The sequence below is a fragment of the Vulpes lagopus genome, chromosome 18 (assembly GCF_018345385.1).
Source record: "Vulpes lagopus strain Blue_001 chromosome 18, ASM1834538v1, whole genome shotgun sequence".
Lineage (NCBI taxonomy): Eukaryota > Metazoa > Chordata > Mammalia > Carnivora > Canidae > Vulpes > Vulpes lagopus.
This window is the reverse complement of record NC_054841.1, coordinates 10,431,477-10,573,267: the sequence shown is the minus strand read 5'-3', so window position 1 is coordinate 10,573,267 and position 141,791 is coordinate 10,431,477. Positions and strand designations below refer to the sequence as shown.

The following is a 141,791-nucleotide window of genomic DNA, read 5'->3' as shown; positions in this document are numbered from 1 at the left end:
TCCCTCCGGGTAAGTCGTTCTGAGTTTATATTCTGCTGGATGATGTAGGTATACTTCTCCATATTCCGACCAACACCAGACGTTGTCCTTTCTCAATCTTTTATAAGCATGTGAAAGGCTGTTTGCTCGTTTGTTTGTTTGTTTGTTTTTTAAAAAAAGGGGAGCCTGGGTGGTTCAGTGATTTAGCGCCGCCTTCAGCCCAGGGTGTGATCCTGGAGACTCTGGATCGAGTCCCAAGTTGGGCTCCCTACATGGAGCCTGCTTCTCCCTCTGCCTGTGTCTCTGCCTCTCTCTCTGCGTGTGTCTCTCATGAATAAAATAAATAAAATCTTTTTAAAATTTTAAAAATATCTTTTAATATGGTGAGATTTTGATGAGTAGCAACAGATGAGAAAAGGTGAGAATGGAGGCAAACGTGAATATAGTATAGAGACAGCCTACTCATTGGTAATCACTGGCAGTCATTAAAAAGCGATCCAAAAAAATAAAATAAAATAAAATAAATAAAAAGCGATCCCTCACTAGCCCAGATGGCCATCACAGAGGGATACATAAGCAACTGGTGGGACATCCATACAGTGGAGTAGGACTGGGCCACATAAAGGAATAAAAAATAGATAGATGCCATGACAGGGAGGATTTGTGAAGACGTTGTGCCATGTGGAAGCTCTCAGACACAAAAGGCCACATAGTGTATTGATGAATTTCCATGGAAGGTCCAGAACAGACAAATCCAGAGGGACAGGAAGTAGACTGGTGGTTGCTGTGTCTCTGCCTCTCTCTCTCTCTCTCTCTCTCTGTCTATCATAAATAAATAAATAAATCTTTAAAAAAAAAAACAAATGTATCAACTGTCTACAATACGGACTTCATGGCAGGTGGCAAGGTCATAGCAGTGAACAAGAAAACATGGTTCCTGTCCTCATGGAGCTAAATATTCTAGTGGACTTGATATCACACTACATCCTTGGGGGAAAGTTAAAAGAAACTGCTTGAAAGAAGAAACATTTTGAGACCATCAGAAATCCTGTGGGCTTCTAGTTCATGTGGTTTGACGAGTAGCTGTCTCTGGGTCACAGAACAGACCTGCTGCTCCTAATCTTCTCTCTAACAAAATCCCCAGGCGGTGTGTCATTCATCTGGTACATTCCAGTTTGATAAGCATGGATCTACAGGTCGACCTTTTGTCCTAAGCAGAAGGCCCGTCTACACTACCCCCATGTCAATCCTCTATCCAAAGCAGAAACCCCACCTATACTATCCCTAAGTGCCAGGGACAGGGGCAGGGAGGTGGCAGTCCCACGGTTTGAATGGCCCCATTGGTGGGGACTCACTACTTGAAGAACCGGCCAAATCATTTAGGTAAGCCCCACTTTTAGAAACTTCTCCCCCCATTTTCGAGTGGAGCCGGTCTCCCCCACACACCCCGCCCCGGCCCTTGTTTCCTACTGCTCCATGACAAGTCCCCACAATTGTAGAGGCTTGAAACAACACACATGGGTTATCTCACTTTCTGTGGGGCAGGAGTCAGAATAGAGGGGTTACGGGGGTCCTTGACTCAGGCTCTCTGGAGCTTGGGTCGGCATCTGAGTGCATTCAGGCTGTAGTGCCGCAGTCACAGGTCTAGAGTGCTGACCTTCTAGGGCCCCTGCAGTCCCCTGCCCCTGGCCTCGACAGGCCCTGTGCAGCATGGCTGCTTGCTTTCTTCCAGGTCAGCAGGAGCCTCTCTCTCCTGCCTCTCTCATCTCTGACCTCTAAACTCTCCTACATGGGACACCTGACTGGTTCAGCGGTTGAGGGTCTGCCTTTGGCTCAGGGCGTGATCCCGGGCCCAGGGATCGAGTCCCACATCGGGCTTCCTGCAAGGAGCCTACTTCTCTCTTTGCCTCTCTCTGTGTGTATGTGTGTCTCTCTCAAGAATAAATAAATAAAAATCTTTTTAAAATAAATAAATAAATAAATAGGGCAGGCTGGGTGGCTCAGCGGTTTAGTGCTGCCTTCAGCCCAGGGCATAATCCTGGAGACCTGGGATCGAGTCCCACATCGGGCTCCCTGCATGGAGCCTGCTTCTCCCTCTGCCTGTCTCTACCTCTCTCCCTGATTCTCATGAATAAATAAATAAAATCTTAAAAAGATAATTAAAAGAAAATAATAAAAATAAATAAATAAATTCTCCTACGGGACCCTCCTGATTAGGGCAGGCCCACCCAGGATAATCTCCCTTTGATGAACTCAAGGCCAACCAATCAGTGGCCCAGCCACAGGAGTGCTAGCCCATGGTTTGCACCAAACCCACCCACACGTGGGGATCACCCAGGGTGTGGACACCTGCGGCCGGGAGCCTTTGGAGCCTTGGAGCCTTGGGAGCCTTGGGAGCCTTGGGGCCGACCCGGGGCTCAGCCTCCCGCGGCTGCTGCGCAGTGCCAGCACCAGAGGGCGCCGTTGACACGGTGGCGGCCCAGTGCTTTGCAGCCCCGCGGGTGGGGTTCCTCTGGCTTTGTGTCTCTCTGGCCTCCACCAACTCCTTTTCCACGTGATCTTCCTCTTGCTAATCCAGGCTTTCTCCGGGCAAAACAGCTCCAGCTCCTTCTACTGGCATCACATGACAGGACTTTCTATTCGGGTTGTCTCAAGCAAGATTTATCAAGGGCCTACGGTGACAAACACCTTGCTTGGTGGTTATCTGCCCATATCCCTTGCCCTCCCTTGGAAACACCCTGTTTTAAAGACCTTAGTTCTGCTTATAGTGTAGCATTTATTGAGCTTTTAGTGCATGCCAGACCCTGAAGCAGTTTTCATAGATGAGCTCATTGAATCTTTGCAGCAGTGGGAAGTTGTAGCGTGCCCCTCTGCAGAGGAGGAAACTCCAGCAGAGAGGAGTTAAGAAACTCCACGAGGTCACACAGCTTTTATGTGGGGACCCAGCATTTGAGGCCGGACAGTTTGCCTCTGAGGGCTGTGCAGTGAGCCACCACGCATCGCTCCCCCCTACCCAGCAGGGCCCTCTGGGAGCCAGAGGATATTCCACTTTTAGCTATTCGCTTTACATTTTTCAGAAAAGCATCCTCTTTCTCATTTGCTTTTTAGCAGGTGTGTTATTTCACTGCCTTAAGTTAAACCCCAAGTTAATTAAAAAAAAAAAATCCCTGTTTGTCATGTGAGCTCCTGAAGACAGGGTTTCCCACGTGGTCACTAAAAGAAATGTGCCTTTTCCCCCTGAAATTTTATTGTCTTTACCTTTGGCCCTTGTTAAAACCAGAGCCCCCACCCCCCACCCCTTTCAGCTTTTCTGTTTGCTGCTGAAACGACTTCAGTTTCATATAGAAACTCCCTTTGGAGTACCTACTGTATGCACAGCATCTCCTTTATGGAGTACCTACTGTATGCACAGTGCTGTGCCACGTACTCCAAGGACAGAAAGGGACCTTTGAATCCTACTGAACAGAGATACACGTTCCTGAAATAGAAAAGCAAATATATTCAGATGTCCCAAATAGTCTAAGGGATACCGTTTTTGCCAGGGCACTTAACTTTCTAACATCTGCTGTGTTCTGATCCATCTCCACGTGCCATCTGAGAAAGCCTGCGTGTCCAAACCGCAGCTCCACTTCACCATGACATGCATGGGCCTGGGCCATTGAGCCTCAGTTTCCCCAAACGTGAAATAGGAAAATGAGTCCACGGTCCCTGTTTTGTAATTTTGAAATCCAAGAAACTCTAAAAACCATGAGCTCTGCCCCCCATCCCCGCCCCCAAATCAGCCAAAACCTGAGCTGAACTGACATGAGGTTTATTTAAGGCCTTTATTCAGCTCACTTGAGGTGAAAATTCACACATTTTGCTGAGAAATGCCAAGCGTGATAACTGGGTGCTGCCCCAGGTCGCCTTGGAGTCGCTACCTGAGATGTTGGATGTGCTCTGCGTTAGCATCCTGAAACCCACCGAGAGCTCATCCTGATGCCCTGGGGCTTTAGCACCCAGCGGTGGGGCTGTAACAGCTGGAGTGCTCCCGAGGCTGTGAGCACTGGATGAGAAGTCACAGGTCACACCTCAGGGACCCAAGTCCTGCACTTTGGACCTCCTTGCACCGGGCTGCACCCTGCATCCTCTCCTGTTGAGATGGAGGTGGAGAAAACGACACGGGACCCCCATCTCAGTAGCTGGAAGCCGGGGAACTCTCACTCCTCCAAACCCGTGATTCTCTGGCTTCTCAAATCCAGGGTGGCTCCAGCTGTAAAGCTCCATGTTGACATGCACGGAGCAGTTTGAACTCTGACCCTTGCCTCCAAAGCTGTGAGCCCTTTGTGTAGCTGTGTTCTGGAAGGGAAAGAGGTAGTAGTGGGGGGGAAACCCTATCAAATTACTGCTGAGAATTAGAAGCTTTCCCCTGCAGGGAAAGAATGGGAATGTGCTGCTGCTGTTTCCTGCCACTCTAGAGAGAGAATTTCAAAAACTGGTTTTTCACTGTGCTTCTTTGAAGAGGGGTTGTGCTCTGAGTTATTTTGCTAGTGGGAAACACAGATGCTAAGCAGGAGAGTGACTTCAAATTTTCGATATATGTGTTTACTGAGGACTTCCTATGTGCAAAGCCAGCCTGCTGGACCCCTAAAAAAAAAAAAAGAAGAAGAAAGGAAGGAAGGAAGGAAGGAAGGAAGGAAGGAAGGAAGGAAGGAAGGAAGAGAAAGAAAAGGAAAAGAAATGCATGAGACATATTCTCTGCCTTCCGGGGACTTTCTGTCTGGGGTAGATTTACAGCAGCTTAGAAGGTAGAAGGCCTCAGAAGGCAAGCGGAAAGGGCACGTCTGCTTGAAGGGCCCTTGGCGGCTGGCGGAGGGCAGGGGAACAGCTCAGGGCAGCTAGGGCATTGCAGACTGGAAATGCTGGATGTAGATATGGGGCCTGGCAGCCACGGTGGCATGTCCAGGGGACCCCGGGGTCTGAAACCCAGACACCTGCAGGGACCAACAGGTCAGTAAGAGCCTGGGGTTGGGCTCAGAAGACTGGCAGGCTGGGCAGCTCCTTTGCTCACCAAGTATTGCCAAGCCTCAGCACAGGTTCATGGTTTCCTGATCCTTCCTTTCTCTTCCGGAGAAGCCAGGATGCATGTCCATGTGAACTATAAAAGACCACCCATTGGGGCGCCTGGGTGGCACAGTCGGTGAGGCGTCTGACTCCTGGTTTTGGCTCTGATGGTGAGCTTTGGGCCTGGGATCGAGCCCCACGTTGCGCTCCGAGCTCAGCACAGAGTCTGCGTGGGCCTCTCTCTCTCTCTCTCTCCCTCTCTCTCTCTGCCCCTCCTCTCTGCACTCACACTCTCTCAAATAAATAAATACATCTTAAAAAAATAAAAGTCTACCATATTAAAAGATAACACATATTTAAATGTGATGTTATCCAAACCAAACACATTGCACACATCCTCGTGCATTCAGGCTGTAACAAATCCCACAGCTGTGACTTATAAACATTTATTTCTCATGGTTCTGGAGGCTGGAAAGTCCAAGATCAAGGCACCAGCAGACTTGGCGTCTGGTGATAGCCTGGTTCCAGGTTGTGGACTGTCAACTTCTCACTGTATCCTCATGTGGTGGAAGGGGCAGGGGAGCTCTCTGGGGCCTCTTTTATAAGGGCACTAATCCCATTCACAAGGACTCTATTCTCATGACCTGATCACCTCCCTGAGGCCCCACCTCCCAACCTTGGGGGTTAGGTTCAACGAAAGAATTTGGGGAGGGACACATTCAGTCTATAGCAGCAGCAAGCTACATGGCAGGGCCGCGACTCAGGTGAGGCAAGCAAGACGCCCAGGGCACACACTGTGCGGAGACCCTGAGAGTGAGGTCCCCTTATAGTTTGTACTCCACCTGCCTCTCTTGCCTCATCCGAGTCCTGGCCCCGCTCGAAGGGCTCCCATTTGTAATTTAGGGCTCAAAGAGAAAAGAAGTGAAAACAGACTGGCAAAGTAAGGCCAGGGGGTGTGGTTCAAAAACTTCACTCGGTGGGCACTGGGGAGCCACTGAAGGTTTATGAGCAAGAATGGAGGTGACTAGAATGTGCTCTAGTGGGAGGGCCGTGAAGAGGGTGGGTTAGCACAGGGGCAGGGTAGCAAGGCTTTCTTGGTAGGCCAGGCTACAGGTACGGAGGCCTCCACAGAAAGCAAAAAGGGTTATCTCGTAGGAGGCAGTAGGGTGTGAGAAGCAGGTTGGGAGTTGGGTTCTGGAATCAGGCTGCCCCAGTTTACACCCCGGCTCTTGCATGTGGTTACGATGCTGGGCAAACAATAGCAATTTAACCCCTCTGTCTCTATCAGTCTCTTCATCCGTAAAATGGGCTCCCAGCAAGGCCTGCCTGCCTCCCAGGGTGTGGTGGAGGTTCAGCAAGGCCACCTCTGTGAACAGGGCCTGGCACATGGTAAGCGCTCAAGACACAGTAGGCACGTGAGGACTGTCATCAATACGGAGGCACCCTAGGGTCACCAGCGCCCACAGAGTGAAGCAAGCCCTGGAACAATACAGATTAGAATCACTCGGGGTGGGGGGGGGCTCCTTTAAACATCTCCAAACCAAGGCCTCACCCTAGACCAATCAAATCACAATCTCTGGGGGTGGGGACTGGGCATCAGTATTTTCTGGAAGCTTCCCAGGAGTTTCCAATGTGCAGCCAAGCTTGGGAACCATTGCTAATCTAGAACTTTGTATGCCTGAGGCCTGAACTGGGAGAACTGACCTTGGAAAGACACACACAGGCAACCATTTTGTAGCTGGAGGTGAAGCCCGATGGGGGTGGGGGGTGGAAGGCTATGTGACCTCGGGGCCCAGCTAGGGGCTGCTACTCTGGCTCCAGGGGGCCTTGCCCCCCCTGGCAGCCACTGGCACCCCCACCCCCAGGCCGGAGAGAGCCCGCTGCCTGCACCCGCGGAGGCCTCCGGAGCAGGAGACCTGAGCCGCAGCTCTGAGCCCAGCTTGGGCACCAGAGGGAGCTCGTGGGGACACGCCACAGCTCCATCCCTGCAGCTGGTTCAAACTGGTTTGGGCAGGGTGCGGCCCTGGCAGGCTGCATGCCAGGCCTTAGGCTTGCTGCCTGCCCCTGGGTCTCCCCAAGAGCTGGAGACTGGGGGCAGGGCGCTGGGGCACAGCCAAGCGCCACAGAGAGGCCAGGAGATTTTTACACATTCAATCCTCTTTGTTCAAAACCATGGATGTGGCCTCCTACGGGGGTCCCTGGGTAATGCCCACAGCAAGTGGGAGCCCCTAAGTGGGGGTCGTTCTCAGACTTTGGTATGCATCGGAATCAACTGCTGAGCTGTTAAGAGGCAGATGCCTAGCTCCCCAGAGATTCTGATTCAGAAAGTTGGGGGAGGGCTCCGGGCATCTGTATTTTTAGCAAAATGTTTCTAAGGCATAATCACACATTTAAGGGAAAAAAAAAAAAAAAAACAACCTGACAGCAAAATGACTGTTGGCTAAACTGCTGAGCCCAGGGAAGAGACGCTTGTGAAGAGCACAGATCCTTCCCCAGGCACCCCATCTCCAGGGCAAGGGGGTCTGGGCAATCTGCACCTTGAGATAATATCCCAGGCCTTTCCTTTGTCTTGCTTTTCATGAGTCATTTTGGGCATTCAGTAGGTTTAACTATGATAACAAACCTCAGCAGAAGAAATAAAACGTTACAAATATCATTGAAAGCCCGTTCATCACCCCCTCCCGGCCCCCCTCCCCCCAACTTTCCTGAACGCAGCCTGCGATGTTCCCAGGCGCAGCTTTATATTTTACTCCATATGGCTGTATCCATACACAATATAGAGTGTGGTTTTGCATGTTTTTAAAACTTTATGTTAATGGCAGCATGCCCTACGGAGCCTTCTGCAACTTGTCTTTTTTTTTTTTTTTTCTTTTCTTTTTTTTTTCTTCTTAGCATTATGTTTATGAGGCTCATCCACCAGGGGAAGTTTGCTGTGCTCGGGCTTGTTCCGCTCATCTGAAGCCAGATCTGGACTTTTCCGAGGGAGGGTCCCAGCCCACCTGCAGGGCTGAGGGTCTGGCCTTGGTTCCTGGGTGTCTGTGTGATGAGAGAAAGGGAAATCACGACAGTCATGAGTGGCCAAGTTCAGGTTCCCTGGGTTCCTATCAAATCCTTTAACCAGCCACCTGTGGCCTAAATCTTTGCCAAGATTTTTTTTCCAGAAAGCGACGGTGACCTAGAGGCCTGTTTGGGCAGAGATGTGGAGAAATTAGCAGGACACAGCTGTGGAAGTGGGCATCGTGCAGCGACGGATCACCCACAGGACGGGTGGAGCATGTGCTTACCCCCCTGCCTCGGGTTATCCGCTAAACTCTACATTTAGATTTAAGCGGGGGGGGGGGGTGGTGGTGGTGGTGGTGGTGGTGGTGGTGGTGGTGGTGGTGGTGGTGTTACCGCTTATATTTATTTACCACCCTCAGCCCAGCCTGATGTTGTTACACGAATGCAACATTAGAAAAAAAAAAAAAAAAGATTTCATGGGAAAAATAAGAACTCTAGACTTCCCTATACCTTTTCACTGTTTTTAGGATTTTCCTTATTAGCATTGTTTTGGGGGATGCACCCCGCCGTCTTCAGCCTCCAGAGGGTCTACACAAGCCTCCCAGGGGTGTGTTTGCGGGGAGGGGGGGGTCGGTGGTGACACACTTGGAGCGCTTGAGACTTCCCTGGGGAGTTTATTTTAAAAGCTGCCCATGGGACGATAAGGACCGCTGCACCCGGTTTCCCTAATTTGCAGGACCGTCCGCCTGGCGCACGCGAGATGCTGGAGTTAGGGCGGCCCTGGGGGCGGGGGCTTTGGGCTGCAGGCGAGAGGACCCCCCGCACGGCCGCGCTCGGTCCCGGGGATTCGGGGATTCGGGGATTCGGGCTGGAGCGGCCGGGGCGGTCCGCGGGGCGGCGGGTTGGGCCCGTGGCTCCGCCCTCATCCCGACGGGGAGCGGCGGGGGGCTCTGCCGGCGGGTCCCGCGCTCGGGGTACGCGCGAATCGCCCCGCGAGCTTCAAAAGGCGCGGGTGCCAGTGCCGCCCCGGGGCCCGTGCGCGCGGGGCTCTGGAGTTGCAAGAGCCCCAGGTGCTGCCGCGGCGGGCGTCCGAGCAGCTCCGCCTCTGCCAGGTGGAGCGAGGGCCGCGCCGGGCCGGGAGCGCACACCGCGCGCCGCCACTGGGTGGCGCTGCCCGCTCGGCCCGGCGCTCGCCGAGGGCGCGCACCTGCCCCGCCTCCTCCAGGCGGGCCGCGGGGCCTGCAGCGGGGCCGGGGCGGGGGCGGGGCTCCGAGGCCGGCTCCCCCGCAGCCGCCGCGCGCTGGACCCCGCCGCGCTCCCGATGCTGCTGGTGGACGCCGACCGGCCGGAGCCCGTGCGCAGCGGGGCGCGCGAGCTCGCGCTCTTCCTGACCCCGGAGCCCGGGGCCGAGGTAGGGCAGGCGCGGGACGCAGGTGGGGGAGGCGGGGGGGCCTGCACCCCGGGGCAGGAGGGGTGGGGGCGGCCTCGGGCGCGCGGGGCCCGAACCCTTGGCGTCCCGCCGCTCCTCCCGCGCCCCGCGCAGGGGCCTGGGGCGCCCCCTCCTCCGCGGATCGGCGATGCTGGCGCGGCTCGGAGGGTGATGCGCGGCGGGGGCGCCGCTCGGTCCTGCAGCCCGAGGCCCGCGGGCGCCCAGCCCAGCCCCGCGCCGCATCCCGCCCGGGCCTCGGAGCCGCTGCCCCCGGCCCGGCCGCGCCCGCCCCGGCTCCCCGCGCCCCGCGCCCCGCTCCGGCTCCCCGCGCCCCTGCGCTCGGAGGCCGGGGCGGAGGCGCGCGGGCTGCGTCGGTGCGGGGAAGCCCCGGCCTCGGCCCTGCTGTTGCTAAGAGGGAAAATACCTCGTCTCTAGCTGCACTTTCTATTTTAAAGGCACCGAATAAAAAGTAGATCTGAAACTAGGCCCTGCATCTCCCAGCTGAAGCCAGTCTGGGAGCAGCGCCGTGGAAAAGTTGTGTCCAAGTCCGCCAGGAGTTATTTAGGGCCGGGATTCAACTCACTCTCTTTTTAAATCTCAAAAGCAGGGCAGAAGCACATCAAATGAAGGGTGAGCACCCTCCCTCCCCACCCCCACACCGTGTCCCCAACTCCACTTCGCAGTGTGGTGTGTGTTACTTCATTCCAGACACTTAAAAAACAAATGTCTTCATACATGCGGGTCTGTATCTATATTTTTAATACTATGTGTTGGTTTTTATAAAGCCCCACTTGATGCTGTAATACTCTTCTGCGAATTGCTTTTTTTTTTTTTTCTACTCAAAATACCATGGACAAATGGGGAGTGACTGCTAATGATAAGGTACAGGGCTTTTCAGGGTGATGAAGATGTTCCCGAGTTAGCGGTGCGGGCTGCAATGACTTTGTGAATATGCTGAAAACCGCAGCATCGCACACTGTTAAAGGGTGAACTTTAATGGTACGTGAATTGCACCCCAGTTTTACCAAATAGCACGGCCGTATTTTCGTGTCAGAATGTATGCATAAGAGCTGTCCAATAGAAATGCATTCTGAGCCACGAATGTGAGCCATTCATGTAATCTGAAATGGGAACCGCATAAAAAAGGAAAAAACGAACAGGTGAAATTAGTCTCGATGTATTTAAAGTAACAGTGCCTCCAAAATGTCAATCATTTTAACATGCTATCAATGTAAAAAAAAAAAAAATCAATGAGATTTTTACCATCTTTTTTTTTTGTGCTAGGTTTTCTTTTTTTTTTTTTTTTAAGATTTTATTTATTTATTCATAGACAGAGAGAGAGAGAGAGGGGCAGAGACACAGGCAGAGGGAGAAGCAGGTTCCATGCAGGGAGCCCGACGCAGGACTCGATCCTGGGTCTCCAGGATCACACCCCAGGCTGCAGGCAGTGCCAAACCGCTGCACCACCGGGGCTGCCCTGTGCTAGGTTTTCAAAATCAGGGTTTAACTTTTGAGAGAGAAAGAGAGAGGTAGGAGCGGAGGGCAGAGAGCAAGGGAGAGAGAATCTTAAGCAGATTCCTCCTCTCCTAGTGGGGGGCCCGTCTTGGGTCTTGATCTCAGGGTCCTAAGATCGTGACCTGAGCCGAAATCAAGAGTTGGATGCTTGATGGACTAAGCCACCCAGGCGCCCCCAAATCAGGCTTTTATGTTGAATTTAGGACACATCTCAGTTTGGACCGGCCACATTCTCCGTGTTCAGTTGTCACATGAGGCTGGTGGCTTCCAGCAGGTCTCCACCATTCTTTGGCTTCCTAGTATCCCACAATGAAATAACAATTACTCCTATTTCCTGGGCACATCCTATGTGCTAGCGGTGTGCCGAACCCTGTTCCCCGGTGACCCAGTGGCCCGGAGGTTTGTGGGTCAGTTTTATAGCTGAGAAACCTGAGGCCCTCGTGGGATCGGTGAGGCCCGCTGGAGGTGCTATAATTTGTGAATCCTGCCCCCGGAGATGGGTGTTTGGGTTGTCTCTAGTTTTTCACCGGTTTAAGTAAACGTGGGCACCTTTCTTGTTCCTTCTCTCCCTTGCTCTCAGCAGAGATGTCATTGTGCCCAGCGGCTAAACATCAGCTTCATTTTGTCTCTATTAGGGACAGCCTTCAAGAGAAACTGTGTATTAACTTCATTTTCTCGCTCAGGGCTCTCTTTAACTCAGGCACGGGCTGGCTCACGCTCATTTGTAAGGGATGTAATGAAGAGCCCAACTCCCTGTAGCTCTGCGCGGCGATAAACCCACTTAGAGGGCTCACTGAAGTTTATTTACCAGAAGACGCAGAAACTGCCAGAGCAGAGTCACTTGCAACCTCTACTTAAAGCTTAATTCATTAGCAGGTCCCCTCACTGGGGCTGTTTACAGATGGGCCAGTGAGCTTGCAAAGGGAGATCTGGTCTGGGAACCGGCCTGGACAGCTGGGCCCTTCTCTTGGGGCGACTTGGGGCTTTTAAATGGAACAGTAGGGGTCCCCAGACCAGCCAACTCCAGTCCTAGGGGTGTCCTGGGGTCCCTAGTGAGATGGGGCTGCATTCGACACCTTGAACCCCCTGCGATGTGCCAGGGGCCGGGACAGCAGTGAAACACGCAGGGACCCTGCTTTCAGGACACTGCCAGACAATAGATGCGGAACACACAAAATCTCTAGATGGTGATGGTGGCACTGGGAACAAAGAGGTGGTGGTGCCATAGAGGGTGTCTGTGTGAGTCAGCAAGACAACAGGGGGCGGAGAATGTCTCTCCAGGAAAGCTGAGACCTGAGTGGTACCCACCGAGGAGTGTGCAAGAAAGAGGAAGCACAGGGACCTGACTTTGTTGGGGTGCAGTCAGGGAGGGCTTCCTGAGGCAGCAGTATTTTAGGCTGAGGCCTGTAGTGTGAATGAGAGCTGGCCAGGCTAAGAGGAGAAAAATAACCCAGGCAGAGGGAACAAAACCCGCAAAAAAAGCCCTGGGGTGGAATGAAGCAAGGTGCCCTTCAGGATGGAAGAGCAGCAGGTGGAAGGGGGAGCAGTGGGAGGTGTGGCTCGTGAGGAGGACAGAAGCTGCACCCCGGACCGTGCTCTGTGTCCTGGGATCGAGGAGCTGCTGCGGGCTGGCATTTTGGCATTGGTTGGCAGGTGCGAGTGTTTTACTGTTTTTCAGTGTCTTTGGGGTATTCTGTTCAACAAGTTTTTTGTGTTTTTTTTTTTACTTTCTCTCTTTTTCTGATTTGAACTTCCTCTTTTGGGGGAAGTTTCAGGGCGGTCTCCAGAAGCTGCTTCAAGATGGCAGAGAGAGAGAGAGAGGTGTTGGCCTCTTGGGTGCTCACTGATTAAGGAGAGAAGGGCGCTCAAGGGCCCTCCCGAATGGCTGAGCACTGATACCCATGCACAGGTGAATTCCTGGCCAGGTTCTTTCAGGATCCTGTTTGGTTCCTCTGCTGGCACACAGGACAGGACAGGCTTGGCCCGCAGATGAGGCTCATGGCCTAGATGGGAAGAAATCAAGCCAGCACTTTCTCAGACCCGAGGTCTCTGTTTGAGTGAGCAGAGGACGATGGCAGAGAAGACACCTGGGTCTTTTAACCGCAAGTGGATTAGTTCAGGGGTTGCAAACCGGTGGCCCAGAGTGCTGAGTCCAGCCCTCTGATGTGACTGGATCTATCAACATAAGGTTTTTTAAATGGAGGATTCTCATGAGTTTCTGAGTTTCTTGCTTATTTAAAATATTAGACTGTCTCTTTTGTTTTTAAGTAGGCTCTATGCCCAACGTGGGGCTTGAACTCATGACCCTGAGATTGAGTCACGCGTACCACTGACTGAGCCACCCAGGCACCCCTCCATCAGTAGAGCAGGTGACTCTTGATCTCAGGGTCATGAGTTCAAGGCCCACATTGGGCAAAGAGGCTACTTTTAAAAAAATAAAATAAAATATTAGCAGGTATGGTCAGTCTGGGTTCACATTTCCTAGATGTGGCCCTCCTGTTTACCGCAGTCCCCACCACCACCGCCCACCCCCTCCGTTGTATTCCCCGCACTGAAGCTAGTATCAGGTACCCTTTACCCTTGGGCTTGAACCTTTGATTTTTCTGTCGTCGTGTAGGGATAAAAACAAAATGAATTCTCCAAACTTTGTGTTTGGACTAACGTAGGGAAACACAAACCAGCCAGAGATGCCCTTGGGTTTCATGAAAAAAACATAGAGGAGGCTGTTCCTTTGTAAAAGCAAAGGATATTCTCTTATGTCCAACCTGCAAACACCATGTGCTTATGGGGGAGCCCCCCCTACCCCCAGCATGTGCCCTGCCCCTGTGACCTGCTGGTCTGCTTTCAGCATTCAAGTGGGGGAGGTTCAGATGCCCTGTCTCAAGATGTAGCTCTGTATTCATTTATTCCCCAGGTCATTACGGTGAACCTGCTGTGTGCTGGGCACTGTGCTGGGTCCGGGGAGAGGCCTGCGAGGCAGAGCGGGGCCTGTCCTCCAGGACTGGCGTTGCAGGCAGGGAGATGAGCGGACCAGTAATGCTCAAGCAGTGCCGTGAGGGACACAGCAGAGGGACTCTGATGGAGACACACAGGTTGGGTTGGGAGGGACCACCAGGCCGAGATCCAGCAGCATGCGCGTGGCCCGAGGAGCAGACGGAGGAACAGGGAGTGGGTGGGCCTCAGCGGCCAAGGGCCAGGGTGAGCAGAGCTGGGCCAGGGGGAGGACTCTGGATTCGATCCTGGGCTCCTGGCCGGGAGCAGGGGTGAGCGGGCCACAGCAGGGGTGATCAGATTTCTGGCCTCATGGCTGCAGGGCCCGAAGGCTTGGAGGGGCTGGAGCTGGAAGGGCTGGAGCGGCAGTGGGGCCCACAGATGTGGCCGTCCACGTGGATGGACTGAGTGGGCCACGTTCCTGAATCAGGACCTTCCCGGGGTGTGAGGAGCCCAGGCCAAGGCGGCTACTCAGAAGACCTGTGTCCCCGCAGACCGCCCGGGCTATGGGAGGAACCATCCCTGGGTCTGAACAACCTCTTCTACTAGGACGTGCTTTGGGGGAGGGTCAGCCGGGAGCCTGGGCACCAACCGAGAAGCTTTCAAACAGAGGGGGTCGCAGAGATGGGCAATGAGCTCAGTGCCTGTGACATAGGCTGGTTGACAGTGATGCTTCTGGATGCTTCTGTGCCGTGGACAGGCGGCGGCTGCAGAGTGAGTGGGCTCTGAGGGACCGTTCACAGCCACCTGCGGTGCGTGGCCCCAGGGAAGAGGGGCAGGGTGCACGGGGCGTGTGTGTGTGTGTGTGTGTGTGTGTGTGTGTGTGTGTGTGGCACCTGCAACAACTCAAAGGGCAAGGAAACCACGCCTCTTTCACGCATCTCTAAATAGAAGATGAAGCCAAAGCCGCCTCCTGGGCTGGGGTGGGGCATAGCCAAGGTTGAGAGCGGTGGTAGAGGGCATGGTACCCAAACTTTGCCCAAGATTGGAGTCATCTGGGGATCTTCAAAAAATAATTCTGGTGCCCTCCACCTGTACCACCACCGCCCCGGGTATTCTCATGTCACTGGCGTGGGCGCCCCCCAGATACTGGGATCCTGAAAGCTCTCCAGCGGGCTTTTAAGGCCGGAGTGACCTAGACTGATCGGTGTGTTGGAAAATCAGTGTGGTTGCTGATTGTGGGGGGCACCTGTGAGTGAGGCCCAGGGCTGGGGGCCTGGACTGATAAACGCTCCCCCGGGGATTCTGATGGCCAGCCCGGTTGGGGCCACACACTTCCTACCAGCGGCAGTGGGACCTCTCCCCTTTTGTGAAGGCCCTGCTTCCAGCGGCGCCCCACGAGGGACCCTGTCTGTCCTGCCCGCTGCTTTGTCCACAGCACTGAGTGACTTCATGTGTATCAGTTAAAGAAACATCCTTTATGGCTGTGTGGACTCCCCCAATCCTGCTCCTGCTCAGGCCTAGTGGTGGGGGGACGCAGGCTCTGAAGCCGCTTGGCCTGGGGTCAGACCTTGGCCCTGTACTCGGAGCCCCCTGTGCCTTGTCCGCTCATCTCAGAGGGTGGTTGTGGGTTTGGATGAACTAATCCACAGGCAGCGTGGGGTACAGGGTCTGGCCCGTGGTTGGCAGGCTGGGAACGTCAGCTACACTTGTTCACTCATTCTCCAGACGTTTATTGAGCAGGTACTGGGTGCAGACAGGGTGCCAGGTGCTGGGAGGGAGGATACATGGGAGACGCTTTTGTCCTTAGGGACAGAGCAGGTGTGGGGGTTGACTCACGCTAACTGTTCTGTACTGTGTTCGGCGGTGGGGATTTCAGCCCTATCCAGCCCTTCCCTTGTGCTGAAGATCATGAGTTTTCACTCGGCCAGCAGGGCCTCGCTTGGGCCTAGAAATCCGGGGTTCACTCTGTGACCCGCGTTCGTGAGCCCAGCCTAGGTTCCAGTTTTTGGTTTGCAGAACACAGTGGCTGAGCACACGATCCGCATGAGCCACCCTGGGTTCTGAATTTATTCCTTGGTGCCAGTGTGACGGAAATTTGGCCTGTGGGTTCTTTCAAAGTAAATTGGAGTTGGTTTTGCTTTTATTTTATTTTATTTTTTTTAAACATTTTTTTAATCTTTATTTATTTATGATAGTCACAGAGAGAGAGAGAGAGAGAGAGAGAGAGAGGCAGAGACACAGGCAGAGGGAGAAGCAGGCTCCATGCACCGGGAGCCCGACGTGGGATTCGATCCCGGGTCTCCAGGATCGCGCCCTGGGCCAAAGGCAGGCGCCAAACCGCTGCGCCACCCAGGGATCCCTGGTTTTGCTTTTAAAATAAGTTTTGTTGGGCAGCCTGCGTGGCTCAGCGGTTTAGTGGCGCCTTCAGCCCAGGGCCTGATCCTGGAGTCCCGGGATCGGGTCCCACGTAGGGCTCCCTGCAGGGAGCCTGCTTCTCCCTCTGCCTGTATCTCTGCCTCTCTCTCTTTCTGTGTCTCTCACAAATAAATAAAATATTTTTTAAAAAATAAAAAAAAATAAGTTTTGTTTATAAAAAAAAGTATGTGCGCATGTCACAAAATCCCAAGGTCCCAGTGGCCAGGGAGTGGTGAGGGAGCTCCCTCGCAACGAGTTCCCGGGCCCTTTGCGGCTCCGTTCCTGTCTGTGGCCCCTTCCCCATCCCCACCTGTAACATGCCATTTGCGTATCGTGCTTTTTTCCACTCAGTACGTCTTGGAGATCTTTCCATATGAATACATAGAGAGCTGCTTGCTTATTTTTAGCTGCTAAGCAGAATTGCATTGTCTGGATTACAATTCAGTCAGCCATTCCTCTATTGATGGGCCTATAGGTTACATGGATTTTTTTCCTCTCACAGAGTCTGTTGCAAGAGTATCTCTGTACACACATCATTTTGCACTTGTGCAAATACGTCTGCAGGGTAAATAGCTAATGGGGGAATTCCTGGGTCCAGGGGTACCTGTGTTTTAAATTTTGGCCGCTGTTGCCAAATAAACCCTTTTGGGGACGGGGGTCAGGGCAATTATAGGGTAGAGTGGCAGCCTTTTCTGGACACTCAAACCTCCAGGTCAAGGGGGCTTCGAGGGCTGGATGGGAGCTCTTGTTGGCTGGCTGGGGCCTGAGAGGAAGGAGTTCCCATGTCCCCTCTTGGGGAAGGGGGTAGTCACCTAACGTGCCGGATCCTTCATGGTTTGCAGTTCCACCAAGCACTGTCTAGAGAATCGCCCCTCTGCTCTCCATGGCCCTTGCTCCTGCTGGCCCCCAGCTCCCGGGGGCTTCCTACTGTCACTCCAGCCCTTCCATCTAGGGCACGGAGATGGGGCTGCTTTTTCTGCCTCCTGTCAGGCTAGTGGGAGACCTTTACTTTGCTGTCATCTGAAGGGGCCACCAGGACTGCTTTGGGAGAAGAGGTGACATTCTTGTTTGCGTGCCCAGGGTGAGGGCAGGCCCTACAGTCCTTGGGCCAATTAATTTTTGCCCCTGTTGCGTACTGGGGGACCCCAGCCCTGCCTGGCTGGAGGATGCCGGGGACACGGGCAGACGCAGGCTTGGTGTCAGTGAAAGCCGGAAAACCCTCCCTGGAACTCAATGTGGCTGCAAGTGGGTGTCCTCTGGCTGGCACTGTGATTTGATTTGAAAAATGCTAAGTAGTTGCCAAATTCTAAAAAGTGGGAGCTTTCTCATAAAAAATCCAATGTCTGGCTTCTCTCAAAATGTTGTAACAGGAGGTCTAGGTCTTCAGTGGCCCTGTTCCTGGCCTAGCTGAATGGACCTTGTGGTTTCCTAGGAGGACTCCCGTGCGTGTGTGTATGTGTAAACAGCATTATTATGATATAATACATATACCATACAATTAAGGTGTACAATTTTATGGGTTTTTTTGTTGTTGTTTATCCACAGAGTTTTGCAACCATCAACCCAAATCAGTTTTAGGACATTTTCATTACCCCCAGAAGCAACCCCATACGCTTTAGCTCCTCCTCCCCAATGCCCCTCATTGGTCTACTTTCTGTCGCTGAATTTACCTGTTCTGGACAATTCATATGTGCTTGGTTTTGCTTTTTTAATTTTTTAAAAAAGATCTATTTATTTTAGGAAGAGAGCGTGAGTGGGGGAAGGGGCAGAGAGAGAAGGAGAAGCAGACTCCCCGCTGAGCACGGAGCTCCATGTTGGGCTCCATCCTCCAACCTCGAGATCATGACCTGAGCTGAAACCAAGAGTCTGATGCTCACCCAGCTGAGCCACCCAGGTGCCCCATATAGCCTTGTGTTCTGAAGGCACAGATAGAGCAGAAGTTTCAAGGCCACATTCAGCCTGCAGACAGGTTTATCTGTCTGTCCTACTGTGTTTTATTTTTGGGGGCGGGGGGCAGGGTTTGAATTCTCAAACTGGGAAGTTTGCATAAATACCTGCATCACTCTCTGTCTCAAAAAAAACAGGTTTGGCACATTCCCCCTGGTTCACTCTGCTGGGGTCAAGTAGCAGCTGCCTCCTTTAGAGGGAGGAGGGGTCTCCTCTTAGCCACAATCCCCACCTCTCCCTGTTGTCTCTCTGCCTGGAATCTGAGCATTAGCTGCTGTTCATTATCCTGCTTGTGCTACTGTGTTCCTTAGAGAAAAGTAGAAGGTCTCTTCCAAAAGTGAGAAACTGAAAATGAGCAGCGTGCACAAAACACATTCCCTCGTATTCACCTCCTGCCTGGCTTCTGTGTCCGTTGCATTTGAATGTGGAGGCCTTGGTAGGGTCCCAGTTACAGCCATCTTTTGTACGGCTGTGGCATCTCACCGAGAGTAACCCAGAGAAATTACTTCATTGACACTTCTCAGCTTCCATCTCAAGACAGACTCAGAGGATTGTTTTCCCCCAATTTTCAAATGGGAAACCAAGGTGCAGAGAGATGTCAGCGTGTAGTTAGGAACACACAGCATAACATGCAAGGGTGAGCCTGGAGAACCATCTAGGCCCCACTGGGAGGGCGCATTTCTTCCTCCTTCCCTTGCTCACTTTTTTTTCCTTCCCTGCTCCTCCTTCCTTCCTTTCCTGCAACAAATATTTCCTGGGGGCACTGAATCGGGTACCAGTTGCTGGGTAACCTACCACCCCACATCTCTGTGGCTGAAATCAACCACCATATTGTGGCGCAGGATTTTGCAGGTCTGCGGAGCTCATCTGAGCAGTTCTGTTCCCGAAATGCTGGCTGGGCTTGGTCAGGGGACTGCATGCAGCTGGAGGGTTGGCTGCGCTGCAGTGTGGCCTCATTCGGGTCGGGCACTTGGTGCCAGCTGGGGCGTCTCAGTTCTCCACGCGACCACCCTTGTCCTCTGGCTTCTCCAGCAGCATTGCCTGGACTAGTTCGCATGGCCATGGTCTTCCAAGAGGGTGAATCAGAGGCTGCAAGGTCTCTTCATGTCACAAGGCATTGTTCCCACCCATTCTGTTGGTCAGAGCAAGACATGGGTTGGGCCAGATCCAGGGGTAAGGAAGCGTAAGTGAAAGGCTCTAAGATCCCTGCCCTCTAGGGGCTTTCATTCTGGTGGGGGAAGATGACAGGAAACAGGTAAAGTATATAAGACGTTGGTGATGGAGGCTGAAGAGAGAAATAAATTGGTGTAAGACAGGGAGCGGTGGGGACTGCAAGGCCAAGGAAGGCCTCACTGAGAAGAGACAGTTAAGCAAAGCCTGAAGGAAGTGTGTAGAGAGCTTTGTCAGTGATGGGTAAAGCAGATGCAAAGGCCCTGGGGTGAGGACAATGGTTGGTATGTTTTGTGGGGAGTGAGCTCTGGAGAGTGAGGTTGGAGAGCAGTTGGAGGGCCCAGATGGTGTAGGCGAGGCCTCTATTAGGTGTTTGCTGAGGACAAGGGAGGACTTTTCTTTTTCTAATTAAGATATAATTCATGTAACATAAAAAACTTACCATTTTTTTTAAACTTACCATTTTAAAGTATACAGTTCAGTGGTTTTTAGTACATTTACTATGTTGTGTGAATATCACCATGACTTAGTTCCAGAGTATTTCTATCCCCTAAGAAAGAAACCCCATGACCATTAGCACTGCTCCTTTCATTCTCTCTCTCCCCATCAGCCCCAGCCCGTGATCTATTTTCTGTCTGTGGACTTGCCTCTTCTGAATATTTCCCCTGAAAGGAATCATGTAGTGCTTGGCCTCTTGTGTCTGGCGTCTTTCACTCAGCTTCATGTTTTCGAGGATTATCCACGCTATAACATGTATCAGACCGACGTTCCTTTTTATGGCCACATAATATTTCCACGGTGTGGACGTGGCACATTTTGTTTGTTCGTTCATCACCCAATGGACCTTGAGTTATTTCTACTTTTTGGCTATCATGAATAATGCACAAGTTTTTGTAAGAACCTCATGTTTTCAATTCTCTGGGCTATATTGCTGGGTCACAGGGTAACTCTGCATTTAACCTTTTGAAAAAATGCTCAGGGATGCCTGGGCGGCTCAACAGTTGAGCATCTGCCATTGGCTTGGGACATGATCCCGGGGTCCTGGGATCAAGTCCCACATTGGGCTCCATGCAGGAAGCCTGCTTCTCCCTCTCTTTGTGTCTCTGCCTCTCTCTCTCTGGGTCTCATGAATAAATAAATCAAATCTTAAAAAAAAAAAGAAAAGAAAAAGTGCCCAGACTGGTTTCCGAAGCAGCTGCGCATTGTCACGCTCCCAGCAGCGGTGTGCGAGGGTTCCACATGCTCAACGACACTTGTCATCTTCCATTTTTGTGGCTGTGGCCATACTGGTGGCGGTGAGGCAGTACAGTGGAAGCTTGCCAGGTGAGGAGGGCTTAGGTTTTGACAGGACCTTCCAGGGGAGTGGACTGCAGTGGGGGCCAAAGAGGAAACAAGGAGCAGCGAGCGAGGACAGTGCCTGGTGCCGGGGTGGTGGCCAGGCAGGTGGACAGAAGAGGTTGTCTTCGGGCTAATTCTGAAGGCAGAACAGAGAGGATTTGCAGACACACTGGCTGGGGTGGGCTGAGAAGGGAAGGTGCGTTGAGGATGCTCCCAGGTATCTGGCCTGAGCAACAGATGATGGAGTTTCCACCTGTTGAGCTGGAGAAGACCGTGGCGGAGGGTCTGTTTGTGGGTTTTTTTTGGTGCCTGTCACTTAGGGGCAGGGGCTGTCCCATTTTGGCTTTCTGGCACGCCCAGCTGGGAAGCTTGGATTGGCACTTTGGGAGATTTATGTAAGAAGAAAGTAGATGCCATGTGTTGAAAATGCCCTCCTGCCGTCCCCGCTGGCAGTGCCCTGAATGTCCCTCTAGGTGAGCCATTTGCTTTCTTCCCCTTGGAGCAGGACAATTTATGCCCAGGGAGTTGCACAGGATGGCGAGGGCATTCATTTTGCTTATGGGCTGGTTAAAAAGGCGTGTGGGCTGCAGCCTGCAGGACTCTCATTTCTGAGGCCACTTAGGGGATTATCTTGAGAGAAAATTGTCCTGTGAATGATTTGTGGGCATGGCGGGTTGGCTAATCCCGAGCTCCTTCCTGTTGGTTGGGAATGTCTCGGGGTTGTTCCTCCTTAGCTGGCCAGTCAGCAGATGCTTTCTCTGCTCTCTCCAGCTTTGGGGGCACTGCCCTGGAAGGGGGGGGGACAGGTGAGGATGGAGACTGTAGCTGACAGTAGCTCCTTCTCCAAAGAGCCTCCTGGTAGTTGCAGACTTCAGACTCCCAGTGCTCAGGGTCAGATGTGGCTTCAGTGTTTATTAGCTGTGTGACCTTGAGCGAGTGACGTAAGCTCTCTGGTCCTGTTTCTCAGTCCGTACATAGGGGGAAATCACAGCACCTGCTGGATAGAGTTCTTGGGAGAATCGAAAGAAATAATCCAAACATAGCAATGGCCCATTGTTTTTATTACCTAGAGTGAGAGATGCGTAAAGCAACTGCTTATTATGCACCTACTGTGTGTCAGCCCTCCATTAAGTGATTTAACCACATTCATTATGTGAGGTTAACCTTTTTTTTTTTTAACTTATTTATTCATAGAGAGAGAGAGAGAGGCAGAGACACAGGCAGAGGGAGAAGCAGGCGCGCTGTGCAGGGGGCCTGATGCGGGACTCGATCCCAGGACCCTGGGGTCATGCCCTGAGCCGAAGGCAGGCGCTCAACCACTGAGCCGCTGGGCGTCCCGTGAGGGTAACCTCCTAACAGCCCTGCCACATGCGTGTGGCAGTTGCTGTCACGGGGGAGCCATCCAAAAGGCGGAAGTCAAGCCCTTGAATGAAGGTCCCATGGTTGGCAAAAGATAAGATGGGATTTGAACCCAGGACTGACAGGCCTCTTTCTGAACCTGCCCGGTAGGTTTTTTTTTTTTTTTTTTTTAAAGATTTATTTATTTATTCAGAGAGAGCAAGACAGGCAGAGACACAGGGAGAGGGAGAAGCGGACTCCATGCAGGAAGCCCAATATGGGACTCGATCCCGGGTCTCCAGGATCACACCCCGGGCTACAGGCAGCGCTAAACCGCTGCGCCACCAGGGCTGCCCTGCCCAGTAGGTTGAGATGTGCTTCCTCTGGGCAAAGAGCTTCAGACCCCGCTGGGGAGGGGGTGGCCCCTCCAGGGTGGGTGTGGGCTTCTGTGTCTCCCCGCAGCTTTGGCCTTCCTGAGCGTGTTGGGACCAGGTCCAGGGCGGGGCGCCTACGTCTGCACCCTGGAGGGAGTCTCCCCTGCCCCTCTACTATTCTCCCGTCTCATCCCTTCTGCCATCAGAAGGAAGCCACCAGCCTTCCTGTCTCCCATCTCTGTGGCTTCTGGGCTCTGTCTTCCCTCCTTAGTGCTCGAAGGGCATTTTTTTTTTTTTTTTTTTTTTACTGTGATCTTACTTTTTGGAGGTGGAGAGAACTTCCTGTGTGTCTCTCAGGCCTGCCTCCGCTGTGGTCCCCTTCACCGTCAAGCCTCCCCCGTGCAGGCCCAGAAATAGTCCCAGCTGTGAGATGAAGGTTCCAGAGTTTAAAATTGCAACTCGGTACTATTTTTACTCCAGCCGGAAAGATGTTTTTTTGCACAGCCGTTTATTTTGTTGTGGTAGCGACGGCTCCTGCCGCAAGCAGCAGGCCCTGGCCCTGAGTAAACATCTCTCCCGGGACAAGTGGGTGAAGAGGGGAGCCTTCAGGTGTCGGGCCGCGGGTACCGGGCCTGCCCAGAAACGTCTGGTGTCACCTCCCTGGAGCAGAACCGTCTGGCCTGGGGTAAGCCAGAGCAAGTGGCTCACGTGCTAGGCGAACTCTCTTCCTAGATGCCTGGTCATTATAGCAACAAAACAAAACACAGGTATTTTAGAAGTCATGAAAAATGGTACATACTTGAGGGGAAATGAGGTCCGAAGTAATTTTTGCACAAGCGATTTAAATGGGGTTGTAAATTGGCAGACCCTTTCCCGGTCATGTTTGGCTTGGCCCGTGCTTGGTAGCTCATGAATCTGTGCTACCACTTAAAAATTGGGACATTTTCCATAAAATTAAAATTTCTGGCTCCTCTTGAAACATGGAAGGCCCTGGCAGCCCCGAGTCTGTGTTTACTGATGGCTGCTGGAGGCTGGCTGTTCTAGATTTGGGCACATGACCATGAGCCCCGGCGGCCTGCTTTGCTCACTTATGACCCTCATTACGTTACCGCCCAGCCCTGGTACCTAGAGTTTTGGACTGAGTAAGGCATTCACGTCTCCCTGGTCAGACCCTGTCCCCCAATTCCTGCTCCCCAGGGCCAAGCAGCACTACTGATAGATTTGCCAGGTGAACCACAGGACACCCAGTTAAATCTAAATGTTAGACTGAATAATTGTTTAGTGTAAGTACGTCCCCTAGCTGTTAGCAGTCTGGTCTGCGTGGTTCCAGGCCTTTCTGTTAAACCGCGTCCATTCTTAGGTCTTCTGCCTCTTGCGTTAACTGTCCACGGTGTGTGTCAGGGGACACTTCTCGAAGTTGGTAAGAGCAGGCTTTGGGGTTGTGGGCGTGGCGACCCTGGCCTACCCCTTGCTAACTGTGTGATCTCCAGCGGGCTTGCCTCACCCTGGAGCCTCGGTTCCCTCATCTGGATGAGGACGATGACTGGATGATTAGGGTAGCTTTGTCCTGTTTCCTGCTAGTGTTCGCTTATCTCCTCTCTGGTGAAAAGCTGCCTGGAGTGGATGGTCCACGGTGGCTTTAACCAGTCCTCCGTCCGCAGGCGTCAAGAGCGTGGCCAGCTTATCACTATTTTAAGTGACGCTAGGACAGGTTTTGAAAAGGGAAAGGAGGTCTGAAGGGAACTGGGCAGATAATCCTAAGATTTAGTTTGCTTTTTTAAAAAAAAAAAAAAGTGAAGGGCGTTTGTCTCCCTGGAAACCACTTGCTAATCTCCAGAATATTGTCTCTTTCCAGGCGAAGGAGGTGGAGGAGACCATCGAGGGGATGCTCCTCAGGCTGGAAGAGTTTTGCAGCCTGACTGACATGGTGAGTGCCTGCCCGGGAGGCCTGGGTGTAGGCCCAGGCCAGACTCCAGGCCCATCCTGGAGTTTTCTGGGGAAGCCATTTTATTTTGGTGGTGATTTAGCAACCAGAAGGAATGGGGCAGCCGCCAGCGGTGAGAGGCAAACCGCGTGCACACTCTCTGTCACACTCTCGCTCTCTCAACACCAAGGCTTCCTGAGGCGGCCATCTTGGTGGCGCCCATCCCCCCCAGATGGCTCTTATTCTACCGAGGAGCCTGGAGTGAGCCACCAGGTGGCACTCTCGGGCACCGATGTGGGGAGCCGTTCAGCGGGGATGCTAAGACTATATTTAACTTTCCTCAGCTCTGCAAGGTCCGCCAGGCAAACATGGAGACAGCCAGGAAATGGCTTCGGGCCTGCAGGGCCTAGGTGGAGCCTCTTCCCAGGCTGTAGCCCGAGGCAGGGTTGGGCATCAGGCTCCTTCTCCAATCCTTTTGCGCTCCCGTTTCTGCCTCCCACTCCATTTTGTTGGATCAAATCCCCTTGGCTGGGCCGAGAAGAAGATGGAAGATGGTTCCTTTAGGCGCCCAGAAGACAAGGTCTCCACTCCAAATTATGTAAAAACCTTCTCTAGATCTTTGTGTGCCCAGGATGGTAGCCAGCCAGGCGTGGGGCCCGGAGGAGCAGTGATAGAATTTTCTGGAAGCTCTCAGCCACCTGGGTTTAAGGCTTCTGCTCAAAGGCCCAAAGGGTAGAGCTCCATGTTGTGATCAGGCCCTGCCTCGGAGCCGAGGAAGCCCAGCTGGGACCCAGAGGGGTAGATTTGTGTCCCTGTGAAGCACATGTCTGGAGAAGTGTTTGTGAGAGCCCAAGGGAGTAACAGTAACGGCAGCCCTGGACGTTTATTGAACACCTCCTTGGCACCAGGCACAGCGTGAGGCGTGTTTTCCCATGTCACCTCATTTCTCCTTGAAGCAGCGCAACACGATGGACGTCTGTCCTTCCCATTCATTTAACAGACAGACCTATCTCGTGTCATCCATCCTCTGGGGACCCAACAGTGAACAGGACAGAAATGTCCCCAACAGGACCTGTGTGTGTTTTTCTCTTGAGAACCCATTTTCTAGTTTGGGTGTGAGTCCAGGTGGGAGCCGAGTGACAAGACAGACTTTGAACAGCTCATCCTTTCTTCATCACCAGCCATTGGGCACCTTCCCTGACTGGGTGCCACGGTGAGCCTGAGGATGCAGAGTCTGCTCTGTCTCTGTCTCTGTCTCTCTCTCTCTCTCTCTCTCTCACACACACACACACACACACACACACACACACACACACACGCCACTGCCTACGGTCAGGGCTGTCATCCGGCGTTGAAGCACCAGCCTGAAGGTGTATTCAAGGTGCAAAAGGAGACTGCAGAGGTTTTGAAGAGAGAGAGGGGGTCTAGAAAGAACTGGGCACATGATCCTAAGACTTAATTTGTTTAAAAAAAAAAAAATGAAGAGCAGAGGCGTTACATTCTGCCTGGGAAATCGGGAAGGCTTTGCATAACAGGTGGTGATTAATTTGGGGCTTGAAGGAGGAAGAGAAGGAATTCAGCCGCTGGGGAGGGCGGGGGTCCAGGCAGAGGTTCTGACCTGTGGGTATGGTGTGCTGGGCACAGTGTAGACTGTGGGGGCCCAGAGGTAGGGGGCAGGTTTGGAAGAGAGGTGGACTGGTCACCCAGGGACATTTTGTTCTCATGTTTCAGCCATCCTCCTCCTCAAAAGGAGACCCACTATCTGCCTGAGGGGGGAGCTTGGGATGGGAGCCAGCCTGGATGGGGAGAGGGCCCCAGCCACCCTATCTTAGGAACCGTCAAGGCTTCCTGTGGTGGGGGGGTGGGGGGACCTGTGTGTGTGTCACCTGGAGGCCAAGGTGTTAGGCAGCCTCCTCTAACTAGAAGCCTGGAGATGCATTTATGCAAAGATTTTAATACTGAGATCACGCACGTGACCCATGGACTCAGGCCTGCCTGCAGATATGTTGGATGTTTCTGGAAGGAAAAGAAAACGGAATTTGCTGCTGACATTTATAGAACATCATGCAAAAACTCAGGCTTTCTGGCTTCTTTTGGAAGGAAAGCTCCCCTTGGGTGCTTGCTCCTGCCTGGCCAGCATCGGCCAGCATTGCATAGTGGCCACCCCACTGCAGACAGCATGTGAGCTCGCCAGCCTGTCACCATCCACTGCTCCCGTGGGGGCTCCCTGACTCCTTGGCCACCAGCCAGGTACGTCCATCACGTGCTTGTGTGTTTTATGGCAGAGTATGTTTCTCTGTACTTTGAGCCCTGCTGAAAGCAGGCAAATATAACCAGACCCAGAGGGTCCTGTGTTTCAAGAAAGGGAAGAGAGTGGGTTTCCCATGGGAGCGAGGACCATTTCATGAGTTTATATAGAAACAAGTGTTGCCTGACTTAATATAACGTGTCTAGGACGATGCTTTCGTGGCCTCTGCCACAATGGTCAGTGCTGATGCCATTTAGGTTGTGGAAATCCTCCTGCCCCAACAGCTGATGCTTAGTTTACCTGGCGTGTCTGCACACATGGCACAGTCCAGCTCTCAGCCTCGGCTCAGGACCTTCGTTTATCTTTTGATCTGAGATAGGGATGAGTGGGGGCCTCTGAGGAGCAGGTGACGTCACACCATGGACATTGTCCCCCGTGTCCCTGCTTTGGCCTTTGGAAACACTGACCAAGTTAGAGATCTGATCTGAGAGAGGCCAGGTTCCCTGGTGCACAGTCCAGAGAGAAGCTGCTCCATTTCCTGTAACATCAGGCCATTAGGAACGAGAGTCCAGCTTCCTGTCTGATGCATTAACTCCACTGCCAGCCTGTCCTTGATCACTCTATGTGACTGGGATTCACTACCCTGCGTGCGCCTGCCACCTGTTTAGACCTTAGATGTCATGCCAGTTGCTGCCACTTTGAGCTCTGACTCTTCCTGCTGTAGGGCCTTGGGCACAGCACCTCACCTCTCTGTTCCTTTCTTTTCTCTTCTGCAAAATGGAGATAATGGTCCTGATTGTCCGTGGCTGCATCAGACTACCCCAAAACTTAGTGGTGTCGAACAACAACCAATGTATAATGTGGGCCAGGGCAGGGCACAGAGGGGATGGTTCATCAGAGCCACGTGCCAGTTGCTGGGGGCAGAGATGCCCAGTGTGGCTCCACCTCTCACTTGTTGACGTCTGGGCTGGGTTGGCCGGGGACTGGATGGTGTAATCTCCCTGTGCAGCCTCTCCTCAGGGCTAGCTTGGGCTTCCGTGGCATGGCATCTGGCCTCCCAGAGCAACCGTTCCAACAGACGGGAAGTGGAAACCGCCAGATCTCTGGAGGCTTGGGTATGAATATTGACACAGTGTCACCTCTGTCATATTGTATTGGTCCAAATAGTCACATAGTGCACCCAGATCCAAGGGGAGAGGACATTAGCCCTATGTGTTCATGGAAGGAATGGAAAGCCCTCTTTCATCTACCGCAGATGATGGTAACCTCCTCCAAAGAGTTACGGTGCGGACTCCATGAGCGAGGATGTGCCCTCTACGTCGTCTGTACTGACAACCATGAAAAAGACCGACAGTACCAAGTGTGGGCGGGGACGTGGAGCAGCAGAAACACTTGCTCACTTGCTGGTGGAAATGCAGAAAGGCACAGCCACTTTGGAAACAGTTGGGCAGATGCTTATAGAGGCAAACATGCACTGGCCCTACATCCCAGCAATCCCACTACCAGATAATTACCCAAGAGGGGAAGACGAGAGTCCACAAAGATTCGTACGCAGATGCTCAGAGCAGCTTCGTTCATGATGCCCCAAACCAGAAGCAACCCAAATGCATAGGAACAGAGGCACGAGGGAACCTTCTGGGGTGATGGGGTGTTCTACGCATAGGCCTAGGCGATGTGAACACACGTACAGATTCACCCAGCTGTCCGCTCAGGGCCTGAGCACTTCGCTGTCATTTACATTCAATTAAAAATAATTGCTTAGCAGGGTGCCAGCTCTGTATGAAGTGACCCGTGATGGCAGCTCCTGGGGTCACCATCATCATGACCAAAGCACCAGGAGGTCATGACGCTGATGAGCGTGTTCTCTGGAGTTTGGGCAGCCGCAGAACCCCACCCCTGGCAGGGAGCAGCAGACTCCTACTTCACCCACATGGATGGAGAAAGTTCCTTGCTGGCCTTGGGCCAGCACTTGCATTTGGCACTGATGTGTGTGCTTGGGTCAAGTACATTTGGCTCCTCTTCCTGGGGGCCCTGAATCATCCTGGACAATCGTCTTTGCTCGGAGATAACCCCACATCCGCTGCCTGGCCGGCTCTGGGGAGGTGGGAGGCCAGGCCAGGGAAGGCTCTGCGGGGACCCCAGGCCATAAACCCAGCTGAGGCTTTGTCCCTGCAGAGGCCCAGACAGCGTTGATTCTTCCCTGACCTCTCCTTGCTCTTCTCAGCCGCGTCTGAGGACGTGCTACCTCAGCCTGTGACGTGACCCCGTGAAGTGGGTGTGAGCAAAGAAACGTGTTGGGGAGGCTCTAGGGCGCGGTAGGCACTCTGGTTAGCTAAAGGGGCAGCTGCGGCCCAGCTCCAGCCGACTGCTGTCACGTGGGACGTGGACTCCCAGGTGGCCAGGACACCTGCTGTTTCACCAGAAGCTAGAAATCCGGGCTGCTAAGGGAAATATCCTTAGTTTTAGATTGTGGCGCCTCGCTTGGGCGTGCTTTGGTTTTTCAGATGTGATGCAGGCACGCGTGAAGACCTCTGGTGCCACTGGGAGCCTCAGACCAACCTGGATTGGAACCTTCTAGCTCCCACCAGGTAGCTGTGTGACCTTGGGCCACCTCATTTCCTTTTTCTGTCTTTGCTCAGTGTCCTCAGCCACGAAAGGTTGAAGACGAGGTAGTTTCTGATTCACAGGGCCTGTTTTCCGCAGGCGAGGGTGCCCCGAGTGCTGGCATCATGCCCCTCCCACCCTTACTTCACCTCCAGTTCCCAGCTCCTGGTGGAACCACAAGAAAGGGTTGGGGGCCTTTCAGACCCCCAAGGATTACTCTCTATTCCGCCCGCCCCCCCAGGCACATGCAGCCTGCCACCCGGGCAAGTGTAATAGCTCCCTGGAGCCCCCAGTAGAGGCGTCTTCGGAGAGGGGTCTTCTTACCCGGCCCTAGACCCCCTCTTTCTTGGGGTCCTTCAGAACTAGAGGAAGGGAAGGGCGCACTCCGTGAACCTCCTCTCTCAGCCTTCCCTTCACTCCAGTGGGTCACTGGGACCAGACCCTCCTGATTTTCCTTGTTCTGGTCCTATTTGTTTCTTTAGAAATTAGCAGAAAGGGGGTGCCTGGGTGGCCCACACAGTTAAGCGTCTGCCTTCAGCTCAGGTGATGATCTCAGGGTCCTGGAATCAGGCCCCACATTGGACTCCCTGCTCAATGAGGAGCCTGCTTCTCCCTCTCCTTCTGCCCCTCCCCCTGCTGATACACACTCTCTGTCTCTCTCTCTCTGTCAAATAAATGAATAAAATCTTAAAAAAAAAAAAAAAAAAAACTAGCAGAAAGAAAAGATTCGTGTTTGATCCACTGTGTTCTGACCTTGCCGTGAGTTATCTGCTCTTTGTTGTATCACTGCACCTTGGTGATTTCTCCAGAGCTTACTCTTGTGAGGGATGGGTATGTCTCTTGAAATTGGGCCTTGGCAGAAAAAGGGAAGATATCGAGGGCTTTATCCTGTCAAGGGTAAAAAATGCAGGTACCTGCAGGAGCCAGGCAGGGTCTGGACCTGAGTGGAGGGGGCAGGGGTGTGGCATTAGGGAGGGGTGGCGACTGCATCGCCAGAGAGCTCATGCCCCACCTGGAGGAGCAGCCACTGCTCAGCTCAGCCTTCCATGCCTGGGAGACATAGGCCAGAGGTGCTGACTTGTAAGACACGTTGCAAATTTTCAATCACTTGAATATTTTATTTATTTTATTTTTTTTGAATATTTCATTTTTAAAAAAATTTTATTTATTCGGGAGAGAGGCCTGGAGAGGCCAGGTGAGAAAGATGGAGGGAGCAAGGTGTGTGTGAGCAAGAGAGAGAGAATGCCAGTAAGCTGGGGGGACAGTCCTCTGTAACCCTGTCTCCAGAGTGACATCTCTCCTTTTGGGCTGAGTCCTCTCTGTTAGAAGTGGGTCGCCAGGGCCAGTTCACAGGCCAGGGGAGGGGATCATGCAGCGGGTGTGAGGGGCTAGGCTTGGTCCTTGGGCCCTTAAAGAAAATAGAGACATAGGTGTCCGATTTCAGTGATCAAGGGAAGGATGTGGCTTCATAAAGGTCATAGCCACTTTTGGAGCCCTTCCAAGCAGAAGAAATTGAAACTTAAATGAGATGCGGTGTGTGGGAAATGAGTGCGGTGTCGACATGCAGGGCGCACTTGGATACGTGACAGCTGTGGTTTTCATTCACATTATTATGAACGTTAGTGATTATTATAAACTTATTAGTATGATTAATTTCAGTGCAGTGAAAACTTATCTCAACCTGGGTTTAGAGGAGAGATTTCGATTCTTTCCGTTTGCTCCAGTGAGGTGGTTTGGAAAATGGGGCTCGTTCGTTTGGGACTGGTATTGTCAGATGTTTGTGGGGAAAACCATTAGTGGTTTCCGGTCTGGGTCCCCCCCACCCCCCAGGGTCTCTGGGCTATTCCCAGCCTATCCCCATGCAGGGTGCCGCTCGGCATCTTGGCCATCCACAAGGGCTCTGCAGACCCTGGGCAACCCGAGAGGCAGGCAGGAGGCTGGGGTACCAGGGCAGGGGGCCTGATGAGCTGCTTTGTTTCTTGCAGATCAGAAGCGACACTTCACAGATCTTGGAGGAAAACATCCCACTCCTCCAGGCCAAAGTGACGGAGATGCGTGGCATCTATGCCAGAGTGGACCAGCTAGAGGTGTGTCCAGGACCATGAACATTCTTTGCCAGATCTGTGGGCTTGTTCTGGCTCTTTCATCCTCTCTTCCAAAATGCTGATCTGGCCTTGAGAGTGTCGGGCGTTAGACCCAGTGCAGGGGGTTGGTGGCAGGAGGGGGTCTATGTGTACGTGGTATTTTTAAAAATATGACAAATAGGGATTTATATAAAGTACCCCACATAATACTTAGGGTGCTTTTTATAAAAATCTGACTTTTAAGCCGCTTTTGGAAATTCAGAAGCTTCGATAGCACTTAGCCCACATTTCTTTAAATACCTTAAATACATTAATCTCAAGATTTATTTCTCAAGGTATAAATACATAAAGTATACACATCGTAAGTGTACGGCTCAGGGAATTTTTATACAAACTCCCATCTGAGCATGACCCAAATTGAGAAGTTAGAACATTTGCAAGGCCTGGGCTGTATTTTATGGGGCCAATGGCAGCCGCCCCTCGGATGGGGTCGTTCGTGTTCTGCTGCTTGCCACAATCCCCACCATGCCCTGTCGCCTCTCTGCTGACCTACCTCACCTGCATCTTATTTGTGTGAGCACCAGGCTAAGCTGTGGGGTGTCTCATTTTTCTCCTTGCACTACAAAGTCAGTACCTTCGCTGCCCCAGCTCCCAGAGGAGGAGCATAGACTCCCAGGAGGTAAGCCACTTTCCTGGGGTCATACAGCCAATGCCTTGAAGCTGGGACTTGAGCTGGCATCCTGAGCTCTTAATCGTATGGGGGGGCCCTCAGCTTGGGATCCAGGCTCCTTACACAGGGAAGAGACCAGGAGGCTTGGAGGAACTTGCCATTTATAATCGTGGCCACCTGAACAGAGAGGACGTGAGCCCCCCCGAGCCACGGAGGAAAAGAGCATGACAGCCAACGCTGGAGTTAGCAGAGAGTTAACATTCTTGTCAGCAGAGAATGAGGCAGGAATATAATTAAAACTTTGCCCTTGGAATAGCTGATTCATTTGAATTTTATTCCACACGTTTGACAGAAGAAAGAAAATGTAAAGATTTCTGGCCTCGTTGGGCTGGCCTGGCTCTCAGGCCCAGCTCTTCCCGTGGCCATCAGTCCACTCATTCTTACTGAGGGCCTACTGTGTGCCACGGCGGGGCCCCCCCAGTGAGAAAGACAGGTGCCATCGTGGCCGTGCTTCAGCAGGAGAGACCCGACCACAGAGCACTCCTCTGACCGTCATCAATAACCAGACTTAGTGGCTTAAAACAACATGGATTTCTATCTTACAGCTCCTGAGGTTGGAGGTCCAAAATGTGTCTTACAGGCTAAAATTGAGGTGTCAGCAGGGCTGGTTCCTTCTGGAGGCTCTAGGGAAGCCTCTGTGTCTTAGCTTCCCCTGCATTTCTCAGCTCATAGCCCTGCCTATACTTCCACCCTTCTCGCAGCTTCTCCCAGATTCTCTTTTACTCTGACCCTCCTGCTTCTCTCCGACGAGTACCCTGTGATTACCTGGGGCCCACCTGGATAATCCAGCATCATCTCCCCGTTGCAGGATCTTGAATCCCATCTGCACAATCCCTCTTGCCCTCTTGCCCTGTAAGGTAATATATTCATAGGTTCTGGGAATGAGGTCATGGACCTCTTTGGGGACCATTCTGTTGACCACAGTGGCCAAGGCTGATTTGCAGAGAGGCGGGTGCTCTGGAAGGAAGTGGCTTCTCAGGTCCCTGGAGGAAGAGGGGGAGAGGAGTGGCGTTGGCTGGGAGGGATGGGCAGGGGGCACTGCTCCGGCAGAGGCTCAGAGGCAGGAAGGGAGCTTAGCTTTGGGGCAGGAGGAGAGGGGGACATTGGAAGGATCCTGGGATGGCCAGAGTATGGGAACATGACCAGAGTGGGCCTGCAGAAAGTTGGCAGCAGGAGCCCTGCTGTTCAAGTCATGAGATCCAAGGTCAGGGTTTTGGCCTTCATCCCGAGGGATGGGAAGCCACAGAGGAGACGGGAGAGCCCCTAGAGCAGAGCAGGGTATCCCTGCCTTGGCGCTGCTGACATTGGGGGCCTGACATTCTCTGCTGTGCGGTTCTCCTGTGCATCATACAATGTGTAGTGGCTTCCCTGGTCTCCACCCACGGGATACCAGTAGCTCCCCCCGCCCCTGGCTCTAAAGCCTCACTGCCTGGGTTCAAATCCTGATGAATGTGAACCCCAGCAAATCCCAAGCCTCTGCTCCCCTGTAAAATGGAGTGACAGCAGTGAGGCCCATGAACCTAACTCTTACTAGTATTGACTCGGCCAGTGTGTGTTGAACGCTCATTCTGAGCTACCCTGAGATGGGCGCGAGATTCCTTGTCCCCTGCTAGTGGCCAGTGGGAGACAGAGGACCCGAGGCTGCCAGAAACAGGGCCCGTCAGCCGGTTGTGGGGGTTGTAGAGCTCAAGGTCAGAGGTGAGCGTGCAGTGGCGGGCACAGACTGACAATGTTGGGCCAGGTCATGGAGTTGGGCCCTGTGCTGAGAATGACAGGACCCTTCAAAGGGATCACAATTACTATTTCTCCCCCTACAAAAGTCCAAAATGATTTTCTTTTCCTTTTTTCTTTTTTTTAAGATTTTATTTATTCATGAAAGGCATAGGAAGAGAGAGACAGAGACACAGGCAGAGGGAGAAGCAGGCTTCCTGCGGGGAGCCCGATGTGGGACTTGATCCCAGGACCCCAGGATCACGACCTGAGCCAAAGGCAGACACTCAACAGCTGAGCCACCCAGATGCCCCCCAAAATGATTTTCTTGAAGCATTCCATTCAGAATGCACGGAACAGTGAAAATATGCTAAGAACGCAGTGTATCTGTGAGCTTGTACAATCACCATTACTACCTAGTTCCTAATTTTCATCATTGTCCTGAAGAAACTCCACACCCGTCAGCAGTTGCTCCTCACCCCAAGCCCCTGGCAGCCACTTATGCATTTTTTGGCTCTACCGATTTGCCTCTTCTGGATGTTCCGTGTTAATGGAATCATATAACTTGGGGCCTACGATGTCTGGCTTACTTCGCTCAGGATAATGTTTTGGGGATTCATTCATATTATAGTACGTGTCTGAACTTAATTCACTTCTTGTTTTTTTTTTTTTTTAAGATTTTATTTATGAGAGAGTGAGCAAGAGAGAGAGCACGAATGAGAGGAGGGGCAGAGGGAGAGGGAGAAGCAGACTCCCCATTCAGCAGGGAGCCCAATGTGGGGCTCAATCCCAAGACCATGGGATCATGACCTGAGCCGAAGTCAGAAGTCAGATGCCCAACAGACGGAGCCACCCAGGTGCCCCTGAACTTCATTCATTTTCATGGCTGAAAATAATATTCTAGTGTGTGGATGGATACACCTCATTGTGTTATCCTTCATCAGTGGAAGGGTACCTGGGTCCTTTCCCCTTTTCGGCTCTTAAGAATTATGCTGCTGTGAACATTCTTGTCTCAGTTTTGTGTGAATATATGTCTTCATTTCTCTCAGGTGAAAACCTAGGAGTGGAATGGCTAGGCCATTCTGGAACTCTCTTTGGGAACTGCCACTCGTGTTCCAAAGTGACTCTAGCGTTTTTTTACACTTAGGCCAGCAACTACTACCAAGTTTTAGATGGAAATCACAAAGTCAGATGCCAGCAGGGTCCAGCACCGTGCTGTGTGGCCGGGTGCTAGATGACCAACCCCAAGGCCCCTGCCCCTATTACTTCCAGCAGCTGGAGCTGAGCAGCAGCTGCCCCCTTCAATGGGATATGAATCTCCAGGCTGCCACAGTCCCCACTCTGCCCTGGAGTATCCCCAACATGGAGGTCAAAAGGCATTTGCCTTGTGTCAACCTCCCCTGGGCTGTTGTTTTCCTTACAATAAAGATATTTCTCTGTAACTGGGCCTCTATTAAAAAGAGGAAAAACAACTGGGCAGCCCAGGTGGCTCACCATTTTAGCGCTGCCTTCGGCCCAGGGTGTGATCATAGAAACCCCGGATCGAGTCCCACATCAGGCTCCCTGCATGGGGCCTGCTTCTCCCTCTGACTGTGTCTCTGCCTCTCTCTGTGTCTCATGAATAAATAAATAAAATCTTTAAAAAATATAAAAATTAAAAATAAAAAGAGGACAAACTAAGCTGGTCTAAGAGGGTCATGGATTTGAAGCCAATGGGAAAAATACCTATTTCCCACTATGAGACCTTAGGAGACCCTAACATTGTATCTGGGCAGGTGGATTCTAGAGCCCTATGGCCCTGGCCTTAGATCTGTCCCTCGTGTAGCTCTGTCCTTCTCCGGGCATCCATGACTTCCTCTGTAAACTGGGAATCTGCCTTCCATCCTGACGGAGACGTCATGAGGGTGTCAGGCCAGCAGCTGGCACATTCAGGTGCTTGGTGAGGACACTGCTGTGCTAATGGCTGTTGCCACAGGCTGAGAGGTGAGTCTGTCTGGGACGGCCGCTCGCCGCTCCGCCCAGCTGGCCATGGGCCCCCAGCTGTCTGGAGGGTCAGGGGGCTTCCAGGGAGCCCAGCACCACCCTGCTCTCAGATCTGTGCCACCTGCCAGGAGGGGCTTGGGGACCTCTCAGGCAGGCACTTGGGCTTCTCTCAGTTTTTGTATTAAAAATGAATACAGGGTGCCTGGGTGGTTCAGTCAGTGAAGCGTCTGCCTTCAGCTCAGCCCCTGATCCCGGGGTCCTAGGATCAAGGTGGGGTGCCCCGGTGCTGCCATCCAGGCTGTCCCGTACCTCTTTGCTCAGGATGCATGCGTTCCCGCGTGCTCATGCCCATGTGCCCACCTCCGGCCGAGCCCCTGCGAGGCCCCAGGCTCTGGTGTTGGCCTTGTGAACATCCCCGATACCACACCGGATCTTTCAGGACCTCCACTCTGGAGGCCAGACTCTGAATAAGCAGGCAGGATGTTCGGAGTGTGAAGAGGGGTGAGAAGACAGGGAACCGGGGTTCTCCACGATGATGGGGGCCGTGGTAGATTACGCAGAGAGGGAAGGCCTCTCTGGAGGGGACAATTGGTTCAGGGCCTGAAAGATGGGCAGCACTCCCCACCCCCTTCCCATCAAGGACGGAGCAGGGCAGCAGGGAGAGAGCAGGTGGCAGGGCCCTGTGGTGAGTGGGGCCTGGCCTTTTCAGGGAAGCTGAGGGAGGCCTGTGTTGCCTGGTGTGTGGGAGGAGGAGAGGGCAGGGCTGGATGGCGGGCTCCCTGTAGGCTGTGGTGGGGGGGCATGAGGTTCATTCTAGCAAAGGGAGGCTCCCTGGGAGGGCCCAGCCCCAAGATGTCCTCCTTCCTCTTCTTGGTGAGAGAAACTCCCTTCTAGTCATTGTGGGAGCAAGGTTGGCCCACAGAGGTGAGGCTTTTCTGAGGCAGCACTGGCGTCACCTTAGCCATCTATGCCCATAAGATGCACACATGTTAAATACATGTGCATATGAACACCCAGGCATGCACGTGAACATGCTTAGATACACACATGCGTAAGCATCACACAGACACACGTGTGCTGAGTGTAGAGAAAGGCATGAGAAGATACCACAAAAAAGGATGCAGATTTTTGTGATACCACAAAAAAGGTTGAATTTTTCTTGGCCTGCACAATATTTTTCTTTTAATTGTGGATTTATTGCTAATATTGATAGAAACTGGGGACTTTTCATAAAATCTACAGTTTTTTTTTTTTCCAAAATGATACCTGGCATTTATTGAACTCAGTATGTACTAAGCACTTGAGTGCTTAGCAGAGTTGGTACTGTTCGTGTTCAATAAAATGCTGTCATCATTATCAACTAATAGAAAAGAAAATTGAAGCTTGCAGAAATTAAGTAAGTTGCCAGACGACGCACAACTAGTAAGTGGCGCAACCTGGATTCTAATCCACGGAGTCTGACCCCAGAATGTTCTTATTCTCTCTCTCTTTCTCTCTCTCTTTCTCTTTTTGCAACTGGGATGTTCTCATCAGAGGCCTGGAGCAGAGTGGCCCCCCTGAGCCTGGGCCCAGCTTCCTGGGCCATCCTTGTCTCCACTCAGCCCCCGTTCCCGTGCTGGTCACCTGCCTGCCCCTTAGCAGCCTCTGAGTTTGAGACTCTCTCATATCCTGCTATTAAAGTGAACATTTTGGTAGTTTCTAAAATGCTTGTTTTTAACAAAGAAGGCTTTGCAGCCTGATAGATGAGCACCTGAGTCCCCGCTCTGCCCTTGGCCAGCTGCATGACTTTGGTCAGGCCACCCAGCCTGAGCCTCAGTTTCCCTCCTCTGTAAAATAGAGGCTAAAGCTGGGGTCTCCATGGGGAGAAGGTGAGAGGACACAGTAGGGAGGCCATTACCCTTACGGCCAGGGTAGGTCAGGGTACGTGAGGGTGTCCCCACCGAGCAGGCCCTGGGTGACGTCCGCAGGCTGGGGCGGTGTGGGTGGACCGGGCTGCAGTCCGTGGCAGGTGTGGCATCCCCGGCCCTCCCGGCTCTCCCTTCTCCCCGCCAGGCCTTCGTCAAGATGGTTGGGCACCACGTCTCCCTCCTAGAGGCCCAAGTGCTTCAGGCCGAGCGGGACCACGGGGCCTTCTCGCGGGCTCTACGGAGATGGCTGGGCTCCACGGGCCTTCCCTCCTTTGGGAACGTGAGTATCTCCCCACCTCCCGCCTCCTCCCAGACCCCAGCGTGGGGAGAGGGACTCAGGATGTGAGAGTTCAAAGGGCACGTCTCACTTCCACAGACAGGAAATGGTGTCTGGCTGGCGCGCCGAGGGAGTGCTGGCCCAGGTGGCTGGAGGGGCTCGGTCCCTCCCTCAGGCGCCTCTTCTTGCCCTGAGCTTTGAGCTTCAGTGCTGTGACCACTTGCTTATTCATCCACCATTTATTGAGCGCCTGCTGTATGCTGGGCCCTGTGGTCCCTCTGGGGTTACAGTAGTGAGCAGGGACAGCCCCTGCCCTCCTGTCCTGTCCTTGTACACCTAAGGACAGGCTCAGGATGACATTCAGAACTCAATGTGGGTCATCCTTCTGGAGGCACGAGTCGACCTCCAGAGGGGTGGGGACGGTGGAGGGCCAGGGACAGCGGAGGGCCGGGGACGGTGAAGGGCCAAGGACAGTGGAAGGCCAGGGACAGTGGAGGGCCAGGGACGGAGGGCCAGCCTGCACGTAGCCCTTCGTATCTTCACTCCGCATCTCTGCTTCCCTGGGATCTGCCCTGCCACCCAAGAGAAAGGATCCTTGTATCCCTTTTATTAATGGAAAGACTGAGGCTGGGCTAGTTCTGCAGTGGAGACCTTCGGTGTGGAAGACGCCTCTGTGTTTGCAGCGTCTCTTCTGTGCTCCCCTGGCCCAGGGGACGCTGGGCAGTGTCTGGAGACACCCTGGTTGTGAGCTGGACATGAGGGGGGCTGCTGGCATCTAGTGGGTAGAAACCGGGGGTGCTGTGAATGCACAGGACAGCCCCCCACGACAGACAGATCTAGCTCCGCGTGTCAGTAGTGCTGCGCCTGAGAAACCCCACCCCAGGTGGCCCTCCGTCATCGTAGCAATAGTTTCTGTCCCGTCTTTTCGAAGCAAGAGGTCTGCTGGCTCCTCTGGCACCTTATTCTCACACTAGTCTTTGGAGAGAGGAGCTTTACCATCACCCCCATTTTACAGATGGGGAGACTGAGGCTCTGGGTAGTTGAAGGGATTTGTCGGGGGCCACACAGCCTGATGTGACAAGGCTGGATTGGGCCCAGGTTGACCTGTCCAGGGCCTTCCCCTTCACGCCTCAGCCAGCTGCCCTGTCCTGCCCCTCAGGGGGTCTCTCACTGTTCCTGGGGTCCCCCCTCCACTCCTCCATCCCTCTGCCTGTCCGCACAGCTCCACTTCGTTGACCGTGTTCCAGGCACCGCACCAGGCATTCTGTGCGTGCTGGTTCATTTGCCTTTCCCATCCGTCATGTGCACTGGGCATCAACAGGATTCCGATTTGATAGAGTGGAAGTTTGGAAGGCTTCGGGGTTGTGGTCTTGCAGCCCATGACAGCACGGAGCTGGTGCACTCGTTCTGTGTGGCCAGGCAGTGTTATTTAAACAACGTGACTTGGGATGCCTGACCGGGCTTCGCTGACCAGTCCCTGCCAGGACCCCATTGCCCAGTCTTGTCCGAAAGCTGCCCGAGGCATGTGCTGTTCACTTGCCCGCCTCCAGGTGAGTAGCTTGCCCAAGGCCAGTAACAGCTAGACAGTGGCCTCACAGGTCTCATGGTCTCGAAACTCCTGTTGATCCTTCAGAGCCCAAGCTAATGCCACCTCCTTGCAGAAGCTCTCTGGGATTGCCCCATCTCCAGACAAATGCAGTCTTTCCGCCTTCCAATGATGATGGAGGCAGAGCTGCTTCTCTGTCCTTCTCTCCCTTGAGCTATGGTGACTGTTCTTTGGTAAGCGGGGACCCGCCCAGTCACGCAGTGCTCTGCCCACTGATGGCTTAGAAACACATGAGGGGCCGGGAATCAAGAGGACCTTGGCTGCCCATGGCCTCCAGCAAGTATCCTCATAGTGAGGCCTGCTGGGCCCTTGGCCGTAGCACCTTCCAGACTTTTTCTGTGATCTGCAGTCGTCCCCATGAGGTTGGCACTAGCGTCCTCATGTAGAGGCGGGGGCCAAGGCTTAGAGACGGAGAGTCCCGTATCTGAGCTCAGTGCTGGGGTTAGAACTCAGGCCTGCAGGCCTCTGAAACTGGGGTTCCCCTGCCCACTCCTGCAGCAGGATCCCGCATGGGTGTGGCTGGGCATGCTGGGACCTGCAGCCTCTCATCTCTACCAGACTGGAGGAGGGGGGCTCCCCAGGCCTACCTGTGCTGACTTGTTCCAGGAAGTACATTCCAGCCAGGGGTGGTGAGTCATTCAGCAACCCTGCATGTTAATCTTGGCCCTGGAAGGGCTTTGTCTGGGGCAGGTGATGCAGTGTGTGCATGCGCGCATGGGTGTGTGTGTGTGTGCACGTGTGTGTGCACGGACCCAAGGACTTTCAGGGCTGCACCTGCACCCAGAATGAGAGCAGGGTAAACCCTTCTAAAATAATGGTTACCACAGCTTGTGTTGGGGCCCTGACTCTGCAGGCAGCAGACATCCCACCCTGTGAGGTAGTTCCAGTCATTGTCCCTATTTTACAGAGGAGGAAACTGAGGCACCAGAATTGCTTATCCACCCAAAAAGTAGTGAAGCCGGGTTTCAGATCTGCGAGCGAGGCCTGGGTCCAGGGCGGGTAATCTGTACAGCTTGGCCCTGCGCCCTCCCTGTGCCCCCTTCTCTACTGGGACCACCGTCTGGGCGATGAGGTTTCTCATAGAGCGCCAGAATGGATTCTCCCAAAGCCAGGATTCCACACTGGCTCAAGCCGGTTCCCCTCAGTAAGTCCACACCAGGCCTTCCTCCCCGCACAGTGTGAAAGCACCCTTCACGGCCCCAAATTCCATCTCCTGCCCTTCCTCACCCTCTTCAGATTCCCTCCAAGGGTCCCCGAGAGCCCCGTGGAGTGAAGGGTGTGGCAGGGGCTTTCGGGTCCCACTTGGCCCCATGGGAATGCTGGCAGGGGTCCCGTCCCTGTAGGGTGAGCCGTAGCACTCCCCTGCAAGCCCACCATCCATCACTGCCCCCCATGACCCCTCTGGTGTCAGAGGAGGGCTGGGGACCTGCTCATGGGGCCAAGGAGGGTGGGCACTCTGCTTTAACCCCTGCAGCTGGGCAGGGGCTTTTTGGGGTATGTTTTTTACCCTTCCTGCTATTCTATGAGCTGGAACAGGAGTTCTTGGGAAGGGCAGAGGGGCACAGAGAGAAAATTGGTTCTTGTTTTTATTAGCTTGGCCAGCACTCCCTTCCCTCCTTCCCACACTGCTCCTCCTCCCTCCTTCCTTCTTTGTAGATGTAGTGGGAGGCCCAAGGAGGGTTAGGGCAGCAGGGCCGGGGTCTCCTGGCACACCAGGAACAGGGCCAGGAATCGTCCCCGCGCCCAGCACCAGGGACCTAGACCGACCCCTGCTCATGTGACTTGGTGCTGGCTGTGGCCTGGGCTGGCCTGAGGGGCCCTGGGTGTGCCAGCCTGAGGATACCACCTCATCACAGCTCCCCGGAAACCCAGGCCTTTCACCTCTGACCGAGCTGCCGGAGAAGCAGGCCATGGGTCTGCAGACGATGCAGGCTAGCCTGGCACCCCGGCCCTTCTGTGCCCCAGGTTCAGAAACGTACACAGTCCGCGCTAGGATTTGGATGCTGACCCACATGTTTTTATGGTCACAACAGTCTGCATCTTCATGCTGTTCATGAAAGTTTCTCGTTGTACTTTTGTGGTGATGCTTACAACATTCCAAGATTTTTGACATGTAGCCCTTATAAGCATGGTACTTCTCTCTCACTGTCGCTAGGCCCCATCTCTGGCCTGTTTGGCTGCGTGTCTGCGGACAAGTCAGCCTCTGTGAGCGTCAGACCGCTCCACTGCTGCCTCACTGACAGAGGCTCGACCAGGAAAGCTCTGCTTGCTGGGAAGCTAGTTTGGTGTTTGATGCAAAGTGACAAAGGCCTCACCAAAGCAGTGGGAATAGAAAGGAAGAGAAAAGCTCCAGAACTCTCAGAAGGATGGTTCTAATTCTGAGCATCGGCCAATCCGAAAAGCCAGCTTTGTCTGGAAATAACGGAGCCACCCAGGACAGACTGTGACTGCTCAGTGGTACGCAGGTATCGTGGCCACCCTAACCCAGAGCCAGCCCTGCGGTGGCACGCACCATTCTCAGCTTGTCGACCCCCCAGAAGGTGTGTGGGGGTGCTACTTTTATCCCCATTGCACAAGTGAGCAAACTAAGGCCCAGAGAGGTTAAGTTACTTGCCCAAGGTTACATAGCTGGGCATCAGGATATGAACCCATTTTCTTAAAATCTTTTTTTTTAAATTTTTATTTATTTTTTATTTTACGATAGTCACAGAGAGAGAGAGAGGCAGAGACATAGGCAGAGGGAGAAGCAGGCTCCATGCACCAGGGGCCCGATGTGGGATTCGATCCTGGGTCTCCAGAATCGCGCCCTGGGCCAAAGGCAGGTGCCAAACCGCTGCGCCACCCAGGGATCCCTGAACCCATTTTCTTAACTTGTCCTCCCTTGCCTTGGGAGAGAGCTGTGATCTCTTCCCCCGGAAAGCTTGTGTCTAGTGTGAGAATACAGGCAGTGACCAAATCCTAAGAAAATTCAGCACCGAGTCGTTTCAAAAGGGGACCATGGAGAAGGGTGCTCCTGGCAGAGGGGACTCTGAACACAAAGAAAGGCTCAGGTGGGACAGTTCGCGGTGCAGAGCAGTGGCATGAAGGACAGTGTGGTTGGCTGGGTGAACAAAGGGGAGGGTTGGGGGACGTGAGGTCAGGGCCAGATTAGGCAGGGTCTCGGGTCACCCAGAGGAGCTTAACACTATTCTGAGGGCCGTGGGGAGCCACGGAAGGGTTCATAGCAGTGGGGGCGACATGCTAAGTCTGGTTCACTTAGGGAACCGCCAAGCCTCCTTCTCTACCCTGAGCCGGGGCTGGCGTGCGGGGTCGGCAGCGTCATGTTGAGACCTGAGCAATGTCGTGTGAGAACTGAGTGGGGTGAGTTCTCTGAGCTCCCGAGTGCAGGCTGAGGAGTGGGTGTCCTCAGCCTAGAAACGTCACATGCTGTGCCCTGAGCTCGCCGGGGTCCTTACCTCCCCGAGCCTTGGGGCCTCTGTGCAGTTGGAAGAAAGAGCAGAGGCTCCAGGTGGGGGATCCAGGTCTCCCGGACGAGTGTCTGGGTTCCAGAGACCCCGCCTAAACAGGCGGCCCTCAGCCCAGGTCAGCACAGAGGGCCCCTCACACCTGGAGATCTTTCTAGGCATGTGTGGAACTGGAAGGGGGCGTGGAACTAAAGACACGGGGACACAGGCCCCGGAAGGGCAGGGAAGCCCATGTCAAGTGTTGTTGCGTGTCCCCTTGGCCCAGGCCCAGTCACGGCCGGTGGCCACCCCTGCTGTCCTGCAGACCACACGGGGCCCTCCTCTCTGCGCTTGTGCCCCGAGGCGCCGAGCAGCCTCCCTAATTTGTTTGTTTTGTTTTCTGTCGAGCCAAAACATCTTGTTCAGGAGGTGTCATTTTGATTAATTTTCTGGTGGATAAGAGTGTGATGCTTTCCAAGGAAATCTCTTTGGCTAATAGCGAAACCACTTGGGACCAAGTCCCGACACCCACACGGAGCCAGAGGCTGCCCGGGCGGCCTGCAGCCTGGCCTGGCCTGCCTGGCCCACCTCCTCACCCTAGAACAGCCCACGGGGCCACCCGGCAGCGTGCGTGAGGGGGTCGCGGGCTGCGACACAGTAAGGAGTAGTGGGAACTGGGGCAGATCGCAGCGCCCACGCCTCCTCTAAAGCGCAGAGGTTGTCCAGCGGCTCACCGGCATCCTCGCTGGAATGAAGTGGCCAAGGATGGCCGGATTTTCCCGTGTTGGAGAGAAAGCTGGACGACGAGGGTCTTACGCGAACCCTCTGATGTCTAAAAGTCAGCAACTAATTTTTCTAAATGGTAAGTCCCCTGGGAGAGAGCTGTGGCACCTGCGGGTTGTGTCCAGCATGTGGCACCTGCGGGTTGTGTCCAGCATGCTCCCCGGCTCTGGATTTCAGGCTGAGGGCCCGCACCTCCTAGAGGCTTTTGGAACCAGGGAAGAGTGAAGAGCCGCAGCCGGGGCCTCCAATCTTGAGTAGCAGCGTGACTCACGGCCGGCGGTTTCAGTGAGCATCTACTTGCTCCAACTACTAGAGCTGTACTGAGCGCACCTGTGAAGGGCTCTCCGCGCCCTGTCTCGGCTTCCCTGACAACCCCAGAGGGAGCCGTTGTTACTCCTGTTCATGCAGCAGGAACCTGAGGTTCAGGGGGGTCTGTACACTTGCTCAGGTCGTGGAGCGTAAGTGGCAAAGCCAGGATTTGATCCAGCTTTGACCTTGTTCCTTGTTCAGTGGATCTGTCCCCCCTCTGTGACCAGGACCCCAGCCTCAGTGGTTGTGGCTGTACACTGAAGAGCCTTAGGTCAAATCTGCCCCTACCAACGCACGTTCTTTGGCCCAGCTTGGTGTGTGTGTGTGTGTGTGTGTGTGTGTGTGTGTGTGTGTTCAGTTTGAATGAGTTGCCAGCATTCAAAAACCACATTTCACATAAGAATCTGTACTTGTTTTCTCTTGAAAAAGACGAGGTCTGGGCTCCCAAGCAGCATCCCAGCCGCACCACCCTCTGGCCCAAGTCACCCCTGCTGGGTCCCTGCCTGTGGGCCTTTGAGTTTCCCATGCATGTGGGTGGAGCACATAGTAGGTGTTCAGTAAATATTAATCAGTGGATGCTCTCCAGGCTCCCATGGCCCTTGAGGGCCTCCCCCGATTTCTCTGGAGGCCGTCTCCAGGCAGAGCAGAGCTGGGAAGAGTGTCCCCGCCTGCCCCTCTCCCCTGCAGCCCGGCAGCCTCTGGGGCTTTCCTAGAGGTAATGGAGGCTGTGGGCGGAGCAGCCCTGCCCGGGCTGGCCTGTAGGAGTCAGCAGTGCCAGGCTCGGTGTCTCCTCCCTCCCCGCTCCCTGCTCTGTGCACCCCCAGCTCCCTCCCCACCCAGCCCAGCAGAGGGAGGGAGGGAGGAGGGGGGAGGCTCTGGCTGGCTGGGGCGCCTCCCCCTCCCCCTCCCTCGGCCCAGTCCCCCTGGAGGGGTGACTCCCGGAAGGAGGCATGGCTTGGCTGGGGCTTTATCTGGCAGTGGAGGCCGAGCCAGGCACCAACACAAAAAAGGCAGAGGAGACTCCAAGGCTCCTTCTCCCCGGCCCTGAACTGGCCTCTTCTTCTCCTTCTGCCCCATCATCCCTTGCGGTGGAAATGCAACATGAGCAGATGGCAAATATTAACGCAACAATGGAGGGCTGAGTGGCGCTTGGTCCCCAGCCCCCCACCCCCACCCCACCAAACCGGGCCTCGGTGAGCTACAGGCTCACACGTTCATGGATCTGTGTGACTCCAGATATTTGGTGGCATGTGTGCCAGGGAGGGACAGAGGGCTCCTGGCAGGCTGGTTTGCAAACAAGATTTTTTTTTTTAAGCATTGCATTCCTGTTGAGATTTTGAGGGTGACTGAGTAGAAGGTTCCTCTCAACAAGGGGGGTTTCTATTTTGTGAGGGGCTGTTCGATGAAGCCTAAGTGGGAGCATTCAACTGCTCCCTGGCAGGTGGCACACAGTGCGTCCTCTACAATACCCTCCCTGCACCCTGCCTGGTGATGTTTATTCCAAGGCCAAGTCGAATGTTACCGCCTCTGGGAAGCTACCTGTGTACCCCCAGGCAGCGTTCCTTGGGGCTCCCCATTTCCTGTCCATTCCCCTGGTGTCCTAGCAGCTTGGGGTGTCCTCTGTATTTTCACCTGTTGTTCCCCCAGACTGAGAGTTCCTCAAGGATAGGGACTGTCCTATCTTTGACTTAGTAGTGAAAAGCCAGAGCTCTCTGGGCCAGCGGAAGCCAGCACTTTACCTGCCCTGGCTGGGTTCATCCTCTTGCCCACCTGTTACATAGGGGCTGTTACCATTTCCGCTTTACAGATGAGGAAACTGAGGCTCAGGACAGTTAAAACATTTTGACCTAACCAGGAATTGGTCCCGGAGCCCCATGATTTTCATGCTTCAGAGGTCGAAATTCAGACCCTGGGGTCAGGTGGCCCTAAGTGTGGCACAGGGGGTGGGCAGAGACTGCCCAGTGAGAGGCCGGGGCCCTCAACTCCAGCCAGGAACTAAGGCTCTGAGTGGCCTGACCTTGGCTGCCTTCTTCTTCTTCTTCTTTTTTTTAAAGAGAGGTTGGGAATACAGATTTTTATGTGAAATCGATTGATTATGAAAACTAATGAGGCTCAAAGAAATCTCAGGGGACCTCTTGGCTCCCAGGCCTCCTGGAGCCAGGCCTGCTGTGGCATCAATGCCTGTTTACTGAGGAGTGGGAGTGTCCCCCTCAAGGTCACCCTTCATAGAGAGCTTCTGCCCTCCTGGTTCCCATGTGTTAATGCACCCCTCGCCCCAAGAGTGTAGACCAAACTCCTGGGTACTTGGAGGGGGGTAGTTGAGAGCATGGGTTCAGACCAGGGTTTCACAGCCTCGGCACTACTGACATTTGGGGCCAGGTCCTTCTCTGCTGTGGGGCTGTCCCACAGCTCATACGATCTTAGCAGTGGCACTTGTCTCTGCCCAACAGATGCCTCCATTTATGACCATCATAAAAGTTCAGAAATTGTAAAAGTCCCTGGAAGCAAAATTGCCCTGAGTTCAGAATCTCTGGCTCAGATGAATGACAGTTCTCAGAACCAGATGATAGTATGTAGGGCTCAAAATCATCACCCCGTCTTTGCTTTCTTGTGTTTCCTGTAAATATGGAAAATTTCCAAAATAAGGAGTTTTTTTTTTTTAAGATTTTTTTTATTTATTAGAGAGAGAGAGAGCATGAGTGGTGGGGAGGGGCAGAGAGAAGGAGAAGCAGACTCCCCACTGAGCAGGGAGCCCAATGCAGGGCTCCATCCCTGGACCCTGGGATCATGACTTGAGTTGAAGGCAGTTGCTTCACTGACTGAGCCACCCAGGCACCCCCCAAAATGAGTTTAAAAATGAAAGCATGGGTTTTAGAGCCCAAGAGCCCTGGGTTTGTGCTTTGGCAGAAACAGGGTCTTGGAACAGGGTCTCACCTTTCCCCTCTGTGAGATGGGGGAGCAGTGCTCAAACCTCGTGGAATCGGGTTGAGGGTTTCAGCGTGCAGGATTCCCTCTTTACTTGGCAGATTTCTATCGGGCACCTGCTGTGACGTGAGCACTGTTTGGGTGCTGAGGCTCCTAAATCACTAGGAGAGGAGCCAGGTGACGACTCTTGCGTGGCAGACACTGTGCTAGGTGCTCTGGACTGAACTCGGGCCTCAGTTCCTGCTTGCTGTAGGGAGGTGGGCAGCCATCACTGGCCCATTTTATAGAAGAGCAACTGAGGCAGGGAGAGGTGGAGCCGCTCGGCTGCAGTCAGCCGGAGGAGGGTAGAGAAGGGCCCGATGCCCCCAGCCGTCTGGCTCCAGAGCACCTGCGGCGTTGCACCGAGCCTCGGGGAATCAGGACTTGTGTGTGGGGCCCTCAGCACGGGCCAGCGCCTGGCTGCTGCTCTGCGAGCGTGGGCTGCTGGGATCTGTTTTGTTTTGTTTTGTTTTTAAGATTTTATTTATTTATTCTTGAGAGAAAGAGAGAGAGAGAGAGAGGCAGAGGGAGGAGCAGGGAGCCCGACATGGGACTTGATCCCCGGACTCCAGGATCACACCCTGGGCTGAAGGCAGGTGCCAAACCACTGAGCCACCCGGGCTGCCCTGCTGGGATCTGTTTTGCAGAAACCTCCTTTTTTGAGCGACTCAGGGGTCCCTTCGGCACCCCACAAGCTTGTGCTAAGCTGCCACCCATCCCGCCACTGGGATTGAATGGAGCAGCCCCCTCTTCCCCGAGCCACTTCCCCCCAGGGCCAACCTGGCCGAGGTGGCGGCTCAGAGCAGGCTCCTTGGCACTGGCCTGGCCCGAGGACATGTCCCAGGTGAGGCTGGGTCCTTGGGGGACAGGCACCAGGGACAGCCGAGGTCCCCCCTGAGTCCCCACCACATTGGACACACTGGGGCCCTTTCTGGCCACCACGTGGAGATGTCAGCCCCTGTCAGGTTCCATGTCCATCTGGATCCCCGTCGCTGAGTCATTCATCTGCTCGTCTCTGCCTCTCTCCATGTCTCTCTTCTTGGGCACACGCACAACACAAAGCCTCACTGTGCCCCTTGCCCCCCACTCCCTGTCACCCTTCCCTCCTCAGGCAGAAAGACGGGGGAGTGAAAGGGCCACCAGGACTGAATCTGGTTCTGCATCCATGGACTGGGCTGCGCGATGCCTGCTGCCCCTCTCAGAACCCTGGCGTCCTTGGGGACATAGGGTAAGAGGGAGTCCTGCAGTGACACAGGGTACCTGGAAGCCATTAGTAGTGAGTGACAGCTGTGACCCAAGCTCCAGAGGATGACAGAATGATGAAACCAGGTCCCTGTCCCAGCTCAAGGTCTCCCCAGAAGGTAAAGCTCCAGGGCAGGTGCTATGAGCGGATAAATCTGAGGGGCACTACATGCCTCCGACTGCCACCCGTGGCGGAGGAGGACTGAGAGGTCAGGGGAGTGGCTGCCACAGGAGAGGGAAGGCCTGGCTGGGTGTGGGGTGGCACGGTGCTCCTGGGCGAGGGTGGGCCGCCGCCCTCAGCTCCCCAGGTTCTGAGGGACGTGCGTGCGTGCAGGTGAGCCCTTCCCTGGCATGGATGCTTGCCCGATGCCCCACTGCTGAGCTTGGGGCGTCTGGAGGGAGTGTGATCCCTTTGATGCCTCAGGAGCCGGGGAAGCGCTTGAACTTGGCTCTGATCATGGTCAGCTTTCTTCTGAGAAAATAAACCACGTCTCATTAAGCAGTAAATTCATCCAGGTGCCTGTTGCGGCTGATACCATCGCACCTGGTCTTGCTGCCAGACCTAAAGTCTAGGCCAAAGTTCCCGTTACTTGGACAGTCCTAATAATTAACCTGGGAAACTCAGTCGGAAGGGGGTGATGCTGGCTTTAGTGAGGAGCAGGGAGGGGCTGTTTCCAGGCCTGGTGGGGAGGCGCCCACCGGGACCTGGGGTGGGAACCTGGGCGCTGCGGCCTGGGCACCACCTCCTCCCCTCCTGTGCCTGGCACCTCTTAGCTGGCTTAGACCTGGCTCCAGAGCCCTTGCGATACCCTAAGGAGTGTGGGGGGCAGAGAGGGTGGGCAGGAGTGGCTCAGATGGCATCGGTCATTGGTTTGAGAGAAATGGGAGGCCGCTGGCTGCTCTTGGGGCTGGCTGCCAGCGTCCTGGTGCCTGGTAGTGGCCTCCTGTCACCTGTCACTGGCCAGCAGGCATTTATTGAGTATATACTATGAGCCAGCTGCCTTGGTTGATAAATGAACCATGCCTTTTGGTGGCTGGGAGATGTCCTCACACTTAGAATTTTTGAGGCCCCTTGTTATTAAAAGTCACTTTTACACTGTACTAGAATTGGCTCCCGCAACTGTGATTTAGTTTAAATGTTCATGTTTTGAAACTGAATGCATTTAATACTAAAAATGCAATGTTATGAAATTGTTCGCTTGGGCTCTTTCTAAGCTGCTGACGGTATTTAAAAAGACTATGAATTCGGGGGGCCATAATGATGAAATTATTTCGGCAACCATTGGGCACTTACTGCTTTCTAAGCGCTTTGCAGTTATATGGGGCATAACACCCGGTGAAGTGGACACGAGTATTGGCCCTGTTACCAGGTGAGAAAACTGAGGCACAGAGACGTCAAGTAACTTGGCCAAGATCACACAGCTGGGCAGGGGGCCCACTGCCGTCCAAGGGATGTGGGCGTGGGTGGACAGTTTCCTGGGCTGGATGAAGGGGCCTGCTCTCAGCGCTGGCACCTTCACGGGGGCTTCGGAGAGCGTGTCACAGGGCAAATCCAAGGCCCTCTGTGATGCCCTCCCCCTGCCCCAACCTCCACTTGCACACTCGTTCCCCAAGGAGCATGAACCACTTTGGAGGAAGTGGACAGATGGTAGGAAGCCCCTTAGACTGGCCCCTAAATCCCCAGGAGGCCCCAGAAAGTGAGCTCAGCCTCCGCCCAAACCCTGTTACTGGTTTTCTCGAGAGTGTGTTGGGGTGTGTGTTGGGGTGCAGCGTGGCCCGCCTGCAGCGCATCCTCCTGGGCTTCTCTCCCTTGTACCTTGGGCTTCTGCTCCTGCAGCCAGCCCTGCCCATCCCCCTCTGTGCTGAGGCAGGCACTGGTCTCTTCCTCCCCCACATTCCCCTGTAAGTCCTCCTCGGCTGCTCCAGGACCCCAGCCCTTCACCGCTCCTGCCCCAGGCCCTGGGCCAGACTTAACTCCTTTTTTAAAAATATTTTATTTATTTATTCATGAGACACACACACACAGAGGCAGAGACAAGCAGAGGGAGAAGCAGGCTCCATGCAGGGAGCCCAATGCAGGACTCGATCCCTCCGGGACCACACCCTGGGTCGAAGGTGGCACTAAACCGCTGAAGCCATCCAGGGATCCCCCACTTAACTCCTTTGATGCCAGATCTCCACGGACCTCCCCTCTGTTCTTCTGTTCATTCGTACATTCATTTCTTCATTCGTTCATTCAGCAAATACTCAGCCACCCACCTGAATGAGCTGTTCGGTCTTTCGGATCCTCTGAACCCGGGAAGAACAGACTCTATCCCTGCCCCCCCCCACCCCCCCACCGGCAGCCCACAGTCTAGTGTCCCAGGGGATGGAGATGTGTGTCTGAGGGCAGGAGGTGGTCAGGGAAGGCCTCCCTGAGGCGGTGAGGCCAGAGGAGCAGGTGCAGTGACGGAGCCGGGGAGGGGAGTGTGCAGGCGTCTTGGGCAGCCGAGGGAGTCCGGAGACCTGGGCGGGCAGCCTGCGGGAGCCGGAGGTGAAGGTGGAGGGAGCGGAGGGAGCAGATGTGGGCCGGGTGCTGGGACTCCGCTCCAGAGGGTTTGAGACGGGCCTGCATCCGGCCTGCGTGCCCGAGGTCTGAGCCGCTGGGATGGTCCAGGGAGAGATGCTGCTGTTGGCCTGGACCAGGGTGGACCAGCTGGGACTGGGGAGACAGCGCCTCTTCTTTGTGCGTGTGGGAGGCAGGGCGTTTAATTGAACTTCCTTATTGAGACCATTATAGACTCACACGCAGTCAAGAAATAACACAAAGCCCTGTGTGCTTTGCCCATTTTTCCCCAGTGGTAGGTAACATTTTGCAAAACTGTAGTACAGTATCCTGGCCAGGTACTGACACCGGTCTTAGGTCTCCCAGTTTTAAATTTTTTTTTTAATTATTTATTTATGATAGTCATACAGAGAGAGAGAGAGAGAGGCAGAGACATAGGCAGAGGGAGAAGCAGGCTCCATGCACCGGGAGCCTGACGTGGGATTCGATCCCGGGTCTCCAGGATCGCGCCCTGGGCCAAAGGCAGGCGCCAAACCGCTGTGCCACCCAGGGATCCCTAGGTCTCCCAGTTTTACTTGCACTCGTCGGCGAGGGCTTCAGCTTCTCTACAGTTGTATTATTGGTTCTGTACATTTTTACATCCTTTAGGTTTCCATCTCTGGCTCTCTGGTCAGAACGTTTCCAACATTGTAGGGATCTCACGCTGTCCTTTTGTGACCACCTTCACCCCTGCTCCATCCCCGACAGCCACTAATCTGCCCTCCGTTTCTAAAATTTTGCTATTTCAAAAATGTTCTATAAATGGAATCCTACACCATGTAACCTTTCAGGATTGGCTTTTCTCGCTCAGCATCGTTCCCTGGAGATTCATCCAAGTTGCCATGTGACTCAAGAGTTCGTGTGGATGCGTTTGCAGGTAGGGCCCCCCTCGAAGGTACGAGTGTGGGGGCTCAGGGCTGGAGGTGTCCAGCATGGAGCGAGTGGCTTTAGCCCTGAGGCCAAATGAGATCATGCAGGGGGGGCAGAGGGGGTCCAGGTGGATGCCCGAGCACCAACTGATGAAGCATCCAAGTGCACCAGGCACAGGGATATGGCCAGCCTAGACAGACAAACAGGCAGATGAGGTCCCTGTAGGTGGGGTAGGGGTGCCTCGGGGCTGGGTGTCTGGGGTGGGTGTGAGAGAGGGAGTGTGCTCAGGATTTCTCCTTTCCTCCCTTTTCTGTCTGTGCAGCCAGAGGCCTGGACCCCTGAGAGGCCACTGGCTGGGCTCTGTGGTGCAGGGTTTAGACCAGGGTTTCCAGAAGTCCTAAGCAACATGGGAAAGGAGCAAAGTGTTGCCCCTAGGGTGAGATGGAGTCCCTCCCGCAAAGACTGGCATCTGTCCTTTGGGACTATTATTTCTTTGACAGAGGATTGGGGCTGGGGTGCTGGGGTGGCCAGAGGGGGTTTCCTTGCTGCTTCTGGTGCAGTGACCAGGTTGGGGGCTGGAGAGGTCCTGGGTGCACAGACTGGCTGGTGCGCTCCCACCACCATCTCCTCCCCCCGGGCCACGTCCCCAGCCTGCCCCCACCACCACCTCTCTGGTGTGCCTCACTTTCCTCCCTGGTCCCCATGCTTCCCTCTCCTCTTCCATCTTACTTCTCACATCATCGCCCTCTCCCCATTTCCCCCACCTCCCTCCTCCCTTCCATCAGCTTCTACTTTTTCTGAGCCTCCCATCTTGGTTCCACAGCTCTCTCTCTCTCATGTGTGTGCATCTCTCCACCTTCTGGCTCTCCCTCCCGTGGTCTGTGTCTCTGTCCCCGTCCCTGGTAACCCCTGCTCTCCCCATCTCCTGCTCTCTTTCTTTCTCTCACTCTCAGATGTTATTTTCCAGACCTTGAAAATCATCCCTTGTCACTCTCAAGGAGGGGCCTGGTGGATAAAATGTCTTAATCAGACCCAGACAGCGTGGTGGGGGGAGGAGTGGTGAGCTCCTGGGAAAGGAAGCGAGTGCTGGGGCCTCAGAGATGGCATCGATGCCGATGCCGTGGCCACAGCCCGGGCCGCCCACTTGGAGGAGGAGGTTTGTAAGCCCAGATGGTAGCTCTGAGGGCACCAGGGTCTGAAGAAAAGATGGATTGAGAGGAGGCTCCCAAGGCTGCCTGGATGCCCGGGACAGGGGAGAAATGGCACAGGTGACAGTCTGGGCCGCGCCTCTGTGGCGGGTTCCTTCGGCTCCCCGGAGGTGGCTGCTCAGCCCCCGGGGGAAGAGTCTTTCTCCAGGCTGGGCAGGGGCATGGGGCAGGCAGGTAGGTCGCTCCTTAACACCTGCTGGTTCTGGTGGACGCCTCTGTTCTTGCCCTAATAGCTTGTTTATTTGATGGAGAACAGCTGCCCACGTTAGGGACCCTGACAGAATGGTTGATGGAGTCTTTGTTTGCTTTCTGCTTCCCAGAGCTAATTGGTGCTATTTTCAACATTCTTTTGTGGAGCCAACCACCTTTGAGGCCAGCCAACAAAACCTCCAAGGATTCTATTGATAACCCGCATCAGAGTGAGAAATGTACCGTTCCCGCATGACAGTAGCCAGCTGGGGACCTTAGCCAGCTGTTGATAGAGGCCATGGCCATGCGTCTGGAGGTGGACCACCCGTGGCTGGAATCTGGGCATAACCATGCCTCCTGCGGGGAAGTGGAGAATCTGTTTGACAAGGTGTGAACTGAGCAGACCCCTGGGAGGGGGTAGCTGGTTTGATGCTCTGGGCTGGGAAAGAACCTTCCTTTCCTTGCTTTGTGCCAAGAGTGAGTCAGTCCTGGCTCCGACCAAATCCCTCCACCCATGTACCTACCCCCCATCAGATTCACCACCATGCTGGCCACGACCCCCTGCCCGGTGGTATTTTCCTGGCCAGGAGCACTAGCCTCGTGCTACCCATGCAGCCACCCATGGGTGACCTTTCTGAGACACGAGCACTACCCAGGGAGCCCAGAGATCCAAGGACTGGCCACGGAATTCACAGGGCCCCTTTGTCAAAGCTTATTAAGAATTTCAAGGCAGGGGATCCCTGGGTGGCTCAGCGGTTTGGCGCCTGCCTTTGGCCCAGGGCGCAATCCTGGAGTCCCAGGATCGGGTCCCACCTCAGGCTCCCTGCATGGAGCCTGCTTCTCCCTCTGTCTGTGTCTCTGCCTTTCTCTCTCTCTCTCTCTCTATCATGAACAAATAAATAAATCTTTAAAAAAAAAAAAAAGAATTTCAAGGCAGTTGGGGCACCTGGAGGCTCAGTGATTGAGTGTCTGCCTTCGGTTCAGGTTGTGATCCCGGGGTCCTGGGATCGAGTCCCACAGCGGGCTCCTCACAGGAAGTCTGCTTCTCCCTCTGCCTGTGTCTCTGCCTCTCTGTGTCTCTGATGAATAAATAAATTTAAAAAACAAAAAAGAATTCCAAGGCAGTGACAGTGGAACATCGGAGCAAATCCAGGGCCTGTCAACTGCATGCCCAGGAGGCCAGCCTGTCTGTCACCTGCAAGTATCACACCCTGAGTGAGGTCGTGAGCCTGCTGAGTCTCAGTCCCCACATCTGTGTAGCAGGATGTACACTTAGAGCCTCTGCATGGGATCGTCCCGAGCAGTCATTCGAATAATGTAAGGCTTAGCAGCTGTTATTATTACTAATGACATTGGTGTTGTTATTTAATAGCTCTTATCTGTGTTGTTTGCTCAGTGCTCTGTATATGCTGCCACGGGTATGCTATATATATTTATTTTCAAATCGCTTTTTTTTCTTTATTAAAAATATTTTATTTATTTGTTCATGAGAGACACAGAGAAAGGCAGAGACACAGGCAGAGGGAGGAGCAGGCTCCATGTGGGATCCCGATGCGGGACTTGATCCCAGGACCCTGGGAACACATCCTGAGCTGAGACACTGAACCGCTGAGCCACCCAGGCATCCCTCAAATCACTTTCTATTTTGGATAATTTTAGATTTGCAGGAAGCTCGTAAAGGCAATACAGAATTCCCATCCACCCCTGAATCATTTTCCTGCACTGTCATCTCACAGCACGAAGGCACCGTTGTCAAAAAAAAACAAAAAACAAAAAACAAAAAAAACCACACCGATGTCGGTCCAGTACTATTCGCTAAACTTCCGGCTTGGCTTGGATTTCACCAGGTTTTTCGTAGACAACCGTTTTCTGTTCCAGGCTCCCATCCAAGACAGTGCATTGCTTTGAGTGTGTTTTATTTTTAACATGACCTCATGTCTCCAATAGTGGGTCACAGACCTGGCAGGGCAGGGATGCCAGCCTTGGGCCACCCGGTGACTCCAGAACAGGGCCTAGCAGGTGTCCCCGCCTGGAGATGATGTTTGTCATCGTTGGTCTTGGGCTTCTGAGCCCTGACTTGGCAAGAGGCCAGCCCTTCCTGTTCTGCCTCAGGTGTCAAATGCATTCAAGTTCATTCATTTCTCGTCACCTGAGTGTCTCCTGTGGGCCAGCTCTGGCTGCTGCTGGGGCTGCGGCCCTGAAGACTGACACAGGTCCCATCCCTGTGGAGCTCAGCCCGATGGAGAGACTGAGGAAGGAGGTAGACAGGATACGCAACTTTGTGGTGCAGTGGTGGAGGGAAGGTGACCGGTGAAATTGGGGGTCCCCTAGGAGGGTCTCAAGGAAGAAAGCAGCATGGGAAGATCTAGTGCCAAAGCCTTGAGGGAGAACAGCAGGTGCAAAGGTCCAAGTCAGGGCAGACCCTTGGGGAGGTCTGGGAACAGATTTCCAGGCTGGAGGGTTATGAGTGACGGGAGGTGACAGACCAAGTTTAGAGTCAGGCTGGGTCATAGGTTCTGGGGTTGAAAACCCCAGCTCTAAGGGGCCATGCAGGTGGCTGAGGTGAGAGCCCATGTCCCCTCTAAGAGGGGGTGGCCACAGCTCAGCACCAGCTTGTCATCACAACTCAATGCAGCAGAGCTTTGGATTCTTTAAACAAGAAGCTTGAAATCCATCTTTTAAAGAGAAGAGGCATTTCATTCAAAAAGAGAACACAAAGGACCAAACAAAAGCAACAATACTCGCAAAGACGCTCAGCCCAGTGGAAGCCAAGTGGGACACACCTGTGGTCTGGGTTTGGCCGGACGAGTGCCGGTTGGTGACCTCAGTGGCAGGACCTGATGATGACGGTGAAGAATTGTGTTTTGCTCTAAGTACTGTTTTTTTCTTTAATATTTTATTTACTTATTCATGAGAGACACACACAGAGAGAGAGGCAGAGACACAGGCAGAGGGAGAAGCAGGCTCCATGCGGGGAGCCCAATGTGGGACTCGATCCCGGGACCCCAGGATCACGCCCTGGGCTGAAGGCGGCGCTAAACCGCCGAGCCACCCGGGCTGCCCAATCTAAGTACCGTACTTAAAAGAGGATCCGATGTGTCTCTTAAGACGATCCCTTGGGTTGTCATGTGGAGAATGGGTCAAGGACAGGAGCAGCAGCTGAGAGGTGGCACTAGTGGGACAACAGTGGTGATGGGGAGAATTAGCAGAAGGGATCAAGGACGGGGGGATGTGGGTGTCCAGCTTGGGCAGTGGGGGCGGGCCCCACGGGGAGCCACGTAACCACAGGAAGCCTCAGTTTGCTCAGCTGTAGAGGGGCTTTGTGAAACCTCTGCGGACTTGGGTCTCGGGAACATAGCAGGTGCTCAATTAAAAACACAGGTGTCCTACCTGGCCGTCAGACTGTTCCACCGGCGGCCATGGGATGGTAAGAAGCAAAGCCCAAGGGCCTCGGTGCTCAGATAGGAGGACTCCAGTGGCTCAGCTGGGGCGGGAGCCGGGACTCCAGGATGAGGGCTCCGAGGGAGGAGGGCCTGAGCGTGCAGCAGAGCGCAGGTCAAGGGTGGGGAGGTGGGACTCGGGGCCAGGAGCTGGGGGGGGGGGGACCAGGAGGGTCTCGCTCTGGAGGAGGCTTGAGACATGACTCCACCCACCCGGCTGTCCTGTCTTCCCTCCCAGACCGCGTGAGGGTTTGGATTTAGTAGCCAGGCTCTTGGCAGGACTTCTAGGGGCTCCTCCTCTGCTAGTTTCCATGTTAACGCTTTTCCTCCAGCTGAAAGAATCCTCGGGGATCCACAAACCTTCTAGAGCGGCTGCCCAGGGTCAGCATCACCTCGAGCAAGACCGCACCAGCTTGTCCCTGCTGCCAGGGTCCTTCTGGACCGCGGGAGCTTCCAGCCCTGTTCCTCCGTCCCTAGAGCCTTAGCAGCCTGCCCCGGCCACCAGCTGCTCCGGTCACTGGGCTGGCAGAGGTTGGGGCTGGTGGCCCAGCTGGGAGGGCTCTGGGAGGAAGGGGGACAGCTTTCGGCAGGCGCCGTGAGGTTGGCCTGTCCGGCACTTCAGGCAGGATTGGACACGCAGGGGCTGCTCACAGAGGAGTGGGAGGAGCTCTGCTCGCAGCTGTCCGAGCCTTCTGGAAGACTTGGGGCCCTGGAGCAGACACAGAACGTTGCAGGCGGAATAGCCAGGCGTGGCCCGGGGTGCAGAAAGCCCTGGGCCAGGACAGAGCCGGGAGGCTGGGACCAGGGGCAGGTCCTGCGGGCTGGCTGCGGCGGGGCCGGGGTCCAGAGCTCAGGAGGGCCCACTTTGGTTCCTAGCTTGGCCTTTCCCCAGCTGGGTGACCCCGGCCATGGGACCTGTCCTCTCCTCTCCAAGCCTGCTTTGTCCTCCCCCAAACGGGCACCGTCTCATGCGAGTGGCTGCCTCGGGCTCTTGGAGCACTCGGGGCGACAGTGGGCAAGGGAGCAGCCGCTGGTCTTGGCGGTCGCCCCAGGCTGGCGGTTCCCAGCCCGTGGGGCCCAGGGCGAGGGACTGGAAGCGATGCCTTCTCCATCCGGCTCCTCGACAGCCCCGTGTCTGAGTGACGTGACGGAGCCAGGAGCCCCTGCCAGCCCAGATGCCCATGGGGCTCGGCAGGTCCTGCGGACGAGTGAGTCAGGCCGGGTGGGGACCGCGGCAAACCGGACAGCACATGCCCTGTCTAGAGGGGCCAGCTCACTGCACCCCACAGGAATGCGGGCCCAGCGTGGCCAGATCTCTCCTTTCAAGAGAAGTAGGAACTCAGTATTTATTTGAAACATCCCAATTCTTCCATGCTGGCAGCTAACTCGTTTTTAAATTTGCATGAGCCAAACCAGTCATGTTTGCAGGCCAGATGCTAACCAAAGGCCACCAGTTTGCAATCTCTGAGCCTGCTGGAAGGGGGTGGGGGGGGTTCCTGATGTCTGTAAGGTTAGAAAGCAGATGATGAAGGGACATCCCGAGTCCTGCACTGAGAGCACCCCCTGCCCCACGCAGCCCCAGGGCTTCCTGGGTCCTGGCTTGGTGCTGGAGCTGGGTGGCCCTGGGTTCAAATCCTGCTCTGCTAGTTCCCAACTGGGTGATCTTGGGCAAGTTTACCTTTCTGATCCTCAGTTTCTTCTTCTGCAAATTGGGGTTAAGGATACCTGCCTCCCTCAGCAGCTGTGAGAACAGATGGGCTGTGAACCCTCGAGGCCCATCATGGGCAGGGTGCTTGGAAAGTGCTCAGTGCTCAGTCACTGTGGTTGTGGGGAGGCTGGGGGCTTGGTCTTGCAGATAGAGCTGTCTCTTCTTTTTTTTATATATATATATTTTTTAATTTTTTATTTATGATAGTCACAGAGAGAGAGAGAGAGGCAGAGACATAGGCAGAGGGAGAAGCAGGCTCCATGCACCCGGAGCCCGATGGGATTCGATCCCGGGTCTCCAGAATCTCACCCTGGGCCAAAGGCAGGCGCCAAACCGCTGCGCCACCCAGGGATCCCCAGAGCTGTCTCTTCTGTCTGTTGCTTTTCTTCCCCCCCAAATACATTTTTAAAAATTTTAGAATTAAAGACAGGGATCCCTGGGTGGCGCAGCAGTTTGGCGCCTGCCTTTGGCCCAGGGTGCAATCCTGGAGACCCGAGATCGAATCCCACGTCGGGCTCCCAGTGCATGGAGCCTGCTTCTCCCTCTGCCTGTGTCTCTGCCTCTCTCTCTCTCTCTGTGACTATCATAAATAAATAAAAATTTATAAAAAAAAAAAAAAGAATTAGAGACAGGTTGCTGTGAGTATACGGTGAGTTCCCATGTGTCCCTCACCAGGCTTCCCCCATTGTTACTATCATATTTATTTACCGTGGTGCGTTGTCACAGCCGAAGAACCAGCCTTGATGGATCGCTGATAACGAAACACCACGGTTTGTTTGGATTCTGGTAGTTTTCCTCTACTGTCGTTCTCTGTTCCAAGTTTGCATCCAAGACCCCAACCATATTCTCTTTAGCTCATGCCTCCCTAGCCGCCTCTGGCCTATGATGGCTTCTCAGACTTTCCTTGGTTTTGATGACCTTGACAGTTTGGAGGAAAAGCGGTTAGGTATTTTGTACAATACTCCTCTCTTAGGGCCGATCTGCTGTTTTTCTCGTGGTTAGACCGGGGCTACGGGTTTTGGGAGGAAGACCGCAGAGGTGGAGTGCCTTCCCACCACGTCACACCCAGGGCCCGGGTTGTCAGCGAGATGTGACTCTGCTGCTGTTGACCTTGACCGCCTGACCGGGGTGGTGTTTGCCAGGTTCCTCCTCAGCAGTTCCTTTTCCTTTTCATGTTCTGCTCTTTGGCAGCCCCAACACGGGGAGAGGCAGCGAAGCTCCGGTGAGGCTTATGGGGCAGAGAAAGCCCTACGTGAAAGAGGACTTGGGAGGGTCACAGGCACTGGAGCACAGTAGGGGTAGTGACTGTAGTGGGAGGAGCCTGGTACCTCGGGAAGGAGTGTGGGCCTCTGGGCACCCCCAGCTCCCCTGCACAGGATTGGCCTCGGGTCTCAGGCCCCCAGGGGTTGACCAGGCTCTGGGGCTGATCTGTGGACCTCAGAACCCAGCCCATGAGTGGCGCTGCTGTGGGGCCTGCTTCTGGCAGGGAGGAGGCTGGGTGAGGTAGGACAGGCTGGAGCCAGAATGATGGTCCAGGAGCCACCCACCAAATAGCACCCAGGCCTGGGACCGCCAGCAAGGTGCACCGGGCCCTGAGTCCTCCATCCTGGGTCTGGTGACCTTCCACTCAGTGCCCATTCTATGGGAGGTACGGGGAAGGATTTTTTGTCCTGATCTAAAGTTTCTTAGCGCACCGCCGCGCCATCAGTTTACGTATTTATCTGTGGCCGTGGGGCTGCGAGGGCAGAGTTGAGTCGTTGCGACAAAGGCCTAAAGTATTTACCATGTGGCCCTTCAGAGAACAAGTTTGCAAACCCTGACCTGAACGGAAAGCAGACCACGATTAGGGATGTGCAGTTTTAGGGCTTCCCAAGAGAGAGACACCAGGCAGGCCGGGACTCCCAAGGGGCAGTGGGGACTTCTGGAAACAAGTGGGCAGGTGGCCCAGGGCAAGCCAAGACCCTGAGTGATCTGCCCGGAACCCCGTGCTGCAACGGCCACGTGGGGGCTCGTCAGACAAGAAGCTGCCCAGTGGCACAGACTGCCTGGGTGGCCAGCCGTGAAGTGTGTGCTGCAGCAGGTCACAGATACGGTGAAGTGGCCGAGAGGAGAGCACCTCCTGCCCCTTGGCTCTGCCCTCCCACCCCCACCCCCCCTAGCTAACGAGGAGCCAAGGAGCCGCGAGCCTGGAACTGTCATATCATCTGATTTTCCAAGAGAAGCTGGCAGTCTGGTTTTTATGAGAAATCTCCTGTTACATGTTTGCAATTAATTCCATTTTTTAGAAATCATGAAGCAGACCAAGCACACCCGTCTGATGTGTGGGCTGCGGGGTTTGAGAGCTGGGGTGCCCAGGGTGGAGCCGAGGATGTGGGAACGTGTGTAGACTGGAGAGAGCAGGCCAGGCCCAGCGCCGCCGGGGGGCCAGCAGGTGACTGGGGGCTGGGGGCGGCGGGGACGGGGAAGGGAGACCCCCGACGCGGAGTGGCCAAGTCCGGGACCTGCAGGGTCACATTTCCCCATCTCCTAACCAGTCCCAGGCGGCTGGAACAGTCTGCAGGCTGGGAGCTGGGGAGCTCGGAGTTGGGGACACTCCTCCTTGCTTACCTGGCAGCCCCGTCCAGAGGGGGATCCGGAGAAGGCCGAGAAAGAGGTAGGGATCTCTGAAGCCCCCTGCGAGATTCTCAGGGGCTTGGGTTTGCTGCCCGGTCTGCAAAGGCTGGGCTTCGAGCTTGGTGGACGCCAGCTCCCGGGTCGCCTGGCTCCTGCCTGCTTCTGAGACACCGCGATGACCCCAGTTTTGCAGGTTGCTGGGAGAGTCCGGGAGAGAGTGGGTGCGGAGGACTGGGTTTCCATGGCGTCGTGCTGTGCCTGCGAGGGGGGCCTGGCCTGCAGGATGTGGTCTGTTCTTCCCAGCAGCCGCCGGGGCATCTGGCTATTTTCAGCCTCGCACACCAGCCCTTACCTGCTGATTGGAGCCTCTGGTTTGCAAGTACTCCCTGGCTCCACTGTGCGTTAATTGTTTTAGGATGCCTGGTTGCAAGTGACAGCAGCCCAGGTCAACTTGGCTGAAGCAAACAAGAGAAGTCCATGGCTCACAGACAGGAAACGGTCCAGGGTAACTCCCGCCTCAGGAATAATGGATTCAGCTTCTCAGATCATATCGGCCCGACTTTGTCTCACTGCCTCCCAGCTCTGCTTCCCTGCGTTGGCTTCAATCCCAGGCAGGCCCTGGGATTGGTGGCAGAGGTGGCCCTCAGGCTCGTGGCCCATCCACTTGGGAACCTGGGGGTGGCATCCCTGTCTCAGTGGTGAGAGTCCCAAGGCTGATTCCCATTGGCCCAGCTCGGGTCACAGGCTCAGCCTTGGACCAGTCACAGCTCGGGTGGGTCAGGCCTCCCCCCAACCCCACCTGAGCCGCAGCAGGTAGGGACAGTGGCCAGGTCGGGCACAGACGAGTGACCCTGCAAGAAGATCAGGATGCCGCTCCCAGCGGGCAGTCGAGGCTAGACGGGCCCGTGTCCGCTTCACTCCCACCCACTCTCTAAGAGCAGCATATGTACCCTTGAGGCCACTCTGGAGCCCGTGTGGCTCCTCCTAGGTCACCCCTTCCTGGCTGGCCTTCAGGCTCAGCTCTCCAACCAGCTATGAGTCACCATCCCACATTGCCTCACGTGCTCCAGGATGCTGGCCAGGGTTTGGTCCAGTCCTGCGAGGAGGCTTGCAGGATGACTCCTCCTTGGTCTTGTCATAATCATATTGATTTTGTCCACTTTTTGAAAGATTCTCTCCTTGAAGGAGGAGGCAGAATGGGAATTGTTTCCCATCCCTCGGGCTGGGGGTGCCTTACCCATTCAGAGGCACCCCGTTTTGAATAGTAGAACTACTTCAGAAGGAACGGGATCAGCATGAGGCCACGTGACTGGGGCAGGACACTGGCTCCAGCCTGGCCACTGGCCCCTCGTGGGCTCCTTCCCTGGCCTGGGACCTGAGGGTCAGGAGAAGAGATGTATCTTTTCAGGATTACAGAATGTTCTTTGACCGCCATGTGTTGGGACAAGGTAGCTGGTCTTTGAGTGGTTTTTATGTGTTTGAAAGTTGCATTTTCTAGAGACTGCGATGCCCGGTTTTCAGGGGAAAACGGGGGAGGATATTCTAAGTCTATGGGCTACCCCTGGATTGCATCCCTCAGGCTGTGAGATGTATCTCATGGCTCGTTTCCCAGTCGTGTGCTGGTCATGGAGCTCTTGGAGGCCTCGCATCCCATCCATGGGGGCAGGGGACAGCCCAGGAAGGTGCTAGAACGAGGGGGCAGGTCATAGGCCTGGGCCCCAACTACCCCCAGGTAGGCTGAGCCAAGAATGGCTGACCCAGGGTTGACAGATGGAATGTTCTATTGACTTTCTTTTCGTGAGGCTGGCCCTTGGCCAAGGTGAAGGCTCATCCTGGTTTTCCAGGATGGTGACACAGGGAGATAGGTAGTCCTGACACCTGAGCACGTTCTGACTTGAAATACTTTGATGGTTTCCTTCTGTGGAGGAAAGTTCAGGACTTCGGGGCTCAGACATGAGAATCTATCCACTCCTGCCCTAAAAACCTGGCTGCTCCCCTTTAGGGGATACTGATCACAGCCTCCTCCCTGTTCCCCTCTTTCCCCTCAATTCTGCTCTTTCTAAAACACCTAGGGCACCTGGGTGGCTCAGTCAGTCAAGCATCTGCCTTCGATCAGGTTGTGATTCCTGGGGTCCTGGGATCAAGTCCCATTGGACTCCCTGCTCAGTGGGGAGCCTGCTTTTCCCTCTACCTCTCCTCCTGCTCTCGTGCTCTCTCTCTCTCTTTCTCTCTCTCTCAAATAAATAAATCTTAAACATAAAATAAAACACCTAATGCCACATACTCCTGATTAGTGACTTCAGTGGCTCCCTGGTCTCTTGGGATGTTCTTAGCACAGCCTCCGAGAGCCCATGTGATCGGGCCCTGGTTTATAGCCTCATCTCTGTCCACATGGTGACCTGGCCCCACTCCAGACTGAGCTGCTGGTGTCCCCAGGTGCCCCTCCCTCCCCGCCATGGCACTGTGACATGCCACTCAGTCTGGAGGCCAGCCCTGTCAGCTGGGCGGTGGAGGCCCCCGATGGCTCAAGCCTCCAGAAACCTCCCTGATGCCCCCTCCCCTACCACTCAGGGGAGTTGGGCCTCCTCCAGGCCCTACAGTTCCCTGAGTCTCCCCACCATTAGCCATCACCTGGCAGAATTGCTCTGTTGGTTCCTCCGTCTCACCCCTCCAGGGAGCCCAGGGTGGCTGGGGCTGCTGTCTTGTGTGTAGATAGGCCTGGGCTGGTGTGGGCGCTCAGGATGTGGTGGTGGAGTGGGCAAGCACTTGGAATACGTGGGACCTGGGTAAGGCATCCCCCTGAGCCTTGGTTTCCCCGCCTCCACGATGAGGATGGTGGTCAGGGTGTCACTGGGGGGAACAACTGTGCAGGGAGGGCGAGTATGCACGTGTGGGTGCAGTGTGGGGCCCGAGGAGGACCCAGGCTTTGGGAGAGCTGTTGCTGATTGTGGTCCAGAGCCGCCACCCCTGCCCTGGCACCTGCACCGGGTGGTGCTGGGTCTCAGCTGGGGGAGCCCAGGAGGTGGGACAGTCAAGGGAGATGCATGGGAGGGAAATGGGGAGGGTGGCGAGAGGGACCCCTGATGGAGATGTGCAGAAGGACCTCATTCCTTTGCACCCCTGAGCCCCACATTCCTGCCCATCTCCCAGTAGGGCCCAACCCCCCTCTTCCCAAGGGGCTACCATCTTTGGGATCAGCCCAGGCTCCACATGAGAATCAATTGGTGACTTTGAAATACCCCAGTGCTGGGCCACACCCCAGACCAGTGTCCTCAGGCCCGGGGTGGGGGGGAGGCGGAGGGGAGGTGCCACCGCACAGCCACATGTGAGAAGCACAGTTGGACACTGTCCTCTGTGAAACTGGTTTCTCCTGGAGAAAGGGTCTCACCAACCAGAGCTTGGGGAGGACTGCTTGATGGAAAATCTCCTTTTCCCACCCTTTTCAACAAAGATTTGCAGCAAATATAAGTGAACACTTCTTAAAATGGTTTGAGTGTTTTTTTTTTTTTTGAAAAAGTAACACATTTATATGGCACCGACTCGAGGCGGCACAGATGGGGGACCCGGTGACAGAACACTGAGCCCGCCCCACAGTTGCCCAGCAGCAGGCCCTGTGCCAGGGCTCCGGGGCCCCCGCAGAGCCCACATGCGCGTGCACACACATGCACACCAGGTGTGAGGGACACCTGGCTCCTCAGTCCCCCTGTCAGGCCCTGCCTGTCCCTACGTCCCCGTGTCCCCATGCCGGCCGTGCTCCGCCTGGGACGAGGACCATTGGTGCTGATGGCCCGTCTCCCTGGGGTGGGGCGGCGCTGGCTCTCCCAGGCGGTGCCACCCAAGGACCGTGCATGGAGCCTTTGTCACGCAGGCCGCCCTCCCTGCGGGCTGCCCTCAGTCCTACACCGGCATCCTCGGGCCACTGCGCGAGTGACTCACAGGGGCTGACGGTGCACCTGGTTTTCTGTCATTGCAGAAGCTGTGGGCGCCGGCGCCCCCGCCCTACGAGCTGCCTGTGCTCTACCGGACAGAGGACCACTTCCCCGGGGCCACCGGCCAGGCCGCTCTGCGCACCCCGGGTCACCCGCGCCGGCGCCTGTGAGCGCGGCACCTGCCACCTGGGAGCGGCACCTGCTGCCTATGAGCACTGCACCTGCCGCCTGTGAGCGTTGCACCTGCCGTGGGCAGGGAGAGGACCCCACCAGCTCCCCGCAGGGGGCTTCCCGACTGCTTCCTGCATTCCTGAACCCCCTCCCTCGCTTCACTGAAACCCCGGGCCTCGGAGATGGGTTTGGGGCGCATGTGTGGCCGAGCCTAGCACTGAGCTGGCGGAGGCGAGTCCCTCCCACTCGGGGGGCCAGCCTGGTGTCCCCGGGGCTGCGGTGAGTGGGTCTGAGGAGCCACCAAGGCTTTAGGCCCCCAGGGACCCGGGTTTCCCCATGTCTCTGTGATGGGCCTGGCGTGGGCTTTGTGGGGGCCCCTGCTCCGTGCCACCAGGTGCATGGCTCCAGGTCCTCCTATGGTGGGTGCTTTGTCCCCAACCCTTGTGCCTGCTGGCTTGTGAATCCGCTCAATAAAGGTGTTGAGAGGTCACGTATGGTATGGGTGGGAATGTTTTCTCTGGGGGAGCTCCTGCACTGAGGCGAGCCCAACCCGTGGAATCTGCACGTCAGGAAGTCCCTCATCTCCAACCTGCAGATCCCCAGCAAGAACCGAGAGGTTGTTAGGATTCCAGGGCTCTTCAGAGGTGGCTCTGCCTTCGTTTCATTGCATGCAGACACGTTTCCTGCTCTTGTCCTGGAATTCCGGATTTCTCACCTTGGTGATGAATAATTCTGCGTTGTTTTGAAATTCCTCACAGAGCCAAGAAAACACACACACATATACATACACACACATCTGAACTGCAGACCTGTGTTACAATTTCAGGGAAATCTAACGTAATGAATCAGGAGAGAGAGAGCAGTACAAAAGTAAGGAAAAAGCTGGATCTTGACAATTTTAGGACAATTTTTTGGGATTAAAAATACAGGTCAGGGGCACCCAGATGGCTCAACAAGCCAGCAGGCACAAGTTGATTGAATACCAGCTCTTGATTTCAGCTCAGCTTGTGATCTCGTGGGTCATGGGATCGAATTCCGCATCCAGCTCCCCACTCAGTATGGAGTCTGCTTGGGATTCTCTCTCCCTCTCCCTGCTCTTGAGTGTATGTGCTCTCTCTTTTTCTAAAATAAATATATCTTAAGAAGAAAATATATAGGTGGACACCTTGTTTCAAGAAGAGCCAGCATTTTCCTGTGGAGGTCATTTTTTTAGTAAAAAAACTCGTATACATTATTTTTTTTTAAGATTTTTTTTTATTTATGATAGACATAGAGAGAGAGAGAGGCAGAGACACAGGCAGAGGGAGAAGCAGGCTCCATGCCGGGAGCCTGACACGAGACCCGATCCCAGGGCTCCAGGATGGCACCCTGGGCCAAAGGCAGGCACCAAACCGCTGAGCCACCCAGGGATCCCTACATTATTTATTTTATTTATTTTATTTTATTATTTATTTATTTATTTATTTTATTTTATTTTATTTTATTATTTATTTTATTTTATTCTATTTTATTTTATTTTATTTTAAATAATAACCCCAGCCCGGGCTCATCCTGAAATCTGTCAGTACAGACGGGTGCCGCTGGCATCTGTACTTTTGTGGACGGAGCCCGCGTGGTGCCGTCCGTGTGTCTGGCTTCCCTGGCTGACACTGTCACAACAGGTAGCTGCAGATTGTTTCTGTGCTGTATTGATCGGGACTGTTTTTAATGAAGGAAGCCCTGATACTCACTGGGCCCCAGTGTGTCCACTCAGGAAGAACATGGATTTGATGGAAAGTTAATTTTTCAGACAAGCGGTGAGGACATCAGTTTCCAGAAGGCCGAGTGTGTGTGGCTTGCTGCAGATACCCAGGCCTCTTTCAACTTTCAGGGCCTGAAGCAGGGGCCAGGGAAAGGTGAAGGGGAATGTCATGTGATCAAGCTATAGCATCATGAGTGTCCTAAAATAGACTCACTGGACTGTGGCTGAGAGCTTCTAGCTCTGAGGTCAGCCTGCCTGGGTGGCACCATCTTCTCCTGCACACCTCAGCTGTGTGGCCTCGGGCTAGTTGCTTACCCTTTCTGAGCCCAGCTTCCTCCTCAATAAGAATGCAGCAAACAATGGCACCTGCCCATTGGGGGGGTGTTTGTGTGACAAAATGAGGGGACCTCTGTGAGCGCTGGCCACAGGGCTGGCAACGGGCACTGCCTGCAGGTGGGTGATTGGCCCAGCAGGAAAAATGCCAACCGTGTGCTATTTCTCAGTTGATCAGTGGCATCCAGGAGCATCAACAGCGAGTGACTTAGGGACCACCCTTAAATTTCGGAGTAAGAACAGGTGGAGGAGTGAGAGCTGCCACAAGTCCCACTAGCCCTCTCTGCATTTCACTGTTCTTGGATCTTTGTCAGGACACCCACTGACCCCAAGTCAGCAAGGAGGGGAGAGGTTGCATGAGAACGTCGGTAGGGAAAGCTGACCAATGAACTAGGATTGGCCATTCCAAGTTTGCTGGGAGTCCTAATGCCAAACAGTGAACTTTGAGGGACACTTGGGGACACCCGGAGGGAGGGAAGGCAAAGACACAGAGCCTGCCAGCGATTCTGACCTCAGTCCTTTGCTGGTGTTCTGGAAGCACTGTCCTTGTGCCAGGTGACCTGATGACCTGTCAGGTAAAGAAAAGGCTTGACTGCTGGCTCAAGCAGAGCCCACGGCCCTTGCCAGGGTCACTTTGCAGCCTAGGAAAATGTTCTTTTGTGGAACGCCAGTAGAAAGGACATTGCACATTTTCATGAGAGCAAGGCTCTTCTTTGGTCAACCACCTCCCTGCTTTCTCAGTGGATGTGAACTTCATGTCTGTCAAAGCAAGAGGTTTCAAGAAGGTGGCCCACGCGTTGGCAGAAATGTGTGGTTTACCCTGAACTGTTTAAAAATGTTTTCGTGTTGAGACAACTGGGTAACCATCTGGAAAAAATAAAGCGAGTTCCATACCTCACTCTGTACACCAGGAACATTTCCAAAATTCCAAATGGATTAAGGACGAGTTAGATGTATAAAATGAATTTATATAAGAAGGCAGAAACGTTGGAGAATCATTCAACATCCAGAAGCCTTAAAGATAAATTTGATTATATAAAAAAAATGTTAATCCTTTGCATGGCAAAAACAAATTGAAAACTAAACCAAAAAAAAAAAAATCCAAAAAAACAAGAAATCTAAAGCAAATTCAAAAGACGAATGACCAAAACGACAAGTGACAATTTGGGAAAAATATATGTATATATACATATATACATATATATATAAATATATTTTATAAAGGGATAATCTCCCTAACATATAAACAGCTCCTACAATAAGAGAAAAAGTAGAAAAATGGGCAAAGGATATGAACAGGCATCTCACAGAAAAGAAAATGTAAAAGGCATTTTAAACACATGAAAAGATAATCTCTACCGGTAAGTATGAAAGAATATAGAAATTCTTCCGTTTTCAGTATTTTAGGCTGGCAAACACGAAATGTTTTTGATGACACTGTTTGTCAGTGAAATTTCTTTTTTTAAAGATTTCACTTATTAAAAAAAAAAAGATTTCACTTATTCATGAGAGACACACAGAGAGAGGCAGAGACACAGGCAGAGGGAGAAACAGGCTCCTCAGAGGGAGCCCGACCTGGGACTCGATCCCGGGACCCCAGGATCACACCCTGAGCCAAAGGCAGATGCTCAACCGCTGAGCCACCCAGGTGTCCCTGTCAGTGAAAATTGTGAAGAACAAACATTTTCAAGCATGGCTGGTGAGATACCATGCTCGTGGAGGTCGGTGGGCAGTACCCATCTGAATTAGAAATGTGTATGCCCCGGGACCTCGTAATTCCACCTCTAGGGATCCCGCCTCCCAATAGACACCCACAGGAGAGAAATGATAAAAGCACATAGTTAGTCTTCACATGTTGAAATAGCCCAAGATTGGAAGGCACCTAAGTGTCCATCAATAATGGGATTGGTTTGGTTCTAGTACATCCACACGCACACAGATGGATGGAATCCTGTGAAATTGTAAAAATGGATTAGGAGTTCTTTATGAGTTGGTATGGAAATGTCACCGAGATATGAAAGCCAAGGTGCAGAGAAAAACACATGATACGCTACCATCTGTGTGAGAAAGGCATTAACATTCCCTGGAAGGATAAACAAAAATTTGAGAACAGGGAATATCTGTCTTGGGTGAGAAGTAGACTTTCCATGTTTCAGGGTTTGGGTTTTTATATATATTTGGATATTTGGGTGTTTACTTATTAAAAAAAAAATTAACTAGGGACGCCTGGGTGGCTCAGCGGTTGAGTGTCTGCCTTCAGCTCATGGGATCCAGGATCGAGTCCCACATCGGGCTCCCTGCAGGGACCTGCCTTCTCCCTCTGTGTCTCTCATGAATAAATAAAGAACTCTTTAAAATATAATAATAAACAAAAAATATTAATTAAAATCTGTTGCCAGCAATTAAAAATCAGTCCACAGAAAGAACTGGATGTCCAGCCTCTCTTCCAGAACTGGAGTATCTGGCACTCGTGGGCTCACGTTGTTGCCAGAAACAATGAGCAAAAGCCGGGTCACTTCAGAGGGGCCTGCTCTTCCACGTTGCTCTTGTATCCAAGTTGTTTCGCTAATATATTTTATCTCCTGGCCCCTGTGGGTATTAGCATTGGAGAGCCTTAGAACCAGAGGCCCTTGGACCATGGAGAATTTGCTCCAAGGATATGGGGTCTGTGAAGAAATGCAGCTGCGGGAAGCGACAGCTGCGCAGCCGCTGTAGTTCAAGCAACTGGCCGGGTGGCAAGCCTCTCTGTGCCCAGTTCCCAGAAACCTGGGGACGAGGGGGTGCGATCTTACTATAGAAAATGTGTACTTTCCACGGCCCTCCTTTTGGAAGTGACTGATGCCGAGCCAGACGAAGACCTAAGAAAACTAGAGAGCAATATCTGTCGCGAATATAGATGCAAAAGTTCTCAACCAAAATATTAGGAGACTGAACCCAGCGAGGTAGAAAACGGATTATACACCGTGACCAAGTGGGATCTCTCCCAGGAATGCAAGGTCGGTTTAACATCTGAAAATCAATCGATACGACACACCGTATTAATAAAGGTCAAAACCCACACAGTCCTTTCCATGGATGCAGAGAAAAAGCATCTGCCAAAAATCGAACAGCCGTTCGTGATAAAAGCTCTCCTTCTTGGGGCGTAAAGCGGAGTTCTCAGAAAGCAGGTTAGAGACACCCCAAAGGTGTCTACTGCTAGGGTTACCGGCTCTCTGGGGATGATTTGTTGACCTAGGCAGCTGGAGGCATCAGGGCATTTATCTCCCCTTTTTTTTTTTTTAAGATTTTATTTATTTATCATGAGAGAGAGAGAGAAGCAGAGACACAGGCAGAGGGAGAAGCAGGCTCCATGCAGGGAGCCTGACATAGGACTCGATCCCGGGACCCCAGGATCACACTCTGGGACGAAGGCAGGCGCTTAAACCGCTGAGCCACCCAGGCTGCCCTATCTCCCCATCTTAAAGCAAAATCCCACTTAATCTTTTTTTTTTTTTTCTCTTCTACAGAAGCTTTATTGTTTCCAGTTGGTCCACAGCTTGAATGAGGCCTGAAAAAACTGCTTAAAAAGCTGCGTGCTGGGGGCACCTGGCTGGCTCAGTAAAGCATGCAACTCCTGATCTCGGGTCGTGAGTTCAAGCCCCATGTGGGTGTAGGAGTTACTTAAAAAGAAAAAAAACCAACGCTGCCTAGTGGAGGCAGAGAGAGGCTGAGGCAAAACCTCTGATGCCAGGGGCTGGCGGAGGGGCCCTGGAAGGCGGCCGGGCGCTGGGAGGCTTCCAGATGTGCTCGCCCACTTTGTCTTACGGTCAAGAGCACAACCTCGTTGGCTTTGGAAGAGCTCAGAGCACTTCTGCCTGGGGGCAGCTTTCCCAGAATTCCCTCTGGGGCCCGCGGGCTGGCCGTGGCCTCCAAGGCCGCCAGGCTCCTACCAGGTCGCCAGCTGGACACAGCTCGGGCTTGCGAGCGGCCGGGCGGTGGCCGTGGCTCCGAGGCCACCCCACCTCCGTGGCTGGGACTTGCAGCCGGGGTTCCCCGCTGGCGACACGCGGGCGCGGCCTGAGGAAGGCGTTGGGGGGCCCATCGGGGACACACAGAGCCAGGCCCAAGGCGGAGGAGAGGGAGCCGACCCGGCGGCGCCCGGAGAGCGAGGTGGGTGCCGCTCCCGGGGACCGAGGGCTGTCCCTCTCGGCCCACGGTGTCCTCACTGCCCCCACCGTGAACCCAGAAGCCCAGGTGTTTGCTTGCACGTGTCACACGGGTTTCTGCAGGGCCACCTGGCCTGCTCAGTGGGTGGGGTATCTGGTTGTTGGTCTCAAGGACATGAGTTCGAGCCCCACTTTGGGTGTGGAAGTTACTTTAAAAAGGTGGGGGCGCCTGGCTGGCTCAGTGGGTGGAGTGTGTGACTCTTGATCTCAGGGTTGTGAGTTCGAGCCCCATATTGGGTGTAGGGATAATTTAAAAACAATTTAAACAAGTTGGTTCCTACACACAGGTCACTTCTATGAGTGTAGAGATGAGGGTTCTTAGGCTGTGCAGCTGGTGTTCGTTGAACGCAGAGAAAGCGAATAAATGGTGTTACACTGGAAGCCGCAGGCAGCAAGCGTGTAACTCCGGGGAGGCCTGGGCTGCAGGCCCCGTTCACGTGTGTGTCTTTAAAACAGGGCTTCTCGGGCTGGGCCGCACAGGGGAGTCAGCTGGGCCAGCCCGGGACCACGCACATCAGAAGCCCTGGGGTGGGGGGGCGCCTCCTGGAGCCCCCCGGGGCTTTCAATCTGCGTTGGAGCTTTGGGGGAAGAGCAGTCAGGAGATCTGCAGCGACTGACAACCTGCCTTGCAGCAACCACACCTTTGGTTTTATATTCTGCACGAGAGCTTTCGATGGAAAGGCACGGGGGCTCCACGTCCACCTCCCACCTTCCTGAGTGTGGTTGTGGTATTGGGTTTGAGTTGGTTTCTGGTTTGTGTTGAACTGAGTTCATCCCAGCTGCAGAGATGGGTGCTGACTGATCTGAGTCAATCAGTCATGCTGGCTCCCAGGGACTCGAGGAGACAGCTCTGACCGAGGCCCACCAGCCACAGAGATAAGCTCTGGAAAGGTCCATTTGGCTCCAAGGTCAGGCCTCCTGCTCGATAGTGAGGGAAGCACCCTACGGACACCAGGGTGTCTGCCTAGGACGACGGTGGCCATGTGGGGGGCAGGAGGGAAGGAGAGAGGACCTGAGCCCCTGCCCACACCACTGAGCATAGTCATTACCTGTGTGTCCCCTTTATCCAGCGCCCTGAGGTGGCCTTCCTGTTCCCTGCCAGTGAGAGTCCCGTCTCATAAGAAAGGAGTCTGCAGCTGGGGACGGAGAGTTAGGCCATCACGGATGGGTAAAGGCTTTCTGGGAAGCACTCTGAGCCAGAGCCACTCTGGGCTCTTCAGTGCCCCTCGGCATGCATTAGGCAACATAAGTCACCCCAAGACATGAGGCTCCCCCGATTCTTTGTCTTGCCTGGGCCAAGGAAGAAGTCTCATTTTGGTACTGGTGTGCCTTGAATCCCTCTGATTTTCCTTCTTAACAAACAGAGCCAGAGCCCTCAGCGAGCAGTAACAGGTGGCAAAGTTTTAGTCTAATGTTTTGTATTTTTATGGACGTCTTTATTAGTGGCAAATCCTGGTTATCCTTTCTTGCAGAGACCAAGTTTTCCTTTTTATTTATTTTTTTAAAAGATTTTATTTATTCATGAGAGACACACACATACAGAGAGGCAGAGACACAGGCAGAGGGAGAAGCAGGCCCCATGCAGGGAGCCCGACGTGGAACTCGATCCTGGGTCTCCAGGATCACGCCCTAGGCCAAAAGCAAGTGCTAAACCGCTGAGCCACCCAGGCATCCCCCAAGTTTTCCTTTTTAAAAGGAAAGGGCAGTTGTTCTGCAGATGACCAAGATGACAGTGTGAGTGAGTAGTGAGGGAGATGCTGCGCCAGGGAAAGCATGATGTACTGGTTTATAGACGAGGCTCATGTGTCTGCATTCATAGCAGAGAAAGCCTTTATGAGGCTAGTTTTTAGCCAAGATCAAGGCTTTGTGGTGCAGTGGGAATGCTAGTGTCTGTGGACTCAGATGTCCTGGGTCTGAGTCAGCTGGGATGTGGGGACAAGTTAGCTTCTCAAACCTGGAGCTGATATTCCCTTCACAGGATTTTTGGTTTTGGTTATAGGTGGGTGGGTACTGGGGCGCTAGGGCAGGACTATTTGAGAATTCAAATTATCTTGGAATTTAGTGCCCTACAACTAGTCCCAGGAACACTTCAGGGATGTCTGGAAAGTACTTGAGTCAAGACTGGCAATGTACTGAGCTCCTAGGAAAGGTGTGGTCATGCCCCTGGCCTGAAGGAGGAGGGGTCCTCGGAGGACAGGGCTCTGTGTTTGAGCCTCTCTTGGATCCCTCTTCCCGGGAAACCCCATTTAGCTAGTCCTGCCGGCAGAGGCAGCCACCAGCAAGTCGTGCAGGGCCAGGACCATTGATCCCTAGGCTCTCTGGTATGGTGGCCTCACACGCACCGTCCATATAGTGGAGCGGTCACACTCTGGTCTAGTCCAAGTCCCAGCCACCACGGAGCTTACGACTACATTGGGAAAGCCCTTTTGTTTTTACTCTTGCTTTATCAGTTTCCAAAAGGTGAACAGTTGGCTTACGAGGATATCCATTTTGCCTCTATAATGAGACCTTAATAAATGTCCAGCAAGACTCTTGCAAAAGCCCGCTGAGGTTCAAATGGCATCACACCTCTAAGGCCTGATGGTGAGCGGGACAGGCGGTGGCGCTTGGTCTGCATCACCGATGCAAGAACATTGTATCCTGAAAAACACACAGCTGCAACTCATTTAAATAGCTGTAGTGAAGATTCTGCCCTTGATTCCCTTCATAGATCATCTGCCCTGGAAGGGACTATGGGCCTTCCAGACCTTCCTTCCTCCGTCCTCTTATTTGGAGCACTTTGAAATCAGGACTGGATGATTTCCAGCACATGCAACTTTCATCTTATATGCTGATTTTTTGGAACACGACTCCCACCTAATTTGCAATTCCACTTAGATTCAAGTCCTAGTGAATGTTAAAAGTTATTTGGAGTATGGAGTATGTTGATGGGAAGTAGCAGGATGCAAATGGGGACCCCCACTTTGGTGCAAGTTTGGATCGGTTTTAAGCTAACCTAGTAGTGATTGACAGAAAATGAGGGATCCTCTAAGTGGATACACCACCAAGAGTTTATCAAGCTTTGTCTACAGCACACCTCGTGGTGGCCAACTGACCACTGGTATGTTGGAATGCCATTTCAGAACGGTGCAAGCAACCTCTTCCCTTTATTTCGTCTTCTGGGGGCTCAACACTTCGGTGAAACATGTTTGCAGTTGGTGCCAACCCAGTGAGCAACAGGGTAGGTTAGAAATAAGGATCACAATGGATAGAAAAGACCATTGCCTGAGGAAGGGGCAAAAGGCTGACCTGATTCTCTGTGAGTCTGTATTTAATACATTCTACTTGATATCATTAGTATTATCCATCATGCAAACTAAGTGATTCTCAAGCTTCCGTGGCATAGAATCCCTTAGGATTTTGGGGTCTCCATCTTGAGGGTTTGATACTGGCAGTCTGGGGTTGAGGTAGGGAAACCACCATAGCAGTGCTCACTTGACAAAAGCAAGTTTAATGGCTTCCAGTGGTGGTTCACTTGGGGCATCCCCCAATCTCTGAAAGATCATTTTCAAATCTGGCGCTTGTTTTGTTCTCTTCTGAAAAAAGTATCCGTCTTTACAAATGGGCAGGCGTTGGGATTGGATACACAACTATGGGGCAATCAAAGGGGTAGATCCTTTTCTGCTTACACCTTGAGAGGACAAAGAGCTATTTGATGGAGACCAAGGATGGGAGAAGTGCCTCAATGTGCTGAAAAGGGAGAGAAATCATGCTGCTAGTCAGGCTGAAACTCAGGGCCACAAGAAAGGACATAAAGTTCCCTGGGAAGAAAATTTACAGAATTGTTCAGTCTACAGTTACATTCCCTAATTAGAAGGTGGCAGATTGCCACGGCTTTTATTTCCAGATTTTTCCAAAAGCAAACAGTAGCAACAACATTCTTTTAAAATGGCTTTTATTGAAACACTTTTAGGGCTTCTGCAACATCATTAGTTGGGGATCTTCTTTATTTCCAATTCTTAGGTGGCTAAATTCTTTTTTGAATGTCAAGAATGCCCGTTCCCACCACCTTAGTGAGGAAGCATGTTCATCTGTCTCTGCTCAAGTGTCCAACCAGGAACTTATTCCCTCCCCTATTCTATGCGTCTCTTTAGAACTTCACGTAGGCCTCACAAACCCAGGCTTCGTTCTTCCCTGTTCATTTGTTAGGCAGACTATTTGAAACCAGGGGTGGAGAGGGCTTCAAGTCAGCTGCTATTACTATCTTTTAAGAGACCAGCTTTCTCAGTGCCAGTTCTTCTGATTTGATAATCTGTGGCATCTTAGTTGTGGACACCCTGTCTTAAATATCATTAGCTTGTTGTCTATAGAATTTATAATCTCTTGTAGAACAGACTTAAAATAACTCCATGCTAGCCCCCGACTGCCCTAAAGGTTCTGGGCTATTGTACTTTCTCCTGTAGTTTTTGAGAAGCAGGACATTAACATTTTAGAAGGAGGTTGGTCAACTTTCTTTGGTCTTGTTAATGTTGTTATAGCTGTCTTTTGGAAGGAGTCTTAGAAATTATGGAAGGCAGCCACTTAAGAACTCTTTATTTAGACCAATGTCCCCGAGAAGTGCTTGCTAGGCTTCTGCCCTCTGCATGGATTGGAGGTGTCCATGGGTTTTGTAATTAAGAAAAAATGGGGCTTAATACTGCCTCCTTGTACCCTTCCAATCTTTAGTCTGAGCTGCTCTTGGGAACCCAGGTAGTAAATATTCTAGCTCCTTCCATCTTAACAGCCCTTTAAAGTGTGTGATCTCCAAAGCCTTTTTAATGGCAAGATGGTCAAGAGAATTACAACAAAAGCAGAGAGTAGTTGCCTGTTTAGTACAACTGTGCCCGTTATAAGGTGAAAACTAACATTTACTTCCTTTAGAAGAAAGAACGCCAGGGCATTAATATTCTGTTTGCAAATTAATGCCAATTTGTTTACATCCTTTTATCATTGACACATTTACATATATAAGCAGGCTCCACTCCTTAACAAAAGGGGAACTGAAAAACTCAAGGATGTTTATTTTTGCAGTTAAAAAGGAAAAAGACAAAACAAAACCAAAAGAATTTGTAACAGGTGCCTTGAGAGAAAGCATTCTTAATGCCAATGGCACATCTTGCTTGTCTTCTCTGTAAGTTTCCTTGGTGGCCGTGGCTTCCGCCTCTGCTGAAAGTGAGCCATGGCATCTGCTGGCACAAGACCTAATGGACACATAGGACTGTAATGTGTAATAAAGCAAATATTTACATTAAGCACAATACAGCAATTTATTTAGATGCTTAAAATGAATACAAAGGGAAATAAAGATCACAAAATTATACATACTACAACAGTGTGTCTCATATTAGATGGTATAAATGAATACACCGGGTGGTGTTTAACTAAAGATAAAACTAAATATTCAAAATGCAGCACTCATTGGTTTGCTGCTTCAACACAACACACTTTCATACAGGTCTAAAAGGTGTCAAAATTAGTAGCTGCAAAGTCAATTCTTGCATGTGATTTTTAGCTTAAAAGATTTCAGAAAACAGATCTGAAATACCAGTTTTTGTTTCTGTCAGCTGTAATGTCAAGGATATTCAGAACAAGAAAAATTCTATGATACAAGAGAGTCCAGATATATATCTTATGTGGCTGGCCTCTGTTGCAAGATTGTACAAGGTTATGTGCAAAAACTAAGTCTGTCCAAAAGTCCATACTAGCGCAGTTTCAAGCTTTTGCTAGGTAAACTAGATATAGCGTTTATTACACAGCAAGGGCAACACTAAAAAAAGAAACAAATCTAGGATGGGTACACAATAACAATATCATAGGCATCACTTGAATAGGTCTAAAAGACTGTACAAATATACATTTCAACTATTCAGAATGAATACATGAAAAAAAATTGATTTTCCCCAAAGTCTACTATACACATTGGACTGGTAGCTTATATGTTGGCCCTATACTACCATGTGAATCAGGATAATGCCTCCCAAGAACATCCCACCAAACATTTTACAGAGGGAAAGAAATGTTGAGAAGGCAGATAAAATAAACCTTTGCTTTTCCTCATGTGCGTTCGTGAGCCACCAGCTTATTGGTTTTTCACATTTATTTACTCTGTCTGTCACAGCAAGTTCTGAAGCGAGATCAGCCAATCATGTGTCATAGACTCAGAAATAACCACTGGGGTTAGCAGCGGCCACACCTCCCCACAGCCCGATGACGATGACGCAGTGCTCAAGAGGCAGTACCAGTTAGAACAGAGCTTTGCAGTTCCGCCGCAGGGGGCGCCGAGTTCCAGGCGGCAGCGCGGTCCCCAAGGCCAGAGGAGCTGGCACTTACGCCTGCTGGCTGCTCAGTTTCACTCCGGTCAGGCTGCCATGCATGGGCTCAGCGACCCCGTCAGTCATGCTGTCAAACTGCTCCCCGTCCTCACTGTCCATTGTGCTACTCTGCCACTCAATCTGTGGGTTGGATAAGCGCTCATCATTTTCAGATGCGTTCTTCCACTGTGACTGGTCCTTGGACCAAAACCCTTCAACTTTTCCATAGGAACTATTCTTCCATTTCAACTGCTCTCTGTCACCTTGCATGGTAGCCTTTTTTTTGGCAGCTGGCTTACTGCTTCTTGCATCTTCACTCTGGGAAGACTCATCAGACCAGGTTCCTGCTTTCATTTCACATGTGTTGTCCTCAAAGTCTGACACCTGTTGGGAACCAGGGCCACTCTCAGATGGAGAAGCACCATCTTTCCACTCAACAACATCGTCTTGGTCAACCTCACTGTCAGAAGCATCGTGCATTAGTTTGGTTGGTTCCTCAGTCAAATGAATAGTTTCATATTTTGAACCATCCTCCTCTTTTTGGTCTAGCTTCTCCTCAGATTCTAAAGCATCCTCAGAAATGACCTTCGGTAGGTGTTCCTCTGGGTTATCATTAGGGATTTTAGGCTCAACTTCAAACACAGGGTCAAAAGGGCTACCACTTCCATTGGATTCTTCTTCCAAATTTTCAAAACTGTCTGAGGAGCTGTCCTCTTCCTTCCCAAGGCTGAGCTTTTTGTCGGCAGTTTTACTAGCATTGACTCTGGAATCCTTCTCGTCATGATTCTCAAACAGCCACTCAGCATCAAAATCCATCTCGTGCTTAACTTTATTGAGTTCTTTCATGTTGAAGCCCAGTAACACACCAGGCTTATACTTTTCACAGTCTCGGACACACTTCTTCCTCTTGTTACTAAAATGGGAAGCAATATCACTCTTCCACAACCACAAACTGGCAGCTAGCTTCTCAATTTCTCTCCTGGTGGGATAGGGCTGTTTGTTGAAATACTTTGTTAGGAAGCTTTTCCTGGCTTCATAGGAATCATCTTCATGACCCTTGGGGTCTAAAGCTAAAACAACAGGCTCCTCAGGCTTCTCTTCAAAGAAGCTGGGTGAATCGCTATCATCATCTAACTTTCGCTTTTTCAGCAAGGGAAATTCCACTTGCTCATAAGTGCGTTTGACAGGTGCCAGGCCCGGTGACTGATTAAGCCGAGAGGGTGCATTTGTCTTATCCTGGCCATTCTGGGTCTTTCCAACACCCCTGCAGTGAACTAGATGCAGAGTGATAGTCGAGGCGGTCATGTTGCTGGTGTATACACCAAGGCAATGGATGCATTTGTAGGTGAGCTTTTTTTCCACGGGATGAACCGTCTGAATAACTTGGTGCCTCTCTCGTAGGTGATGTGCAAGTGCATCAGATATGGGTCCTTTTAGGATTGAAAAGCAAAGAGGGCAAAGGGTTTTCCCAACATCTTTTTTATAGGGCACTGCAGCTTGAGGTGAACTTTTAACAGGGATATCTGCCTTTTCCTGAACTTTTGGCTGTGGCTTTGGAGGGACCGGAGGGTTATTTTGGGCATGGTAAGCAACAGATTCAGCTGGGGCATCCCTTAGGTTGTATGTTGTTACAAGGAGATGGATATTAGTGTGACTACCCTGCTGCAATGTCAAATCAAAACTCAAAGTAGAATCTGTTTTAGGTCCCATCTCTTCATCAATGTGAACCATCCGCATGTGTGCCGCCATCTTTTCCACATCATTGAAAGTTGAGCGGCAGTATGGACAAGACAGACCATGAATTAACATATGGTTGAGCAGGGTATCTGTGGGCAAATAACGATTACAGTAGAGGCATTTGCTAGTAAAATTGTGTATTTTCATAATGTAGTTGGCTACTGCTGGGACTTTCTCAGCTTTATGTTCTTTTTCGAAGTGCACACTATACACATTTTCAGGAAAAAGCTCATTACAGATTGTACATATTTTCCACTTTTGAGTTGAGGAAGTATTGGCTGGGGGAGGGCCCGTGGCAGCTGCAGTAGGTTTGGAACTGGACTGACCTAATACTCTGGATGCCTGTGACTGGGAGAGGGAGGGAGACTTTAACTGGCCTGATGAGAGAGAAGAGGCATTAGCAGACTGCAGGGAGTATCTTGCTGGTGCCTGGGACCTTTGCTCTGACCCAAGCCCATAAGATCTTCCATTTCCACTTGGAAGTAACTGCTTCACAGATTGAGACTGCTGAGGGATGGAAACTGGTGCATTGCCACCTAGCCCCAGTCTCATTGACTGACCAACGCCATAGCCCTGGCCTACAGATTTGACTCCATAGTTATTCTGCTGTAGGTGAACATTGGACATCATGTTGACTCCTGTAGAATTTAAGTTAGGCTTTGGTATTGAGAGTCGATTTACCATCTGCTGTGATGGCAAAGACCGGACATTTCCAGAAGCAAGGGAACCAATTCTTGATTGGAGTCCCATGCCCTTCTTATCTTGAGGTTTGGGAGCAATTAGCATCAAGGGTTTGGATCGGGGAACCACCACATTTGTGTGCCCAATCATGGCAGTGACCTGATAGCCTATGCGTTCATGGTCTTCGATGACATGTTGTACCAAAGCTTCATAGGACTTTGGCATGAAAAGGCATCTCTTGCAGTGAATACTACTCTCTTCCCGGGCATTTGAACCTAAAGGGACTGCACCGTTGAGCGACTTCTCACCTGCCTTTGCTATGTAAGGCGCTGCCACGTGCTGAAAATGTTCCCTGTAAATGTGCTTCCTAACGATTTCATAAAGAGGATCTCGGTAAGTGCACTTCTTACAGTAATAAACAGCTTGTTCTACACTGTCAGCCTGCTTAGGTTTAAGGCCATCATTTTTGCTTTTATCTTTGAAAGTGCTGAGGCTGCTACTTGGTGCGCTGGCGTTTGGAGCGTGAAATATTTTAATGTGTGTTTCCAAAGTCTTTTTGTCTGCATTGAAGGTACAGTAGGGGCAATTAAGGAGAATCCTATTTTCAAAGTCTTCACTATGGACATTCCGGAAATGACTTTTGTAGGCAGAGAAGAATTTTGAAGAAAATGGACAAGCACTGCAGCAAAAAGGTTTCGTCCGGTAGTCCTAGAGAAAAGACAAAAACTGTCATTAGAATGCCATTTAAGATAGGTAGTAACAGGTTCTAGATTTTATTCCCCAGATGTTCTCTATTTCTAATAGAGATAGAATGCTATTTTTAGAACCAACCTGGAATGCATTGATCTAATTTTTTTCCTTTTGTAAAATTAATTTATAAAACATAAACCCAAATGAGAAAGCTGTTTCGGTTCCAGAGTATAAATAAAAACCTCAACTCTAAGTTTCCCCTCAGTGTTTAGAAAAGATCAAGGTCACGTTTGCTGATTGGTTTTAGAGAAGCCAAAGACAAATGGTTTCAAAGATAAACATTTTACAGTTAGAAACAACAAGAATAAACACTGTGAAATCAATCTCACTCCATGAAACAGTAAGTTGCTAAAGGTTTCACATTTACTATTCAGTAAAACTCAGGGCCCAGAGGGCTGTAGTGCAATTAGGCAGTAAGGTATCAAGATGCACCTTTTATCCTTTCCATCATGCAAAATCTTCAAAAATCTCAAAACACTTTTTCCCTCTGATCGAAGTACAGTGTAGTATTTAGATTTCATTACTAATCAAAAAGCTACCGATTTGAAAAGTCGGCTTTCTTTTATAAGCCATGCTCTCTCTTCTCAAGTAAGAGCAGCTTCAAAAGAACTAATGAAGTGACAGCTGCTTTGATTCAAATTAAGAAGTTATATAAAAATTTCCTATAGACTATAAGGAGTGCATGGTGTTAAAAAGCCAATAAAGTATTGCAGAATATACTGATATCAAAGAGTAACTTCCAAAATTATGCTCATTAGCACTTGTGCAGTTTGTCCTTTGAAGACTGGTGAAACACAAGCTGGGCAAGAGATATATCCTTCCTTCCTAGAAACCTACTTTGCTTCAGATAACTGGCTTGACGCAAAATAAAATACTCCACGTCTCCTTAAAGCTCAATCCTTATTTAGTGTTAGAATGTGAAACTTTGGGATTCATAAAACCGAATTAAGTGACACATCCCACTGGAAAGCCTTTACATTTGAAGACTTCTGGTTAATGTAATTTTTTCTGGGGTACAGACAGGAAAAAAACCATATAACTATACTCAAAATTTCCTTTTTTTTTTTTTTAAAGATTTTATTATTTATTCATGAGAGACAGGCGCAGAGAGAGGCAGAGACACAGGCAGAGGGAGAAGCAGGCTCCATGTAGGGAGCCCGATGTGGGACTCGATCCCAGGTCTCCAGGATCACAACCTGGGCCGAAAGTGGTGCCAAACTGCTGAGCCACCAGGGCTGCCCTATACTCTCAAATGTCTGAGGCAGAGTTTAAAAGTTTAAAATCCCTGCCTTAGTATATTCCAATAAACATATCAATAACTATAGAACTACAACCACTACAGAACTAGGTAATGGTAAAGTCTGCAGTGACAATCATTTCACCCTGTGGAACAAGAAATCCCACCTGTACCACCTTTTTTCTGTCACATCTTCACCTGCTGACACTTGCTATCACTGGTGCCTTGGACTACCTAACAGTGTTTTTAATCCCAAATTGTAAAAACTTAAGTTACACCTCTATCAGACAAAGGTACCCATCCCCTTCCCTATGTGCTGGCTTAGCAACCCCAGAGCCCCTGCCCCAGAGAGGTTGGATGACACCAACACAGAAAAAAACACCCTCTCCAGAAATAACACAAACTGTGACAGACACAAAAAATGATGGATGGCTTGGATGAACAGAATGTTGGAGGGGACATTTTAGAAATAGAAGAGCCAAAGTACTGCTGACATAGTGTTGATATACAGTAGGACCTTAGAACATTTAAGTAACAAAATTTCCTGTTTGTTTTTGACTTAATTTCTGGTCCAATGACAAAAAAGACAAATTCTTCCCAGTTTTCCCTGCCACTTAGGAAAATATGAAATAATTTTGACATTTTCCATACTAGGCTGCTGCCCACAAATCAATGCATCACTATGTAAGGCTTAGAGCTAAAAAGGGAGTGCAGTGCACCAAGGATGTTGCCACTTGGGGAAGACCTTGGTGCTACTTACCTGATTTTTTGTAAGTGAAGGGTCCCATAGTCCTACATCCTCCCATGTAGTGTTTTTCAAATAAAAGTCATTAGGTTCAAACTGTTTAAAATCCTAGAAAACAGTGAAAGAAGTTTACAAAAACACAGTGATATCAACTCTAGCCCAATCTTACTTATAAATCCCATCTCTCAGCTATAGCTGGGGAGACAGAAGAACCAACCCCAGCAAGAACTAAACTAGGATGATAAGGCTCTTAGGAAATACAAAAAGGCATATGGAAGTCGCATTCGACATTTTCTAACAACCAAACATTCCCCTAATGGTCAGCCAGGTTTCCAAGGAAACCACTGGAAGTTCTAATTAAGTAAAAAAAAAAATTCAGCCACATATTAATACCAAAGCTCCTTTCATTAGAGTGTTGTAACTCATCAGTTATAGTATTAGAATGGAGTATAAGCTAGCAACATTTGCTCAGAGCAGCATGGATGTGATGATATTCTGTTTCTCAGGGGAAAAGGGGGTAGAAATGGATGGGGAAGAAAACTTGGGATTTCTGAGCCCACAAAAGGAAGAAAGAAAGCTATTCGAAGAGAGTTCAGTAGTATTATGTTAAATTTATACTTATGTAAAAATTTTATGGTCCGTTTTTCTCCAGGCCAGGAAGATACAAAGTCTTAGGAGAAAATTCCCCTTGGCTTCTAAAAGGTTCACAGTTCAGTGTGGGAAAATCAAGTATTTATAAATTCCAGAGGGTGTAATGGGAGGAACACATCAAATGCAGGATAGAAAAGATACCTTATCATTTGCATTATTTATTCTTGTGCAGATTACTCCACTGAGTGCAAAGTGGAAGTGGATGGACTGTTTCACTGGGTAGATCCACCTGAATTTGAGGGGCTGGACTTCCACACTGGGGACAACAAAACTAGAGAAGCCCACTTTTGAGAAGCTTCAGTCTTCACGATATACCCCCCCCCACTCCCCCAGTATTATTCATGGGAATCAGGAACAGAAAACCTGTTACATGAAGGAAATTGCTTTTTAACTCTCAATTCCATCCAAACATTTCATGAATGCCTATTATGTACCCAGCACTGTACAAGGTGCTGGTTATACATGGATGGACAAGTATGGTTATGGTCCCTGACAGTTGTAACTTAAAGGCTAGTGGGGAAAACAGCTTTAAATATTTCAACCGGAGGCTTTGACCAACTAAACCACAAGACCTGGAGCAATGAGATCTGGAAAAGGAGACTAGTACATTGGCTATCCCACAGGGCTGTTAAAAAGCTCATAGAAAAAAAAGTTAGAAAAACAGTTTGCAAAAGTCCAAACTGTTACACAAGGGGAAGATAATATGTATGATGGGTCAAAAGGGCCAACAAAATGCTCAAATCCTAAGGAAAGAGACAACAAGCACCCAAACTACCATGCCTCAACAATCAGAAGGTGAACCAGAACACTCAGGCACATCAGAATGAGAACAGGCTCTGGACTCCTGCAGACAGACCCTGCCATAAGCTCAGCTGTGAGGTGGACCTCTATCTTTACCAGTTCTTCATTGTAAATTGGAGATAAGAATTCCTATATCTCCCCCCAGGGGTTGTTCTAAAGATCTGAATTTAGAAACAATTTTAAAGCACCTAGTTACATCCTCACCAGTGGAACTGCTTTTGCTTCATGATGCAAAGATGAAAAAGCCCATTTTAGGGAGAAGGAAACAAGTTAAAGCCAACTGAGAAAGCTCTGGTGAAGCTAATGCTGCAGTTACAATTCAGAATCACAACTAAGAATTAACCATCCCGACTGCTGACACAAAGTAATGGATCAGAAGCTGAGTCATGTTAAAATTAAAAAATGGCATGCTACTTACTTCTATGTGTTCTTTACAGTATTCCAACCCAATGTCACTAAGTATTTTTTTCACAGTTTTCCGGGCTTTTCTTAAACTGCCAAGATTGTTGACAGGAAGTTGGAACATAGTTTCTATTGGAAAAAAAAATTTAAGTCAAGTCAAAACACGTACAACTTGTAATATTTCCTAGTTCCACTGATGGTAGGACCACAAACCTTGGCCCGCAGACAAAGAAGGTGAGTATATATCCTTATCTAATATGTTCTGATTACTTAAAGCAGGCAGGCAAAGTAAGTGCTCTCTGATCTTTTCTATTTTTAACAGGACATTTTATGTTATAGATCAACTATGAGTCTAATCTGGCACATTTCTAATTAGAATTTAAGTTCATCATCAAACTGTTTTTTTTTTTTTTTTAAAGTTGAGAATTAGGTTAAAAATACCAACCGATTATCTTAAAAATCAAGTGTGAGTGCTTTTCTCCTTGTGATGTTGAGCCTCTGAAAACAGAAAAATTTTCACCGTTTCAGCATCATTACCATATAATTTTGAGTGCCAGGGAAAAGAAGTTTTTGTTTTCTGGGAACTGTCCTGCACACTGCTATAACATTCTTAAATATCTTTCAATGCTTCCAAATACTATCCAAACTAAAGACACTAATGGTCTCAATGGTTGTGCAGCTCACCCCCCAGCCAGCACCACACCTGGACAAAGGTACTCAGCATCAGGGCAGATGATAACTGTGTTACAGACTTTAGGGGATCCTCTTGAAAAATGAAAAGCTTATATGTATGTGTGAAGGGACTGAAAAATTATTTAAATGACCTAATACATTAAAGCAGAAATTTAGATCCACTTCCCCAAGTTCCTTAAAAAACAAAAAATAAAATTAGTTATTTGTATGGCTTCCATGTGACCATAAATGTTTCCTATAAAATATGGTAAGAATTTATCATCAATGTAATAATCCAAATAATTTTGTGGGATATAAAATAGTTCCAAAAACCAAAACCAGAGGCAAACCCAAAAGCCAAAGCAACAGGAATTAAAGTTTAATACATGTAAATCTGGTGTTACTCTATAACAGCACTACCATTTGTTAAGTACAACCATAATCAACTAATCCAAATGTAATACAGTATCATGTTACCTCATTTATTATTCTAATCCAAAAATCAATATTAACTATGAAAAATGGAAAAGAGTGAAGCCTACCCAAACAAACAACTCCTACAAATTCTGAATTTGGGTATGTCATCAGAACTTAGAAGTTTCAAAATACTCTACATGAAGTACAAAGTATAACTGAAGCCAAAAAAAAAAACACATTTCACTAAAAAACACTGATCAGCTTTCCCATCCTCAGCAGCTAAGAAGCACGACTGTGTGTCCTCCACACACTCTGCCATCCAGCAATCTGCATATTACTTAATAGTGGACTCAGAAGTCACTTTGGTTACAAATTAATATGCAATTCAAAGCTAAATCCATTACTTCTTGTGGAAATTCTATTGCTAAATTGTTTTAAACCATCTTTTTGAAAATTTTTAGTCAATTGCTTAATAAAACTATTCCCACAAACAGGTCATTTAGAGAGAACCACCTGATATCAATGTTTCAGAAATACACAAAATGTTACAGGCTAATTCTGAGACCAGGCATCAAAACAGATGCCCACAAACGCCCAAATCTGAGAAGAGACATCTTGTTTCTCCATTCATTTCATAGACTCTCTGTGGGCCCAAGTCCAGCATTTCTTTTGGAACTTCCCAAGTCTGTCCTTCACTTCTGAGGAGAGATGAGCCCAGAAGGCAGCCATTACTCGTTTTCCCCGCCTCCTGGGTATAAGCAGCTCAACATCTCAGCAAAAACAAATACACAATGATTTGGAAATGTCACCGCCACTGAAGCTACCAGTCTATACAGAAAACACCCGGGGAGTTAAACTGCAGCTGAGGATAAAGGAAAACGCATTCTCCTAACGAACAATACATCACGCATTGTTAAGTGCCCACCACTCATGGCTAATCAAGCTGTTTTAAGACCTCCAGCTGAAGCACCTCACTGCATGGTAGGTACCCAATTTATACACCTGCATTCTGAAAAAGTGAGTATGCTCATAAAGGAGCTCAGTTACAAGAAACTTGTAATTTATAAAACGTGGTATTTCAGCCATAGGGTAAATCTCAAGTTTACTTAGGCTGAATTAAACAGACATATAAATAGTGAATAGCAGAAAATGCTGTACAAAAAAAAATTTTTTTTTGTGATTGGCAATAGGAGGAACCTAAGTTAAAGTTTATACTGAAAGATGTAGAATACTCTGAGTTAAGATTACTGGTATTGGAAATGAATTTGGGGAATTCTATCTGCCCTCCTCCCCAGATGGAGGTATCCTCTATGTATTACTTATGGAGGTCACTTAACAAGATTCTGTCCATCTGGAGCTAGAATAACACATTCATTCATATGTGTTAGCATCATCAAAAGCATTTACAAAGACTCTTGTTTTTTTAAGTAAAGCATTCTTTACAAAACAGGTACACAGTGTAAGAATATAAGCAAAGAAGGCTCCCTCCCACTCCTACCCTCTAGTCATGGAGCTCCCCTTCTAAAAGGGGCCACTGTGACAATGTCAAGCTTTTCTAGGTCTGCAACAAGCAAAAGATTCCTTGAAAGAACATCTCCAAAAGATTCTGTGAATGTTAGGATTATCATGGATAACAAGATTAAAGAACTCAAGGACCTTCTGTTGTTGTTTATTGTTGCTGTTAAGAAACAACTTCGTATCAATAGGTGGCTTCAGGGTTCATCAATATTATCTATTTGATTTATACTTAAAAACTTTTACAAGAATTATTCCTGGCCTCCTCTGCACCCCTCAAAAATCCTTTGAATGAGAAACCTACACAAGGGGCCCAAACTGTAAGTGACTAACTGTGGTACAGGAACAGAGTAAATAGGAAATCAACCGTCTAGGATGGATTAAGGGCTGTTTCCTTTTGAAGAGAATGAGCTAAAAACAAAATATTTACAATAATTACTCTTAGGGAGGAAGATGCCTCAACAAGAACATCAAAATTATCTAGAGATGGGCTTATTACTTTCTCTCCAGATTTGTCCCCAGGTGACTAGTCCTTTTTCTGAGCCTCCTTGGCTATCAGGATGGCCATTTTCACTAGGTCAGCACCCTTATCCCAATATCCCAAGGAGAGCTCCCTTCAGTCAAACCATAGACCTTTCAGCTCATGGCAAAATAAGGGGGAGAATACCCAATTTAATAGGATGGAACCACTGTTCACCTATTCAGTCATTTTTGGAGAACCTATACTTTGTCAGTGTGCTGATGAATAGGACACAGTTTTTTCCTCCAACAGTCCATCGTGTCTAAGGGACAGGACCCAGAGCACACTGGAATAAAGATGGATGTTTTTTGCCTGCCAAACTGCCTCTTGGAGCCATCATTGGTGCAAACGATGTGTTATTAGGAGGTCTTTCTTCCACTAGAGCAGAAGATGTGAGACTCAGGCCCACCAATTAGAGTATTCCACCTCTACAGACACTGGATGTATACCCCAAACAAGGCTGAGGGCGACGCTGAAGAGGACTCAGGACCTGACCACTTTTGCTTAAGCTTTGGTTCATGTTCTTTGCAACCAAAAATCTTAAGTAGACTCACCGAGCAGTGGGACGCAGAAGAGGAAGAACAAGAGAAAAGATGGAGGGCTTTAAACCAAGTAATTACACTTGTGAATTAGGTCTAGTAGGAAGAGTACCAGTTTGCTAGGAAAACATAGTTATTCTGAAAGATGCTTGGTTTTATTAATCAGAAACAAAAATGGGCACATAGTTTGAAGAGAGTCAAACGCAGTATTTTTTGTTGAAATACCGTTTTTTTGTTGTTGTTGTTAAGGGGGGGGGGGGGGAGACAAGGAGACAGGTGTGGGAGGAGGGGCAGAGGAAGAGGATCCCAAGCAGGCTTGTGCACTGTGCAGAGCCTGCTTAAGGTTCTCAACCTCACTCTGCCCCTCCCCCACTCCCTCTCTGTCTAAGAACGAAAGAATGAACGAAACATTGAACCATTAAAGGATGTGGGGCAAAGCTCAATGACCTATTAATAACAGAGTTAACATTTTCAAGTATTTTATTAAAAACTGAAAATAAGTAGCGTTTGGGTAAGCATATGCCACCTGATGAACTAGGCTTAAAATATACATTTTGAGAACGATTTAAATTCACTGCTGAATGATTCAGTTACATTCCTTCCTATTGATCTTTGCAAATTATACCCACATCTACTGATTGGGTCCAAAATACTAAAGTTTTACTAATAATCCTGGCCAAACTCCTACTCATATGCTTTCTTAGAAAGCAAGAGTCAGACGGCAGAAATGAAAATCTGTAGATCTGTAGCCCTAGGCTTCTAACTGAAAACATATAAAAAAACGATCAAACACACATTTCTCTTTTCTCTCCAAACACCAAAACCAAAACTACTCCTTTACATCATATACCAAAAGAATAAACGAGGCAGAGTGAGCCTGTCTCAGGAAGGAAATATCTATAGGCTGGATCTGTTCAGGGGAAGGATGACAGAACCTCAATGACCGGGAACCTCACTTAGGCAAAGAAGTCATTATCTGAGAAACATAATTATAATCATTTATAGGGCAGTCCCGGTGGCACAGCGGTTTAGCGCTGCCTGCAGCCCAGGGTGTGATCCAGGAGACCTGGGATCGAGTCCCGCATCGGGCTCCCTGCATGGAGCCTGCTTCTCCCTCTGCCTGTGTCTCTGCCTCTCTCTGTGTCTCTATTAATAAATAAATAAAATCTTAAAAAAAATTATAATCATTGCCAAAAGGCTTGAATCAAGTCAAGTGGTGTATTCAGGCTATTCTGGGTCAGGAAGACAAGGGGAACCCAATAGCAGACAGTGCTAGTTTAGTGGTTCAAGGCAAGGTTTACAGGACCTGATGTACCAAGAGCCCATGAGGCTTATCTATGTTTGTGATAAGGTCCCTTGCAAAGCTACCAGATCAAAATGGCATCATTTAGTCTGTTTTTAGGGGTAGGAAAAAAGCAGAAAAACCTAACTCTGCCCACAGAAAGTTAAATCAAAAAACAAAAAACCCCGTAAAACCCAACCTTAAACCTTTGACCAGGCACAGTTAATCAAACAAGCCAGGAGAAAAAAACGCTTCCAGATCAAACTTTTTCAGATTATATTTTAAGCTAATTGCAAAGTGTGGATGTAACATGTCACTTTTCAAGATATAATTCTTCATATTTTTATGTGCATTCTTAGGTTTCCCAAGTTCTTAATAAGAACATATGGTACTAATTTAACATGCCAGAAAATACAGAAGTAAATATGATAGCATGACCTAATTTCCATCACCTGCAAGTATAACTGTAACTTTTTCTTATCTTGGAAAATCTGAACATACACCAGAGTGACAACTAATGTATCAACTGTATCAGAAAATATTTCTAACACTGCATTGAAAGCTAGACAGGAATGGTTACCTCTTCCTGGTGACACCTAAACATAAGCTGCTTAGGCTAAATCAATGGTTTTCAACACCCACCAACCCCCTTTTAAAGAGGAAACCCTTGTTTCTAAACAAATCTTAGCTGAATTATAAAAAAGATAAAAAGTGGAGGGGCTCAGAGGTTGCAATACAAAGAGGAAGAAGGATAAGTTCTCTGTTCCTAAGTATCCCCTTGAAATAGTTACTTGTCTAAGTTTCTAATGCAAATTTATGCCAAGGTGACAGTCTTCTGAAATGTAGAATTGGGACCTAGTGAACAATCAACCAAAGCAGGAACTTTTGATGGCTATAGCAGAATCCCAAAAGTTTATTGAAAATCTCCCCCTAGTAAAATCACAGTCTGATCAGAATATGGTTATCAGAACCCCATAGTAAACCTAAGGATTAGAATACAGTTTATAGGGGATCCCTGGGTGGCTCAGAAGTCTGCCTTTGGCCCAGGGCGTGCGTGATCCTGGAGTCCTGGGATTGGGTCCCACATCGGGCTCCCTGCATGGAGCCTGCTTCTCTCTCTCTCTCTGGGTCTCTCATGAATAAATAAAATCTTAAAAAAAAAAAAAAAAGAATACAGTTTATACTTTGGGGTTGTCTTTTAAACATGTCTACACTAAACTGTAAATAAAAACACGTGTCTGAGAAAAAAACTTTATTGCGGGTGGGGGTGGGATCAAAGGTTGGAAATAATGCCATTACTAGTGAAGAAAAATAACAGCTGTATTTTCTAAGTTAATAAAAATTAAGACATTCAAACTACTACAATATAAACAGTTTCATTTTTGGTAACATCAATCCAAATTAACAGGTAAGATGAAATTCAGACCCTTGATATTGAATTAAGAAAACAAAGTATTAAACAAAAAAAAAGTATTCTAATGTTACACAGATACAAATATTTATACAGATCTTATAATCTGCACTGGGGTTTAAGAGTTAGCTATAGTTGAAGTTTCTTAAAACCACTAACTAAAAAAATATAATTTTTAGGAGGCATGGACATTTTAAGATTCTTATACATCTTCATGCTACCCACGATGGCACTTTTTTTTTCCAACAGATTTTGTGATGTCTCCGTGGAAACATTTAGGACCCATTAAAATAAAAACTAGGCAGAAAGAAAATATCATTTCCATATTTATGTGCTCACTTTTCCTCCTACCACCCCCTCAGCAACATATTTAATACCTGTCAATATCAATGAGTAAAACTGTGGTCATTGTAAAACACTTTCTTTTTATAATCAGTAAGTGCTTATCTTTCCTGACTATTCTGAGATCAGAAGCAGTGAACAGAGACCCCTTATTTGCTTTTATGGGTGTCAATAAGTCCGACATTTAAATTAAACCTGTTGTAAAAAGGTTTGTATGTTTGTATTTTGAAAAATAAACCCTGTAAAGGTTTTCTAGAACAACCCTCCAATGAGTGAGCATGTTGAGAGCTCAGAGTCTACATTTGGTCTGGAAGCAATCATCCTTCTCAATACTTAAAAACAACAACAAAACAAAAAATGACAGTCCTGAACAGAAGCAGCTAATCTTTCAATTTCCTATTAAGCTTGGGCAAAGGGCAAAAGGCAAAAGATCTTGCAGATGCCAGAGGTTCTTCATAGAAAGGCAGCTCTAATTGTCTTTTTTTTTTTTTTAAAAGATTTTATTTATTTATTTATTCATGAGAGAGAGACAGGGGTAGGGCGGGGAGGGAGAGGCAGAGACACAGGCAGAGGTAGAAGCAGGCTCCATGTAGGCAGCCTGACGTGGGACTTGATCCCAGACTCTAGGATCATGCCCTGGGCCGAAGGCAGAGGCTAAATTGCTGAGCCACCCAGGGATCCCCCTCCTCCTCTCTAATTCCCAAACACCACAGAACAAGAAACTGACAATCCAGGCGCAAAATGCCCTTCTGGATTAGCAGATAAAACTGGGCAGTATGACAGTGGTAAGAAAAGAAAGTTTAGGCTCCTTTCTCCTTAAATTAATGGAAAACGTGCTGTAGTGTTGAGGCTAAAAAGGGGGCTTGGAAAGTCCAGGAGGATCATCAGGAAAAATACTTTGCAAATGAAGACACACTGTACTGAAAGCTAAATGTGAATACTGTACACCAATTATTTTGCTTAGGTTAATCATACTAGAACACTGTCAACAGAGACAAGAAACAGGCAGGAAATGTAACCAACTTCTGTTTTCTCCTATTCTTATCTACTAACTGCATTGACTTTTACTATTGCCTAATGATAAAAAATCCCAATGGATATAATTGTGTCAAATACAAAACTGCCTCTAGAATAAAAGACTTTGGTTTTCTTCAGGTTTTTAACCAATAGTGATTAAATTCCTTAAGCTATCATACTGTTTGGGGGGGGGGGTAATTAGATTGTCATTTACGAAAGGCAAAATGCGCGCACTTACCTAAATAAAGCATTAAGTACTACAATGCTTGGTCATAGGAATACTCTGTTGGCCACTGTCTACAAACAATGCGGGACTCCCGGCCACAAGCAGCCCTGCTTTAAGACTATCCCTCTGCCTGACCACCTCCACTGAGAGGAGCACAAACCCCTCTAGGCTGCTTGTTCACAAGCCTAGTCCTGACTTCAGCCACAGAAATCTAATTCCCTAGCCACAGAGCAGCCTTTCATTTTTTTAAGGACCTTCCTCATTACCTCTTAAGTCTTTTCCCCTTCTCTAAGTACCATGCTCAATTCTTTTCACCTTTACTTCTGTTATCACAGGAGCTGATCTCCAGTAGATGTGCACCTTTACTTCTGTTATCACAGGAGCCAATCTCCAGTGGATGCGCTCCTCTGTCACTCTTTGGTGCCCTGAATAAACTTATTCCAGATGTGACAAGCAGGGCAATACTTCCTTAGTTCTGAGTATGATTTTTTAAAAAAATTTTATTATTATGTTTAGAGAGAAAAGGAGAGAGCATGGGCGAATGGGGGAAGGGAGAGAGAGAATCCCAAGCAGGTGCTGTACCTGATATGGGGCCCAATGCTGCACACTCAATCCTAGACCCTGAGATCATGACCTAAGCTAAAATCAAGAGTCAAGGACTTAACTGACTGAGCTATGCAAATGCCCTTAAAGTTTTTATTTTTTAAAGTAATCCTTATGCCCAACATGGGGCTTGAACTCATGACCCAGAGATCACAAGTCACATGCTTCACTGACTGAGCCAGTCAGCCATGACCTGGATATTATTTTTAAATTAATGCTCCTAAAAGGTGCACTGTATTGGTGGCAGCCACTTTACACATGACATCAACCAAGATTTTTTTTTTTTTTTTTTAATATGTGCTGCGTTTTCAGTATTAGGTGGTTCAGTTGGTGAGAACAAAAATTTTCTGTACTGAATCCATGTCTGGTTAGAAGAGAAATAACTATCAAGTCTTTAATATGTTAATTAAAAGTGCATAAACATTTTGATTCCAAAATGTAGCACTGTGTATCAGTGGAAGAACCTAAGGATTGCCTAATCTAAACTCTTCTCATTTTACAGATGAGCAACTGAGGTGAAGCAACTGGCTAAAGGGTGATCAGCTTGTCAGTGACAGACCTGGGTCTCAAGGTCATCTCCAGATCTAGGATGTAGTGCTCTACTCATCACCCTCGTGGATGAAGCTCTCTGATCTCAGACAAAGGTAAACAAAAGCATGTTAAATATATATATCTGAAAGTGCCAGAACTGCATACTCAAGGTTGAGATGAACTTAAACAAGTTCAACCAAATGAGCTCAGGTGATAAAACAGAGATTAAGAATACACAGACATCTCAGGTCAGATGGTCCCGTCAGATCCAGAGAAGAACTGAAACAACTTAGCTCTGAAACCACTTGCCCAAAAGTGCTCTTATCATCACCTGGATGCCAGCAGTCATTAGATAGTCACATCAGAAAAATACCCAAATTGTGTCCTTTGCAAAATGAAAACTACAACCTTGGCATCCCTAAAATAAAATGACAGCTTTTCATTTATTTTTATTTATTTTTTAATGACAGCTTTTCAAAAACAGATGTATTCTGTTTCTCCTTTATCAATTCCCATTATTAATACTCAAACCATGCTATTCCAAAAATTGCTTGGGAAAGCAGAGGCCTTGGTGATTGTTCTTTTTCTGGAGAGCAGGGTTAGGCAGGATGCTAATCTGCTTTCAACTACCTCTCAGGCTCCTTTTTGCAAATAAAGTTCTATTCGTTTTTATTACAAAAGCAACTGGGAAATGAAAACATACATCCACACAAAACCTGTACACAAAGGGTATGAGTGGCTCACAGTTAAGTGTCTGACTCTTGATTTTGGTTGTGATCTCGGGGTTGTGAGACTGAACCCCGAGATGGGCTCTGCCCTCAGCTTAGAGTCAGCTTGAGATCTCTCCATCTCTCTCTGCCTCTCACCCTCTCTAAAATAAATACAATCTTGAGACACCTGGGTGGCTCAGCAGTTAAGCATCTACCTTCTGGCTCAGGGAGTGATCCTGGAGTCCCTGGATGGAATCTCACACTGGGCACCCTGCATGGACCCTGCTTCTCCCTCTGCCCGTGTCTCTGCTTCTCTCTCGCGGTGTCTCTCATAATAAATAAATAGGGCAGCCCCAGTGGTGCAGCGGTTTAGCACCACCTGCAGCCTGGGGTGTGATCCTGGGGACCCTGGATCGAGTCCCACGTCGGGCTCCCTGCATGGAGCCTGCTTCTCCCTCTGCCTGTTCCTCTGCCCCTCTCTCCCTGTGTCTATATGAATAAATAAATAAAATTAAAAAAAAATAAATAAAATCTAAGAAAATAAAAATAAAATAAAAACAATCTTTAAACAATAAAAACACCAGAAAAACCTGTATATGAATGGTCTCCCAGTAGTCATTAATACCCAAGGAGAAACAACCCAAATTTCCATGAACTATTAAATGGACAAATAAAATGTGGTATATTCATACAGTGAAATAGGATTCAGCTACTAAAAAAAAGTAAAAGAAGTAAAAAAGAAGTACTGATATATGCTCCAACATGGATGAACCATGAAAAATTATACTCAGTGAAAGTCACAAAAGGCTACTTACTATATGATTCTATTTATATAAAAGGTGAAGAACAGGCAAATCTACAGAGATAGAAAGAATAAAGCTGCCAAAGGCTAGAGGAATTGGGGGACAGTAGAGGGCAACTGCTCATAGGGACTGGGTTCTTTGTGGGTTGATGAAAATACTCTAAAACTGATCATAGTGATAGCTGCACAACTCTATGAATATACTAAAAAAACATTAAATTGTACACTTTAAAGGGGGTGAACTGTATGATATATGAATTACATCCCAGTAAAGCTGTTACAAAAGAAAAAGGCAACTGGACCTAATAGAACAAATATAAAGGCAAGGAATACAAATATTTATAAAGACAAGAGTTAGCACTGGGTATACTTATCCTTCCAGATTTTTATGCACATGCAATTTTTCTTTTAAAAGGAAATGAATCTTATGTATCTCAGCATTTAGTCATGCAGCAGAAAAACTAATGCTGCCTGAAAAGTTTTTAATTTTTAAGTGTCTTCCTTCCAAAAAGGTAGATGCTAGCCACAAACAACTATTCATCAGGTAAAATGTGGCTAGTCTGAACTGAATGGAGATAAACTTTTAAATTAATTAGTTTATTTATATTGTGGTAAAATATACATAATATAAGATTTACCACCTTTGACAATTTTTAAGTATACAGTTCAGCGGCACTTCATCATAATATCATGCTACCATCACCACCACCATGTACCCATCTCCAGAACTCTTTTCATGTTGCAGAACTGAAATTTTCTAATTAAACAGTAACTCCCCATTTCTCCCTTCCCTTCTGCACTAGGCAACCAGAATTCTGTCTCCAGGACTCTGACTACTCTAAGTACTTCATGTAAATGGAATCACAAAGTACTGGTCTTTTTGTGACTGGCTTATTTTACTTAGCATCATGTCCTCAAGGTTTATTCATGTTGGAGCCTATGTCAGAATTCTCCTCCTCTTGGGATGCCTGGGTGGTTCAGTGGTTGAGCATCTGCCTTTGGCTCAGGGTGTGATCGAGTCCCACATGGGGCTCCCCATAGGAGCCTGCCTCTCTCTGTGTCTCTCATGAATAAATAAAATCTTAAAAAAAAATTCTCCTTTTAAAGACTGAATAACATTCTATACTATATATGCACCATATTTTGCTTATCTGTTATTCTAAGGCTGAATAATATTCCATGCTACATATATACACATTTTGCAGATGATGGGACACTTGGGTTGCTTTCACCTTTTAGCTATGGTGAATACTGCTATGAACATGGGTGTACAAGTATCTCTTCACACGGTAATTCTGTTTCCACAGCACTTCTACCATTTACATACCCAACTGTGCACAACGCCAACGCTTCGTATTTCTCCCCATCCTCACCAACACTTGCTAATGTTTTTTTATAATAGCTATCTTAATACGTATGAGGTACTATATTTCATTGTAGGTGTGATGTGCATTTCCCTAATGATTAGTAATACTGAGTATCTTTTCATTTGCTTATTGGCCACTTGTATGTCCTCTTTGGAGAAAGGTCTATTCAAGTCCTTTGCCCGTTTGAGATAAGCTTTTTTTCCCCATGTAAAATATACTTGGGATTTGCAGGGCTTAGAATTAAAAAATGCAAATTATCTTATTAATACATTTTCAAAAATACTAACATGTTGAAACAATACTTTGGATGTACCAGATTAAAAATACATTAAAATTAATTTCATCTTTAAATTAAATGTTAACATTAAATGAAATTAAATGTTAAAATGTGGCCATTGGAAACTGAAGATATTATGCTAACGGAAATAAGCTGGTCACAAAAGGACAAATATGAGATACCGAAATTCAGACAGAAAGAAGGTGGTTGCCAAGGGCTGGGTGGAGAGGAGAATGGGGACTTGGTGTTTAATGGATATACGGTTCAAATTTGTAAGATGAAAAAAGTTCTGGAGATGGATAGTGGTAATGGTTACATGACAATGTGAGGATATTTAACAAAAAAAGAACTTTACACTTAAAAGTCATTTATCATTGATGAGTCTCTGCCAAAACTATAAATATTAAGCATCTGTTAAGATTGCTTTGAACAGGACAGATCCTCTAGAGCAAGTTCTGGATGTAATATAGGAACTTTATAAGGACCTTTACAAATTTCCAGACCAGTTTGGACAATATTAAATGAATGACTCTATGAATGACATTATTAAAGGCTCCCAAACTGTTATTTAAAAAAAAATCTCAGAACTCACTTTCCTGGCAAATTTGCTCTACTCCCAGGGGCTAGGAATAGAGGAATATATCACTTCTGTCAATGTCAAAGGCTCCAATTCACTCTGCCTTAACTAATAGATTTAATCCAGTTGGAGTTACTTTAATAAGTTCAACTTTTTTTTAGTTTTGCTAAAGCGGAATGATTCTAGAGCACGTAGCAGTACAAAAAAGGATTTCCAAAGAATATTCATGTATTAAATTTTTAAATAACTTTAAGTTTCTTTCAAACAGTTAAAAGGATAGAACTGCAAAAAGGGAGAGGTCCTAGGAAAAATAAATTAGGAAGCCTTTTCAAAGATAACACAATAATGAAAATTGAGATTTAGCAAACTTTGTTTTCTTTCACGTGCTGTGGCTCATTAATATCAAACCAAGAATCTAATGGGAAATAAGCATCCCCATTCACATTATCAATCTCCAAAGTTACAGTTACATTGTGACTTAAAATTTGCTGTAAATGCTCATCACAGGTGATTTCAGATTTAGAAAAGTATGACCTAAAATTATAATTGATAAAGAGTTATTTATGTCTATAAATTACAACCACTATGAATCATTTTTTTCAGTGGATTTTCAGTTGATTTTCCTGAGCTCAACTGATGGACTTATGAACCCTTAAAATATGTAGGAAGACAAGGGTGCCATCTCACTATTCAAAGCAAAGAAAATCTATTCTTTGAAAAAAAGAATTCTTGTTTTTTTTTCTTCCCCCTGCTAGAGATCAAGAATCTACTGTGTGGCTGACATGGAGCAGACACTCAATACATGTAGAATGAACAAACAGCTCCTGCCTAGAAAGGACTTACAGAGATGATACCCCATAAATATCTATAGGAAAAGAGGCCAAGTGTCAGGTGTGTCACAAATTAAATGCTCTAACGTTTCATAAGAGGGAAAATTCATTCTCAGGAGGGGAACTCAGGAGAAGGTGAAAGTAGATGCTAAGCTGGGGGCCACCAGGTTAGTTAAGGACCTGCATTCACTGCAAACAAAACAAAACACCAAACAAAACAAAACAAAACAAAAAACACAAAAACCCTCAAACAAACTACCTTGTCGGCACAGTTCCAGATTTGGGACAGCAAGTTCTAGGAACTACTGTAGAGAGTCCAGAATGGCTGCTATGTCAAACTTCTGAGTAATAATGAATGACAGGGTTGGGAAGGTAGGTTGGAGATAGGATAGAAGCCTTGAGTGTGAAACTAGAGTCTGTTGCTGCGTCTGGTAGCCACTGAGGAGGTGCGGCAGACACTGAGGCAGAGAAAGGATATAATTCCAATGGAGCTTTAAGAGAATTAATCTGGCCCACTTGGTAGGATCCATTACAAAAAGCCTAGAGGAAGTCTATGCAGAGTAAAATACCAGACCTAGGCAACCCTCAGAATCACCTGAGGGTGCTTACACCCATCTCAGACTTACAGGATCTGAAAGGTCTAAAAAAAAAAAAAAATCACCAGAGCCTTAGGTGTAAGTTAATAAGATACTGAAGTGATGGCAAAAAGAAGATGAAGTTCAAGGATGAAGTCTATAGCCTACATCAACATTTGTTTCCCAGTAAAACTATATTGTTTTCATAAATAAAAATTTAGCTGACCTATCAGACACATGTAAAATTTTTACCTCACAACTTCAAATTTCGGTAACAAGTAGGGTGACAACACAGTAAAGCTTTCCTCTGCTCAAAAGAAAGATGGTACAACATAGGTATTAAGAATATAGCTCCAGGGGAGCCTGGGTGGCTCAGTTGGTTTAGTGTGTCTGCTTCGGCGCAGGTCATGTATGATCCCAGGGTTCTGGGATTGAGCCTTAACGTCTGGCTCCCAGCTCAGGAGGGAGCCTGCTTCTCCCTCTTCCTTTGCCCCTCCCCTGCTTATGCTTGCTCTGTCAAATAAAAATCTTAAAAAAAAAAAAAAAAAGTTCGAGAGTTGGGCTGATCTGTATCATTACTTAATCCTTACTCTGCCACTTACTAGCTTTGTGAACTTAAAAATGTTACTCAACCTCTGGAGGTCTGTTTCCTTATGGTATAACCAGGACACTACTCCATTGTTCAAGTGCCAGAAGGATTAAATGAGATGATGCCTGTTAACACTTAAAGTAGTTATCATTATTGTCTTAAACCAGATCAGATTCTGGAATAGTCACTTCGAAAATCATGAGCTCACACTGTGGCATATCTTTTCAAAAATGTGGGACTATTCCTGAGAATCAGATGTGGTTGCCATGTATCTGTCCCTAGATACATCAAAATGCACATTTACACACATAATAGTGTTTTCACATAATACTTTGTGTGAAAGGGTCATGTTAAAGAGTTAGCATATTCTTAACTTTACAAACTCTGTGGCATTTAAAACATCTGCAAGTACCCACAATAAACCTAGGTGACTTACAGTCACATAAAAACATAAAGGTATGATCTAGGTTTTGCATATTTATTTTTTAAAAAACTATGTGGATCACTTCTCTTTTTTTTTAAGATTTCATTTATTTATTCATGAGAGACACACGAGAGAGGCAGAGACACAGGCAGAGGGAGAAGCAGGCTCCACGCAAGGAGCCTGATGTGGGACTCAATCCTGGGACTCCAGGACAATGAATGCCCTGGGCCGAAGGGAGGCGCTAAACCGCTGAGCCACCCAGGGATCCCCCACTTCTCTTTTAAGAAGACTTTCAGACTAAAAGACTAGTTGCCTACAACTGGAAACTATTATGTTTTGGTTTATCCTGTTACTTGGGAGTATTTAGATTTTAGATGAGCATCCTAACTGTGACCACCCAGAACACCAATGGAACCAACGGCTTTCAGTGTGTTTTGAGAATGTGCCGAGACTATGACACAATACATGGATGGAAGAGAAGACGGAACTGGAAGGATAAAATGAAAGTTGAGCAACTGAAGGTTTGCTCCCTAACTATTGATTGAAATATTGAAGTTCACAAAAATTTTTTTTTAAAGATTTTATTTATTCATTCATGAGAGAACACAGAGAGAAGCAGACACAGGCAGAGGGAGAAGCAGGCTCCATGCAGGAAGCCTGATGTGAGAATCGATCCTGGGACTCCAGGATCACGCCCTGAGCCAAAGGCAGACACTTAACTGCTGAGCCACCCAGGCGTCCCTCAGGAAGAATTTTATTTAAAAGGGAGAAAGATGCCTCACAGCTTATCAAAAAAAAAAAAAAAAAAAAGGTTGAGAATATCTCTAATACCTTTATCTAGCTGTATGGAGTATGAGATGGGGAGAATTTCCCAATTTACTCCATTTTATTTATTAAAAAAAAAAAGATTTCATTTATTTATTCGTGGGGGGCGGGGCAGAGACAGGCAGGGGGAGAAGCAGGGTCCCTTGCAGGGAGCCAGGATCACGCCCTGGACTGAAGGGTGCGCTAAACCACTGAGCCACCTGGGTTGCCCTATTTTTAAAGATTTTATCTATTTATTCATGAGGTGCAGAGACACAGGCAGAGGGGAGAAACGGGGACTTGATCCCAGGACCCCAGCATCTTGACCTAAGCCAAAGGCAGATGCTCAACCACTGAGCCATCTAGGCGCCCCAATTTATTCCATTTTCTTTTTCTTTTCTTTTTAAATAATAAATTTATTTTTTATTGATGTTCAATTATAACACCCAGTGCTCATCCCGTCAAGTGCCCCCCTCAGTGTCTGTCAATTTATTCCATTTTATTTTTATTTTTTTAAATTTATTCCATTTTAAATAGAATTCCAGGCAAGGCAGGATCACACCATGGGGAATGACTGCAATACCTTGCTGCCTACAGAAAAACTCCACAGCTGAGCGCTGCTGCTGTCAATACAGGTGGACAGCCTGGCTGAAGAGAAATGTGAACATAAGAAATCAATTCACAAGTAGGCCTAAGCAGACACCCAGACACATCCACTTATAGTCAATCCAGGAGCATGTCACTGGTCTGCTCATATAAATGGCCTAAGACAAAAGTAGGTTATTTTAAATTCTTTAATGAGAAAATTTTCATGCTCTATCAAAACTACTCAGAAATAATTTTCCCAGAGTAAGGGAAAAGTACTTTTCTCCTCATTCATGAATAACAGAATAATTTATTTGAATCACCTCAAGTTTTTCTGAGCCATCTCCTAGGAGTCAAGGCCTAAAGGGCAAAGATTTCTTTGTAGCAGAAGCATTATTTGTGTAGCAGGCCTTTGCCACTTGGTGGCTCGACCCTTACGCTTTCTGCAGAAGTTTTTCTTGGTGTTGTTTTTAGGCCTACCTGACTGAATCAGGACTTTGAGCCGACTGCATAGTTCCACTTCCCAGTTCCAGTTCACCCTTTCACAAGAGCAAGAATTCTAAATGTTGACACATTGACAATGCCCAATTTAAAATTTTAATGAACTCTTCCATATTTTCACTAGAGTGAAGTTTCTTCAGATATACTGGATTTCAAAAGAAACCACTCATACAGGTTATCAATTGTTGCCAGTTCCCACCAGAAAAAGGTGCGAGTTTTAAGGGAAGCACAGGCTTCCACAAATTCTGAAATGGAGCAGAGGAGTTCAGAAAAAAGGAAAGGCAGAAGGGCCAAAAGCCAGTAATTATCTAAGCAAAAATAACTGTTCAGAGGAGAGAAAGAACAAGGCTGCCCTAAACCAAAACATTGGGAAAAGCAACAGGACCGTAAACAAACTTTCTTTTTAGATCCTTGTACAGGCAACTTCAAACCAGACATGTGCTGCTTCAACTAGTCACCCCCAGCACAATTATCGCTGGTACTCTCTTGCTGGGGGTATGGCCAGCCTCTCTTGTCAAGCCTATATAGGATCCTTGGGTATATTCACTGACACACAAGCAAAGAGGAGCACTACCCAGTTATGAAGCATTCCTGTGAGCCTTCAGGAGACAAAAACAAAAACAAAACAAAACTTGGGAACCCTATAAAGCCTGTGTTCTAAGACAGGCCTGGCATGGACACATTCATTCTGTGGCTCACTTCAACTAAGCACATTGCAGTGCCTTGATTTCCCCACTTGTGAAACAAGGAAAATCCTGAGAACTGAGAACCTCAGGTTTTATAAAATGCTTGGCAAATAAAATGGGCACGCCATTAATATTACCCTAAAGGCCAGCAAAGAGGCCTTTACACTCACAGTTCACCCTTCTTCAAGACATCAAGCAAGTCATATGACAAGTGACACATAAACAGAAACAACCCACAGCTGAGTGACTCAGTTACAAATCTATACCCTTACTGGACAGTGAATTAGGATGTGTAGGGATTTATTTTTAATTCCAAGTGATGATGGTCAAACAATGCACGAGACTCCTACAGATTACGTGCATGCTTTTGACTTAAACCTTAACTCTTAAACTGCAGTACATGTTCAGGGCAGTCTTCCTTAGTACCTTTATTTCTAGAAATTTCATTATTTCTCTAGCTGCTATCTTAGAACTAAGCCATGCATCAATAAAAGCAAGGAAGCTTGTGAGTCTGAAATAGAAAGAATTACAAGCAGAGGACAAGTGAATGCATACATGGAGACCAGAGAACCAAGAACTGAATGAAATAGTGAAAAGAACTTTACATTTTACACTGATTAGGAAATGTGTGCCCTCAAATCACATCAGTTCCTGTATATAGTTGGCACACTATTAGGAAGTGTGACTTCCTAATAATAGACTCATGCATCACAACATAATCAAGTTGATATCCATATATCCCAATTTGAGAAGCCTGATAATATGTGAGGATAGCCTTCTTCCAGTGAAGCAGAATATAGACTCTCATTTAAGCCGACTCATTAACTGCCAGATGTCAAAGGTAGGTCACAACCAAAACAAAGGTCTGAAGAGTACTAAGACATGGAAAGAGACTGAAGGAGCACAATCATCCTTCCCCTCACTTTGTAATTAACAGGATCAGGCAAACAGAACAAGATAAAATCATGAAGTCATGATGGAACCATGGACGCTCATACTGTGCAAAACAAGGATGCCTTCTTTTGTAAAGTATCTCAACCATTAGGGCAGAAGAAAGTGCCAATGAGTAAACAAGAAACAGTTTCTACATTCAAAGTATCAATTCAGTTAGTGTGGGTGGGGGTTTGGTTCTCACCAATTTCAAATGCCAAGTTTTCAAACTATCAACATAAAATACATAACTGACAGTGATGCACATCAGCAAAATATGACATTTGTTCCAGACCTAATGCCACAAGCTCTTACAAAACTAAAAGTCTGCATGATGCTAGAAACACATCAAGCTCTGTGAATCTAACGATAAGCCCCTTGGAAGTCCAGGATGAACATGCAGATTATTACACAATAGTATCAGGCATGTTGGTGTAAACTACAAATTAGCTTCTATTCTTATAAAAATTTCCTTTTGGGTACTTTCACCTAAATTAATCTCACTATGATTTCAATAGATTATTTTTCCAAAAATTACAATGTCTAATCCCAACATCTTTTTCTGTAGTTAAATGTACTGTTTCCCAATTGTATCTCTAATGCTCGGATTTTGTATTTGATAATATGACAGTTATTTCCAACTCTAAAAGAAACAAGTTGTATTTTGGGTATATACACACTCACACCAATTGACGAAATCAACCTGCCAAGGTCTATTACAACTTATGCAATTTTGTTATAGTTCCCAAAAGACAAAAATATTACTGAAGTTGTGAATTTTTTCTTTTCTCTCTCTCTACTCAAGTACTGATCCCTATTTGAGCTTTTGTAACTGATCAGCTCTATCTTCTTTAATTTCCATCATTAAACATGTAGCCAGCATGTGCACATCATAAATGCAATCAACCAAAAGACTGCTGAATATTTAAAATTTCAAAATACTAAAAATTGTGTTGAGTAGACGTTTTTCAAATTCTGTGAACAGTTACAGGAAAGCCAACAATTCAACACATAGTGCACCTTATTTAATCAAATTGGAGTAATTAAGTGCATATATGTTGTAACAAGAAGCAAAAATCATTACTTGGTAAAAGCCTATTAGCTGGTTATCTAGTAGCAACTACATGTTCAGGAAAAGGCCTATTCTGATCAGAGAATCTTTAAGGTTTTTAAAAGTTTAGCAACTCTTGAGATTGGGTCATCAAAATAACAATAATTGAGAACTTACTTGACACTTAATCTGTTCAACATGGTGACGTTTTATTTTTAATATAAATAGTATTAGAACTTTTCCTGCACTCTGGTTTAAGGAAAAAAAAAGAGAAATTTAAGCAAAACAAATTCACAGTGGGTATGTTTACAACCAATGACTTCCAGGATAGGCAGGGCCAGAGGTCTTTTAGAGATTCAAAGCCCAATCTCCTATATTTTCTAAACAGAGACTATAAAAATCAAAATCAAAGGCTTAGTTCAATGTACAGTAGCCTCTAATATGGTAACTTTAGGCAATTTCAACAAAGGCTAAGTAAAGAAGGAATTTCTACTTAAAGCTCAATTAAACAGAATACCCATTACCACCTTCTGGTTAATTGAGGCTCCCTTCCCCCACCCTGTACTTTTAACAAACCCTCAGTTTACCTAAATTCCAGCCTTCAAGCCCAATAGCCTATTCATTCATTCATTCATTCATTCATTTATTTACTTATTTTTAAATTTAATTTAATTTAGAATGCTCAAACCAGGAAACCTTGAAAAACTGCAGACAGAATACATGCTTTCTAAGAGCTCATAGCAAGTTTTCCCGTAGGAGGAGAATGGCTATTACCACTAAGGATATCAGTTAACACTGCATCTTATGTGTAATTTGCCAAGTCAAATAAAAGCACCTTCACAAACCTCACCTCAAACATACCCTCAAATAAGAAGTGGTTTTCAAACTACTCCTTTAAAAACTCATATAACTATCTATCAAAGACCAAGTATAGGTCAAAATTATATCTGTTTAACAAATACTGATCAGTTTTAAAAATTATAAATATCACCATTAGATTTAATATCTGATTCTTGTGGCTACTAAAATATTGCAAAAGCAATATAGTTAAGTCTCCAATAGAATAGCTGAACCAAGCTGCCTCCTTCCTTTTCACTCACCAAAAGGTTACTTGGCAGCAAATGTCCCATGAAAACTCTCTTAAGCACCAACTGGTTAACTATGTATCAAAGAATACACCCATTCGTAAGTTTCCCCATAAACTTATCTTGGTCTATTTATGTAACATACTTGCAAGAAAGTCTTAAAAGTACCCTTGATTATCAACAACCACTGACAATCATTGGTAACAAGGACAGGTTCATGGAAGGGCCTGTTCTGATCAGAGAATCTGTAAGGCTTATAGAAACTATAGCAACTCTTGAGCCTGGGTCATCAAGATAACAATAATCAAGAACTTAACATACTTTATACACAAGAGTGCAGAATGCAAATGATTAAAACAGCATTAGCAACTTCAAAATTTTCTCTTAAACAAGCTATTAAGTCATTTCTCTGTTCAGAACCCTCGACTGCAACCAGCTCTAACCAGTTCCTTGAGGAATGTGGCTAGGCTGAAATTTTGGAAGTGTTGGCTTTGGTGGTGACCAAGGAGGAAGAAGTCTCTGACTTCCCTGTTGCTGCAGTTCCCACCCTCCAAAATGAATATACCCACCGGTGTGAATTGACAATGTGGTCCAAAGAGCAAGGCAGGAACGGAGTCCAGATCCTCAAAATGGTAGTACAGGGCATAACCACTAGGCCACCTATCAGTTCAGTACAAAAAGTACAACCCTGTGCATCATGGTGCAAAAGCTGGGGCCTAGGTTTCGCATTGTGCATCTCACACCTATGGAAATAACAAGAGGAGTAAAATCTATAGAAATCAACACACCCTAAGAAGGTGGGTGCTCACAGAAGACCGGTGTCAACACTTTTGCAAAGGTGGTTGGTGGTTGGCTACTGAGATAATGAATGGCGGCAATTACAAGTCCAAAGTTGGAAGGCAACAAAATTTTACAATCCACTCTGTTGAGTTTGACAATGAAGAATTCAACACGGGTTTGATGTTTACCAACAAGGCTTTGCAAATCATGACACCCATCTACATGCTTATGAGAATTACTACCCCACTAACATTCTAACAACATCCTTCAAGAATGATTTTTAACTCTCAAAGAGTTGGAAAGATTTGGGCCACGAAGAAAGGAGGCAATCAGCAATACCCCCAAACCAATGCATTACTCTCAGGTTTTACACTTTCCCCTTTACCATCTGACCTTGGAAAGACATGGTGACTCATTCAAAGCTTAAGGTGGAAGAATTCCATAATTCCAGAGAATAGAAAATCTGTGTACCAGTGATGTGCCAAGAACAAATGTGGACTGCCTGAGGGTCAACAGTTTTGAAAAAGTAAAAAGAGAGAACTTTTAAAATGCAGGGTGGGTTCTTTAAAAGAAATAAAATCACCGCTCTTGACTCCCTTAATCCTTCGCCATGTTGCTGTCAGCTCACCAACTAAGAGTGCGAGAGTGTGTCTTGCTGGGTCCATTTTCCCATGGTCTGTAGAAGGCGCTGTGAAGCACATCCTGTTCTAGCTCTGGGGCCCTTCCCCCCTCTGCAGCCTTACCCAGTGCAGGGAATGCGCCCCCTACTGACTCCAACACTCATCGCCTTTAGCCGACTTGGCTGCGGTGCATTTTGGGTGGGGGCTGGTATTTTCTTCATGGCCATAAACCAGAAGCAACAATGCAGATTTATAAAGAAACTGTATCAAGCCACTCAGGAGATTTCTGTTTTTTGTTTTTGTTTTTGTTTTTTTTTCATTTTGAAGGTTCAAGACACTGGTACGAGAAGCATCAGGGATAGGAATTGGGTGTGTGGGGATGGACAGCATTAAAATGGCAAACACAGGAAACAGTTTGGTTCTTTTTCCCTCTTAAGCCTTTGTCTGAGAAATGGGGTTATAGCAAGAACTGCCCAGAGGAATTGGGTGAATGCAAGAACATCAAGAAGACTTAGTGTGGGTCCATGTGTGGCTAAAAAGGATATTAGACCTTAGCGCCTGATCTTGGGCAGAAGAGGAAGAGAAGCAATCGCGCCTTTTCCAGCAGACGGGCATCCAGGTTGAGGGGGAGGGGAGGGCAGGCAGGCAGCCCAGAGGAAAGAGAGGTGAATAAAAGGGTGCTCAAAGAACTCCTCCCCATTCATTGCATTTAAAAAAAAAAAAATCTTCTCGCAGCTTTCTGGATTTCCTTTTTTTTTTTTTTTTTTTTTTTTACCGTCTCATTGCAAAGTTGGGGCTCAGAATGTTCCTAAGAGGTCGTGCTGACCAGGCAGCTGCGCCTGGGGAAAGGGGGTGGTGGTGGACTCCGTGGCTAGGACAGGAGGGGAGCTGGCGTGCTGGGGAGGAAGGGCTGCACGGCGGAGGCAAAGACTTTCCACTCCGTGCCATGCACGCTCCCCGCCCCCCAGTGTCCCCCCTCCCCCAGCCGAGGGTGGGCAGAGGTGGCAGCGGGCTCGTCCCAGGCACCGGGGGTGTGCGTGGGGGGCTCCTTTCGGGAGGAAGGGCTCAGTTCCAGGGATGGGAGCAGCTCGGCGCTCGCTGGGGGCGGGGTGGAGGGAGATGCCATCAGCGGCACAGGCTCCGGGGCCGGGCTGGCTGCCGGCCTCGGCGGGCTCGCGGGGCGGGGAGGGGGTCGGGCTGCAGGAGGAGGCGCCTGGCCCCCGGAGCGGAGCCCGGGTAGCGGTCCGCGGCGGGGCGGGCGCTCCGTCAGCACCGGAGCGTGCAGAGGAGCGTGTGTGGCCGGAGCGCAGGCAGTCGGCACAACAATGCGCCCGCGGGGCCGGCTCGGCGGGAGCGGGGCCGGGCCGGGGCCGGGCCGGGCCGGGGGCGGGGGCCGGGCCGGGCCGCGGGTGGGCGCGCGGCGGCCGCGGGCTTACCTTGACTCGGCCTCGAGGCGCGCGCGGGGCCGGCGTGCTCGGGGGCCGGGCGGCGGCGGCGGCGGCGGCGGCGGGCGGATGGCGGCGGCACGGCGGTGGCGGTGGCGGCGGTGGCGGCGGCGGCGGCGGCGAGGGCGCGCCCGGGGCCTCGTCGCGCGCTGGCTCGGCGGGCTCCGGCTCGCGCCGCGGCCGCGGCTGCTGCCGGGGGGCGCGGCGGGCGCAGCAGAGCGGCGGGCGGCGGCGGCGGCGCGAGCGGCTCCCTCCAGTCCCCGCGCGGGCGGCGGCGGCAGCGTCGTCGAGCGGTGCAGACAAAGGAGGGGCGGAGGGAGGAGACGGAGGGTGTGGGAGAGGCGGCTTCACCGGCGCGGGCGGGCGGGCGGCGGCGGCCGCGCTCCTCTCGCTCCTCAGCAGCGGGGACCGAGAGAGGGAGCTGTGTCTGAGGAGACGCCAAAATCCCCCTTAGCGCTGCCCGCGGGAGGGGGAGGGGGCACAAGATGGCGGCGGCCGGGGGGGGCGGGAGTTCAGCTCATGGATCCCGGCGGGCGGCGGAGGGGAGACCGGGCCGGCGGAGGCGGCGGCGGCAACGGGCGGGGGAGGGGGCTGATCCCGCGTCTCCCCTCAGCAGACAATACAAGCGCCTCGGAGCGAGTCCCCGAACCTGCCCTAGCCAAAATGGCGGCCGAGAAAGAGCGGAAGTGACGTAAATACCTCATTAGCATAAGAGGACTCATTGTCCAGCTAAGTAGGGGGGGCAGTGGGGGACAGCACCCCTTCCCCCCTTGTCCCCCAGGGACCACTCTCTCACTCCCACCTGGGCTTGCACCTAACTTTTTGGGAGGGAGGGTGGCACCAGCACCCCCACCTAAGGGAAATTATATAATCCCCACTGAGGGGGAGCTCTCGCGAGAACCAAGAGGATTTGCCATTGACCCACTAGGAGGCGCCGCGGATAATGGCCGCAGTGCGCTTCCAGGCCCGTGTGCACGGCGGGCGCCTTCCTCTGGCCGCAGCGCCGGCGGCGGAGGCACCAGCAGCGGGCCGCAGCACGCCCTGCACTCAGTCAGGTGGCCGTGCCGGGGATCCCTGCGCGGGCCCAGCTGGGCCTGGACTACATCTGGCGGGAGGGGGCGTGTGGGCAGCCCGGCGGCTCCACGTGCTGGGAGGCCTGCGCTCTCACGGGCCGGGCGGGCCGGGCGGGCCGGGCAGCAGCGGGAAGGGCAGGGGCACCTGGCCGCTCGAGCGCGATGCCTCCTGCCTTAAAAGAGGTGTGAGGGCCTCGTGCTTCACACACCGACTGGAGATGGGACACGAGCCCACGGAGCCCCGGTTCCTTCCCGGCGGGTGGGTTACCTAGTGGACAGGGGCTGACTCTTCCAAGTCAAAGATGGGCTCTTCTCTTTGGCCTGAAGAAAACAAATGGGAGCCTAGCGTTTGGGGCCTCTGGGCCGGTGAAGCCTGAAGAGGAGAAAGGGTGCTGCTGATGGGCCTCCAGAAGATGCTCAAAAACTACACTTCAACTGTGGTCCCAAGGACAGTCATTCTAGCGTTACCACAATGTGGACGTCACAAGACAGCACATGGACAGCTCGTGTAAATTTAGGTCAATCCCAACCAACGCGCTGTCTCAACATCTTTGAACCCACCTTTTGGAGTAGACTGTATCTAAGAGTATGTCATTGGCTAAACATACTGAAGAGTAAGGAACACCATCATGAAGGATTAACCAACCCTGTTTTCCTAAGGTGTGCTCTGTAAATACACTGATCTTTGGCCGTTTCTCTAAATTTCAAGTTAAAACAGTTTCAAACAGTACTTAACATCTCAAAGATTCTGACTAAACTGAAAATAGTACAGACTGTGGTTACATATAGCTCAATGTCTAAGACTTCACTTAGCAGGTTTAAACAAGCCATTTGAACCAATACAGAATTCCATTAGTTTCTGAAATTGTGATAAGATAAATCTTTAAAAGCCAAATCAGTATTTCAAAGGAAAACAAGAGCTGGAAAAGTTAAAAAAAAAAAAAAGGGGGGGGGGTGTGTGTGTGAGAGAGAGGGTGGCACAAGCATTTGATTTAGAGAAACAAAGATGAAGAATCTAATTACATGTTACAGAAGACAGGCAAAATCTACTATGAAATCAGCAAAACCATTTATCTCAAGTTTAGTTTTCCTTAGGTATAGAGTTCATACAGTGATAATACAAAGGGAAAACATCTGGATTTTATCCTTGGACTAATTTACAAAGTAAAAAGAGATGCTAGGTTCACATATAAATGTTTGAGATTTTAGTGTTTAAATCATCAGATGTCTTACAGAAATGCATCTAAATAGTCCAGATTCTTTTCTAAATAACTTCTACATGATAAAAGTCTTCACTGCTTAAATACTTTCTTTACTATAAATTCTAGTAGTGACAGTGTTGTGACTATGGGAGTAAGATTAAAAGATTAAAAAGGCATAAGATAGCTATCTACTCTAGTGAGGTCTGAGAAGGCAATAATTTATAATGAGTTCTCTGAGGTAGTTAATCTCTGCTCCATATACTTGACAATAAAATCTTTGGGTTTAGATGAAAAAGAGGAGAATCTTAACACTCAACAGAAAAGAGTATTGTATTTCTATTACATTAGGTTAATTCTACATTAAACAGTGATGAATTTTCTAGTTATTAATGATGAGAGATGTCACTTCCCCAAGGAAGGTGGGCCCCTGGTGTGCTGGATAGCTAAACAGCTCTTTGTAAAAGGGACATAGAATAGTAGAGGCCCTTTTGGAATGTGTCCCATGGATTCAACTATGGGAGTAGGTAATGTTCAAAATGACACCAAAGGTTTTATAGTCTGATATTAATTTCTGATTACGATCTGTTAGAAATGCAATTGAAAAATCAGACTTTAAATTTCTTTAGCAGTCAAATTAAGCCAGGAAAATGTAATTAGGAATACTGTTCAATAAATATGCTTATTAAATAACTTAGAGATGTCTCTTCCTTGCAAAGGAACGTCAACCGGCTCTTAAGCTTATTTGCTCAAAGTATGCCTTCCCACAAATTTAAAAGATACCATGTGTTCCCTAAGCTATGCTACAGTTAAAATTTTTTTTTGAAACATTTAGCTTAGAGAAGGTAGATAAACAGAACATGTGTGCTGGCTTTAATGAACAACTTAACAGTGCACTCACTGGTGGAACACTTAAAGCTTAGTAAGATGTTTAAAAATACTATAGCAGCTAAGTATTGAAGTCATCAAGACTACTGATGCCTCAATGTCATCAATATTTTTTCCTACTGATAGAAGGTACTGCTGAAGATAGAAAAAAAAGTAGCTATGCAATCAACGGATGTCAAGTTTCCAATTCACAATATGTATTTTAAATAAGCTTGCTTTGACAGATGAAATTGTGGCCTAAACATATTGTTTTATCTAGTTTAAGAAATTTGAGATACATTTTTAAAGAAAGGGCAGAGGGGTCTACTTCTTCATATATACAGAAACAGCCATATATATTTCATGAATATAATTAACATTCTTCTTACTTCTGGTATCTATTACAATGAGCTATGAATCCAGTTTTTTAATATACTTCAAAGTCTTTACCATGTAAGAAATTCTGCGCTCACATACTCTAATGAAAGCTCAGTATTTTCTGAAAAACCCAATACATTTATTTACAAGTCTTAATAATACAGCAAAATGTAAATGAAAATTGAAAACACTGCTCATTTTTCTAATTTAATTTGACATATAAAATGGAGTTTCCTCAGAAAAAAAGATTTGTATGAAATTTACCTTACCTTATGATTTATGCTCTAAGAGTACATTTTATAAAAATCAGCAACCAGGCTTCTTTTATGTTTAAATGAACTCAACATGATAAGTATAATGAATAACTTTCTTTTATGTAGTAGCAAAGAGAGTCAATAATCCTTTCAAGAAAGAGACTATTTCATTTCCTCCCAACTTGGATTCACCATAAACTCGATCCACAAATGATATTGGAACCTAGTAAAAAAAAATATATATACGTTAAGTCAGTCTTCAAAAATACAAGAAAGCACAGCATGCATACGACAATACAATACAAATAAGATTTGTCTTATGATAGTAAGTCCTTCAAGTTGGTTCAGAATTACATGATTCTTACAGCAAACTGTACCTCCAAATCTTTAAACATTTCATTACCTAAAAATAAGTCTTATGAACCAAATCTACACCCATATGAAAAGCAATGATCCTGAATATTAAGCTGTTGACAAAGTTTTAACCTGTATTTTGAGAAAAAATTATACTCCAAAAGTAAAATGGCCTTTCATTTAATTTTTTCAGTAGTCCATTAAATCTGTCACTATGTTTTAGTGTTAAGTTACAAATCTTAACACTTCCACAGGAGACATATGACATTCTAGTTATTTTCTTGCTATGAGTAAGGCATCAGGGTTAAAGGAGGAGAGCCTTTCCTAAGAGCTCACTAGCTAGCTGGAAATATTACTGACCACTTCCTGTCCCCATAATTCCTGTCCTCTTCATTTACTCATAGAAAATGGCAAATGGATTCATGATTTGAGTGGCTCCTGGCTATGGGAAAAAGAAAAGGAGCAAACACATTCATCCCACAATGCTGAGTGGTCAGAAGAAAGGGCAAGCAAGATGCAGAAGGTACCAGCAACTTTTAGTTCTTTAAAAGGGAATGGTGCCTTCTTATTAATGTTTTAAATCTCGGTAGGTCAAATGTACTTAATTTGAAAGTGACTTTTCACCCTTTGGTGCATGGATATTCTAAACAACTGGAAGACTTCATATATTTAATAGTCATGCAAGTTAAACTTTTTACTAGAAGTCTAAACCTGTTTCTTTATTAGGAATACAACATACTATTTACCATCAGTTTGCCTACCTCGCCAATAGTATAATTCAACTGTCTTGCCCGAACAATCATCTCCATCTGGAAGACGTAGCCTTTAGAAACACATTTTTCTATCAATTTCTGTAGAACTTCTTTTCGATATAACCTGTGAGAAATTAAAATATACGTGAACACCTAGATATATACTTGTTTATAGGTATCTTGACTTTTTGAAAGTTCACTGGTTATTTATAAACCTAAAACTTTCATTAGTCATTTGTATATAGAAAAACTGTCACGGCTTATGATTATGATACATTTGTCCTGAACCGGAACAGTCATGAAATATTTAGTAAATAATTTAGAATAATTTTGAAAATGAATTTTTAGTATCTTTTAGGAAATTTTTTTTCTACCATACTACCAGAAATTGTAAAAATACAGTAAAGTGAATAATTTGAAGCAGAACCACCCACTGGTTTTAGCTTTAAATTTTAAAATTTATTTTTAAAGTTGACTGAAGAAAACCGGTTTCAAATATTGTAACAATAGAGTTGATAGATGATGATTAATCAACAATATAAAGGAGATGACAAGAGCAAACCCAGTAATTAACAGGTGTTTCCACATAAATGTCTGAGCAGTTTCTATTTCCCAAGATCTACTCAAATTAACCTGGGATAAACAAAGTCCCTTTAGGGGACTTAATAACAGGGAGCTCCTGAAGAAAGTGACTGGGTTCACCCACAGGACTTCCCAGCTGCTCTCTCTTTGTAAATCTGATGGGCTATGTTTGGCCTGCAGCCCATCTAAAGTGGGGCGGCACATCTGCCCATGACAGGTGTCTAACTGTGACCTCAAATGGTAACAGCTGTATCCTCCCAGGATTGCCTCAATCCTGCAATGCCTAGGTTCCTATCTTTTTTTTTTTTTTTTAAAGATTTATTTAATTTATTTATTTGAGAGAGAGAGAGAGAGAGGGGCAGAGACACAGGCAGACGGAGAAGCAGGCTCGATGCAGGGAGCCCGACGCAGGACTCAATCCCAAGACTCCAGGATCACGCCCTGGGCCAAGGGCAGGCGCTAAACCACTGAGCCACCCAGGGATTCCCCCTAGGTTCCTATCTTAACCTAGTCAATTTTAACAAAGGACAAAAGAATTAACATTACTTAATGGAAAAAAGCAAATGCCAAGTAATATAAATTATCAACTAATGCATGAAGTTTGGACAGGCAACATACAGTTTGAGAGATAAATTACCCTCCCCCCAACCTGGAAGGAGGCTTTGTTCCAATTAAACAAGAATTTCTTTTTAAAATTAAAAACATATAGAGGAGTATCCGGGTGGCTCAGTGGTTGAGTGTCTGCCTTTGGCTCAGGTCGTGATCCCAGGGTCCTGGGATTGAGTCTCACATCGGGCTCCCCACAGGGAGCCTGCTTCTCCCTCAGCCTACATATTTGCCTTTCTGTGTCTCTCCTGAATAAATAAAATCTTAAAAAACAAAAAACATTTGGAGATCAAGGTAACTGAAAACACCCAAAACATTAACATTTTAAACTCTGCGGACAGTGCTATAAATATTCATAGAAATTGCAGAAAATTGCTGGAAGAGGTGCTGTTCTTTGGAGCATATTACCAGTGATAGCAATGTTCTGAATAAGCAATGGGTAGCCACCTTGGTTCCCTGGGTCCCCCGCTAAGGGCTGAGCACCAATGTGAATGTTAACAAGCATACTAACCTAAGCCCTGTCTTTGATGCTCTTTAGAAAGTACATTTTTCCTTAAGAAGATGCTCAGTCCTCATTAGCAACCTTTAAGGAACTTCAGTCTGCCTTTTTCTGTGTGTTCCAAAACAAAAATAGGGTAGAAATGAAAAGCGTTTCTAAAAATAAGCCATTGTATATGAAGAAATTTAGGCAAGAAGTTGGAAATAATAGAAAATATAAAACCACAAGTTTTTACTGTACCTGAAACTTCCTGTTAAATCAGATGCTCCTGGTCTGAGCAAAATCTGAGTTAAAAAATTGGCCCCGCGGCTGTTTAAATAAAACAATTAGATTTTCTTTATGAAATAATTTTCGAAACAAAGAGAAACACGTTGAAGATCAAAGTGCTAAAACTGCTACACTAATTCATACATGCAACACTATTTCACAAAAATGTCAATTTTATAGAAGACAAAGTTTAGTCAGTAAAAGATCTGACATTCTTATTTTTGAGAAAATAGGGACTCTTATCCTTTGGACTTTAGAGAGCACCTATAAAACAATCATTCTTTTAAGCTTTAGGTAAGAAAGATAACAGATTTTTAATTCAACTTGAATGTTTGCCAACAGTCCTCATTTAGAATTATGAACATCTCTCAGACAGCAAAAGGGATCAGGGATTTGGAGTCTCCTTTTCAGATTCTAATAAGCACAAAGGATCATGGGTTTCAATCAGGCAACAGGTCAGTCTGCATAAAAATGGCACTTTTTTTAAAAAAAAGAAGGTATGTAAATCGAAAGGGTTTTGGTTTCTGGCACTCTCTGGAAATTGAACAAAGGTTCATTCTGAGACTGTTTCAGTCTACTTGGGCCACTATAACAAAATACTAGAGACTGGGTAGCTAAAACAACAGATATTTCTTTCTCTCAGTCCTGAGGGCTAGGAAGTCCAAGATGAAGGTGTAGCCGACCTGGTTTCTGGTGAAAACCCTCTTCCTGGCTTACAGAGGCTGCCCTCCCCGCAATGTGCTCACAGTGGGGAGGAGGGCAACAGAAGCCAAGCTCTCTGGTCTCTTCTTGAAAGGGCAATAATCCCACTATGAGTGCCCCACGGTCACTAAATTTAATTACTTCCCAAAGACCCCACCCTCAAATACCAACACTTTGAAGGTAAAGTATTTTAACACATACATTTTAGAAGACATCCAGTCTATAACAATGACAGCATATGTACTTCAAACACAACTAAGTATCAATTTCAAGCTATTACTAATAGCTATTATTAACCTTTCAAAAAGATCTGAAATACTCTCGGAAAAAGTGACTTTCGTATTACAGGTATTTTAGTGAGCTCTAATTCAGGAAAAAAAAGTTTTCTGGGGCAGACTGGAAAGAAGAGCTTCTCTCCAAAGCCTAGGTAACTACCAATGGCCTCCCTAGTTAAGATTATTTCTATACAGATAACATGGTTAGGGATATAGCTGAGATAATGGCTAACAAAAACATTTTCCCTTTCAAGTTGCTTCCAATAACAATAATTCTAGGATACAGCTTACCCCTCAAAATGGGTTTAGTCAAAGGAAAGTGAGCATATGTGTATATAGGTGTATGTATACATATATATTTGTACCTCTATCAAGCGAATGTATTTTTAAATTGGGGTTTTTAACATTAAAATGCAGCAAGAGTCAAACAGGCTTGGATTCAAATTCTAGTCTATACAAATGAGTTTGTGGGCAAGCAATTACATAATCTTTCTCAGGAGTATATACTCTAAGTCAGAGTAGACATTAACAACTAATGACAAACGCTACTCAATACAACTAAAAATTGTAAAGGGTCTCTGACTGGGACTCCCTAATTTTAAATAAGAGCTGCAATGACCAAATTCAGAGGGCCTGAGAGATCACTCACTTGTTGGCCTCAACATTGGCTGCACAACAAAATCATACAGAGAGCCTGTGAAAAATACTGTTTTGCCCCACCCGGAGATCCATTCACACAGTGTGTGAATGAAAATGGGACAGATCCAGTCTACAGTGTGTGCATGAGAATGGGAAAATGACAAGGAACAGTCGTGTATGACTTTCTCTCTATGTGATTCCAATATTCAGCAGGATTAAAAACCACTGTTTTATCCAACCCCTTCATTTCACTGAAGATTGAGACTCTTACAGGTTTTAAAAGACTTGCCCAAGGTTCCACAGTTAAAACAGTCAGAACTGAGATTAACAGGATCTTCAATAAGAATGAAAAGAGTAATAAAAAGCACTAATACTAGTAAGAATACGTATAAAGGTATGCTGTCATATATTAGGTAGTAAGCGACATAGATCCCTATGTCTAATATATATATAGGCTATAGGCTAAAATAGATCTCATCTTCCCAACAACTACAAAAAGGTGCTATAGGTTAAATATGGTCAGAAATTCTTTGTGGGTCTTTCAATTCTCCTTTCCCCATCCCTTGATTATGGGCTTGCCTTGGCCAAAACAATAATACTGTTAGCCCTGGAGCCTAAGACTCAAGAGGTCTTGCTGCTGCAGCCTTGGTACTCTTAGATGCTGCCCTTAGGATGCCATGTAAAGAAGCTGGTCTAGCTTTCCAGAAGGTGCAAGAGAACTGAGATGCCCCAGACAACAACCAGCTCCAACTACTAGATATGTGAATGAGGACATTTTGAATCTTCCAGCTCAGCTGACCCTCCAGCTGAAGAAGCTGCATGGACGAGCCCAGGTGAAACCCGCAGAGCCACTAGCCAAGCCACAGACTTGAGAGAAATAATACTTGTTTTAAGTCACTAAACTTTAACATAGTTTGTAATATAATAATAGAAACTGAAACTGTTTTCTGTTTCCATTTTCATTTTATGTTGAGGGAAATAAAGCCAGAAAAGGTACAATATATTATGCTAGGTGACACAGGAATTAAATGACAGTCAGGATTTTAATCCAGGTCTAACCTCGAAGCCTCCCTACTTTATGCTGCTTAGTGAAAGTTGAAATCATAAAGTGTCTCATTTATAAATGATTATACACACACACACACACAATGTGTGCACATAAATATAAAAAGACCACTTATTTAGTCTGAAAATACAAATAGGTTCACTTAAAGCTGAAGATCCAGTAAAATTAATTTTGCTTAATTAGTCCATTTCTAACAAAGGTTCAAAGATTTATGCTGATTTTTCCTTAGTGAAAAATATCCAATATAAAATACTTGAATCATGGGAAAAATTGTACATAAGGAGCTATCTGGGAGTCCATATTGGAAGTTTACTATCTGATCTCAGAAATCCCAAGGGAGCATGGTAATGTAATTCAAATGCCCATCAAAAACGAATTTCCAATAGTTACAATAAAAACTATAGAAACCGCAGCATGTGTATATACCTGATTATTTTTCTTTTCAAATCCCAGCCGTATACACCTCCATTTCCTTTGTAGCGAGTTCCAGAGACAATGTCAAAATTACCCTCCTTCTGCTTCCTGTTGAAAAAAAATAAATTAGCTGTCAATTAGAAAAAGCTATTGACCTTTCAATAGTTATTTTCTTGAGCTACACAAGAAGAACTTTTAAGATTTGCCAAGAAAAACAATGCCAAGAAAACAGATGAACTATATCACCGAAAAATCTTTCAAAGTAAGATTTTCAAACCTGTTTTCCTTTATTAATTCCTAAAACTAAAAAATAGTCGTATTTGCTGATTGCACCATGTGAAACCATCCTAAAACGTAATCCCCCTCCATTCTGTTCTTGGCCCCATTAAGTAAACAGTGCTAAAACAGCCTGGTAACTTGCCATACCTTTCCCCTTCCAGAGAAATGAAGACACATATAAACCCCAGGGATTCTGGATGTTTAACAAAACTGGAACCCCAAAAGGTACGTTCTGCCTTTTGTCAGTTAACAATATACATAATGGAATCATGGATATCCTATAGGTCCACAAAGACATTCTTTCTAATAGCTGTAAAAATATCCCAGAGAACACTGGACCCATATACTTGTATGGTTGTTTTCATGGTGGGTCTCCTCACCCCCCAATACCACAACCACAATGAATAGCGTGTGGCAACATTCTTACAAATATTTATCCTGGTGCTTATACAACCCAAAGTGGAAACAAATGTTCCAAATATTTTGAACAGTTATCACCAGAAATTACTTTCCAAAAAGGTTGTAGCAACTCATGCTTCCTCCAGCAATAGTTGTGTGTGTCCATTTCCTGCCATTTTATCTATGCTAGATGCGCTGCTCTTTAAGTTTGTAATTATGATAAACTAACAGGTTATAAAATACAGCCACAGTTATCTCGCTTCGTGTTTCCCTGACAACATCCCAGGGTGTCTTCCCTTAGGTTTATTAGCCATTGGTCTTTCTTCTACATATGGCCTCTTTGTATCTTCCACACATTTTCTATTCCCCTGGTTCCATTTCCTTCTCAGGTCAAAGGGGCTCTTGGGAATTAGATTATACAGGCAGAGAAGATGTCTCTGAGGTGACTTTATGCAGAGATCAAAGGATGAGAAGTAGCTGGCTATTAAGGAGCAGGGTAAGGGTATTTTATTTATTTATTATTTTTAAAAGATTTATTTATTTGTTCATGATAGACATAGAGGCGGGGGGGGGTGGGGGGGAGAGAGAGAGAGAGAGAGAGAGAGAGAGAGAGAGGCAGAGACAGGCAGAGGGAGAAGCAGGCTTCACGCTGGGAGCCTGACGCGGGACTCAATCCCGGGAGCCCAGGATCATGCCCTGGGCCAAAGGCAGGCGCTAAAACCTCTGAGCCACTCAGGGATCCCAGGGTAAGAGCATTTTAAGGCAAAAAAACATAGCACCCTGTGTGACACAGCAATGGAAGGAGTATGCCTGAAGCAGCGAGTGGAGGGGAAGAGCACAATGATGAGCTCAGAAAGGGAGGCAAGGGCCAGATTACATAGCGGTTTAATGGGCAAGGAAAAGAATGAGTTTCTTCCCATCTGTTAATGAGATCTTGCTGAAGTAATTGAAATAGGAGAGTAACATTACCTAATTGTTTTAGTATATTTAGTTCAATATAGAACAGTTTCTAAATTTTTATTCTGAGTGGTTTCAAGTTGTCTTGGATTTTCTAATACAACTATATTGCTTGCAAAATACAATTTTGTATGCTTTATTAAGGTTTACACTAAATTCTTGTTCTCACATCACTTAAAATGTCTACATAATATATAATGACAGCTGGTATGTCTACCTTGATGCGTTTATTAACGATTCAACATTTCATCATTTAGTAAGATGGCTGTGTTAGGACTGGGCTGTCTTTATCAAATTGAGGTGGTTTCCTTTTATTTCTATTTTCAAGGTTTTATTAGAAGTGGCAAGTACAATTATTGAATTACCTTTTAATATCTATAGACTGGGATCCCTGGGTGGCGCAGTGGTTTGGCGCCTGCCTTTGGCCCAGGGCGCGATCCTGGAGACCCGGGATCGAATCCCACATCAGGCTCCCGGTGCATGGAGCCTGCTTCTCCCTCCGCCTGTGTCTCTGCCTCTCTCTCTCTCTCTGTGACTATCATAAATAAATAAAAAATTAAAAAAAAAAAATTTTAATATCTATAGACTTAACCACACTGCTTTGTTAATGTGACAAATAAGTTATATGGATGAATTCTTAATGATGAACCATTCTGGCATTCTTGGAATAAACCCTATTTGTTCATGGTGTTTTACCGTTATGATACAGGGCTAAATTTCCCTTAATAGGGAAGTCACCTGCCATCTTTTCCTGTAGTCTGGGAGAATTTAGATTAGATAATAAAGGAATTATCTATTGACTATCCCGAAAATATTTCATTTAGTCACATATCTCTAGTTATGAGCCTCAGATCTACATGTTGGTTTCATTTCCGACAGCAAACTTAAAATAGCATGTGCATTTTTAATTAGTAAAAAATGAAAATAAGTCCAAAATTAACATAAATGATTTGAATTATAATTCTTTCAAATATTAAAAATACCTACCTAATGAATTCAGGAATAAATTTTGGCTGAAATTTAGAAAAAATAAACATTAGATGAGTAAAGCAGGCTTAGACTATCATGAATAACTAATAAAGAAAGATACTACTTACATGATGTGAGAGATCAGCATCCATAATAATTACGTAGTTTCCTGTGGCATGTTTCATTCCGTGAATATACGCAGTTCCTAAAAATGAATATATTAAAGAAAACTGTCAGAAATGCTTAAATATATACCTGAACAGGGAAGAAATTAAGCATCTGAAAAGCATCATTAGTTCCTTAAAGGCGATACTAAACTATAATTAAATCTTTATTTATTCTCTATTAAATACACTTCTCTGTTCCATTCTTTCATCTCCAACCTCACCTTAGTCCCAAGCATCACCTTCTGATGCTTGGATGCCCAGCTAACAAGTATTTCCCTGCTTCTGCTTTTCCCATCACTCTTGGCCGATTTCCACAAAAGCTACCCACTGAGTGTCACTAGAGCCCTGGCCTGGTATTTGGGGTCAAAGGCGCAGCCTGCAATTACTTAGCCACCTCCTTGCCTAAAAGTTCCCCAGGGACCTGGCAGATAAGGATAAGTGGGGATTTGGGGCTTCCTGCATTCTCTAGTTCCAAACCACCACAGTATCTTATAACAAGGCTGAACTCTTCTAATTTCTTTTGGAAAAAGTGAGGATCACAGCTTTTTGGATTTCCACTGACCGGTCAGGAATTCTTGGTTGCTTTCATGGCAGGTCCCAGATAATTTCAATCTCAAAGAACCTCTGGGTTCAGATATTCAGAACACTTGATGATACATGAGAACTGATGGTCTTCAAGACAGCAAATATTCAATTTTTAAGAACTGTGCTTCCAATTTTTCAGTGAAATCATACCACTTCTCAACATAAGTAACTGTAACCAACAACAGAAATCAAGGCACTGACATATTCATCTCAGAATGACTTAGTTCATCTGAGACTTTCTATAACCCTGTTTAAAAACTAGAAAAGTTTTTAAAAATAAAGAATAACTTTTTGCAACTTATAAAGAAATTTTCAAAGATTAATGGCTAAAGTGGTGTGCTGGTTCAAAACATCTGCACTCAGATACCTTCTCTGGCCCTTCCCTAATCTGCTCTACATTGATGGAAATACAGTTCCCAGGTGGTCTCTTCAATTGGCTCAACTGGATAGTTTTGGGAGGCAGGAGGGGATAGTTTCTAGGAGAGAGAAAAGGAAAAGTCTAAATGTGCCCCCATGCTCCTTACCCTGCCTCCCAGCAATGACTGGATATCCTCCATGGCTCTAGCTCCTGCCAGGGATCCCCCACTTCATCATTGTACCCCCTTCTAAACAGCCTAGGTTCCTGGGCTCCAAAAACACCATCTCTTCCAACTGTTGCTCCATTCTTAGGATGGAAGCAACCTCTGGCTATTACTAGTGAGTAGCCTCACTGTTCCATTTGGCTTCTCAGCATTCCTTCACCTATGTAACCAGATTCTTCGTATTAAATTCCCTGTACTGAAAGACTGACAGTGGTTTCCGTTTTCCCAAGTGGACCTTGACTGATACAGGCAACTCCAGTGAAACTATTTAGATGTCATTAAGATCATTAAAAACCATCACAGGAGGTCACTGTATTTTGGCCTTGTTCCAAATTAGGAAAATACACACTGGAAAATCTTACCAAGGCAAGGAGCAGGTATGAGGGGTAAGAGGTTCTACTTACCTAGGCCTAACTTTTTCTCCCGTGGTCTCAGAAGCTGCAAGAATAAGAAATGGCATTTTAACACAAATACTAAAACAAAAAAACCCAAGAAAACAACAAAAAAAACTTTATTATAGGTGTTTATTCCTTTAAATTAAAATATAGGTGCATTTATTAGACCTTACAGCCAAGTATGCTTAACATTTTTTGCCAAAGCAAAAAAATGTTTAGTAACAAATCAAATAGTTTAACAGCTTGGAAAAACAACATTCTTTCACTTTAATCCTGCAGGTCATATGCTGAACATTTTTTCTGGAGCTATCCACCAGAAAATAGTATATAAACAATGTTATGTCTATTACTTGATTTATCATTTTGAATATCTGTTGATTCTTTCCCCCAAGAAAACCAAGGATTTAACTCATTTGTTCTTTTTTTTTTTTCTTTTAGATTTTATTTATTTATTCATGAGAGAGGCAGAGGGAGAAGCAGGCTTCATGCAGGGAGCCTGATGTGGGACTCATTCTGGAACCCCGGGATCACGCCCCGAGCCAAAGGCCGACACTCAACCACTGAGCCACCCAGGCATCCCGTTAACTCATTTATCCTATAACTTCTTGGAGTACTTGATAGCTACGTTTGTTTTCTCAATTCCTGTTGTGATTTTATTTATTTATGTTGATTTCTTTTTTCTTTGGCTTAAGGTTACAAGGCAGACAATATATGGTCATTATTTAATGGTAGTCAGGTTGGTTCCAGGTATTTGCTATTACAAATATTGCTATAGGGCAGCCCGGGTGGCTCAGTGGTTTAGCACCGCCTTCAGCCCAGGGCCTGATCCTGGAGACCCGGGATGGAGTCCCACGTCGGGCTTCCTGCATGGAGCCTGCTTCTCCCTCTGCCTGTGTCTCTGCCCCTCTCTCTCTCTCTCTCTCTCTCTCTCTCTCTCTGTGTGTGTGTCTCTCATGAATAAATAAATTTAAAAAAAAACAAAAACAAATATTGCTATAATAAAGATACTTGTACATATATCCTTTTGAAGAAATCCTGTTATTTCTGTAATTGGCATGATAAAAGCGGAATCACTGGATGCAAGAGTATGCACACTTATTTCTTTGAATTCCTATTATGATTTTAAATGGCTGCCATCACTGCATCAACTTATCCTGACTTTATGCTTGGAGACCTCATTACATTCTCTACTGGCCCAATGACATGACTTTAAGAATTAAATGCCCAAAAAGAAAACTAAAATTTTTCTTTTCTTACTGTTTGTCAATCACTTAGTCTATTATTATTATTATTAATATTATTATTATTTTGCTTCATATATAAATCTTGACTTACTTGTTTAGCTTTTTTCTTTTGTCTGGAAATTTATGAAAAAGTAGAATGCCAAGATTTTGACTCTAAGTTTCTGAGGTACGGGGCTCAAACAAACTCACTCCCGAGCCTATCTTGTCCCCTTCTGTGTATGCCAGGGTATAAGAGGGCTACCTCAGACTGCAAATCTCTAAACAAAGTATTTTCTGTTCAATTCAACCAGTTAATTTCTTTTTTTTAACTTCATGCAAACTCCTGTAGGTCTTGGGGAGGAACGCAGATAAAATACACTCCTGCTCAATTAGCTCTTATATAGAAAACTAGACATTCAGTGAACAAAATAAAAAAAGTTATGTTAGGTTTTGATTTTGACTGATAGTTACTGACAAAATATTGACCTGGTATCTGCCTTGAAAAAAACAAATCCATTAAAGTTCACCTTAGATTTTCTATAATCCTTTTCTTAGATTTTTCCTACTGGAAAAATTTTTTCTCAAGTTTTTTTTTTTTTTTTAAATTAATTTTTATTGGTGTTCAATTTACCAACATACAGAAAAACACCCAGTGCTCATCCCGTCAAGTGTCTGCCTCTCAAGTTTTTATAAAATATAAATCATGTTGTATATGATAGAGTATTATGGAAGAGTTAAAAGAATGAGATAATTTAGTGATAAAAAATCTTGGGATCCCTGGGTGGCGCAGCGGTTTGGCGTCTGCCTTTGGCCCAGGGCGCGATCCTGGAGACCCGGGATCAAATCCCACGTTGGGCTCCTGGTGCATGGAGCCTGCTTCTCCCTCTGCCTGTGTCTCTGCCTCTCTCTCTCTCTCTGTGTGTGTGTGACTATTATAAATAAATTAAAAAAAAAAATCTCTCAGCTACAATTAAAAATCAACAGAATGATAGAGGCAGATTGCATTTATGTTTAAAAACAAAAAACACTACATTGCCTAGTTCTACAAATGGAGACACACATACATACATGCACAAAGGTTTGAGGCAACCCACACCAACTTGCTGACTGGGGTCTCCCCTGGAGAAGGGGCTAGGAGGTAGACCACAAAAATGCTCATCAAAGGCAACTTCAGTTCTATCAGTAACTTTTTCATTTTATAACAAGAATGTAGTTTTCCATTTATTATGCAATAAAAAGTTCCCATTGTTTCACTGCTTTACTTTCCAATCCTTAGTTTCATCCCCTCCCTTTTCCACCCCTTCAGGTTAATGAGGATGGCATAAAGTAGTGAAATGCACCATAAGGAGAACCATTGTGAGCTCACGGAAAGTATGCACAAGACATACTTTGAAGAATGCTTACCACAACTGCTTATGAGATACTTCATGTGATGCTATAATTTGTTTAACAAAAAAATTATTTTGTATAAAATTCTTGTCATAAAAAATCTTGATGACACTTTAGAAAACCTAGGATCACACAATATTTGAGTGGACCACACTCTCAAATTCAAAAAGTTGAAATAAAGAAGAATGAAAAGAAAAACAAATCTTCAGCTAAGAAAGGCTGTTTTTGTACATTAAGGTACTGATCTTTCTGTTAGATAATATTTTGGTACTTAGGGATAAACAACAGAAATCAATCTTTCAATCCCGCAGTTGTATTAGACATTTTAAATTAATGAACATATATTATATTTTGTTAAAATAACAACTTGTAAAAATACTAAACTATGAAATAACATAGGTGACTTAAATTAATCTCAAGTTGGAGGCTGAAACAGATGACCTAAATCAAATGTAACAGATGCGCTCAACAAGGAAAGGCTGAAGCCTAATCTCAGACCCTCCTGCCCAGTAACCCTGGTTAACAATACAGGATATGCACCTTCAATTTTTCTAGGGTCCCATCTTCACGGTTAGCTGTGTAACCTTGGAAAGTGACAAACTCTCATCTCAGTTTAGGTTAAAGGGAAAAAACTTTGTTTTCTGAAATATTCATTTTAACCAGTTTGAAAGACTAACGAACAAAGCATCCATGCTGAATATTTTGATATTCTAAGAAATCTTCAATAATTTTTCTCCATCTCCTCTCCCAACTAAACACACACATCACCTAAAAGCAAGTAAGCACCATCCACAGCATGGCTTGATATTGTTGGGGGGAATAATTTTCTAGTTTACTAATGATTCAAAAGTCAGTAATAAAATAATGAAGGAACGGGATTTCCCTTGTAATACAGGAAAATCTTAATCCTGATACAATTTTTTTCCTCATTATTTTGAATTTTATGGGGTTGATGGGAAAAATGGAACTTTTTGAGGGCCACATTGTTTTAGAATTTAAAAAGCTCAATTTAGTAGACATACCCTAAGATCAACCAATCAATTACAACTCAAGGCTGAATGAAGTTTCTCTGACAAAAGTATTCAAAATACTGTCAGGTTGATGCTCCCAGATTAAATAACAACATATAACTCAGAGTATTCTACATAATAACAAATGTGATTTAGTGCATTGGTTCACAGTCTCTAAAGAAAAACTGGGGAACTGTTAACCAAAAAATGAACCTGTTACTACTAGAAGGCTGAAAATCTGTCAATTTTTAATCTCCTCCTGTACATCAGGAGATATTCAGACAATTGGAGGTGTGATAGATCTTTGAGTTACCCATGTGTGATATGGAAAGAATAACTAGCATAGAAGAGATTTACCACGTGTATGAGAGTCAACATCTTTCCTTTAAACTGTTCCTACTGACCACCACCTCATCCAACTGAACAAAAATTATTTCACTGTCAGGATTAAGTAAGAACATGTGTACCCAGTGAAAGCTTTTTATAATGCTTAATTGCCTTTTCTTAAAATGCAAATATCAATAAAGGTTCTCCAAGAGATTTTTGCTTATGTCTATACTGATGGTTCTCTTTTGGGAGGAAGGGACAATTTTGCCCAAAAGGGGTCATTTGATGCTACTCAAGAGACATTTTGGTTGCCACCTTGGGGAGAAGGGCTGCTAATGGCATCTAGTGGGTAGAGTCCAGGGATGATTTAAATGTCAATTACAGGGATGCCTGGGTGGCTCAGTGGTTAAATGTCTGCCTTCAGCTCAGAGTGTGATCCTGGGGTCCTGATTGAGTCCCACAGCAGGCTCCTCACAGGGAGCCTACTTCTCCCTTGGCCTGTGTCTCTGCCTTTCTCTCTTTCTCTCATGAATCTCTTGTCCTATTACAGCCCCTACCCCCCATCCAAGGCAAAGAATTAGGTCCCAAATGTCAATAGTGCCAAGACTGAAAAACTCTATGTGTAAAATACCCAATGCCTAGAATGTGTTTTCTAATTAAATCTGGACTTAATTGAATGCTTTTGGCCCAAGAATTATCTAAAGCTGACCTCACAAGTATATTCAAACACTTATAAATACAAACCATTATAAAAATAAACCATTGATCAAAAACAAAAATTATAAAGCCATTATAAAATGAATTCTACATCTAAGTTACTCCAGTAGAAAAACAACATCCTTTAAAGTACTGTGGGAAAATCTAAAATTTAAGACTTAGAAAGTCAATCCACTCTGGTCAAACTGTTCTACAGATAAAAAGAAAGATGGCAAGTGCTCTGAAAAATAGAAATGCCAAATTCCACATGAAAACAATCACCCTTCCCAGCTAACAAGGTTTTATAGTTCCGAAAAAGGGAGCCAGAAAGATCAAGACATGCATTACTAATTGCAATCTAGTTCAGTAACATTCCTTATCAATTCAGTATCATGCTTTAATTTTGCCCTTCAAGGAAACTTATCTGCAGAGTAAGTTATAAAAAGTTTATTTAAAGGTTGACTTGGGGCACCTGGGTGGCTCAGCAGTTGAGCGTCTGCCTTTGGCTCAGGGTGTGATCCCACAGTACCGGGCTCGAGTCCCACATCCGGCTTCCTGCATGGAGCCTGCTTCTCCCTCTGCCTGTGTCTCTGCCTCTCTCTCTCTCTGTGTCTTTCATGAATAAATAAATAAAATCTTTAAAAACAAAAAAACAAAGGTTGACTACTTTGCTGTAAAATTACTACTGACCCAACAACCAAAGGCATATAAAACTTTAATAAGCACAATGAAAATGCATCTGAATTCCAAGTGTATAAAATGCTTTCTATTGTTTCAGTTTCCAAAAAAAATAGATTGAATTTAAGCATTGTCATTTCTCATCTTTCCCCTAGACAAACACAAGTGATATAAAAAAAATGTTCACGACTTACAATTTTGTCTGACCCATAGATCTTCTCCAGCTGTTCAGCAACGTCCCTTGTTCCATCTGGGCTTCCATCATCTATGATTATAATTTCATAATTGATTCCACTAAAATTAAAAAAAGTGAAAGTTTGTATTGTTTGGAGACAACATTCTCAAATTAAAAAATATTTTTAAATTACTAATTCTTTATTCTTACGAGCATAAGGGGAATTTGTCAGAGTAATCACTAAGGAAAACTTCAATTACCAAATGAAATAAATGTCAAGCATTCAGTATTTCACCTCCAAACTCAGCATGTTGCTGAAAAATGCTATGATGAAGTCCTGAGATATTAAAAAAATTCTCAGAAAATATACTCTTTAGTTTAAAAAATCAGAGCAATTATATATATGATATCACAAAGTTTTACTTACAAACTTTAGAAATAGGATTGTATAACCTTAATATCAAATCTTAGTTATAAAAAATATTTCAAAAGTACATTTAGAAGATATCTCAAGTTGATTGAGCTGAGTGAATATTCTCTTAAACTTAATCCCAAATAGATTTAAATAACATAATGAGGAACAAATATGATTTCATTTCACCCATTAAAAAAAAAACTTCTTTAAAATGGTGACATAGGGATGTCTGGGTGGCTCAGCAGTTGAGCATCTGTCTTTGGCTCAGGTCGTAATCTCAGGGTCTTAGGACAGATTCCTGCATCGGGCTCCTTGCATGGAGCCTGCTTCCCCCTCTGCCTGTGTCTCAGCCTCTCTCTGTCTTTCATGAATAAATAAAATCTTAAAAAAATAAAATGGTGTCAATCTTTTACACCATTATAGCTGTACCCATTATCTCACACTATTAAATACAAAAACACAGAATTACATAAGATTTCAATGTGCTTCAAAATAAACATCTCTCTCTGGGCTTTCCATTCACTTTATGTTATAGTTTCTATTCTAAAAACAAGCTAACACAATACTTGGTTGTACATGTGATCACTATTTTTTCCCCTACCCTGTTTTAGAAGATTTTTTTTTTATTACTGTATTGGGAAACTTACGGGGAAACTATAGGAAGCGCGGCAAAACTCCTGCAACACTGTTTCCTCTTGGTCTATACTAAAAACATGTAAGAAAACTGACCAGAAAACACATTCCACAGTTAAATGCTTTAAAAAAGCCCTAACAGGGATCCCTGGGTGGCGCAGCGGTTTGGCGCCTGCCTTTGGCCCAGGGCGCGATCCTGGAGACCCGGGATCGAGTCCCACATCGGGCTCCCGGTGCATGGAGCCTGCTTCTCCCTCTGCCTGTGTCTCTGCCTCTCTCTCTCTCTCTCTCTGTGACTATCATAAATAAAAAAAAATTAAAAAAAAAAAAAAGCCCTAACAAACTAGGAAGAAAGCTAAACTCAAACCCAGCCTATGGGTTAAGAGTAAATACCAGGACTTCAGTTGCTCGAGGGGCTTTATTTTGGGCAATTGCTTTACAAGCAGAAATATGTAAGATGTTGACTCTAGTTGATATGTTGAAAGAGCTAAATTTCATAAACAAATGAAGTCATTTGTTAGCAAATTATACTTTCTCTCACTTCAAGGTGCCCAGACCACCTGAGGGTAAGGTAGTTAAAGGAATTTGACTTCATCTGAAATGAAAATCGTTTCCTTCATTAAACATCTCTGATTAAGGCAAAAAATATGTGAGACTCAGAAGACACACTGAACAAGATTGACGATATGACAATTTCTCTGTGGAAAGTGCTTATAGAAACCAAAATAAAAAGATAATTAAAAAAAGGAGAAAAGGTATGAATTATAAAAAAAAAAAAAACTATGAGGAGCCAGGCACATTGAGATAATTATGCCAATGAAATAATTATAGTCAAAACAGCAATGTTTGGAGAGTAGCATTTCCAAAAACGTTAAGTTTACTAAAGCTCAGGTTGACTGGTTGGTGGGGAAACAGGCACTCTTCCAATGACAGTCCTAAGTCGGCACAACCTTTTTTTTTGGGGGGGGGGTAAGCAATTGCATAATAACTGTCATTTTTTTTTAAGATTTTACTTATTTATTCATGAGAGACACAGACAGAGGGCGGGGGGCAGAGACACAGGCAGAGGGAGAAGCAGGCTCCATGCAGGGAGCCCGGTGTGGGACTTGATCCCAGGTCTTCAGGATCACGCCCTGGGCGGAAGGCAGGTGCTAAACCGCTGAGCCACCCAGGGATCCCAATAACTGTCAATTTTAAGCACATCTGTTGACCCAGCAATTCTATCCTGAAGACTTTATCCCCAGTACACTAGTAAAAGTATGGGTGTTATTTGTTGCAACATTCTTCTAATAAGTAAGCCCCCACTATGTGTTGAGCCCTTATCTAAATGCTGGAAAATACCGTGTGAACAAAGCCCCTGTTTTCATTTGTAAAGCAAACGTCAACAAGGGGAAAACAAAAAAGTCCTAGAAATAATCTGCGTCCAGGGATGACCCGGTTACACTACAACACAGTCATGTGGAATATAGTCTCATTTTCAAAAGTTAATTTCCTAAGTTGGTCCGTGTTGATAATGGAAAGGCCTTCAGAGATCCATCCGTCCCACCCATGATCCCGCTGGTGCAACCCTAAAACAAGTTACTTCTCTACCAATACCAGGATTTTTCTGGGGAAAAAAAAAATTTTTTTTAAAAAAATATATCGTATAACGCTTTCAAATTCAAACTCTAAAAGCTCCAGTTTCTAACGACCGTTATCAGACATCCACGAGTGACCAACGAAGTTGCCCAGCCCAGCAGCAGCAGCAGCAGCAGCAGCAGCAGCTCCCTAACCCACAGAGATCAAACCTCATGCTTACATAAGCACTCGGCACGGGGGCGGGAGTGAGCGTGCTCATTTAGACTCCCGGCTCCTGCCGCATCCTGACCACCTAGAAGTAAAAGAGGGAGGTCAAGCTTTCAACCTCGCTGCAAACCAAAGGGTGCCCAACCCGACCAAAAAAAAAAAAAAAAAAAAGGAAAACAAGAGAAAGCACACGGGGGAAGGGGGAGGGGGAACGGGAGTGTACAACAAACGGGGTGTCTCATAACACCCAAGGGCAGGCATGAGACCCCGAGACAACCCCAGAAGCATCCGCGTCTGCTCGCCCCAAGGGTGGCCTCCTCTCCAGGGCTTCCCTCGAGAGCCGAAGGCAGGCCGCGCAGAGCCGCCTCGCGCAGCCAACCGCCGACACCCGGGCCGGCGAAGCCAGCTCATCTCACTCCTCGGGGAGGGAGGCCGGGCACGCTACCTCTCGGAGAAGCTTTTCACCAGCAGCCACACGATGAGCGGTAGGTTCTCGCGCTCGTTGTAGGTAGGCAACAGCACCGAATACTTGTCCTGTCGCGGGGCGCGCCCCTCCGGCTCCCGCCGAGACCTACGAGGGTTACCGCTCGCTTCCTCGGAGGCCATCGCGGAACTGCGCGAGTCGCCGGAAGCGGAATGACGTCAACGCGGCGCGGGAAGGGGACGGGTCGGACCGTACCAAATCCGGAAAGAGGGGGGGGGACGGGCTATGTGTGTGTGTTTAGGGGGAAGGGTTCTAGTTCTCCTAAAGCTCTCTTCGTGGTTCCATTGGAAATATTCAGGAACCGTGAAACATTAATGTTGAATCTGAGCCTTTCTTCGTGAGGTTCATGTCTACTTCTCACTTTCCCCCCAAACTCCGTGGCCACGCTTTAGTTTATTCCAGTCGCTAGGAGACGGCAAGCCGGAACCGGAAATGCCTTTCAGGACGGCTTCCGGGAGTGGCGCCATGGCTTCCAGGGAGGAGGTGCTCGCTCTGCAGGCAGAAGTTGCCCGGCGTGAGGAGGAGCTGAGTTCCTTGAAGCAGAGACTGGCGGCGGCTCTTTTGGCGGAGCAGGCGCCAGAGCGGCTGGTTCCGGTGTCACCCCTGCCGCCGAAGGCCGCTCTGTCTCGGGAGGAGATTTTGCGTTATAGCCGGCAGCTGGTGCTCCCGGAGCTGGGAGTGCACGGACAGCTGCGCCTGGCCGCCGCGTCGGTGCTCGTCGTGGGCTGCGGTGGGCTCGGCTGCCCGCTGGCGCAGTACCTGGCCGCGGCCGGCGTAGGCCGCCTTGGCCTTGTGGACTACGACGTAGTAGAAATGAGCAACTTGGCCCGGCAGGTGCTGCACGGCGAGGCGCTGGCCGGTCAGGCTAAGGCCTTTTCGGCCGCTGCCTCGCTGCGCCGCCTCAATTCCGCGGTAGAGTGCGTGCCCTATGCTCGAGCGCTGACGCCGGCCACGGCGCTAGACCTAGTCCGCCGCTATGACGTGGTGGCCGACTGTTCTGACAACGTGCCCACTCGCTATCTGGTCAATGACGCATGTGTGCTAGCCGGCCGGCCTCTCGTGTCCGCTAGCGCCCTGCGCTTCGAGGGCCAAATCACAGTGTACCACTACGACGGCGGCCCTTGCTATCGCTGCGTGTTCCCCCAGCCACCCCCAGCGGAGACTGTGACCAACTGCGCGGATGGCGGGGTGCTCGGTGTCGTAACTGGGGTCCTGGGCTGCCTGCAGGCGCTGGAAGTTTTGAAGATCGCAGCAGGTCTGGGTCCGTCTTACAGTCGCAGCCTGTTAATCTTTGATGCCCTCAGGGGCCAATTTCGCTGTATTCAGCTTCGGAGCCGCAGGCTTGACTGTGCGGCTTGCGGCGAGCGGCCCACTGTGACTGCCCTGCAGGACTACGAAGCCTTCTGCGGCTCCTCGGCCACCGATAAGTGCCGCTCCCTGCAGTTGCTGAGCCCAGAGGAGCGAGTTTCGGTCGCCGACTATAAGCGACTTCTGGACTCAGGCTCACCCCACCTGCTGCTGGACGTCAGACCTCAAGTGGAGGTGGACATCTGTCGTTTGCCTCATGCCCTGCACATTCCTTTGAAACACTTGGAGCGGAGGAACGCGGAGAGCCTGAAACTCTTAGGAGAAGCAATCCGGGAAGGGAAGCAGGGCGCACAGGCAGGGGCAGCTTTCCCAGTTTATGTGATTTGCAAACTGGGCAATGACTCCCAGAAAGCCGTGAAGATCCTGCAGTCTTTGACAGCAGTCCAGGAGTTAGAATCTTTAACAGTTCAGGATGTTGTGGGTGGCCTCATGGCCTGGGCTGCCAAAATCGATGGAACGTTTCCTCAGTACTGAAGTGGATGGTAGAGCCTGACCTGAGCAAGATGTGGATTGATTGCCCTGTGTTACCCAAAAGATACATTTGTTCGTATTTTTTTTCCAGGAATGCGTGGAAGAGAGACTGGGATTGTCCAATAACTGAATACATGGACTCCTTTTTATAAGGGGCTTTTTTGTTGTAATGTATTGGATGTTGTAGTTATTAATGGGTTTTAATACAGTTTCTGAGAAGTGGCTTGTGTTTTCAGCATTTGGAAGCTGTTTTGAACATGTGAATTTTAATGTTAAGTGACAGGATTTTGTGTTTGGACAGATCATTTCTCTGTTCTGCTTTTTTTCTCCACCTCTCCCAACAAAAAATACTTTTTTTTTTTTTTTTTTTAAAGATTTTGTTTATCCATGAAAGACAGAGAGGCAGAAGTAGGATTCCCATGGAGCAGGGAGCCTGATGTGGGACTCGATCCCAGCACCCTGGGATCACAACCTGAGTCAAAGGCAGACACTTAACCAATGAAGCCACCCAGGTGCCCCTCAAAAAATATGTTAAATCGTCTATTTTAATGCTTGGCAAGTTGTAGTAAACTTAGTCTTCCTGAATTGATCACAGATCATATACTTAAGGACAGTTTATTTACTAAGACACTGGGTCTTCTCTCTACTTCAAATGATAACATATATTCTACAGAAATGTCTAAAAATGTAAATTAGTTTAATTATATGGGAAAGGGTCATTCTATTGAATACTTCAAATTGATATCAAAGACATTTCTAGTAAGGTAAAGGAAACCACCTTAGCATTCTGTCAGTTTCTCATAAATTGCTGGCTTAAAAAAAATTTTTTTTCTTGCAGTGATTGTACTCTGTCTTACTGTGATTTGGCTTGCTTTGGAATCTTCAAGCCTGAGCCCCAACCTCCTGCTCTCCCTTGTCCTTTTTTCCTTATCCAGTTTGTTCTTTTACTTTCTTACTGGCCAAGGATGCCAAATACGGTATTGAATTAAAGTGGAATAGTGAGCATTTTTATCTCCTTCATGATCTCAGGTGAAAAACTTTGACTGTTTGACCAATATTACTTGTTACTTTACTGTAGCTACCCTTTATCATATTAAAGAAGTTTCCTTCTTTTTATAGTTTGGTAAGTTTTTGCTGAATTCATCAAGTCCTTTTTCTGCGTTATTTTGTCCTGTTTTTTTTCACTTGGGTTAATGCAGTGATTACCATCAATTAATATTGATTCTATTTATGGTGGCAAAACACACAGCTTTCACCCTCTCATTAACTTCCAAGTGTACAGTACGTACTGTCAACCACATGCACATGCTGTGTAACACATCCCAGAACCCCCTATCCTGCATGGCTGAAACGTTACACCACCAAACAGCTCCCCATCTCTCCCCTTCAGATTGCCTTTTCTATTTTGATTTAATCTATTTTATACCAGTATTTCATAATAGCACAAAATGTAGGTGTTTTTATGTTTACTTACTAAACAATATTTTCTTAAAATGACAGGTAGTCTGCCTAACCTCTATATACAAAATTAAAAGGAAAGATTTGGGGGGATCCCTGGATGGCTCAGCAGTGGAGCGCTTGTCTTCAGCCTGAGGCATGATCCTGGAGTCACACGTCGGGCTCCCTGCATGGAGCCTGCTCCTCCCTCTGTCTGTGTCTCTGTCTCTCTCTGTGTGTCTCTCATGAATAAATAAAATCTTAAAAAAAAAAAAAAAGATTTGGTCGGTATCTGTGGTAAGTTGAAGAATACATGCCTTGTCAAAAGGGTCTCCGCTCTCCAGCTGATTGTCGCATCCAGGTCTATATTCCTGAGAAATGACAGATATAAATGTGAAATCTTTTTTTTTTTTAAAGATTTTATTCATTCTTGAGAGACATAGAGAGGGACAGATAGAAGCAGAGGGAGAAGCAGGCTCCATGCAGGGAGCCTGACATGGGATTTGATCCCAGGTCTTCAGGATCACGCCCTGGGCTGGCGCTAAACCGCTGAGCCACGTGGGCTGCCCCAATGTGAAATCTTTGTATCTCTGGCTATAATTTTTTTTTAAGTTTAATAGCTTGTGGATCAGACAAAGCCCTTGCAGGTCAGATTTACTCATCAGTTTGCAACCTCTGATATAGACTCTTAACATAAAAGGATGGTATTATTTAACCATCAAATTAAAACTTAGGATAATCCTTACTTTTAACTGTGAAACATTGTAACCCATGGTTTTTTTTTTTTTTTGTAACCCATGTTTTGAATGGGTATGCCTCAATCTTTGTTGTAGGCTAATCTTTTTTTTTTTTTTAATTTTTATTTATTTATGATAGTCACACACACAGAGAGAGAGAGAGAGAGAGAGAGAGAGAGAGAGGCAGAGACACAGGCAGAGGGAGAAGCAGGCTCCATGCACCGGGAGCCCGACGTGGGATTCGATCCTGGGTCTCCAGGATCACGCCCTGGGCCAAAGGCAGGCGCCAAACCGCTGCGCCACCCAGGGATCCCTCTCAACCTTTGTTGTAAAGATGGAGCAGGTTTTTTGTGACTTTTTCCCAAGGAGTTGTGGAAATATATAACTGAGACCAGGAGAGCAGAGTAAAGATGGCTGGCCCGTGTCTCAGCTTCTTACTTCCAGGACAAAAGGTGTTTCTGCTAAATACCAAGAAACAAGAAAGTGGACAAACATGGGAACTATTGCTTGTTCTAAAGACTGACTTCCTAAACAATTCTGGTAGTTCCTGCAAACTTGGTTCTCTCTCTCTCTCTCTCTCTTTTTTTTTTTTTTTTTAAGATTTAATTTATTTATTCATGAGAGACACAGAAAGAGAGGCAGAGGGAGAAGCAGGCTTCATGCAGGGAGCCTGACGCGGGACTTAATCCCACGATTTTAGGATCATGCCCTGGGCAGAAGACAGATGCTCAACCGCTGAGCCACCCGGGCATCCCAAACTTGGTTCTTTATAGGACAGGTAACAACAGCAGGTGACTCTTGCTGCTTAAGTAGGAAAGGGGCTTATGAAAGTAAGATGAGGTGCTTCTGAGAATCTTGGGGACAGCCTTGAAGCTGTAGTTCCAGGAGTGATGCTCCAAACCATGCACAGATCTGACCTGAGAACACTTTCTTTGCTATGCTGCCCCATCTAGCTCTAGAGGAAACTGCTAGAATAGCCTCACTGCTCTTCCAGAGAGCCCAGCACTTTGGCCACTGCTCAGGGGACAGGAAGCAGAATCACTTGACATGGATTGCTCTTCTGAGTCAGTCTCCTGAGGTGCATCTGGTGGGGAGGGCCTAGTCCCACATGCCTCCGTCCCAGCTGCAAAAATGGCTGGGTATTTGAGTTCTGAGGTCTACAATGGGGACAAAATCTGGTGTCTTCTCAAATTAGTGAAAGATTTTTTCAAAAGTTGGGCTGTTGATAGGACTAGTGTCTGTTACAGGACCCAGATTTTTTTTTTTTAATTTTTTGAAGTTTTGTTTTCTCTGGATATCATGGCCAATTTTACATTCAGATGGGATTTTTAACTTGATTCCTCCCCTCCCGCCGCCCTTTTCATTTAACAAACATCGAGAGTGTACCAGTTACTATTCTAAACTCTGGGATAAAGATAAACAAGAGACTTCCCATTTTGGAATTTACAGGTAAATGGGGGGAGCCAAATCAACGAAGTAGCATTAAGAGTCATAAAAGACATGAAACTGGTGTATTGGGGGTGGTGAAGGAGGATCTATTTTGGGTAGATGAATTAGAGGAAAGCTCTTTGCAGAGGGTTTGACATGAAACCCAAAATGGTGATAAGGAGCCAGTTAGATTTGGGAGAACATCCCTGACTGGGAGAAAAACCAGTGGAAAGACCCTAAGGCAATTAAACTTATAATGTTCAAGATACTGAAGAGGCGAGTGGGTTGTGAACAGTTGAAAGTAGAACAAGGCGAGATTTATGGAGGTTGGGAACACATCAAGTAGGATGTAGACTAGAAGTTTGGTTTTTATTCCAAGCAAAATAACAGCTAACATTCATTGGGCACTTACTATATGATTTGGAATTTGAACACAGATGGTCTGGCTGAAGAGCCGTGTTGAAGGCAATATGCTACACTGACTCTCAGTGAGAACTTTGTACTTGTTTTACATGTTTTCACTTTTGAAAAACAATCCATGCCCTAAGAATCAGAATGGGAAGAGCTTGGATTTCAGACGCAGAAGAAACGTACTCTGACACACTTCTCTTGCAGACTTCTCTCTAGGGAAGGAAATCCTGAAGGTAATCCCTGGGAGCCCTCTGACACCAGCGTGTCACCTAGGTAATGTCCAGTTAATAATGAGCCACTTTAGTCAAGGAAATTGAGAAATAAGGCCTCAACGTGAGTCACAGCTGGTAAATAGAAGGGTTGCCAAGGAGGAGATCAAAAAGGGGCAGGAAGTCTCTTGAGACTGTTCCCATGAGGGAGGAGCAATTAATTTTTTTTCAAGGTTGTTTATCTTTAATTAGCTGCTCCTTCCCACAGCAGCAGAGGGGGTCCCTCAGAGCCTGAGGTCAGGTATGTAGCCCTGTTTACCCAGGAGAAAATTTCTTTGCTTTTATAGATTGTATCTTCTCAGGATCCCATATGTAACATGAGGTAGTCCTGTCCAGGTAAGAGTAAAATCTCACTTGAAATCATGCACCTGCCTTAAGATTCAGGATCATTCTGGAGTCAGTTTGGAATATTAGGGAAAAAATGGTGCAGGGGTGGGTAAAGTATTGTGCAAATCGTAAAAAAAGGTTCATCCATACCTTCGATGAGGATGTGAGAGAAAAGCTAATTAACCAGACCAGAATTGGGTGATAAATAGGGTTCCATATATTATGATGTGCTATGTTGTGATACTGGTTCTGGCTTTTAATCTCCAGCCCAATTACTCAGGATGTTTAAAAAAAAAAAAAAAAGCCAAAACAATGAATTTGAATTGTTCAGGTGTTCCATTCCTAACTCTTAATGCCATTTGTTGGACAGGCTGCTGAAGATAAGGAAAGAGTAAAGTCTTCTGTCTTAAAATTTCCCTTTTTGGTGGCACCTTGGTTTAAAAAAGTGCCAGAGTAGGGTGACATTGATGAAAGATATTTTGGGCATATTTAAAAATTAACAGTGTTTTCTTTACCCAATGCTTCTAGATAAAGGAGCCCAGAAATGAAGTAGGATTTAGCTGCCCAAAGTTCAGATGTGTTGAAACAGTAAAACTCCCAAGCAAGGCTTGCTTTATGTACGAACAAAGGGAAGTAGTATTTTACAATCTTGCCTTAATCATCCCCTGGGGGTAAACTCTGGCTTGTCTATCCAACAACCTCCCCACTCTCACTTTCCTCCTCACTGGCAGGGCTGAAACATCCTTTCTTAGCCTCTCTTGCAGTTTTTGAAAACAAAACAAACAAAAAACTGCCCTTCTAAACAATTTCTTCCATCAAATCCGTTCAAATCCGTTCACTTCTCACCATCTCCACGGCTGCCACTCTAGTCAAGCCATCTCTCCATCAAATGTGTAGCTTTTTAGGAACACACACACACCATCAACTGCACTGTTGAGTACCAAGAGTGCTATAGATCTTAGGTCCTAAGATAATAAAAGAGGTACCTTTGTACAGGGACCACAGCCTCAAATTTATGTTAACGTAAGTGTCCTTATTAGTAGTCTTGAGAGCTATAAAGGAAAATAGGACTTTGAGATCACAAGTTTCGTTTGACATAATGAACAATAAATATCAATTTTGCACAGAGCTTAAGGGATTTGTAAACTGCTAACTACAGTAAAAGTGGCCACCAAGGGAATGTGGTGGACTAGGAACACGAAGCGCATCTAAAGCCACAATACAGCTTTAGCCAACTTTGCCATGTGGGAATGTGGATTGGGTATTCCCAAATCTTTCTGTATTAAGGAAAAACCTGGACATTTGTAGATCTGAAATGTGATCCTTGGAATTTTCTGTGAAATCTTCTGATTTTAAAATGTTGACGGGGTGCCTGGTTGGTGCAGTCAGGTAAGCATCTGTCTCTTGGTCTCAGCTCAGGTCCTGATCTCAGGGTCGTGAGATCCAGCCCTACATTGGGTTCTGCACTTAGCATGGGGCCTGCTTGAAATTCTCTCTCCCTCTCCCTGCCCCTCCCACTTGTGCTCTCTGTCTCTCTCTAAAATAAATCTTAAAAAAAAAAAATGAAATGTTAAAGATGAATTTTAAAATTTCAAAACTGTTTAGCAGTTGAAACATACTTATAGGCTGGATAAAGCCTTTAGGTTTAAATAAAAACAAAACAAGACATGATTTGGGTCTTATTTAATTTGGTGGACACAGAGTTGAGTGTTGGGGGTAGCTTAAAGCAGTTTAACAATTGAACACCTGTATTTTGTGCTTTTCATTTATACCTGTATTTATTTATTTATTTATTTATTTATTTATTTATTTATTTATTTTTATACCGTATTTATAAGCTGATCACCTTAGGTTGTTAAAGTTTTGAAGGAAAGTATATTTCTTTCTTTGTTTTCATGCAATGTAAATTGAGTGTCGCATACGGTGGTTTAAGATTGATATTTTTCTTTTTTTTTTAAGATTTTATTTATTTATTCCTGAGAGACACACACAGAGAGAGAGAGGCAGAGACACAGGCAGAGGGAGAAGCAGGCTCCATGCAGGGAACCTGATATGGGACTCGATCCTGGGACTCCAGGATCACAACCTGGGCTGAAGGCAGGCGCTAAACCGCTGAGCCACCCAGGGATCCCAAGATTGATATTTTTCAAAGACTGAAAAGTTGGGGAGCTGACCAAGATGGCAGAGGAGCAGGAGACCTTAGTTTTGTCTGTTCTCAGGAATTCAGCTAGATATCTATGAAATCATCCTGAACACCTGCGAACTCAACCAGAGATTTTTTTTTTTAAGATTTTATTTACTTATTCATGAGAGACACACAGAGAGGCAGGGACACAGGCAGAGGGAGAAGCAGGCTCCCTGTGCAGGGAGCCTGATGTGGGAATGATCCCAGGACCCCGGGATCATGACCTGAGCCAAAGGCAGACACTCAACCACTGAACCACCCAGGTGCCTCTCAACTGGAGAGAGAAAAGAATAGCTGCAACTCTATAAATAGAAAAGTGACCACTTTCTGCAAGGTAGGAGGCATAGTGAAGTGAATCCGAGGTGATCTAAGAGAAGATAAACCACAGACAGGGAAGGGCACCAGAAAGTAGAGCAGCAGAGCACAAAATTGGAACTTTTAGAAATTTGCTCTGGTGAGGGACATCCCTGTCTGAAAGGTGCACAGGTGGCCAAGCAGGGGTGGAATTCCAGGTGGGACAGTGTGGTTTCAGGATCCGCAGGGGTCACAGGGAGACCGGGGGTGCCTAAGTGGGGCAGAGTTTCCAGGCATGGGAGTGGGGAAGTGGGCTGCAATCAGCGAGCCAAGCAGCAGGCTCTCAGTTGGGGGTGGCCATAGACTGTGAACCGGGACGCAGTCAGTGTAATCACTCTCTGAGCGGGACCCAGCAAGTGGTGAAACTGGAGGACCCTCCCTTCCTCCCCATGGAGGAGCAGTGCCCCAGCAAGCAGCAGCAGCCTACAGGGTTCGGAGACTCGAAAAGGGGTGATGTGCCTGAAATAGAAATGCTAGGTCACAGGCTGGGTGAGCACTGAGTGTGGTGGGGAACCAGGGAGACAGGAGTGATGGACTGCTTTTCCCTGGGGGTGCACTGAGCACTGAGGGTGCACTGAGGAGCTGAAAGCTCGGGGGCTGGAGGTTGGGAAGCCACCATTCTCACTCTCATCCTCTAATACAGCTCCAGAAGCCTTTAGGGAACAAAAGCCACCTAGAGCAATCTGGGGCAGATTGCTTAGCCTAGCTCCCTGGCAAGGGTGGCATAAATCCACCTGGGGGCAAAGGCACCTGAGAATCAGTGCAACAGGTCCCTCTCCCAGAAGACCAGCAAGACCATCCAGCCAAGACCAAGCCTACCAAACATTGAGACCTGCAAAACTCCAGTGCCAGGGGCATATAGCATAGAGAATTCAAGGATTCCCCCCAAACACACAATTCATTAGTCTTTCCATTTTAATTTTTTTCTCTTTCCTTTTTCAACCAACTTCTTATTTTATCAACTTTTAAAAAATATGTTTTAATTTTCATTTTTAGTTACATTAAACTCATTGGTTTTAATTTTATCTAATATATATATATATATATATATATATATATATGTTTTTCTTTTCTTTTTAAAAAATATTTGACAGGGATCCCTGGGTGGCGCAGCGGTTTGGCGCCTGCCTTTGGCCCAGGACGCGATCTTGGAGACCCGGGATCGAATCCCACATCGGGCTCCCGGTGCATGGAGCCTGCTTCTCCCTCTGCCTATGTCTCTGCCTCTCTCTCTCTCTGTATCATAAAATAAAAAATACCTATTTAACAAAAATATTTGACAGAGAGAGACAGAGCGTGAACAGGGGGCAGAGGCAGAGGGAGAAGCAGAGAGCCCCATGTGGGGCTTGATCCCAGGACCCTGAGGTCATCACCTGAGCTGAAGGCAGACCCCAAAC

General features: G+C 47.7%; 4 protein-coding genes across 8 annotated transcripts; 2 read left to right on the top strand and 2 right to left on the bottom strand.

The window, feature by feature from the left end:
• Positions 1–8,960: 8,960 nt before the first annotated feature.
• Positions 8,961–65,498, top strand: BCAS4 (breast carcinoma amplified sequence 4). Of its 3 annotated transcripts, none has more exons than XM_041733414.1 (6): positions 8,961–9,433; positions 24,338–24,409; positions 31,244–31,345; positions 37,818–37,952; positions 51,692–51,757; positions 64,882–65,498. In XM_041733414.1, exons 1-6 carry the CDS (start codon positions 9,344–9,346, stop codon positions 65,005–65,007), a joined length of 591 nt encoding a protein of 196 aa, XP_041589348.1. In that variant the 5' UTR covers positions 8,961–9,343; the 3' UTR covers positions 65,008–65,498. The 3 variants fall into 3 exon arrangements, with proteins under 3 accessions (XP_041589348.1, XP_041589347.1, XP_041589346.1); XM_041733413.1 differs by lacking the exon at positions 64,882–65,498 and adding an exon at positions 53,279–53,972 and having other exon boundaries at positions 9,223–9,433; XM_041733412.1 differs by lacking the exon at positions 51,692–51,757 and having other exon boundaries at positions 9,236–9,433.
• Positions 65,499–75,204: 9,706 nt separating this feature from the next.
• LOC121477966 (activity dependent neuroprotector homeobox) lies at positions 75,205–108,449 on the bottom strand. Of its 3 annotated transcripts, none has more exons than XM_041732603.1 (4): positions 108,325–108,449; positions 84,637–84,749; positions 82,782–82,874; positions 75,205–80,742 (listed from the first exon to the last, which is right to left on the bottom strand). In XM_041732603.1, exons 2-4 carry the CDS (start codon positions 84,742–84,744, stop codon positions 77,632–77,634), a joined length of 3,312 nt encoding a protein of 1,103 aa, XP_041588537.1. In that variant the 5' UTR covers positions 84,745–84,749; positions 108,325–108,449; the 3' UTR covers positions 75,205–77,631. The 3 variants fall into 3 exon arrangements, with proteins under 3 accessions (XP_041588537.1, XP_041588536.1, XP_041588538.1); XM_041732602.1 differs by lacking the exon at positions 108,325–108,449 and adding an exon at positions 106,058–108,200; XM_041732604.1 differs by lacking the exon at positions 108,325–108,449 and adding an exon at positions 104,581–104,599.
• Positions 108,450–111,668: 3,219 nt separating this feature from the next.
• DPM1 (dolichyl-phosphate mannosyltransferase subunit 1, catalytic) lies at positions 111,669–131,557 on the bottom strand. Its single transcript, XM_041733069.1, has 9 exons — positions 131,369–131,557; positions 128,110–128,209; positions 122,602–122,635; positions 120,993–121,069; positions 120,883–120,908; positions 118,273–118,368; positions 115,138–115,206; positions 113,220–113,334; positions 111,669–112,327 (listed from the first exon to the last, which is right to left on the bottom strand). The coding sequence occupies exons 1-9, from the start codon at positions 131,527–131,529 to the stop codon at positions 112,223–112,225; spliced, it is 783 nt and encodes a 260-aa protein (XP_041589003.1). The 5' UTR covers positions 131,530–131,557; the 3' UTR covers positions 111,669–112,222.
• A 282-nt stretch (positions 131,558–131,839) lies between these two features.
• Positions 131,840–134,358, top strand: MOCS3 (molybdenum cofactor synthesis 3). Its single transcript, XM_041733067.1, has one exon. The coding sequence runs from the start codon at positions 131,840–131,842 to the stop codon at positions 133,247–133,249; it is 1,410 nt and encodes a 469-aa protein (XP_041589001.1). The 3' UTR covers positions 133,250–134,358.
• Positions 134,359–141,791: the final 7,433 nt, after the last annotated feature.

Bases quoted from the DNA above. Each gene is read 5' to 3' on its own strand.
- MOCS3 (XM_041733067.1), top strand. From the start codon at position 131,840: ATGCCTTTCAGGACGGCTTCCGGGAGTGGCGCCATGGCTTCCAGGGAG.
- LOC121477966 (XM_041732603.1), bottom strand. From the start codon at position 84,744: ATGTTCCAACTTCCTGTCAACAATCTTGGCAGTTTAAGAAAAGCCCGG. The intron at 82,875-84,636 runs GTAAGTAGCATG...ACTGTTTTCTAG, and splicing joins ACTGTAAAGAACACATAGAA to GATTTTAAACAGTTTGAACC. The intron at 80,743-82,781 runs GTAAGTAGCACC...TCTTTTCTCTAG, and splicing joins CTTCACTTACAAAAAATCAG to GACTACCGGACGAAACCTTT.
- DPM1 (XM_041733069.1), bottom strand. From the start codon at position 131,529: ATGGCCTCCGAGGAAGCGAGCGGTAACCCTCGTAGGTCTCGGCGGGAG. The intron at 120,909-120,992 runs GTAAGTAGTATC...TCTAAATTTCAG, and splicing joins ATGCTGATCTCTCACATCAT to CCAAAATTTATTCCTGAATT. The intron at 112,328-113,219 runs GTAGGCAAACTG...TTTTTTTACTAG, and splicing joins TGAATTATACTATTGGCGAG to GTTCCAATATCATTTGTGGA.
- BCAS4 (XM_041733414.1), top strand. From the start codon at position 9,344: ATGCTGCTGGTGGACGCCGACCGGCCGGAGCCCGTGCGCAGCGGGGCG. The intron at 24,410-31,243 runs GTGAGTGCCTGC...TGTTTCTTGCAG, and splicing joins TTTGCAGCCTGACTGACATG to ATCAGAAGCGACACTTCACA. The intron at 37,953-51,691 runs GTGAGTATCTCC...TTTCTCGCTCAG, and splicing joins GCCTTCCCTCCTTTGGGAAC to CATCGTTCCCTGGAGATTCA.